At 37.4% G+C, this 144,179-nt stretch overlaps 2 protein-coding genes across 3 annotated transcripts; one reads left to right on the top strand and one right to left on the bottom strand.

Moving 5' to 3' along the window:
- The first annotated feature begins 38,866 nt into the window (after positions 1-38,866).
- Positions 38,867-70,182, top strand: LMAN2L (lectin, mannose binding 2 like). Of its 2 annotated transcripts, XM_031951482.1 has the most exons (9): positions 38,867-39,108; positions 42,395-42,513; positions 48,595-48,712; positions 50,591-50,673; positions 65,937-65,969; positions 67,131-67,292; positions 67,413-67,527; positions 67,993-68,112; positions 68,499-70,182. In XM_031951482.1, exons 1-9 carry the CDS (start codon positions 38,904-38,906, stop codon positions 68,639-68,641), a joined length of 1,098 nt encoding a protein of 365 aa, XP_031807342.1. In that variant the 5' UTR covers positions 38,867-38,903; the 3' UTR covers positions 68,642-70,182. The 2 variants fall into 2 exon arrangements, with proteins under 2 accessions (XP_031807342.1, XP_003757794.1); XM_003757746.4 differs by lacking the exon at positions 65,937-65,969 and having other exon boundaries at positions 38,868-39,108.
- A 622-nt stretch (positions 70,183-70,804) lies between these two features.
- FER1L5 (fer-1 like family member 5) lies at positions 70,805-135,930 on the bottom strand. Its single transcript, XM_031951483.1, has 53 exons — positions 135,785-135,930; positions 126,952-127,004; positions 125,185-125,276; positions 124,747-124,855; positions 123,917-123,971; positions 123,453-123,562; positions 119,775-119,903; positions 118,159-118,224; positions 115,202-115,252; positions 113,496-113,526; positions 112,588-112,703; positions 112,249-112,381; positions 111,800-111,891; positions 109,928-109,996; positions 108,048-108,091; positions 107,458-107,540; positions 107,278-107,375; positions 106,739-106,864; positions 105,688-105,865; positions 99,262-99,386; positions 97,450-97,550; positions 93,705-93,888; positions 92,295-92,450; positions 89,403-89,561; positions 87,821-87,984; positions 87,011-87,125; positions 86,728-86,830; positions 84,786-84,928; positions 84,088-84,282; positions 83,446-83,602; positions 83,203-83,280; positions 82,683-82,864; positions 82,324-82,485; positions 81,838-81,942; positions 80,276-80,422; positions 79,939-80,101; positions 79,344-79,366; positions 78,407-78,454; positions 78,104-78,202; positions 77,018-77,137; positions 76,191-76,352; positions 75,824-75,915; positions 75,042-75,212; positions 74,652-74,797; positions 74,257-74,396; positions 73,865-73,953; positions 73,433-73,528; positions 73,008-73,149; positions 72,597-72,696; positions 72,316-72,509; positions 72,017-72,126; positions 71,564-71,711; positions 70,805-71,401 (listed from the first exon to the last, which is right to left on the bottom strand). The coding sequence occupies exons 1-53, from the start codon at positions 135,867-135,869 to the stop codon at positions 71,252-71,254; spliced, it is 6,189 nt and encodes a 2,062-aa protein (XP_031807343.1). The 5' UTR covers positions 135,870-135,930; the 3' UTR covers positions 70,805-71,251.
- Between the last annotated feature and the right edge of the window lie 8,249 nt (positions 135,931-144,179).

Genomic DNA, 144,179 nt, shown 5'->3' with positions numbered 1-144,179 from the left:
GGAAGCTGGGTCTCCATGTCCATCTCTGCATCTGGTAGGACATTATCGGATGGCCCAGAAAACTGGACTACAGTAGTAGCTTGTTTTTAGTGGGAGGGCCTGACCTGAGCAAATCTGTTTGATCACACTTTCCCCAGTTCTCATTTTGTTGAGCAAGAAGCTGATACCTAACTTGAGGAATGTGCACAGAATAGACCCTGCTTGGGGGGGAGGGGGTGAGAGGAATACAAAGGAAACAGCTGGAGTAGGCAGGTATAACCTCTGACCCTCAAAGAAGCCATTCCCCTCCCCCACTCCAACAGGCTCTAACCCTGGGCCTCACAAGGGCATCTGAAGTACTGTATTCTGAGAGTAAATCCCATTCTAGAGGACCAGGCTCAATTTTAAGAGAAGATTCTCCAAGCCCACTCATTCTGAGCTATTTTGAGCAGATCTTATTTGAATGCTGTTTGCCCTTTTCCTCTTTCACTATGCTTAGAAGTTTTCTAATTCTCATGGTTACTTACAGTTTGGTTAAATATATATTTGTCTTTTTAAAACATGTACTATTCTAAGAGACTCCCAGATATCAGCATTGTTTATAGGAACAAAGAGAGAAGGGAGTTGGAGTTTTGTTTTGTTTTGTTTTGTTTTTTAAGATCCTTAGGTTAAAAAAAAAAAAAAGATGTCATGTACTGGCAGAGGGTAAATTAAATCCTGTTTCCTTATCACGAAAGGGCTGTGTAGGATGGGATAAGGAAAATTCAGTTTTGTTAAAGCTCAGTCTAACAACACCCACAATCAAAGGGAAACAAATAAATAGGTGTGTCTCATCTCACCATTAACAAAACTTCTATTGAATCCATTCTTGAAGAATTTGGAAAAGAGTTTGAAAAATCATAAGTCAGAACCGGTGGGAAACTAATTCAACACCTCATTTTACAAAAATGGAAAGCTGAAATTCAAAGATTAAGTGCCTTGCCTTGATTCACACAGAAAGTAAGTGATGAAGAGAGTGGTGAACCCTCAGTGCTTCTTGGCATAGTCCCAAGGTCAAGAAACTTCAATTTCTAGCACATTAAGTGAACTGCCAGTCCAAGCTGAGGTTAGAGTATAGGGTAAAATATAGACAAAAGTCTCACAAGATCAGACAGTCAATAATTATTTTTTAAGTGCCAATAGGTGCCATATTACTATGTGCCAAAGGCAGTTAGGTGGGACAATGTATAGAACACTGAGCTTAGAATCAGGAACACTGATTTTCCTGAATTAAAATCTGGCCTCAGACAGTAGCTATATGACTTTAGTCAATTCCATTTGCCTACATTCCTCATCTGTCAGCTAGAATTGAAAAGGAAATAGCAAACCACTCCGATATCTTTGCCAAAAAACCTCAAATGGGGTCACAAAGAGTGGCTACCAACTGAAAGAACTAAACAATTATGTGCCAAGTACTATGCTAAGCACTCTTAGGGTAAAGGCTACCATTCCTTCTATGGTTTTATAATACTGTTTGAAGAGAAACTATATATAAATTCAAAAAGATAAATAACAATAGGATAGAATGATTATTAGATAAGTGGCAAAGATATGTGAATCTCAGAGAAGATGATCATAGGGCCTGATATGTTTTTGACACTTTCTATCCGGCTATCAGTGATAAAGAAACAGCTATGGAGCCTCATTTCTATTCAGTTAACAAGTTTATTCAGTATTTACTATGTGCAAGCCACTAGGCTAGACACTAGGAATACAAAAACAAAGACTACAATAGTCCCTGGCCACAAAGAACTTCTATTCTCTTATGGAAATTTTTAAGAATGCAACACACAAGGTCCACAACTTCTTCTTAACTAGATGGTGACCATAGTAGGGACAACAATCCTTTAATGAAAGAAAGGAATCTAGATAAGTGAAGAAGAGGAAATAGACTAAAATGGGAAATGGAAGTGTCAATTTTGGGGAATTAGCAGTTTAATATGGCTAGAACATTTAATTCATAAAGGGACTAGTATGAAATAAGGCTAGAAACACAGATGGATAACACTTTGTGAAGGGCCTCAAATGCCAGACTGAGGATATTTTGATACTTCAATGGTTCCATGATGTAAATATTTCCTCCAACAAAAGAGATTGCAGCCTGATTCAAAATACACTTTTTTATCTCATATGCCTCTTGCTTATATCTCATGATAAATCTTCTACAATGGGTCCATCCAGCAAGCTGGGCCTTCTTCTAGATCTCCTGATTTTTGTTGTTCAGTCATATCCAACTCACCATGACACCATTTAGGATGTTTTGTTTTGTTTTTTTAGCAAAGATACGAGAGGTTTGCTTTTTCCTTCTCCATCTGAATGATATATGATAAGTAAGAGGGAAGAAAAGAGAGCTTTCAATGAATGGCCCAGATTTTTTTTCCTGTAAAATATGAAGCAAGATTTTTAGCTGAGAGATGAAGGAAAGGGGGACACATGGAAGGTTTGAGGTAGAATGAAAAATTTTGGAAGAGACATTGTGGAGAACAGAATGATGAGTTAAGGGAGATATACAATTGCCTAGCAGCAGTGAGGACCCAATTCAAGAGACTTCTATTTTTTAGGGGGTGGTGGGGGTGGTGAGGGGGAGTTTGTATCCTCAGTACTTAACACAATTCTCATCAAATAGTAAGCATTTAATAAATGCTTTTTCATTCATTCATTCCCAGCAACATTGTGTGTGTGTGTGTGTGTGTGTGTGTGTAAAATAAGATCGATAAGCAAAGCAAGCACCCATCAATCATAGAAAAGCTAAAGAAACCAAAATATTTAACGCTGTAAGAAACGATATGCAGAATTTTTAGAAAAACTGGGAAAGATCTATAGGAACTGATGCAGAATAAAGTAAATAGAAAAAAGAATAATTCACACTGTGATCACAACAATGTAAGAAAATAACATTGAAAGACATCAGAACTCTGATCACCGTGACCCATCTTGACTTTAGAGGAATGATGATGAAGCTTCCCTCTTCTTGAAAGAGAGGTGGTGGATTATGGGTATGAGATGAAGTATATATTGTGGAAAGAAGCTAATGCACATATTGGCTAGTTAGACAACAAACATTTATTAAGCTCTTATTATGTACTACTCATTGTACTAAGTGCTGAAGATGCAAAAAAAGAAAAGATAGTCCCTGCCTTCAAGGAGCTCACAGTCTAATGGGGGAATACAACTTGTAAACCACTATGTACAAATATATTATATGAAGATACAGTGGAAATAAGAAGCTGTACCTAATAGTAGAGGAGAATCACTGGGAAATGACAGCATGTAAGAAGGAAAAATGGTTTTGTTTTTTTTAAATGAATTGAATAGGGAAGGCAGTGAGATACAGTGGAAAGACCAACGTCTGACTCCTCATGATCCCATTTGGGTTTTTCTTGGCAAGGACACTGGAGTGGTTTGCCATTTCCTTCTCCAGCTCATTTTTACAGACGAGGAAACCAAGGCAAACAGAGTTCAGTGACTTGCCCAAAGACAGACAACTATTAAGTATCTGAGACTGGATTTGAATTTGGGTCTTCCTGACTCCAGGCCTTGTGCCTTATGCACTGTGACACCTAGCTGCCCCCAGAACCTGTGTAATCTTGGTCAAGTCATTTAATCTTCTTAGCCTTCAGTTTCCCCATCTGTAAATTGACTAAACTGTACCAGATGACATCAGCCATCCTTCCCAGCTCCAGTTCTATGATCCTCTGAAATGAACTGAAGTATGTGCCAACTCAAGCATTATCTTGATTACTCCATCTAAGGTCTTTTCATTCATAAATTCTTTAGCTCTTACTACCACTTACTGGCTGAAGCCTCCCTGGCTTAGTACCCAAACCTCCTTCCTACTTCACCTAATAGTGTCCCTAATTTGGGATTCTTCCCATAGTTAAACTCTGACCATCCTGATTATGAGGAAGGAAAATAGTCTGAAATGTATCTGCCTACTAGATAAATGACCTTTTCTTCCTTCTCCTACCTAATCATGGTGTTCTCTGAAATCCCATTGCACCCTTCAGACTCTCCTGCTTATGTGACCCAGTGACGAAAGGAGGATTCAGAGACTGCTCCGAATTTACTCTCTGTCGATATGTATTGGCCTGCCCAACAGTAAGTAATAGAATAAGATGTACTTCTGGGAAGATGATAAAGAAAAGTACAATAGCATGAGTTGCTGAAAAGAATAGGAATAAACACTGGCTCAGTTTGGGGGCTGCAGACTAAAGAAGCAATGAGACTTAAGGAAAAGTATGTTGTACTTAGATTAAGAACTTTGGTTGGAGTAGGAATAATAACTTACGAATGAAAAGCATTTATAAGTTGCATGACCCTGCGTGTAAAAGTGCTTTGGAAACTTTGAAGTACTCCATAAACTAAATGAAGTACTTCAGTTATTAAATAGGATCCATATTTCTCTTCTCCTGGAGTGGGGGGAAAAAAAGAGCAGAAGAGGAAATCAAGAAGATATTCCTTATAGGATTTATTTCTGAAGTATTCTTCTCACTTAGGTTTGACATGTCCAGAAGAAGTAATTAATCACAGTTTCCAAGATAAAAATAAAAAACAACAACAACAAATTGATGATGATAAAACAGGACCATCTATAGTTTTTGTGATAGAACACAGATCAAGCCAATCAAATATTTTTAAATTTAATTCAATTGTTTAAAGTAGCATTTTATTTTTCCAATTGCATGCAAAGATAGTTTTCAACATTCACCTTTGCAAAACCTTGTTTCAAGTTTTTCTTCCTCTCTCCCTACCTCCCCCTTCCTTCCCTAGATAGCAAGCAATCTAATACAGCTTAAACATGTGCAATTCTTCCAAATATATTTCTAAATTCATCATGCTGCCCAAGAAAAGGATCAAAAGGGGGAAAAAACACAAGAGAAAGAAAAAAAAGCAAATAAATAACAAAAAAGGTGAAAATACTATGCTTTGATCCACATTCAGTCTCCATAGTTCCTTTTCTGGATAGGAATGACACTTTCCATTCTAAGTCTATTGGAATTACATTGAATCACCTCATTGTTGAAAAAAGCCAAGTCCATCACATTTGATCATCACATAATCATCTTGCTGTGTACAATGTTCTCTTGGTTCATTTATCATCAGTTCATGCAAGTCTTTCCAAAGCCAATCAAATATTGCCTGCTCGTCAACTCTAGGAACAGATATCACCCATAGTCCATACAAGCTCTCTGGGTTCATTTGGACCTGGTTTGATCCTCCTATCAACAAATAGTCCATTCTATCTTTAACTCAATGTCCGTATGCACAAATAAAACAGAAATAAAGTTTGAGAAAATAAACTAATAAAAACGTAAAATATAAAAAGAAGTTAGTTGTTGTCCATATACAGCTTTTCCCAAACTTGGGTAGAGGGGTTCCTACTCCTGCATAGGTACTCTATACAATATAGGGATTATATATTGAATAGTCTTTATTTCTTTCACCATAGAAAAAGCTTAAGAGCTAAAGGATTCAACAGAACACACCCAAATAGCATATTAGACTTTCTCCAATGCTGAAAGTAAAGATACTTTGTGTGATTGATGAATACTTATTCCTCATTCATCTTAGACACACACCATTTGAACAATTCATTGCAATGTCATGATGGTTTGGCAAGGTCTATATGTCCCAGCTCCTATTTCATGGCTATAGTATATATATAGGATAATTGCCAAAGAAACACAATTTGGAAGGTCTCCCAAAGGGAGACCTTCCAAACTCAGGATTATCCATGAAGAAATGCCCAAGGTTGGAAATACCTTTCTCAAGATCTCTAATCTTTGACTTGTGCTCAAAAAATTAAAAAAAAAAAAAAAAAAAAAAAAAAAAAAAGCAGAAAACATTTAAGGAACTGGAGGTTCAGGAACTCCCCTTTTAGGCATGCCTAGGCAACCATAGACTCCTGATCCTGTGTTTCTCCTGTAAATTGCCATTTTCTCTTTCTTGGGACTAGAAAGGGACAAATGAACTCTTTCCTTGCCTTGCTTCAATCTGTTCTGTAACTCCAAGAGAAAGAAAACTTTGAATTGAGCTTTATCATATTTTCCTCTTATCAGGGAAAGGATAACTCCTTTGATAGGAGGCTACCACCTCTGATTCTCATTAACCAATTTTTTAAAATTTTAACTTCAATTTTTTTTAACATTCATTAAAAATTTTTGAGTTTCAAATTGTTTCCCTCCTTCCATCCTCTCCCTCTCTTCTATATACTGAGAAGGCAAGTAATATGATACTCATTATACATGATTCACCAATAATCTTGGAGGCAATGGCAATCACAAGAACCAGTGTAGTTCTTTCTATCCTTTCTGCAAGGAACTATGGCACAAATCTCTCTCCAGGGGAAATGCCCTTCTAATTAGGTTTCAGGCCCTGTAATCTTGTCAAGTAAAGCTGGACACTTAATTTCAGCAGGGGGTTCCCTTTTTACTCCAGTCACAGAGATAAAATATCAGTCTATAAACCTGATTAAATTATTCTATTATCAGTTAACTCCTTCAAGTCCAGATTTGGTAATACCTTTGTGGGGGTGAGAATTTCCTATCAACTAACAAGAGATAGTATTCAGAGAGATACTAAATATCCTAGATCATCAAACAAACATGTCAGAAATGGGAATCTCTCTTTTTTTTTTTTTTTTTTATCTGAAATGTGATTATTATTATTTTATTTTATTTTAATAGCCTTTTATTTACAGGATATATACATGGGTAACTTTACAGCATTAACAATTGCCAAACCTCTTGTTCCAATTTTTCACCTCTTACCCCCCCCCACCCCCTCCCCTAAATGGCAGGATGACCAGTAGATGTTAAATATATTAAAATATAACTTAGATACACAATAAGTATACATGACCAAAACATTATTTTGCTGTACAAAAAGAATCAGACTCTGAATTATTGTACAATTAGCTTGTGAAGGAAATCAAAAATGCAGGTGTGCATAAATATAGGGATTGGGAATTCAATGTAATGGTTTTTAGTCATCTCCCAGAGTTCTTTTTCTGGGTATAGCTAGTTCAGTTCATTACTGCTCCATTAGAAATGATTTGGTTGATCTCGTTGCTGAGGATGGCCTGATCCATCAGAACTGGTCATCATCTAGTATTGTTGTTGAAGTATATAATGATCTCCTGGTCCTGCTCATTTCACTCAGCATCAGTTCGTGTAAGTCTCTCCAGGCCTTTCTGAAATCATCCTGTTGGTCAAGAAATGGGAATCTCTTCTTTGATTGTAGAATAAGTTAATCTCCAACAATCTTATTCAATATTCCTGGAATTACTTTGGCACATTTTAAAAATAATTGATCATAAACTGATGGGTAGTGAATATGCATATTATATTGATCTCTCAGACATCATATATCAATTTCAAAGAAAAATGGCGTCTTGGATAGAATGCTGAGCTAGAGATCAGGAAGACACAGGTTATAGGTCATAATATTTATGGCAAGCCACAGATACTTACAGGCTTTGTGATCACAGACAAGTCACTATCTTTTTATCTCAGTTTTCTCACCTAAAAAAGGGGGATAATATTAATGATAGCACTTATTTCATAGAGTTGTTATCAAGAAATAAAACATTTGCACACCTTAATGTGTCATGTAAATGCCAGTTAATTAATAATTATAATAAGAATTCTAGGATATTAGCTCTGGAAGAGATGTTAGAGGTTTTGTGATTACAGATGAATGAGCTGAGAACCCTGAAGAAAAGACAAGGCCCAAACCTACACAGGAAGCTGGTAATGGGCCTGTGAGGAGAACCATGGCACCCATTCTAGCATTCACAGTTTCTATCATGTTGTTTCTCATTTTGTATCTATTATGTAATGATTCCATCCACTATTCCATGGTGGTTTCTCAGTCCCTTTTAAACCTCATGCACTCCAAACTTAAAAAGGATTGTTTGGGTAATATCTCCCCATATATCTGGAACCATCTGGAATCAAGGTCATGGGTTCTATGTCTAGTGAGACACAGTCCCCACAGAAATACCATTAGCCTATTATAGTCCTGAGGGCTGGGTAGAATTCTGGAGGTATATTTGGTGAATAGAAGGATGAGACCATGATCAAGTAAAGTGACCTATTTACTGACTAGGAGGATGTAATCCCCAGCATTTACAGATTTCACCCTTGTTATTAAGTCAGAGGGAAGGGCTGGTTATATACTGTCAGAGGGAGGAAGAACTGATTATGATTTCATGGGTCAGAGGAGGAGAATGACCTGCTTGAGATGATCTAAAAGGGGGGGGGGGGAGGAGGTGTATTTCTCATCATAGGAATGGAGTTAGAGAGATTAGTTCTTTGGCTCATATTCCAACTCTAGTCATTCAATGGACTTTGGGGTCTCTCTTCTAAACCTCTGGGGCAAAATATGACTGATATCATTGTTGCTCTAATTGATCAAGATGGGAAACAACAGCAGTAAGTCTTAGATTGAAGAGAAATCCTGTCCTTATCAGAGATTTCAGCTAAAGAAAATGAAAACTCTAACCTTACTCTAGTGGAAAAGATATATTTTCTCAGGAAATTACATCCTATAGACTAAAATGAAGTTCAGTCCCACTCAATAGACTCCAATTGTCCTCAGAAACAATTTCAATTAAATCATTCCATCAAGATTTACTAAGTGCTTATTAGGGCCAAGTAACTGGAGAGATAAGCACAAAAATTAACATATTTCTTATCCTCAAAGAGCTTACACTTTACTGGGGGGAAACAATATGTGCAGAGATATATAAATGCATATGTTTTATATATACACATACAGACATATACTACATATACATATATACAAATGTATATATGCATACATATGTACAGCTGTGTATACATAGAAATATTCATAAATATATGCACAGATGTATATATGCATGCATATATACATTCATATACATGTACATATGCATGTATATAGTAACAACAGTTATCACTAGCCCAAGAGGGCTGAGAATACTTTATACCAATAAGGGGTCCAAATTCTGGCGTCAGTCAGACATACTCAATATCTTTTTTTCAAGTTTCAATTCTAGGAGAACTTGGCTTCTATATAGATGGGTCAAGCTTTTTCTTGTGCACTCTTTATGTCCTCACTACTATAGAGGACCAAAAAAAATCACTTAAAGTTTAGGTTTAACTCATGTCTAGAGCCTCTTAGGGAAGCAGAAAGTACTCAAACACAAATGACTCAAAAATGTACACTAACAAAGATTTAAACCCTTTTAAGATAAAAGCCTTATAATATCCTATGAGGTTGATATTTATAACATTAAAATGTGAGACATTTAGTAGGACTGTTAAATAAATAGTTTGGCTTGGGATAAATATCTTCAATGTCTGAGCAATCAACTACTTCAAGGTGAACCCATTTTGTCCCCAAGTGATTCCATTTTATCCCATCTTCTTTAGCATATTATTGCCTCAATCACCCCAATCTCTTCCTGGCTATCAATCTCTCCTAGTTTGCTGGCTGCTTCCCTACTTCTTACAAACATGTCCACTTCTTTCTAACCCTCAAAACCCCTTCACTTGATCCATCCATTCCCAACAGCAATAATTCCAAATTTCTGGGGAGGATTCTGGGAAGATAGTGGAATAGGTTGTTAAATTTTGAGCTCTCCCGATTTCCCCCACAAATAGGACAAATTTACACCTCAGGGTGAACATAGATTGGTGAAAAATCAAGAAATTTAAGGCAGAAAAGGTCCTCTTGAAACAACCGGAAAAGATCTGAGGAAAGACCCTAGACTGGAGAATTACCTGTATGAAGTGTAAATACCTCCAGGCTAGCTCTGAAGAGCCAACAAGTGGGGACTCCTTGGGCTAGCTGAGTGTGTCTGGAGCCTCTGCCTGAACCACAGAGACTTTCACCTCCGGACTGTTTGTGAAGTTGGGCTCTGAGTCTGGGAAAACAAAGTGGACCTAGGCTGAGTGGGAAAGCCAGACCCATCTGTGCTGCTGAGACACTGACCTGGGCAAGAAGGAATCAGCATTTAGCTAGTGCAGATGTAGCAGGGCAGGAAAGCTGCTGACTTATGTGTACTTGCAAGCGGGTAGAACTCTTGGTTTGGGGATCCTGGTCAGAGTGGAGAGCTGAAGGGAAGTTTGAGGCATCATTCCCCCCACCCCACGATTAAAGGTACTTCCCACTAATATATTTTTAAAAAATGAACTGGCAAAGAAGAACCCAACCATTGAAACATACAATGGGAATAGGGAAGACCAAAGTTCATCTTCTGAGGAGGACACTTTAGTAAAAAAAAAACGCTTCTACCTCAAAGAGTAATGTGATATGGCTTCCTGCCCAGAGAGAATTTATAGAATTCAAAAAAGAATTTAAAAATCAAAGGAGAGGCATTGAGGGAAAACTAATTAAATAAATATCATCCAAGAAAAAACAAGATTATGAAAAAAAAGTTAACCAACTAAAAAAGGAGGTACAGAGTCTCAAAGATGAAAATAATTCTTTGAAAATTAGAATTGAGCAAGGGGAAGCCAGTGAAGATATGAGAAACCAAGAATTGTACAAGACTTATTAGCAGCTTCATGCAGGTTCTGGAATCATATCTACTGACAATCAAAGAATTAGGCCTGCAGCCAAAAACATCATATCCAGCAAAATTATTTATAATTTTGAATGAGAAAAAAAAAAACAAACCTTCAATGAACTTGTAAATTTTCAGGACTTTCTGTCAACCAAATACAAACTTAACAGAAAACTTAACATATAAAAGTCAATATCAAAGATCAATTTTATGAATTCAACATGGACAAACTGTTTAAACATGGACAAATTTGTAGGTTTTTTTTTAACATGGGAAATGTAACCTATATATTTAAAATTCATATCAACAATAGGGTAGCTCAAAAGAAAGATTGGCAGACTCAAGGTAAACTAGTAATCATGTTATACAGAGGAAGAATAGACACAGAGACATTAGAGGTGGGGATAAAGGCTCACAGTTCTGAAAATCTACTCACATGGGGAATGGATTCAATAGGCAACACTATATAAATATCATGAAGTACTGATATAATACCCTCCAAAATCTATAAAGAAATAAGAAGGGAAGGATGGACAGATGAGGAAGCAAAGGATGAGGGAAGAAGACAAGGGAAGGATCCTTGGGTGGGGGAAGATTAAGTAATAGAAAGGCAAGTTATGGAGCAGAATTTAATTACAGAACCAGCAGGGATAGGAAAGATGTGTATATGTGTGGAGTATGTGTGTATGTGAGTGTATGTGTATATCTACATAAATATATTTTTTTCTTAGCAGTAGCTTGTGTGGGGGTGGTAGGAAATGAAAGGGGGGAAAAGAATAAAGTAAATAAGGTGTGCAACAGAGAACCAAAAACAATTTACAAGAAAGTAAAGAAAAAAATTTGACATTCATGAAAATAATTTCTTCTATTGATATATATACTTTCTTGATATGGTAATTTTTTATTATATATTTTGATGTTCTGCTGGGCACATGACAATGTTCTCTTTCGTTTTGTTTTATTTTGTTTTTTATTCCTTTTCTGATTTTTTTCTTACTCTTTTTTTTTTTTCAAATAAAATAAATTTTTAAAAAATCCCAAATCTCTCCTCTCTTTTGTGGCTAAATTCTTTGAGAAGATCTTCTATAATATGAGCCTTTACTTCATTTTCTCTCCCTCTCTTCTTAATTCTCTGTAGCTTGACTTCATATTTCATAATTGAATTGAATTATATGTTTGATCCTGGAGGTGATAAGGGAGTCACTGGAGTTTTTTGAATGTGTGTATGGGATGACAATGATCTATATGGTTAGATTACTTTGACAACTGAATAGAGGATAGAGTAAGGAGAGACTTGTAACAGGGAAACTGACCTATTGCAATAATCTAGCTGTGAAATGACCATAGCCTGTCTCACAGTTTTCTGGCAAGTCAGCCTAGGGTTTGGGCTCATCCTGCCATTGGAGATCATCTTTGTCCAAAAACATTGTACTAGATGTAGGGAACATCTCTTAATTTTTCCATTTACTCTCTTCTCATCATATACTTCTTTACCTATCTGAGCTACACAGACAGATGACCATACCCTTGTTATTACCCATAAATATGCCATATTTATGTTTATGAAGTCTGAAAGTCCTATATGTCATCACGATCTGTTGTCATTTTACGTCTGTTTTGCAATTCCAAATCTAATCTTTGTTTTCACCATTACCTTCAATGTTTGTATTCCTCAGTTATTTTCCTGGCCATCATTCCTCTATGAGCCACACTCTCCTTCCTTATTGTCTTGACCTCTTGGTAAATCACCTTTACATTGTCATCTCTTGAGTCCCTTGCCCTCTATCTTATCTAAGAGCTTATCCTGATATGCCTTAGTCTTGGATTACTTCTATTCCCTGCTGCTTTTTCTTCTATATACATGCTACTGAGTAAAGCTAGAAGTCAGAGAAAATCACAAAATCATTCTAACTGGGTCCACTGCAAATTTGTTAAACCACCTCAGTTGACCCCTTACTACAAGATTGATGACTTTGCACAACTCTGCCTCACTCAAATCTAATTCACTTGCAAGTTAAGAGATGATGCTCCTAAAGCCATTGGTGCTCTTTGAGAAGTAAGGATCAACAACAACAGTTTATTTTAAGAGAATATTATTTTTCTAATTACATGTAAAGATGTTTTTCAACATTCTTTTTTTAAATAATAACTTTTATTTTCAAAATATATGCAAAGAGTTTTTAACATTCACCTTTTCAAAATCTTGTATTACAAAACATTCTTCCTTTCTCTCTCCCAACCCCTCCTCTATACATCAAGTAATCCAATATATTTTAAATATGTGAAATCTCTCCACACTTATCTTCACAGTTATCATGCTGCACAAGAAAAATCAGATGAAAAAGGAAAAAATGAGAAATGAAAAAAAGAAACAACAAAAAAGGTGAAAATACTATGTTGTGATCCACATTCAGTCCCCACAGTTCTCCTTCTGGATGCAGATGGCTCTCTCCATCACAAATCTATTGGAATTGGCCTAAATCATCTCATTCTTGAAAAGAGCCACATCCATTATAGTTGAATATCATATAATCTTGTTTCAGCATTCATTTTTGTAAGATTTTGAGTTCTAGATTTTTTTTCTCCCCTTTTCTCTTACCTCCCCACTCCCCATGATAGCAAGCAATCTGATATAGGTTATATGTGTACATTCATTTTTAATATATTTCAAAATGAGTCATGTTGGGAAAGAAAAATCAAAACAAAAGTAAAAAATGACAAGAAAACAAAAAAAAGAAAGGTGAAGAGAGTATACTTTGATTCACAGTCTCCATAGTGAATCAATCCATAGATTGATTAGAGAAATGCAAATTAATACAACTCTGAATTCCCCATTCTCCAACTGAAAAATGGTCAAAGGATATGAACAGACAATTCTCAGATGAAGAAATTGAAACTATTTCTAGTCATATGAAAAGATGCTCCAAGTCAACTCTAAGATACCACTACACACCTGTCAGATTGGCTAAGATGACAGGAAAAAATAATGATGATTGTTGGAGGGGATGCGGGAAAACTGGGACATTGATGCATTGTTGGTGGAGTTGTGAATGAATCCAACCATTTTGGAGAGTAGTTTGGAACTATGCTCAAAAAGTTATCAAACTGTGCATACCCTTTGATCCAGCAGTGTTACTACTGGGATTATATCCCAAAGAGATTATAAAGAAGGGAAAGGGACCTGTATGTGCACGAATGTTTGTGGCAGCCCTTTTTGTAGTGGCTAGAAACTGGAAACTGAATGGATGTCCATCAGTTGGAGAATGGCTGAATAAATTGTGGTATATGAATATTATGGAATATTACTGTTCTGTAAGAAATGACCAACAGGATGATTTCAGAAAGGCCTGGAGAGACTTACACGAACTGATGCTGAGTGAAATGAGCAGGACCAGGAGATCATTATATACTTCAACAACAATACTATATGATGACCAGTTCTGATGGACCAGGCCATCCTCAGCAACGAGATCAACCAAATCATTTCTAATGGAGCAGTAATGAACTGAACTAGCTATGCCCAGAAAAAGAACTCTGGGAGATGACTAAAAACCATTACATTGAATTCCCAATCCCTATATTTATGCACACCTGCATTTTTGATTTCCTTCACAAGCTAATTGTACAATATTTCAGAGTCTGATTCTTTTTGTACAGCAAAATAACGTTTTGGTCATGTATACTTATTGTGTATCTAATTTATATTTTAATATATTTAACATCTACTGGTCATCCTGCCATCTAGGGGAGGGGGTGGGGGGGTAAGAGGTGAAAAATTGGAACAAGAGGTTTGGCAATTGTTAATGCTGTAAAGTTACCCATGCAGATATCCTGTAAATAAAAGGCTATTAAAAAAAAAAAAACAAAAAAAAACTCTGAATTCCACTACATACCTCTCAAATTGTCTAAGATAATGATAATGATAAAGGTTGGAGGGGATATGGGAAAACTGGGACACTAATACATTGTTGATGAAGTTGTGAACTAATGTAAACATTCTGGAGAAAAATTTGGAACTATGCCCAAAGGGCTATCAAACTGTCTCATATCCTTTGACCCAGCAGTGTCTCTAGTGGTTCTGTAGAACACAAAGAAATCATAAAAAAGAGAAAAGAGATTTGAAAATTAAGTTGTATTAATATGCATTTCTCTAATCAATGGTGATTTAGATAATTTTTTTATATAACTAGAAATGGCATTAATTTCTTCATCTGAAAATTGTTTGTTCATATTTTTGACCATTTATCAATTGGAGGTTGGCTTTTCTTCTTATACATTTGACTCAGTTCTTCATACATATTTTAGAAATGAGGTCTTTACTAAAAACACTGGCTACAAAAATTGTTTCCCAGTTTTTGGCTTTCCTTTTAATCTCGGTTGCATTCATTTTGTTTGTACAAAGCATTTTTATTTCAATGTAATCAAAATTATCCATTTTGTATTTTATAATATTCTCTAGTTCTTTGGTTATAAATACTTCCTTTCTCCAAAGATTTAACAGTTAAACTATTCCTAGTTCTCCTAATTTGCTTATATTATCATCCTTTATGTCTAAATCATATATCCATTTTGAACTTATCTTGGTATAAAGTTTTTGTTATACTATTTTCCCAGCCAATTTTATCAAGTAGTGAGTTCTTATCCCAGAAGAGTCTTTGGGTTTATTAAAGAATAGATCACTATAGGTTCTCTTCAACAATGAGATGATTCAAACCAGTTCCAGTTGTTTAGTGATGAAGAGAGCCATCTACACCCAGAGAGAGGACTGTGGGAATTGAGTGTGGTGCATAGGATTTTCACTCTTTTTGTTGTTTTTTTGCATTTTATTTTGTTTCTGTTTTTTTTTTTCTAGTTTGATTTAATTTTTCTTGTGCAGCAAAATAATTGTATAAATATGTATGCATATTTTGGCTTTAATATATATTTCTACCATGTTTAACATATATTGGACTGAAAGGCCTGGAGAGACTTACACGAACTGATGCTGAGTGAAATGAGCAGGACCAGGAGATCATTGTATACTTCAACAACAATACTAGATGATGACCAGTTCTGATGGATCAGGCCATCCTCAGCAACGAGATCAACCAAATCATTTCTAATGGAGCAGTAATGAACTGAACTAGCTATACCCAGAAAAAGAACTCTGGGAGATGACTAAAAACCATTACATTGAATTCCCAATCCCTATATTTATGCACACCTGCATTTTTGATTTCCTTCACAGAATTGGAACAAGAGGTTTGGCAGTTGTTAATGCTGTAAAGTTACCCATGTATATATCCTGTAAATAAAAGGCTATTAAATAAAAAAAATAAAAAAAAAAAAAAAAACATATATTGGACTACTTGCCATCTAGGGAAGGGCATGGGAGAAGAAGGAGGGAAATTGGAACACAAGGTTGTATAAGGGTTAATGTTGAAGAATTATCTGTGCATGTGTTTTGAAAAATAAAAAGCTTTAATAAAGGGAAAAAAACCTGAGAATAGATCATAATAGTCATTGACTATTGTGTAACTAACTTATTACACTGATCCACAACTTTGTTTTTTTTCTAGTATCAAATGATTTTGATGACTGCTGCTTTATAATACAGTTTTAGGTCTGGTACCAGTAAAGCCACCATCCTCTGCATTTTTTGTTGTTGTTGTTAATTTGTTTGTTAATTTGTTGTTAATTCCCTTGATATTCGTGACCACGTGATTCGTGGTTTTTCCAGACAAATTATGAAATTATTTTTTCTATCTCTATAAAATAAATTTTTGGTAGTTTGATTGTATGTCACTGAATAAATAGACTAATTTAGGTATAATTGTCATTTTTATTCTATTCACTCAGCCTACTCATAAGCAATTGCTATTTTCCTAATTGTTTAGATCTGACTTTATTTGTGTGAAAAGTGTTTTGTAACTGTGTACCTGCAGTTCCTGTGTTTGCCTTGGCAAGTAGACTCCCAAACAGTTCATGTTTTTCACAGTTATTTTAAATGGAATTTCTTTCTATCTCTTATTGTAAGCTTTGTTGTTAACATAAAAATGACAATGATTTATGTAGGTTTATTTTATATCTTGCAATTTTGCTAAATTTGTTATTATTTCAAGTAATTTTTAAGTTGATTCTCCAGGATTCTCTATCATCTGCAAAGAGATAGTTTTGTTTCCTCATTGCCTACTCTAATTCCTTCCCTTTTTTCTTCTCTTATTACTAAAGCTAACTTTTTTAGTATAGTATTGAATAATAATGATGATAACGGTCATCCTTAATAATAGTTTTAAGGCAATCCTTTTACATCCCATTTAATCAATTCATTATTCCAGTCATCACATAATCTTTCCCAAACTTTTGCATCCCTCCTCAAACCTTATATCTCTTCTTTCTGCCCTCTCAGCTGAGAACCCTACCTTATCTTTCACACAAACACGCGCACACACACACACACACACACACACACACACACACACTTCTATTTTCTGAGTTCCCTCTTGTTTTCTCTTCATCTCACATCACCCATATGCATCCTGAGGCTAATTCCTTTTATCTCACAAGAAGTGGCAGCCCCTCTCCTTCTGAAGATGAATGCATCTAATGAGGTTAGTGGAAGTGCAGAGAGTTGTGGGAATCCTTCTTTGATTGGTGCAAGTCCAATGTGAAATAATTCATGAACCCGAAATATGAGACTGGTAAAAGGAAGTTTATTGGCACTGAGAAGTCAGCTTTTGTCCTGACAAAGAGATAAAGGCCCTAGCAGAGAAATCCTGGCAGACAGAGGTTCCTTGACAAGGCACGGTCCTGCTTTGGGGCCTCTGCAAAGAAATGAGCCCCCAAATTGCCCTTTAAATAGAAAATCTGAGACTGACATTTTAATTGAATGAAATTACTTCAATGTTGTCACTGCTCCCCAGGCCTAGATTTCTAAGTAGAATGAGACCACTTAAGTTTGAGCTAAGTAGGGAGTGGTCTTGTACTAATCTTAATGGAACTACTTAACTGCCCCAAGGGTGGATCCCCATCAGAGGGGAGTTTCAGGGCTCACCCCCAAAATTAAGAAGGACAGTTTCAAGGAGGACAGTTTCAGGGTTCCCCCCTCCACATCCATAGACCAAGTCATCCATTTTCAGCCTGTCTGCTTCAGGAGATTATTGCCTCTATTTCTCCATTCCCTCCCTGATTTTCAATCTCTCCTAGTCTACTAGCTGCTTCCCAATTGCCTGCAAATATTCTCAGGTTTCCCCATTCTCAAAAAAACTCTGACTTCATCCATTCCCAGTAGATATCATTCCATTACTTCCCTTTTGTAGCAAAATTTCTTGAGACCTTTTACAAAAGGCTTTCACTTTTCTTTCGCCTACTTGTTAAATTTTCTTTCTCTATTCCTTCTTTTTCCTTCCTTCTTTCTTTTCTATTCTTTCCTTCCTATTCCTGTTTCTCCCTCTCTCCTTTCCTTTCTTCCCTCCTTCCTCCCTCCCTCCCTCCCTCCCTCCTTACTTTCTTTCCTTCCTTTCTTCCTTCCTTTCACCTTCCTTCCCTCCCTCCTCCCTCTCTCTTCCCTTTGGGACCAAGGGATTGCTGAGTCATTGCCTCAGATTTTTTTCAGCCCTGAGCACATGTATTCCCTAAAGTGTCCAGGGAGTTTAATATTTACTCTATGGAAAGGTTCCTTACAGATCCATCCCACATATACTTCATGGAGTATATTTCAATTCAACCAGTGCTATATTTGCAAAATAAACATTAAGTTTATTGTGTTTATTACACCCCACAAAGGGGTGAGGAAGCAGGAAAGGCTTCCTGGGAGGTGACTGGAGCTGAGTCTTGAAAGGAGCTATGCATTTCATAAGGAGGGAGAGCATTCTTGGAATGGGGAACAACCTATGCGAAAGTATGATGGTTGAAGATGGAATGTTCAGTATGGGGAACTGTAAGTAGGCCAATTTCATCAGAATTTAAAGTACATAAGAGGGAGTAATATGTCATCATTCTGGACAGAGATTAAAGTCTGTTTATAAAAGGCTCTAATGTATCAAAAAAAGAGGAGTATTTATTTTAACCCAGAGGCAGTAGGGAACTATTCAAGTTTCCTAGGAAAAGAAAAGGAACAAACATTTACTAAACACCCCATATGTGCTAGGTACTGAGTTAAACACTTTACAAATATTATCTCATTTGATCCTCATAAGAACCATTATTATTCTTATTTTACAGTTGAGAAAGCTAAGATAGAGTTTAAGTGACTTCCCAGGTTACATAACTAGGAAGTATCTGAGGCTATATTTGAATTCATGTCTTCTTTACTCTAGGCCTAATGTTCTATTCCCTGTGCATGGGTTTAGACCTGCAAGAGATCTTAGGATTAATCTAATTCTACCCGATATACTTATTAATATAGTCAATTGTGCTTATACTTTTCCTAATATTGAACCAGCCCTACATGTCTGGTCTAAACACAGCTTGGTCATAGTGTATAATCTTTGTGATATGTTGCTATAGTTTCCTTGTTAATATTTTATTTAAAATTTTTGCATCAAAATCCACATTTATAATTTTCTGTTTTGATTCTTCCTGGTTTACTTATCATGACCATATGCAATCTTCTTACTTTATAGATGAGGAAACTTAATCTGGTGAAATAAATTGACTTCCCTAATGTCACACATAGGTAGTAAGTGATAGAAGCAGAATCTGCATCCAAGTCCCCTGACTCCAAAGCCAGTCCTATTTCTACTATACCATTTCTCTTGTCAAGCAGGAGAGTTATCTGACCAGAGCTTTACTTGAAAGAGAATCAGTCCATATTTTGGAGAGAAAGGATTGGGAAGGAAGTACAACATAATAGAAATAGTAAGACATGACACTGAGATACAGATACTAGTAGAGTATACTAGCTGCTATGGATTTGTGATTTTGGACTTTAGTGCAACCTCTCTGGGCCTCAGTTGACCCATAAATTTGTTTGTTTGTTTGTTTTGCCAAGTGTATATTTAGCATTAGAACAATGTGACCAGCCCAAAAAAGTTGCACTCTCTGCAGTAGAGTTGGAATGAGTGGCAGTTTAGTTCAAGAATAGACCTCAGTGTCTGGTATCTTGTCCTACCAGGTGATCTTCAGAATCTTCCTAAGGCAATTCAAATGGAAGTGATCCAGTTTCCTGGCATATGCTAGTATATTTTTCAGGTTTCATAGGCATACAACAATGAGGTCTGCACAACAGCTCTGTAGACCTTCAGTCTGGTAGTCAATCTAACACTTGTTCTCCAACACTAGTTTGGAGACTCCCAAACACTGAGATAACTCTGGCAAAGCCTATGTCAATTTAATTATCAATATGGACATCGCAAGAAAGTGTATTGCCAGGGTAAAAGAACTTATCCACAGCATTCAAAACTTCACCATTTAGTGTAACTGATGGTTCCACATATGGATGGCGTGGTGTTGGCTGATGGAGAACTGTTTTCTTGGTGTAAATTCTTAGGCTAAAATTTGCACAAGTAGCAGAGAATTGAGGTATACTTTGTTGCATCTCAGCTTCAGAGGCTGCACTGAGTGCATGATCATTAGCAAACAAAAACATCATGCACAAAAACACTCCCTCCACTTTAGTTGTGGCTGGTAGCCTTTTCAAGTCATTTATCATCAGTGCAGTAGCTGACTTTGATTTCATGTTTGTCCTCATTGAAGGCTTTTGACAATGTAGCTGAAAACAACATGCTAAAAAAGCATGGGAGCAAGCACACAGCTTGTTTCACTCCATTGGTGACAGGAAAAGCTCTAGAGCATCATCTATTATCCAGAACCCAGACAAACATACCATCATGAAATTCACTATACTGATGAACTTCTCTGGGCAACCAAATTTTGACATAATTTTCCATTAGCCTTCACAAACTGACAGTTTCAAAAGTCTTAGTCAGATCTACAAATGTTGTATACAGATCTCTGTTCTGCTCCTGAAATTTTTTCTGGAGTTGCCAAGTAGTAAAAACCATATCAACTGTTCCTTGGCCCCTTCTGAAGCCACACTGACTCTCAGTAGACCCATTAGTAAATGATAGGAATGTTGAAGCAGATAATTTCTAGCTGATGAACAATTAGAGAAGTAAAGAGGAATGACAATCACCTGTAGAGTTGGAAGGGCCCCCTCAGAGGACCATAATGGAATCCTAGACTCAAGAGGAGTGAGAACTACTTAGGAGAAAAGATAAAACCAGCTTGGTATAATCTCTACAGGGCAAGGGACCTCCTAGAGTAAATGAGAAGAGATAAAAGGTTAGTACTGGAAGAGAGTGGGAGAGACTAACCATCTCTTGAACAGGAAGGAAGCCTCCAGCTGGAGTTATAGGAAGTAGAAGTGGGGAAGCAGAATCAAGATGTCAGAGAGCAGCAGGACTTTGCCTGAGCTCTTCCTGGATTCCCTCAAAATCAACACTAGATCAAACCTCTAAACAGATTTTGGAATGACAGAACACACAAATATTTGGAGTGTAACAAATTTCTAGCAGAAGATGTCTTAGAAGAACTTGAGGAAAAGTCTGACTCATTTGGACAAGGTGCAGTGCAGGGAGTCAAGCAGAAAAGTGGGGAATCTAGTGAGAGTTTCTTAATCAAAATACAGCAATATTGGTTACTCTGTCATGGTTCAGAAGGCCAGTGGATCAGCAGGTCAGCAAACTCCAATGCAACTACAGAAGGCAAACAGTGACCTCCTGAACCCCAGCATAACAAATAAACCTTGGACAGGCCCATCCACAGGTGGTGAGGAAGCCTGCAGCACTGAATCCAGCACAGCATGAATCCCATGTCACCCTGTGGAAGTTTGGGACATTCTCCTCTGTACCTTAGAAGCAGATCTCAATCTTTTAAAATGAGCAAAAGCTCTGACCATAGGTAGTTATTATGGACACAGGGAAGAACAGAACTGAAACACTAACTACACTATAGGCAAAATGCCTCCAGATGAAGTTTCAAATGGGGATATAAACTGATCTCCCACTCAAAAGGCTCTCTTGGAAGAATTAAAAAAGGAGCTTAAAAGAGAGAAGAAAATAGGGAAAGGAAATGAAAGCTTTGTAGGAGAGTTTGGAAAAGGAAACAGAAATTAACTGAAAAAAACAACTCCTTTAAAAATATATTTGGTGAAATAGAAATATATATATATATATATACTGAAGAAAATCACTTCTTAAAAAACAGATTTAGCAAAATGAAAAAAGAAAACAACTTCTTGAAAAATAGAAAAAGAGAACAACTCCTTAAAAAATAGAATTGGTGAGATGGAAATAGAAGTGAAAGGAATTTTAAAGATTACAAATGCCTTTTTCTGGCTACCTAACCACTGAATGTAGAAAGAAAATGAGACCCAGAGAACCTGTCAGCCAGTCAGCCAATAAAGATTTTATTAAGTTCATCCTATGTGCCAGACACTGGGCATATGACACTTCTGGGAGGTGGGGTGGGGTGTGGAGAAGAAAGATATGCTCTTGAAGGACCATAAAAACTAAAGGGACAAGCAACATGAGAACTATGTACAGACAAGCTATGTGTAGGATAAACTGGAAATAATCAATAGAAGGAAGCACATTAAGTGATCAGGAAAAACTTCCTATTGAAGGTGAGATTTTAGTTGGGACTTGAAGGAAGCTAGGGAAATTAAAAGGCAGAGGAGGAGAACATTTCAAGTTAGGGGCAACTCCAGGCTGTTGCCTGGAGTTTTTTGTTCAAGGAACAGCAAGGAGACACTGATGTCACTAGATTATAGAGTACATGGTGGAAGAGGGGATAAGATATAAGAAGACTAGAAAAGTAGGGAGGTCATAGGTTAGGAAGGGCTTTGAACACTAAACAGGATTTTATAGTTGACCCAGAAGATGATAGGGAGCCACTGGAGTTTATTAAAGGGAAAGGAGTAACAGGAACACTGTGTTTAATAAAATCACTTTGACAGGTGGGTAAAGAATGGAGAGCAGTGAGACTGGTGGCAGGGAGATCAATCAAAGGTTATTGCAATAGTCAGGTTGTGAGGAGATGAGGTCCTGAATCACAAGAGTTGGTTGGTTGAGACTGACATTCCAGAACTATAGTGATCCTTCTTGGTTCATTTCCCTCTAATATTTTAGGAGTAACCAAAGGATTTCTCCCTCCAATCAATATTTTAATCTTTTCTGAATGCAGAAGAGGGCAAAGGCCCCTGGTAAGAGGAAGCCTAATCTCTTCTGGGGATAAAAAAGGCCAGGATCTTAAAGAGAATAGAGATATTGTTAAAGATGTGGCTTCAGTCAATCAACCAATATTTATTGTTAGGCACTATGGATACTATAAACAAATTAGGAGAGCAAGGGATAGTTTACCTACCAGATCTTTGGAGAAGGGAGAAATTTATTTTTTTATTAAAGCTTTTTATTTTCAAAACATGTACATGGATAATTTTTTCTCTTCCTCCCCTCCATATTCTCTTCATCCTCTCCCCTAAATGGCAAGTAATCCAATATATATTAAACATATGTTAAATCCAATATATGTATACATATTTATACAATTACCTTGCTGCACAAGAAAAATCAGATGAAAAAGAAAACAAATGAGAAAGAAAACAAAATGCAAGCAAACAACAACAAAAAGAGTGAAAATGCTATGTTGTGATCCATACTCAGTTCCCACAGTCCTCTCTCTGGATGTAGATGGCTCTCTTCATCATAAGATCATTGGAATTGGCCTAAATCATCTCATTGTTGAAAAGAGTCACATCCATTAGAATTGATCATTTTATAATCTTCTTGTTGTCATGTACAATGTATTCCTGGTTCTGGTCATTTCACTTAGCATCAGAACTGTAAGTCTCTACAAGCCTCTCCAAAATTGTCCTGCTGATTGTTTCATATAGAACAATATTTCATAACATCCATGTACCATAACTTATTCAGCCATTCTCCAACTGATGGTCATTCATTTAGTTTCCAGTTTCTTTTTTTTTAAGCTTTTTAATTTTCAAAACATATGCATAATTTTCAACATCTCAGTGTTAAAGAGAGCCATGTCCATCAGAATTGATCATTATATAATCTTGTTGTTGCCATGTATAATGATCTACTGTTCTGCTCATTTCACTTAGCATCAGTACATGTAAGTCTCTCCAAGCCTCTTTGAAATCATCCTGCTGGTTGTTTCTTACAGAACAATAATATTCCATAACATTCATATACCATAATTTATTTAGCCATTCTCCAATTGATGGGCATCCATTCAGTTTCCAGTTTCTACACTGGGTTGCCACAAACATCTTTGCATATGTGGGTCCCTTTCCCTCCTTTAAGATCTCTTTGGGCTATAAACCCAGTAGAAACACTGCTGGATCAAGAGTATACACAGTTTTTAAGCATAGTTCCAAATTGCTCTCCAGAATGATTGGATCCATTCATAGTTCCACTAACAATGTATCAGTGTCCAAGTTTTTCTACTTCCCTTTCAACATTCGTCATTATCTTTTCCTGTCATCTTAGCCAATCTGAGAGGGCTGTAAGTAATATCTTAGAGTTGTCTTAATTTGTATTTCTCTGATCAGTAGTGATTTAGAGTACCTTTTCATATAACTAGAGATGATTTTAATTTCTTCATCTAAAAATTGTTCATATCCTTTGATTACTTATCAACTGGTTTTGTTTGTACAAAAACTTTTTAACTTAATATAATCAAAATTATCTATTTTGTGTTCAATAATGAACTCCAGTTCTTCTTTGGCCACAAATTTCTTCCTTCTCCATACATCTGAGAGGTTAACTATCCTTTATTCTTCTAATTTGCTTATAATATCACTCTATATCTAACTCATGAATCTATTTCAACTTTATCTTGGTATCTGGTGTTAGATGTGGGTCAATGCCTAGTTTCTGCCATAATAATTTCCAATTTTCCCAGCAGTTTTTGTCAAAGAGTGAGTTCATATGAAGGGAGGAATTTATGACTAAAGAGCAATTAGAGAACATTATAAAATGCAAAATGGACAGCTTTGATTACCTTAATTTTTTTTTTATTTTTATTTTTTATTTTTTTGGTTTTTATTTAATAGCCTTTTATTTACAGGATATATGCATGGGTAACTTTACAGCATTAACAATTGCCAAACCTCTTGTTCCAATTTTTTACCTCTTACCCCCCCCACCCCCTCCCCTAGATGGCAGGATGACCAATAGATGTTAAATATATTAAAATATAAATTAGATACACAAGTATACATGACCAAAACGTTATTTTGCTGTACAAAAAGAATCAGACTCTGAAATATTGTACAATTAGCTTGTGAAGGAAATAAAAAATGCAGGTGTGCATAAATATAGGGATTGGGAATTCAATGTAATTGATTACCTTAAATTAAAAAGGTTTTGTACAAACACAACTAACAGCCAAGATTAGAAGGAAAGCACAAAGTTGGGGGAAAATTTTTAGTCAGTGTTTCTGATAAAAGCCTCATTTCTAAAACATAAAGAACGGTGTCAAATTTATAAGAATACAACTCATTCCCCAATTAATAAATAGTCTGTTTTCTTTTTTTAAAAAAAATTTTTATTTAATAGCCTTTTATTTACAGGTTATATATATGGGTAACTTTATAGCATTAACAATATCCAAACCTCTTGTTCCAATTTTTCACCTCTTACCCCCCCACCCCCTCCCCCAGATGGCAGGATGACCAGTAGATGTTAAGTACATTAAAATATAAATTAGATATACAATAAGTATACATGACCAAACCGTTATTTTGCTGTACAAAAAGAATCAAGACTCTGAAATATTGTACAATTAGCTTGTGAAGGAAATCAAAAATGCAGGTGGGCATAAATATAGGGATTGGGAATTCAATGTAATGGTTTTTAGTCATCTCCCAGAGTTCTTTCTTTGGGCGTAGCTGGTTCAGTTCATTACTGCTCCATTGGAAATGATTTGGTTGATCTCCTTGCTGAGGATGGCCAGGTCCATCAGAAATGGTCATCATATAGTATTGTTGTTGACGTATATAATGATCTCCTGGTCCTGCTCATTTCACTCAGCATCAGTTCATGTAAGTCTCTCCAGGCCTTTTTGAAATCATCCTGTTGGTCATTTCTTACAGAACAATAATATTCCATAATATTCATATACCACAATTTATTCAGCCATTCTCCAACTGATGGGCATCCACTCAGTTTCCAGTTTCTAGCCATTACAAAAAGGGCTGCCACAAACATTCATGCACATACAGGTCCCTTTCCCTTCTTTATGATCTCTTTGGGAGATAAGCCCAGTAGTAACACTGCTGGATCAAAGGGTATGCACAGTTTGATAACTTTTTGAGCATAGTTCCAAACTACTCTCCAGAATGGTTGGATTCGTTCACAACTCCTCTAACAATGCATCAATGTCCCAGTTTTCCCACATCCCCTTCAACAATCATCATTATTTTTTCCTGTCATCTTAGCTAATCTGACAGGTGTGTAATGGTATCTTAGAGCTGTCTTAATTTCTCTGATTAATAATGACTTGGAGCATCTTTTCATATGACTAGAAATAGTTTCAATTTCTTCATCTGAGAATTGTCTGTTCATATCCTTTGACCATTTTTTTCAACTGGAGAATGGCTTGATTTTTTATAAATTAGAGTTAATTCTCTATATATTTTGGAAATGAGGCCTTTATCAGAACCTTTGACTGTAAAAATATTTTCCCAGTTTATTGTTTCTCTTCTAATCTTGTCTGCATTAGTTTTGTTTGTACAAAACTTTTCAGTTTGGTATAGTTGAAATTTTCTATTTTGTGATCAGTAATGATCTCTAGTTCTTCTTTAGTCATAAAGTCCTTCCCCTTCCACAAGTCTGAGAGGTAAACTATCCTGTGTTCCTCTAATTTATTAATAATTTCATTCTTTATGCCTAGGTCATAAATAGTCTGTTTTCTAAACATCTGTCCCATTTCAGCTGAAATTCTACTTTAGCTCTTTAACAAAGTTTCCTTGTTCTATTCACCCTAATTTCTGGGTTGAGGAGACTTTTCCACTGGAGTCAGGATCAGAGGCTTTTCCACTGAAATCAGGATAATATCTGTCCCATGTTTGGGCACCAAAATGTAGTGTTCTCTTCTCTAAAATATAATCGTTCTTTGGGAGCAGATTTCTTGGGGGGCTTCTGGGAAGCAGCCTTGGTTTCAAGAGCTCCTATTGCTAGTTCTTTTGCCTCTGCCAGCTTCAGCCTCCAGCTCTCTCTGAATCCTGGCTCTGAATCTCCCTGAAATCTCTAGTTATCTTGTGGGAGCTCCTTATATTTGATCTCTTAAAGGTGTGAACTCAAAGGTTGACTCCTCCTCTGAGAGTGGGATTGTGGGAGCTGTGACTTGTGAATCTCCTGGACTTGTGAATCTTGTAGAACTCCAATGAGTAATAAACACATTAGCAAACCAGAGAACTGCTAAGCACAATGCTAAAATTAGACAACCGACTTATTACTTTGTAAGAATCCTAACAATTGTTCTATAAAAAATGATGAACAAACTTAGTTTAGAAAAACCTGGAAAGATTTACATGAATTGATGATGAATGAAGTAAGCAGAAGCAGGAATACATTGTACACAGTAACAGCAAGAATGTCTAACTATCAACTATGAAAGACTTGATTCTTCTCAATATTTCAGTGATCCAAGGCAATCCCAAAAAACTTTGGATGGAAAATGCCATCTGCAAGCAGAGAGAGAACTATGGAAACAATGTAAATCAACATATATCATGCTCACTTTTCCCTTTTTCTTCTGTTTTTTTTTTTTTCTTTTGTGGTTTTCCCTTTTGTTTTAAGTATTCTCTCCCAACACGATTCATAAGGAAACACACACACACACACACACACACACACACACACCCCGACTGTACATGTATAACCAAAAATTAAAATAAATAAATAATTTTTTAAAAGTTAGGTACTATGCTAAAGGCCAGAAATAAAAAAAAAAAAAAAAAAAAAAAAAGGCAAAAGGCAGTTCTTTTCCTCAAGGAATTCACAATTTAATAGGGGAGACAATATATAAACAAAAATAGACAAAGTAAGCTACATACAGGATAATTAGGAAATAATTAAAAGAGGGAAAGCATTGTAAATAAGAGACGTTAGGGATAGCTTATTATAGAAGATGGGATCTTAGTTGGGGCTTAAAGGAAGTCAGAGAGGTCAGTAGTGAGAATGAAGGAGGTAGAAATTTCCAGGCATGAGAGATTATCAGAGAGAATATCTGGGACAGAAAAATGGAATATCTTGGGCAGGGAATTAGTTAAGAGGCCGTATCACTGGATCTAATAGTATATGCTGGTGAGTAAAATGTAAAAAGACAGGATTATGAAGACCCAAATAGCATTTTGTATTTGTTCCTGGAAAGAAAAGGAAAACACTGAAGTTTATTGACCAGGTGTGAGATGGGGTGAGAGGGCAGAGAAGGGTGACATGATTGGACCTACATTTTAGGAAAATCACTTTAGTGACTGAATGAAGAATGAAATGGAGTGGAGAGAGACTTGAGGCAGCAGACCCATTAGTAGGTTACTGCAATAATTAAGACATTAGATGATTAGGGCCTGCCAATTCTAAAGTAGTAGCAGTGTCAGACCAGAAAAAGGGTGGTATAGTCAAGAGATGTTGCAAAGTTTTTATCTTTTTTTTTTTTTTTTTTTGTATTTTTGCTGAGGCGTGACTTGCCTCAGGGTCACATAGCCAGGAAGTATTAAGTGTCTGAGACCAGATTTGAATTAAGGTCCTCCTGACTTTAGGGCTGGTGCTCTATCCACTGCACCACTTAGCTGCTTGGTTTCCATCTTTAATTCTTTTTTGTAAAAAAAAACTTTTCCTTCCCCTTGACCTTTTCAACTTTCAAACAGGGAAAAGTTTGGAAGGAGTTTTTTGACTCCAAATATATGATTAAGTCAGATGAACTTTAAAAAGGTTTTTAGTATTTCTGCAAAGGCAATAATCACATCCTCTAGATCACAGCTACATTGTTGCGCAAGTTAACCCATGTCAATTCTCCTTTTAATAAATTCCAGTCTTCCTAATATTTCTAGGATCAGTCAGTTGGCATTTATTAAGAATCTACTGTATGTATGCTTCAGAGAAAGAACTAAATCTGAATGTGGATCAAACCATGCAATTTTTACTTTCTTTACCATATTCTTATTTTTTTTCTCCTTTTGATCTGTTTCTTCTTTCACAAGAGTACTAACATGAAAATATATTTTACATGATTATACAATATATAACCTATTTTAAATTCTTAACTTTTTAGGGAGGGAGGAAGAAAATTTGGAACTCAAAAAAATTTTCAAATGAATATTTTGAAATTGTCTTTACATGTAATTGGAAAAATAAATAAAATTATAAATAAAAATTGTAACTAAATATATTTAATGTAAATGATAAACAAATATGTTATACTGTAATATATGATATAATATATGTTATATATAACATAAATATAAACTAAATATAAAAATGATAAAATAGAAGTTATTAAAAATGCCCCCCATAATAAACAAAGAATCTACTATATGTAAGGTATTGTATTCAGCACTAGAATACAAAGAAAGGTAAAAATAAATTAAATGAATGAATGAATAAAAAAGTAAATAAAACAAATCCCTCAAATTATGCCTGTTTTCAAGAAGCTCACATTCTAGAGTGTGTGTATATGTGTGTGTGTGTATGTGTGTATGTGTGTAGGGGGCAACCAGCAAACAACTATGTAAAAATAAGATATAAACTGGATAAATTTTATTTAATCAGCATAAGGAAGGCATTATCGAGGGGGACTAGGAAAAACTTGCAGAAGGTGGGACTTGAGCTGAGCTCTAGGAATGACTAGATTGGAAGTGTAAAAAGGGGTAAAGTTATGAAGGACTTTAAGAACCAAATAGACTCTAGAGTCAAGAATATTTGAATTGAAATCTAGCCTGATATCTATTTGACCCTTGGCAAGTTACTTAAACAAAAAACACACAGAAGATTTTATATTTGATCCCGGAGGGTGGGGAGCCATTGATTGAATGGGGGAGGGGCAATAGACAAGGTCAGATCGTTGTCCTAGGAAGATCAGTTAGATAACTCAGTAGGGATAGACTGGAGTCAGGAGAGGCAGGGAAACCAGTGATCTGGCTATATTGCAAGAGGTAAGGACTGAGGTATTAAGAACCTTCTACATGATGGTTGCAGATAGTTGCAGAGAGAGGGAGGTATATAGGAGAGGCTGTATCAAGGCAGAAAGTGCAGGACTTGACAACTGATTATATGGAACTGGGAGGGGTGAAAGAGAATAAAATGTGGAGGATGACACTACTAGATGTAAACCTAGGTAATCAGAAGGATCATAGTACCTGCAATAATAATAGGGAAATTAGAAAGAGAGAAATCTTGGGGATGGGGAAAGAAGATAGGGAGTTCAGATCTGGACATATTGAGTTTAAGATCAATAGAATATTGGTTAACAGAATACTGCACCAGTCAGGAGGACCTGAGTTCAAATCCAGACACTTATTAGTCGTGGGCAAGCCACTTAACTTTGACTGCCTCCAAAAAACAAAGTTGTCCATAGAATAATATCTAGTTTGAGATATATAATAGGCAGCTATGGTAAGATGTTAACAGAGATGTTAGGTTTTGATAAGTATATTTAAGAAGCATCTGAATCAAGATAGTAGTTGAATCTATGGGAGCTGATGAGAACACCAAGTGAAATAATATAGAGGGTGAAGAGAAGAAAGACAGGACAGAATGTTGGGAGATCTACATGGTTAGCTGACATGACCTGGATGAAAATCAGTGTCCTAGAGACCAAGAAAGAAAAAACCTCCAAAGAGGGTGATCAACAATGTCAAAGGTTGCAGAGAGACCAAGAGAATGACTTGGGAAAAGGCTATTCGGCAATTAAGAGGCTAATCTGGTAATTAAGAGATCACAGTCAATTTTGGAGAGAGTGGTTTGGGTTAAATGATGAGGTCAGAAGTCAAATTTCAAAGACCCCCAAAAGAGTAAGAGGTAAGGAAGTAGAAGCATCTATTATAGAAGACCTCGAGGAGTTTAGCCAGAAAAAGAATGAGAAATTTAAGATAATAGTTCAAATATAAAATCATCTGTTTGGTTTTTTAAGGCCTTCATAACTTAGATTCTTCTTATCTTTCTTGTCTTCTTATACTTAATTCCCTTCCAGGCATTTCTTGATGTTCTTGCCATAAGACACTCATCTTCTGACTTTAATCATTTTCATTGATTGTCCCTTATGCTTGGAATTCTCTCTCTCCTCATTTCTACTTCCTAGCTTTCCTGACATCCTTTAAATCTCAACTAAAATCTTAATTTCTACAAGAAATTCTCTGTGATTATTTCCAACCTTCTCATGTATAGCTTGTGTGTATGTTTCTATTTGCATATTGTCTCTCCCGTTAGATTGTTAGTGCCAGTAAAGTCTGTTCGCTGCATTTCTTTCTATTTCTAGTGCTTAACACAAGGCCTGCCATCAGAGAAGATGCTTAATAAATGCTTTTTGAAAAATTGAGACATAATGGAAGGTAAAAACCATCCTAGGAATTCAGGAAAAAGGCAAAAAAGTCCAAGTTGGAGGCAATGGAAACAAAAAAGAAGTGATGAATAAAAGAGACACCATAAACGTCTCTACGGTGTTTCATTTCACTTTATAGGTTTGTGTTACCCAGGGTAGTCCTTGAGAAGCTGTTTATTAACCATTAGTCCCTTGAGCAACAATTAAGGTAAAGGTAAATTGCCACCAGGTGGATGATTGTCCTTTGGTTATTTATGGCTCAATGGCCTAAATAGCTTGGCTTCCCATAGTTGTGGTTACCTCAATTGAATCTCATCTACCATACTTTTCCTTCTAATGTACTTAAAAAAATCCAAACAAACCACTCCTTTATTTATTAAAATAGACAACAATAAATATTTTAAATATTATACTTATAAAACTAATACTATATAATGAAACAAAACAATAAAATACAAGCTCTTGCTGTAGAAGATTTTGTGGATTTGTTTTTCAGGTGCTTCATTCATGTCTGACTTATTGTGACCCCATTTGGAGTTTACTTGCAAAAATACTGGAACAGGTTGCCATTTCCATCTCTAGATAAATTTAAAGATAAGGAAAATGAAGCAGAGTTAAGTTACATGCCCAGGGTCACACAGTTAATAAGTATCTGAGGTCTTCTGAATGAGTCTATTGTTCTATTCACTAAACCATTTAGCTGCCTCTCTACTGATTTGTACTGTTTCTGTTTTCAAGGTGTAAATACTCATGCTGAAAATTTAACCATTATATAGTAAGGATAAACTGACTCTAGCATATTACTGAATCTAATCCTAATTTTTCCTTAGGTTTGAGTAGAATGAACTTTATCTTTTTTTTTATCTTTTTCTTAGATAATTTTTTTTTTTAAAGAAAGACTTTGATGTTTCAAGGCAGACTGGCTTCAAAATATTTATTCAATAAAATATTTACTAAATTCCCATATAATGGCATTTTTATATCATTTTTTCCCCATCTTTTTGGTAGTCAGAAAGATTCCAGAAACTTACTCACAAAGGGAGAACAGAATCTTTTACATTTTATAAGAAATCAAACTGCTCCAATATTCTTTAACAAAATGCAAAGATCAGGAAGTAAAATTGCCTAAAGAATACTCTCGAAATGGAAAAGAAGTCATGTGAGAACAAGGAAAATGACCAGATTTGTATGGAAGCATTCAGGTCTGGGGTCCTCTTCTCCATTTACCCTTGAGTTACAGAATGTTCCAGTCACCAATCAGGATGTGGAAATCAATAGTCATTGCAATCATATTGAGACCCCGGGATTAGGACTGTTAGCTATCATGGTTTTAGATACAATTTATTAATGACCAGAACCAGAAAAGAAAGAGGAGTCAAGACAATAAACAGCATCTCTTAGAATTGGAAGTACCCAAATACTAAGCTAATTATAGATCAATGGGAGGCTAGACTGGTTGGGAGTGGCAGCTATTGAAAATTTTGTTTGCCTGAAGCAGGAGAGAAGGCTCGTCTTTGTGTTTTCTTCCTCCAGTAGAATTTAAAGTCATTGAAGGCAAAGACTATCTTGGCTTGTTTGTTTCTTTAACTGTAAAATCAAGATAATAATAGCATCTCTGTCTTGTAGAGTTGTTGTGAGGATCAAATGAAATAATATTCGTAAAAAGTGCCTGACATATATTAAGTGCTATATTAAGGCTTTCTGCTTGTGTTTATAGTACTTGACCCATTGATAACATTTTCACGATAATCTTTTTTTTTTCCTTTTTTTTTTGGGGGGGGGGGGAAGCAATTGGGGTTAAGCAACTTGCCCAGGGTCACACATCTAGGAAGTGTTAAGTGCCTAAGGGCAAATGTGAACTTGGGTCTTCTTGACTTCAAGGCTGGTGCTCTATCCACTGCACCAATTAACTGCCTCTATGATCTTTCCTCTGTGGAGTATAGGCAATTGTAAATTAGAGCTGGTTTGAATTGCCTCAGAAAAACTAATTGTTAAATTTTTCGTGTAAGCATTTGCAGTTTGGAAATTGGCAAACTACTTGTCAGGATTTGATTTATTGTTTTGTTGACTTAAGAAAATGATAGAAAAAATGAAAATTAAGCTTAAAAGTATATTTTGGGTACATTTCTTCACTCAGTCAATAATTAAACATTTACCAGCACACTTCTGAGTATATAGTTACTGTCCTATTGGCATCTCCAACATTTTGATGGCTAACAAGAGTATTTTCAGGACCTGTTAGGGGGGAGGATTACTCTATGTAGGAGTATATAGACTTTCCCCATTTTTTGGTTTATATGTTAAAAATGAACAAAACAAAACTCTGTGATCGAAAGAGGTTGTGTGAATGAGAAGGCAGATAGGAGCAGTAAAGTAGTAGTACTCAACATTTGGTCCAAGTACTGGGGCCCTGAGACCATTTCAGGGAGATCTGTGAGGTCAAAACTATTTTTATAATAATAATAATATGTTTCAACCTTTAATACAATAAATATTGATAAATATAACTCACATAAGTTCTTTGGGGGACTCTAAGAATATAGAGTTGTTGAGATCAAAAAGTTTAAGAATTGTGGCTCTTAAAGACTACAGTCATATACCTACCACAAATTTCCTTTTAAAAAGATATTTTGAGCATTATTCTCTTCTATTCCTAATAGCATATTATTTTTCCAATTACATGTAAAGATGATTTAAAAAATTTTATTATAGCTTTTTATTTACAAAACATATGCATGGGTAATTTTTCAACACTGACCCATGCATAAAGATCATTTTTAACATTCATTTTTGTAAGATTATGATTTCCAAATTTTTTCTCTCTTCCTTCCTTACTTATTCCCTTCCTATGTTAGCAATCTGATATGATTTATGTACATTCATTTTCAACATATTTCCATATGAGTCATGTTGGAAAAGAGAAATCAGAACAAAAAGCAAAAAAAAAAAAAGCAAAAAAAAAGAAAAAAAGGTAAATATCTATTATTTCTTAATGAAATTCTGGTTAGCCAGAAGCACTCAAGAAAATCAAATAGGTTACTGTAGGCCCTGGGTATGTCTAAGTGTTAGAAAGGAATTGAGATAGCTACTGGCTCAAGGATAGTGTCACCTCAAGAACAATTCAGGTTAAACTCCTTCTCTGGATAATTACTATAGTGACATGCTGCCTTTCTATAGTTTTAAGGAAGGTTTTTGGTTGCCTTTCCTATAAGATGAGAGAGCTGGACTAGATGAACTCAAAGAACCTTGTTAACTTAATATTCTGGGACTCTTTGGGTGCTCTATGGTTCATCCATGTAAAATATTTGGACTTCTAAAAAGGTAAAAGGTAGAAATAAATGTTTGTCAAATTTAAAGGATAAGAAGCTCTCCAAAGCAAAAAAATATTGGCAACTAGGTGGCACAGTGGATAGAATGCCAGGCCTGGAGTGAGGAAGATTCATCTTTGTGAGTTCAAATCTGACCTCAGGCACTTGACATTAGCTGTGTGACCTTGGGTAAGTCATTTAATCCTGTTTACTTCAGTTTCCTCACCCATAAAATGAGCTGGAAAAGGAAATGGCAAACTACTCCAGTATCTTTGCCAAAAAACAAAACAAAACCCAATGGAGTCACAAAGAGTTGGACATGACTGAAATGATTGAATAACAAAATAGTACTTGTGGTGAGAAAGGAGGGAGATAGACAAGTTCACTAATTAAGATCTACTGAGAGAAAATCAAATTCAGAGTTTGTTTCTCAATAATATTTTATTTTTCTAAATATATGTAAAGATAGTTTTTAATATTGATTTTTGTAAGTTTTTTTTGTTCCAAATTTTTCTTCCTTCCTCCTTTACCTTCCTCCTCCCCAAGACAGCAAGCAATCTGATATAGGTTAAACATCTGCAATCCTTTTAAACATATTTTTGTATTTTTCATGTTTTGCAAGAAAAACCAGACCAAAAGGGAAAAATACACAGACACAGATACACACACACACACACACACACACACACACACACCCGAGCAAACAAACCAAAAAAATAAAAATACTGTGATTTGATCCACATCCAGTCTCCATGTTTCTCTTTCTGGATATGGATGACATTTCCCTTCCTTAGACTATTGGAATTGACTTGAATCACTGCATTGCTGAGAAAAGCCAAGTCCATCCATCACAGTTGATCATTACATAATCTTATTACTTTGTATGATGTTCTCCTAGTTCTGCTCATTTCACTAAGAATCAGTTCATGTAAGTCTTTCCAGGCTTTTCTGAAATCATCCTGCTGATCATTTCTTATACAACAATAATATTCCAATATATTCATATACCATAACGTATTCAGCCTTTCCCCAACTGATTGGCATCCACTCAATTTCCAGTTCCTTGCTACTACAAAAAGAGCTGCCACAAACATTTTTGCACATGTAGGTCTTTTTCTCTCTTTTATGATCTCTTTGGGATACAGACTCAGTAGAGACACTGCTGGATCAAAGAATATACACGGTTTGATAGCCCTTTGGGCATATTCTAAATTGTTCTCCAGAAGGATTGGATCATTTCACAACTCTATTAACAATGCATTAGTGTCCCAGTTTTTCCACATCTACTTCAACATTTATCATTATCTTTTCCTGTCATCTTAGCCCACCAGAGAGGTGTAAAGTAGTACCTCAGAGTTTGAATTTGCATTTTTAATTAGGCCATATTGGATGAAAAATACTCCTTACAACATATTTGACAAGTAATCATTTAGCCTTTGCTTGAAAAACCTTCAGTGAGAGAGAACTCACTATTTCCGGAGACAGTAGATTCCATTCCGCTTTGGGATATTTGTTGTTTAATCGTTTTTCAATCACGTCTGACTCTTTATGACCTCATTTGAGGTTTAAGATATTCCAGTGGCTTGCCATTTCCTTCTCTTGCTCATTTTACAGATGAAGAACAGGTTAAGTGATTTCCCCAAGATCACACAGCTAATAAGTATCTGAGGCCAAATTAAATTTAGGAAGAAGAGTCTCTCTGACTTGGGGCCTGACACTTTATCCACAGTGCCATGTAGCCGCCTGCATTTTGGGATAGCCTTAATTAATTCTGGCATTTAGCCTACTTTTTTTTCTCTTTTCAGCTTCTATTCATTATTTTTAGCTCTGTCTTTCTAGGCGAAATAGAACAAATTTGATCTCCTGAGGCCCAAGAGGCAGCTGGTGATTTGAGAGTAGAGCTCTGAAGAGAAATTAGTAGTGGGTATAGAGATTTGGGAATCATCTTCACATGGATGATTTTTGAACCCATAGAAACTGTTGTAATCACCAAGGTCCTGATTGGCCATTTTTGGGTGCTCTCTAGCTTTCTTAACTTGCTAAATTCTAGTGTCCAGAATTGAATATAATGTTTCTGATATAGTCTGATCCAGGCAGAGTCCAGTGGGATTATCATCTCCTTGGTCTTGGGATCCTGTGACTCTCCTACTGTACCCTATGATTGCATTATTATATATTTTTTTTACTTTCCTATTGATGATTGACTCATTGAGCTTGTGGTTTACTAAAACCTTCAGATCTTGTTCAGATACACTGCTGCCTACCTGTAGCCCCCCCTACTCTATCTTGTACTTTGGAAGTCAATTTAAAACTTATAACTCTTAGATTTTTCCCTTATTAATTTTTTTTTTCAATTTGACCTATCATTTGGTAAGATCTTTTTGCACCCTCCTTGATATTCAGTGTATATTTAGTTGTTACCCTAAGCTTTTTACCATCTGCAAATTTGTTAAGTAGGTCATTTTTACCTTTAAGTAATTAACATAGATATTAGACGTAAATGTCCATCACTGATCTTAGGAGCACTCCATGGGAGTTTCCTTCCAAGCTAATATTATACCATTCACTATTTTCTGAATCTAGCCACTCAGTTCTGAATCCATCTAATTGGAGTATTGTCTAATCTATATCATGCCAACTTTCCCCTTGGAATAGCATGAGATTCTTCATCAAACATTTTAATAAAATCTAGGTCAACTACATTTATTGCATTCTCCTGATCTAGTAACTTAATAAAAAAAAAGAATAAAATTAAGCTGGTATGACCTTAGCCAAAATACTGGGATTCAATCATTTTGTAAATTAATAATTATTAATTAAGTGTATACTCAATGATAGGCACTGTGCTAGGTGCTGGAGATACAAAGGTATAATTAAAACAGTCCCCTATCTTGGAGGAATATATAGTCTATTAGGGGATATATATCTATGTATATAAAAAATTCATATACAAAATAAATTCAAGGTAATTTGGAGGAAGAAGTACCAGCATCTGAGGGAGATCAGGAAAGTCTCATGTAGTATGGGGCAGTTAAGAAGAACTTTAAATAAAGAAAGGAAAATTAGGGATTCTAAATAGTGAACATAAAAAAGGAATGCATTCTAGGGATGGGGAATAGCCTATGCAAAGATTGAAGACAAGAAGCTGAATGTCAAATGACAGAAAGTAAGTCAGTTTGACTGGAGCTTAGAGTACATAAACCAGTATTATGTATAGTAAGGTTAGAAAGGTAGGTGGGAGTTGTGCTGTAAAAGGTTTTTAATGCTAAACAAAACAATTTCTATTTTTTCCTAGAGACCTTAGAACTCTGCTGGAGCTTGAACAGAAAAGTGACAGTGACATGGTCAAGTCCTGTACTTTAAGAAACTAGAAGTTGAAAGGGCAACCTGGAGTCTTATTGAGATAGTCCAAACAAGACATAGAAAGGGTCTATAGGATGGAAAAGTAGTCTAACCTCTTCTAAGTGAAATCATGCTGGCTTTCTGTAAACACTGCTTTCTTTTCTAGTTATCTGTGAAACTATTTCTTTAATAATATTGTCTACAATTTTGTCAGGAATTGACATAAAATTCACAGGCTGACAATTTGAAGTGAAGGGAATTTTTTTTAACAGAAGTTCTCTACAAGGATGAAAATCCAGGCCTATATACACACATAGGCATATACTATATATATATATATATATATATATATATATATATATATATGGCAGTAAATGGTATAAAAGTTAAGTTTCAAAAAAACCAAAAACATTGCTCATGATGAACCAATATCTTGGCAGTTAGATGATGAAGTGGGTAGTGTGCCAAACCCTAGAATAAGCAAGATTCATTTTTGTGAGTTCAAATCTGGCTTCAGATAGATACTTATTAGCTGTGTGATCTTGAACGATTCAATTAACCCTATTTGTCTCAATTTTCTCATGTATAAAATGAGCTGAGAAGGAAATGGCGGACCTCTCCAGTATCTTTGCCAAGAAAATCCCACGTGGAGTCACGAAGACACGATCAAAACAACAAAAAGCCAGTCGCTAGTTCTAAATGTCCACTTATAGGCTGGGACAAAGAAAGAGCCTTTTCACTACAGCTCTCTTTCATCCATCCCAAATGAGGCAAAAGCAGTTCTTAAGCATACTTCATATGGCCCTTCACCCGGGCCCTTGAGATTTGATTAAGGAGGGAAGAAGAACAAGAATAAACGGTACTATTTTTTAAAAATTGTAACGAATGAAAAGACTTCATTCCCCAGAAGACTTTGCGGGCCCCAAGAAAATGCAAATTTAGCTCAGTATTTGTACCACCACGCCCCTCCTTTGGGTTGGCAGGGCAACTGATGCCCAAGGTACCCAATCAGCGAGATGCTCACCTGTGCTGGCGGGGACACATTGACAACCAATAGCATGCGGGACGGGTGACCCTTCGGGCCAATGGGCCAGGAGAGAGGGCGGGCGTTGGGCTAAGCGGTGTTAGCGAGGAAGATGGCGGTGCTTCCCGGAGCCTCGGGCTGGCCGTGGTGGCGGCGGTGGCGATGGCAAGGGCAGGGGGCTCCGCCTGTCCGGACAGGCTTCGGCATTTTGCTCCTGTTTCTTTTGCTGGGTTCTGGGCCGGGGCTGGGGCCGGCCAAGGCAGACCAGACGGACGAGTACCTGAAGCGGGAGCACTCGCTGTCAAAGCCGTACCAGGGTGAGGGGGCCGGTGCCGCTCCGGGAGGGTCTGGGACGCGGGGCGGGCGCGGGGCGGGCCCTGAGGGGAGAGGTCATTGAGCGGAGGTCTCTGGTCAGAGGTCGGGGAGCTCAGGACTGGGGACGGGTGGCTCTTCCGCTTTTCTGATCGGCTGTGAGCGCCCCGTGGGCGAGCAGAAGCGTCCGGGTGGGTTCGGACTGACCCCGGGTTTCTCTAGTGCCTCCTCCGGGTCAGGAGCTGTGTGGGGTCTGGAGCCGTAGCTGGCGAGCAGAAACAGCCGCAGAGGCAAATAGTTATTTGTTACATTGCATCCCTGCATGTGGAGTCGGGAGGCTTTGATTCAAATCCCAGTTCTGCCACTTAACTCCCCGGGTGACCTTGGTTGGCCAAGGCGCTGAACCTCTCGGGACGGCATTTTTCCTCTTTGGGAGAAACTGGTGGTTAATTCGTTACCAGATGACCTCTGGGGTCCATTTTAGCCTGGAGTCCAAGGACTTGATTCATTTTTCAAGGTTGGTTAAAAACTTTCCCATTCATAGGTTCTGAGTAGGCAATTCTTTCAAAAACATCCGAGCTGTAAACGACTATAAGGGGAAAAAGCTCCAAATCACTAACAGAGAAATGCTAGCTAAATAACTTGGATTCCACCTCATACCCGTTAGATTGACAAAGATGGTAGAAAAGGGAAAATGACTGCTATCGGAGGTATTGTGGGAAAATGGACACATTATTAGTGAATTGGTCCAGCCATTCTTGGAAAGCAATGTGCAAGTATGAGCAAAATGTCACTAAATTATTCCTAGCCTTTGACTCAGTGATACCTTTATTAGGCATACACTCCAAAGAGATCAAAGGAAGGAAAAAAGGATCCATATGTACCTAAATATTTATAGCAAATCTTTTTGTAAGAGGCAAAGAACTGGAAAGAGGATGCCGATCAACTGGGGAATGGTTGAACCACATGTAGTAGAATACTGTTGTGCTGTAAGGAATTATTAAGATAGAGAAACTTGATAGAGAAACTCGGAAAGACATATATGAAGATATGCAGAGTGAAGTGAAAATAACCAGAACAATTTGTATAATAACAATTTATTGTAAAGTAAAAAAAAAAAAAAGAATTAAGATCTCTGATCAGTATAGTGACCATCCATGTTTCTAAATCCATATTACTTTCTAACAGAGCAATAATGGATTCAAGATTCGAAGTGAGATGTACAATTTGGACATGGAAAATGCTAGAGTTTGTTTTCCTTGACTGCATATTTATTCTTCCATTTAAAGGGTAGGATGGAAAAGAGAAGAAAATAACACCTAGTTGATCAAAAAATGAAGTCAACACTTTTCTCCTTGTCCCTCCCTCCCCTACTTTCCCAGAACATTTTGTCTGCCTCACTTCTTTGCTACCATCTTTGGTCATATTTGAGTGTAGGGAGATAATTTGATTCTAATGCAAAGAATAATCAAGAGTATGGACCTTGGTTCTGCCTAAGTAAGCTTTTAAAATCATATAGTTTTGTAGGCCTTAGTTTTTCTCAGGTTAATTGAGTGATTGAACTAGATAGTCCTAAATGTCCTTGTAACTCAACTATGGTCTTTCCTATTCTTCAGATTATTAAAAAAATGCATCATGGGTAAGAGTTATCTTTTTTTCATCTCTGTAATCTAGTACCTAATAAAATGTTGTGTCTCTAGGAGACACTTAATAAATCTTTGTTGAATTTAACTTCATTATCTTTGTCTTATTCAGTGACTAAAAAGTATTCAGAACTTTAACCATAGGCAGCTAAACAGTGGGAAGAGAATTGTATTTAAAGTAAGACTACTCCTGTTCATAATTTTGACTTTTACTTGCTATCTCTACTACCTTATCACTAATTCACTTTACCTCTTGGATCCAGATCCTTGTGTTTCAAATTTTCCCCTCCTTCCCTCATCCCCTCCCCTAGGTGGCATGTAATTCAATATATGTTAAATATGTTAAAATATATGTTAAATCCAATATATGTATACATATTTATACAGTTATCTTGCTGCACAAGAAAAATCATGTCAAAAAAAAAAGCTGAGAAAGAAAACAAAATGCAAACAAACAACAACAGAAAGAGTGAAAATTCTGTGTTGTGGTCTACCCAGTTCCCACAGTCCTCTTTCTGGGTATAGATGGCTCTCTTAATCACAAGATTATTGGAACTGATCTCAATCATCTCATTATTGGAAAGAGCTAGGCATTTTCTAAACAAAGATAAAAATGAAAAGCATTCCCTCAAAGAGGCTACATTATACCCAGTGGATACAATATTATTAGATATATAAGTAAAGACAAAATAATCTAAAAAACAAGAGAGCATCAATCCCTAGGGAGATTACAAAATCTTTGCTAAAATGTATCGCCTGAGTGGAAACTTGAAGGAAACTAAGGATTCTAAGGGAGCAGTCATTTTCTACACACACACACACACACACACACATGCTAACATCTTTGTGTCCTCCTTGTTGTGCATCTTCTGAGCTTGTATTGGACACACTGTACCATGAGTCAAACATTGTGATGCCATTTTTGATACTCTTTGATAAGGAAGGACAACAACCAACCAAATGTGTATATATAGTGTATGTATGTATGTTGCGTATACAATTGACAATTTGGAAAATATATGATCTGAGGCATGTTATCTGCCTTTACTCATTTTTGCATCTCAATATAATTAATATTTGCTACTATTTAGATAGTGTTTTACTATTAACCAAGTTATTGACATATATTTCTTTTGATTCTCATAATTCTGAGAAGTAGGTGCTATATATTTATCTCCATTTTTCAGATGACCTCGAGAGAGCTTCAGTGAATTGCCCCGGGTCATACAACTGTTGTGTCTGAGGCAGAATTTGAATTATGGTTTCCTGATTCTGAAGTCCAGCATTTCTATCCACTTTTTCACCTAGCTTCTTTAATTGTGGGCACTTTTTTTTTCTCTTATGATGCCCTGGTTTTTTCATGTATAAAATGGGAAGAATGATCCTGACTTCTGATCAGTGTTGGATGGATAGAATGATGAATAAATGAATAAACTAATAACTCTAAAGTTCTTTGGAATCCACGTCTGAAAGGGGCAGCATGGTGTTGCACAGTAAAAAAAAAAAATTTTTTTTAAATGTATCAGTGAGATGCAGAGGTAAGTTAGTAAGAAAGTAATAGCTGCTTAGGGCAATAGGAGGCAAACAATTGATACAGTAGAAAAGAAAGTGTTGATATATGAGAACTCTTTTACTTGTTTCCCTATAGGTGTTGGCACTAGTAGTTCTTCACTGTGGACCTTGATGGGTAATGCTATGGTGATGACACAGTATATCCGCCTTACCCCAGATATGCAGAGCAAACAGGGAGCCCTGTGGAACCGGGTGGTAAGAATCTTTCTCCCTATTCTATTGGTGATCAAGCAGGCTGTCCGAGAAATTTAGAAGGTCATCCTATAGGCCATCCAACCCAATCCTTTATTTCTGACAATGGATCTAGGTGATCCATTTTCTGGGAGAGGATGATAGTTGCTTTGAGTGACACTTGTATGGCTCTTGGAATAATATAATTGTACTTTTATTCTTCCTAAATAGTCCATTATGGATTTATCATTTGTGAAATTTATTTAAATCCTTGTTTGAATTTTGAATTTGTAAAACCTGTCAGGTTCGACATATTTATTACTTATCACTAAAAATAGCCACATACAAAAAAGGACATGACTTCAATTTTGTGTTAAAATTACTGCCTTTAGATTTTTAGAATTCTTTCATTATACTGACCAAAAAGTGTAATCTTATTGTTCTTTGGCATTTTTCTCACTTCATTTTGTCTTTGTTCAGAAGTGCATGCTGTATTCCTAGTGTGGACCTGATTTCATACAAATGTAAGATGAGGCTATTGGTTTTTAATATCCTTTCAAATCCTTTAGGACTGTTTAGCTTAGTATCACTTTAGACTTTCTCTTGAGCTCCTGGAATCTGAGCTTGCTTTTTCATGTCTGTGTTACAAACACTAAAGATGATCCTCTGAGCCTGTTAATGATTTTCGGCAAATAGATCTATTGCAACATCTCCTAGGATTTTTTGGCAGAGAAGCGAGGAAGTTCATTTACTCAAGAATTGTCTCATTAATTTAAATTTTGATAATATTGGATCATATTTTTCCCTCAGTCTCATTTTTAGATATAGCCAGTGATAATGTGATAAGTCTTGGGAGTATAGAGACCTGGCTTCTAGTTCCAGTTTTGACATTGAATCATTGTGTGATCTTAGACAAGTTATTTCTCTGTTCCACAGTTTTCTCTTCTGTCAGGTTGGATTCTAACTTCACGGGGCTTGTTGTTAGGATAAAAACTATAACAGATGTCAAGAACTGTGAAAAAGTTATATTCTATATAGTGATGTTAGGTATTGGTATTCATATGATCATATATGTGATATTAGTTATTGGTATTTGTATGATGATATGTGTGTGATCTACTGAGGTTTTATGAATTGTCAAGTGGCAAAATCTTAGTAGTCCTTTTGATGAGGTTTAGATTTGGGAACCCAAGTGAAATTAGGGTTTCTGGTAGTTAGGGAGTTAAATGAGGTCTAGTGGCAAGTTCGGGGTTCAGGGAGTCAAATTGAGGGGTTTGGTTCCCCTGCAACTCCTCAGAATTTGGCACAAGGGTAGGGAGTTTTGGGGAACTCCCTTCTGGTGGTGCAGAGGCCCCTTGTAAAGAAATTTACAGACCCGAAAACCTAGATTGATAAAAGAAGTTTATTAGGTTTATTATGGGGAATGGAAGTAAGGTTAAAGTCTAGTTAGGAAATAGGTGAGAGTAAAGAGAGGATAGCACTGGAAACAGTATTTCAGTGGGCAGAGGCCCTTGACTTGCCAAGCATAGCATAGCATGACATATTTGGAACCTCTGCAAAGAGAGGATTTTAGTTTGGCTCTTTTATAATAAGGGGCTTTGGCTACAAGCTGAAGGGGGCTTGTGGGTGGAGTCCCAAGTTGACTCCTAACTGGGTTTCAGCTTGGAGCTGGAATTTGAATTGAATTCAATGAGTTTCATTGGGGTCTGATGGGGGGATGGGGACTCAGCTGACCCCATCCAGGTAACAAGGAAACTGTTTGTTCTTGGGGCAGGGTCCTTCACTGAGACAGAGTTGAAGGAGATTTTCTTCTTTAAGGATTTTCAGATTTTCAGGGTCCCATCTTCGCTTTGACATGCTCTTAAAAAATTTGATATGTTTTGGCACAATTCATTCCCAATACATAGCTAAACAACCTCCCAACAAAGTACATTCCCCCAAAATAATTTATTAATTGCTAACAGAAAGAATGTAGGTCATTATCTTTTAAAAATAAGTTTTTAGTTGGAATTTTTGTCACGTCCTTTAACTTTGACTACATGACACTAATATTGTTCATTTGGACAGTTTGCCTGTTCTGTTGATAGAGTACATCAGAAATGAGTTAACAAATGGTAGCTCTCCATGGTTTTTGTTGTTGTTCACTTTGTTTTGGCTATTGTGTATATTCTTTTGACTCTATTTTCATAATTTCTCATACATATTCTCCTATATGTCTCTGAATTCTTCATCTTTAATCCTTAAATTAATTTTAAGAAGGCTGGATGTTAGCCTGGTGAAGTGGAAAAGGCTTTGGATTAGTAATCAGGAGCCCTGCTTTCTAGTTCTGCTTCTACTTCTAGTCAGGTTTGCCTTTGGGCAAGTTATTCTAAATACAAAGACCTTGGCTTCCTTACTAGAAACTGTAAAAATGAAACCAAAGACAAAACTTCAGCTGGAGAAATTAACAACATGATTTGGGATATTCCTGGATAACTGTTTATATGAAAAAGACTTAGGGGTTTTTAGTTGACTGCAAGCTTGATATAATCAATGTTATCAAGTGCTTACCAAAAACCAAAAGCAGTTTTAGATTGCATTAATAAAAACTGCATGCCAGAATACAGGTGATTATAATAGTTTCATTGTATTCTACTCAAAGAATATCAGGCATATTGTAATATTTTATGTTAGGTGCCACATTTTAGAAAGGATATTGACAAATTGTAGTGTGTCAAGAGGAAGGTAAGTAAGGTGATGAGGATACTCAAAACTGTGCTATATAAAGATCAGTTTAAGGTATTTGCAGATATTTTCTGCTTCATGCCTTAGGAGAAAGAGACTTAAGACCAATGGTTAGAAATTGTAAGAAAGTTGATCATAAGTGGGGAAGAGGTCTTTTATAAGAGATGAGATTCTGCAGTTACCAGCCTGGGTTCAGACATCTGTTTTTTCCACTTCAACTCTTGATTGTAGTTATTGCCATTTATTTTCTGTCATAAAATTTAAAATGAAAACTAAAACTGACTTAGTATATTATAAGAGACAAAGGATGACCTGTGTTTTCAAATGTTCTGGGATGAACCTGGTTGGTCTACCTTTGTTTTTTCTCTCTAAAGTAAATTATTTCCATTCAGAACCTGGGTACTCAGGTCATAATTCTCTTTGAATATTTTCTTGGAGCATCAAGACAATATATGAGCCTTTATGGGCTCTGAGAGAAAATAATTTTATCTCTACTTTGTCAACCTTATAATTGAAAGTGTTTTTATTCTGCTGCCTAGAGATACTTTTATGTTATGTTATACTGTTAGGAATCAGAGGTCCCTTATTAAACATTCATTTCCTTAATATCTATAATCATATTTATATGTGATAGCTTCTTCACATCCACATTTTTTTCTTCTAAATTTTTCAACTCCTTATTTCTATCTATTTATGCAGCAGAGGCTTTTCTTATAGTAATTGTTTAGTAGTATTCTTTTATGATACTCCTTGGGTGGGGGAAATGGGGAGGAGATAATGTAAAAGAGACATGACTTGTGATATCTGCATTTAGTTTTTTTTTTCTTTTTTTTTTTTATTATAGTAACTTTTTATTGACAGAATCCATGCCAGGGTAATTTTTTTACAACATTATCCCTTGCACTCACTTCTGTTCCGATTTTTCCCTCCCACCCTCCACCCTCTCCCCTAGATGGCAAACAGTCCTATATATGTTGAATATGTCCTAGTATATCCTAGATACAATGTATGTGTGCAGATCCAAACAGTTTTCTTGTTGCACAGGGAGAATTGGATTCAGAAGGTAGAAATAACCCGGGAAGAAAAACAAAAATGCAAACAGTTTACATTCATTTCCCAGTGTTTTTCCTTTGGGTGTAGCTGCTTCTGTCCATCATTGATCAATTGAAACTGAATTAGGTCTCTTTGTCAAAGAAATCCACTTCCATCAGATTACATCTTCATACAGTATCGTTGTTGACATATATAATGATCTCTTGGTTCTGCTCATTTCACTTAGCATCAGTTCATGTAATTCTCTCCAAGCTTCTCTGTATTCATCTTGCTGGTCATTTCTTACAGAACAATAATATTCCATAACATTGATATACCACAGTTTACCCAACCATTCTCCATTTGATGGGCATCCACTCAGTTTCCAGCTTCTAACCACTACAAACAGGGCTGCCACAAACATTTTGGCACATACTGGTCCCTTTCCCTTCTTTAGTATCTCCTTGGGGTATAAGCCCAGTAGAAACACTGCTGGATCAAAGGGTATGCACAGTTTGATAACTTTTTGGGCATAATTCCAGATTGCTCTCCAGAATGGTTGGATTTGTTCACAGCTCCACCAACAATGTATCAGTGTCCCAGTTTTCCCGCATCCCCTCCAACATTCATCATTATTTTTTCCTGTCATCTTAGCCAATCTGACAGGTGTGTAGTGGTATCTCAGAGTTGTCTTAATTTGCATTTCTCTGATTAATAATGATTTGGAACACTCTTTCATATGAGTGGTAATGATTTCAATTTCATCATCTGAAAATTGTCTGTTCATATCCTTTGACCATTTATCACTTGGAGAATGGCTTGGTTTCTTATAAATTAGAGTCAGTTCTCTATATATTTTGGAAATGAGGCCTTTATCAGAACCTTTAACTGTGAAGATGTTTTCCCAGTTTGTTCTGCATTTAGTTTTAGGAACTTTTATTTACTCCTTAGTTAACAAGGGACTAAGAGCTGGTTGGAGTTATTTATGTCATTTGGTAATTATTCCCCAAACCATTTCAGGAGACAAGGTGTTCCCTAACTTGACTTTTTCTGTTCTTTTATGATAAGTGAAAACTTTAGCTTTCCCACTCAAAGGTTGACAGAGGAAGATGTCGGTTCTATAGAGTATTTCAATTGAGAGAAACTGATGGAGTCACTTTGGGCTGAAAATTGAATATTTGAAAAATCCTAGGTATAGAGCTGGAATAGATCTAAGAAGCTATCTGGTCCAACCCTTCTTTTTATAGATGAGGATACGGGGTGAAACATATTTAGTGACTTGACCCATAGTCGCACAAACTTTGGGTTTGAACCTAGACTCTCTGACTCCAAATCTAACTTCTTTCTTCTTTGCCACTCTACTTACTCATCCATAGTACTAGCCTTATCTTTTCTTGATGATTGAGGGTGAAGGTGGTGAAGGCTAAATTTCCTTTTGACAGATGAGGAAGTTAAGACCCCACAAGACTGGATGACCTGTGGAAATCACATGGTATGGAACAGAGGAAAGCATACTAAGAGCCAAGAGACTTAGGTTTGAGTTCTACCTTTGGCTCTTATTCCTTAGGTGACTATGAGTAAATTTGGGTTGCATTTATAGGACACGTCTAAGCGAACAGGACCAATAATTTATGATAGTCTTGATTCACCCTGTTGATTCTGCCTTGTTCCAGCAGGAAAACCAAAAAACAAAAAGAAAAAACTAGCAGGTTTTACCTGTAAGAAATGAATGTGATTAGGCAATATAGCCAGAAATGCTTTCCTCAGTCATAGGTTTATAGGATCGTAAGTTTAGAAGTCGAAGGGACCATAGAGATTATTTATTTCAACTCTCATTTGAGAGATGAGGAAACTGAAGGTCAGTGGAGTTAAGTGGCTTGTCCAAGGTTCCATAGATAATAAATTGGCAGTTTCTACACCATATTGTAGTCAAGTCAATTCAGCACCTCATGGCTTTTCTGGCTTCCAACTCCAACTTACTTGCTGCTTTTATTTGGGAAACAGTCAAGTGGGAGACACTTGAGATAGAGATAGTGGATGACAGATATTGTACCTTTTCTTGGATTACTTTGGTACTTAAGTGAAGGGAACACGCCATTTCTGTTATATAAAGAACCTGAAAGAATTTGCCTTCTCTTTTAACTTGTTTTTTTTTTTTTTTTTAATATAATAGAGAATAGGCTTTTACATAAATTTAGTAAGTCTTAGATCTCAAGTTCTAGTTTTTCTATAGTGTAGTTGTTATTGTGTTAACTACATGTTAATTTTCCCTTTGTATAGCTTGCTGTTGGGGAACTGAGAGCCTGAAAGTTCATCCTTCTCTTGACTCTTATTCTTTTTCTTTTGCAGCCTTGCTATTTGAGAGACTGGGAATTGCAAGTGCATTTCAAAATCCATGGACAAGGAAAGAAAAATCTGAATGGGGATGGCTTTGCAATCTGGTATACAAAGGATCGGATGCAGCCAGGTATCAATATGTTTGGTTAGAGTCTCTGTGGGATGTGGAAAGATTTGCACCTTTTCAGAAGACATAGAAGGCAGCTCTCTTTATAGGATGTGAATTACTTTGCCATCTGTATTTGTAGCCAACAAGTCTCAGTTTTAGAATGGGTCTAAAATCCTGGCTAAACAAATGGGTTTGGCCTCATCTCTAAATGGCTTGTTCTTCTTTAATAGCCTCTAGGTTTTATATTTTCTACCTTTTGGAATGTTGGCTATTGAAAGCACAGAGAAGAGCCCAACCCAATAGTCACATACCTTGAAGAATCTTAACAGAACTAAGTCATAGGGGAGAATTAGAGATTTCTGCTTATGGAACCAGAGTTACTATTGCTACTTCTTTTTTTCCAATAATATTTTATTTTTCTAAATAAATATAAAGATAGTTTTCAATATTCTTTTTTTCCCCCTGAGGCAATTGGGGTTAAGTGACTTGCCCCCAGGGTCACAAACCTACTAAGAGTTAAGTGTCTGAGACCAGATTTGAACTCGGATCCTCCTGACTTCAGGACTGATGCTCTATCCACTGTACAACCTAGCTGACCCTCAGCATTCATTTTTGTAAAACTTTTGTGTTCTAAATTTTTCTCCTCTCCCCAAGTCTGCAGTCAATCTAATATTGGTTAAATATATGCAATCCTTTTAAACATATTTCCACATTTGTCAAATCATGCAAGAAAAATGAGTAGAAAAAAAGAAAAAACCCATGAGAAAGAAAAAGCAAGAAAACAAAAAAAGATGAAAATACTGTGCTTTGATCCACATTCAGTCTCCATCATTTTCTCTCTGGTTATGGATGGCATTTTCTATCCCAAATCTATTGAATTGTCTTGAATTATTGGAATTGTCTTTTTTGCTGAGAAGAGCTAAGTCCACCATAGTTGATCATCACATAATCTTCTTATTTTGTACAAAGTTCTCTTGGTTCTGCTCACTCTACTCTGAATGTGTTCATGTAAGTCTTTCCAAGCTTTTCTGAAATCATCCTGTTGATCATTTCTTATAGAATAATAATATTCCATTACTTTCATATACCATAACTTATTCAGCCATTCCCCAACTGATGGGCATCTATTCAGTTTCTAGTTCTTTGCCACTCTAAAAACCAAAGATAACAGAAACCTGGAGCTAATGTCTTTATGGTACTAGAAAAAAGAAAGAAGGGGATATAGGATGCAAGGGTATGTTTTGATGTAAACCTTTGTCATTTCCTTTGATCTGCTAATAAGGCCTCACTACTACTAGAATGGGAAGCAGTGACAGAATATTCAGCTTAGGATCAGTAGCATCAGTTCTTGAGTTTTCAGGAATGTTTTTTGCCTCCTTTTGGATTCTGGATGTCCTACACCATGAAAACAGCTGAAGTTGCTTTATCTTTGGTGCATAATGTCCATTTTGGAGAGTTTTAAGAAGTTGTGAAGATCAGAGAAGATGTCTGATCTGAACTCTTATTGCTTATTGGGATCCTTCTTTAAAGAGAGAGAAGGCTTAACTTGATCTAACTTCTTAAGAATTAAAATGCTTTGTCCCACAATTTGGAACTTTTGAATTCACCTCCATTTTTGGGGGGTGTGATCTTCACTGAGTGTTTCTGAAGCAGAAATTGGTGAAATTGGGGGTCTCTTGGCAGCCAGGGTTTTATCTCAGGAAGCTTTTGTATGGTTAATGAAGTTTGGGATAATATTGTCTCTTTTTGCCTGGCTTTCCCCTCCATGTAAAGCATGAGACTCATTTGAAATCTTCCTACTCCAGAGAGAGGAGAGAGGAGAAAAAGAGAGAAAGAGAGAGATTCTTTGGAATGTTCAAAACCTTGTTTTGATTCATCTTTGTCTTTTCATTCTTGTAGGACCTGTCTTTGGGAGTAAGGACAACTTTGTAGGATTGGGAGTATTTGTAGACACCTATCCCAATGAGGAAAAACAGCAAGAGGTAAGGACAAGTGGCAAAACATATATCAACAATACTGATTTCACAATTCCTATTTCTTAAGAAAGTTGATTTGACAAAGGTTTGGCAAAGTTATTGGATAGATTAGTTTGCCTCATTTGCCTACTCTTTTAGACTTTAGATATTTTCTTTTTTTTTTTGTAAAGGGAAAAGAAGAGTTAAAGATTGGGGACTTTTCTCTGGTATTAACAATTGTCTACATTTCATACGTGAACTAGTTTTCATAGTTCTCATTAACTATTATTCATATATTTTTCACTAATTATGGTGCTTCATACTTTTCTGTATTCATTTGTGTGTGCATGTACACATATATAAACTAATGTGAATGATCTTTTCTTTTCTACCGCTATCCTTATCTTCATACCCTCAAAGTTGAGGGGCAGCTACTGTCTTCCATATGAAAGGTTAAATAGGAAACTGGTCTCAAAATCCCAGAATTCTTTGCCTTAGAGGTCATGTGAGCAAACTGTTGTTCTTCAGTGTTTTTCAGATCTCTTTAAATAGGCAGCAGGAGGTTGGTTGATTGTCCATTTTTGCTCTTTGGAGACTGACATTAGGAGCAAGAAACATTATAGTGTACCTGGATTTCTTTCACTGATTAAATAAATAAAAGGGTTGTATGAAAAGGCAAACAGAGATGGTAGTAAACTAAAAGTTCATTGTAGAAGCTGGAAAGGGAAACCTGAGTGGGAATGTTCATTTTGCTACATAGCAATAGGATGATTTGATGTTTTTTGAGTTTTAGTTTCTTTGTGCTTCATTTCTGGGATCCATGTGTCAAAGTCATTTTATATGCCAAGAAGAGGGATTATTAGCCTTTAAAAAGGATTCTAAGATTTAGAGGTTAATTGAATTCAATAAGCATTCTGTTATTGTGATTTACTGATTATGTCCTGAGTTTGGGAGATACAAAGGCAAAATGAAATAAAACTCTGCCTATAAGAAGCTTACATTCTACTTGGAGGATATAACATTTTACAAATGTGTGTGTGTATGTGAAATACACAATAATTTGAGAAGGGGAAAAAACAGGAACAATTTGAGGAAGTTGAATCTTGAGGAGGAGAAAGATTCTACCAAGTCAAGATGGGAAGGATGCATATTAGAGATATGTGGAATAGCCTGTACTAAGATGCAAAATGGGGAGGTATAATTTGTTGCTCAAGTAGTAGCAAGAAGTGGGTCATTTTCATTAGAATGTGATGTCCAGGGAGCAAGATAGACCTAAGAAAATTTGCAAACTGTCATTTCTTTTCTTTCTTTTTTTTTTTTTTACTGACCAATTTTCCATTTATTCTTTAAAAAAAAATGGCTTTTTATTTTTAAAATATATGCAAAGATAGTTTTCAGCATTCACCCTTGCAAAACCCGGTGTTCTAAATTTTTTCTCCCTCCCTTCCCTCACCCTCTACCCTAGACAGAGAGTAATCTAATATAGAGTTAAATATGTGCCATTCTTCTATATATATTTTCACAATTATCATGCTGCATAAGAAAAATCAGACCAAAAAGGGAAAAAATGGGAAAGAAAACAAAAAGCAAACAAACAACAACAATAAAAGGTGAAAATATTATGCTGTGATCCATAGTCAGTCCCCACAGTTGTGGAGAAGTGCACTCCTCTGGGTGCATATGGCTGATCCATCACAAATCTGTTGGGATTGCCCTGAATCACTTCTCTGTTGAAGAGAACCAAGCCCATCACAGTTGATTATCACATAATCTTCTTGTTGCCCTGTACAATAATCTCCTGATTCTGCTCATTTCACTCAGCATCAGTTCCTGTAAGTCTCTCCAGGTCTCTCTGAAATCATCCTGCTGATCATTTCTTATTGAAAATAGCATTTCATAACATTCATATCCCATAACTTATTGAGCCATTCTCCAGCTGAGGGGCATCTATTCACAAACTGCCATTTCTTTAAAGACCATGCTGAGTGAATGTTGTTATCTCTCACTGGACTTCTCATTCTTTTAATGGTTCATTATCAGGATTCCCTTTCTCATTAGTTGGCATTTCTGTAATTTTTTCAAGATCATCCTCAATATTTTCAATAGCCAGGTGGCACAGTTGCCTTTTCTTTTTTGGTCTGGTATTGCTTTCTAACTCCTCAGGTTGTTTTTCTCCATTTGCTTTTGACCTCTAGGATTAGGGTGGGGGGTGGGGAGGAGAGCAGGGAGGGGAGAAGCTTCCTCTTTGAGATTTTGAGGCTGCTTTTTTTAGACATACTGATGATTTGGTGAAAGGTTCATAGGACTAGAGTCAGAAAGGATTTCACACATTTTCTAGTCTAGCTTCCATAACTATTAAGGCCCAGGAAATTTATGTGACTTGCCCAAGATCACCCAAGTAATAAGTCACCAGAGAAGGGATTTGAAGGCTTGCCATTTGACTATAGGCCCTGTGTTTTTTCCACTACATGATAATTCCCTATGTTGATAGATAATTGTCATCCAAAGTTATATTTTATATCTATGTCTTAGAATATTGTTTATCAAGCTAATAAGATGACTTGAATTGGTAGGCTAACAACTACCCCCCCCCAAAAAAAAAAAACACAACCAAACAAACAAACCCCAAACCCAACCAAAACGAAAAGCAAAAACCCAGCAACCAAAAATACCCTTAGGTATTTTGTTTATGGCATGATGTACTTTCCTATACTCCACTGACAGAAGCAGAGATGGATGAGCATGCATCAAACTTTTGGGCTCTTGTGACCTTGGCTTTGCTGTACAGTAAAATGAGGCTCAGAAAAATGGTGGTGGGTGGGAAGAAGCCCTTCACTGCCATAGCACAGCACTGACTGAGGCTCCTCTGTGAGAACAAAGGACTTCCCCTCTTCTCTTTCCAGGTCATGTGGTATAGTGCACATTGCAATTAACATCTCAGTTGTTCTTCACAATCCATTTTACAAATGAGGACATTGAGGCAGATAGATGTTAAGTGACTTGCCCAGGCTCACAGAGCTAGGAAATGTCTGAATCTCCATTTGAATTCAGGTCTTATTCTTATTTGATTTGGATTTGAACACCATATAAAATAGATATTTCCATACATACATTAGAACAGAATAAGAGGATTTTAGTACAAAAACTGTAGATATTTTATGTATAGTTTTTTTAAAAGTATATAGTAAGTTCAACCTGAAACTTTCAGAAGTGTCTTGTCTGTACTTCTTTCTGGTCTTCCTTCTATTCTTTTCTCTGCATTTCAGTGTGTGTGTATATATATATATATACACCTTTTAAAAAAGGTACCTTAAAAATATACCTTTCCTTCTTAGTTTCAAATATAACCCCTTCCTTGGAGGAAGAAAAAGAAAAAGAAAGCCTGCATAATCAAGCAAAACAAACTCCCATATTGTTTATTTTTGAAAATATGTTTTATTGCTGGCATCCTGGCAAGAAAAAAGTATCATGCTTCACCATTAGTCCTCTGGAATCAGTCATTTTAGTGATCAGTTTTCAAGTCTTTTAAAGTTATTTTTCTTTATAATGTCAATGTATAAATTATTCTCCTTATTCTGCTCATTACTTATTACTGCTTTGTACCAGTTTATAATATCTTCCTAATTTTCTCTGAAACTATCCATTTAATCATTTTTTAGAAAATATTATTTTATTTTACACTGTAGTTTGTTTAGCCTTCTCTCAATAGATGGAGATCCCTTGCTTTAGATTCCAGAGCTGCTATTACAAATCTTGTACATATTTGTCTTTTTTTTCTTTAAATTTCTGACACTGTAGGCTTCATAATGGTATTGTAAGGGTCAAAAGGTATGCACAAATTCTAGTGATTTTTGTGTGTGTGCATATTTCTGAAGTTGCTGAATTCCAGATTAACTGGATTGATTCACAGCTCATTTAACAGAATCTCTTTTAACATTGCCTCTGAATTTTTCTATTTTCTTTAAAAAAATTTTTTAAAAATTTTTTGGTGACGCAATGGGTATAGTGTTGGGCCTGCTGTTATTAGGAAGACCTGAATTCAAATCTAGTCTCAGTCATGTACAGGCTGTGTAACTTCAAGCAAGTCACTTAGTTATTGTCTTCCTCATTGTCCTTATCTGTAAAATGGGGACAGTATTGGGATCCAGTTCCTAGATTATTCTAAGGATAAAATGAAATAATATTTGTAAGACATGTTACAAGCTTTAAAGCACTATATAAAGGTTAGCTTTTGTGTATTTATTTTAACCTATATGATGGTTATTGTGTGGAACTTCAGAGTTGCCTAAATACCAACTTACTTGTTACTTATTAGTTACTTGGAGCATTTTTTCTTTCTTTTTTTAAAAAAAAAATTTTAAAAATTATATCTTTTTATTTACAAGATATATGCATGGGTAATTTTTCAGCATTGACCCTTGCAAATCTTCTGTTCCAACTTTTTCCCTCCTTCCCTCCACCCCCTTCCCTAGATGCAAGTAGTCCCATACATGTTAAATATGTTAAAGTATATGTTAAATACAATATATATATATATATATATATATAAATAGCCGTAGTTATGTTGTGCAGCATTTTTTCACATGGCTATTAATAGCTTAGTTGTTTTCCTTTTAAGAAACACTTTTTCCTTTGAATAAAACTGCCTGTTCGTATTTGATATCTTACCTCTTAAAGAATGATTATTTTTAACATTTTAATTGGTTATTAAGATTGAGATTTCCCCCCATTACCTGTTTCCCCTTTAATTTTAGTTGCTTTTGCCTTGTTTGTGCAAAACCTTTTACTACGTTCAAAATTACTCATTTTGTCTTCTATGATTCTCTATTATTTCTTGTATGGTCCATTTGCCCAGTTCTAGTTCTTAATGCATTATTTTCTTTAGTTCATTTTTGTATATCTTTTTCCATTTGATTAATTCTACTTTTCAAGGTGTTGTTTTCTTCAGTGGGTTATTTTTACATTTGACCAATTGTGCTTTTTAAGGAATTGCTTTCTTCAGTCAATTTTTGTCCAACCATGTTTCAAGCTGCTGACTCTCTCTTGCATACCTCTTGTTTCTTTTCCCAGTTTTTCTTCTATCTCTTATTTGACTTTTAAAATCCTTTACGAGCACCTCCAAAAAGCCTTTTTGGGCTTGAGACCAATTCATGTCACAATTCATGTCCTCTTCTGAGTTGGTGTTTTGGTCTTCCCTGTCACCATAGTAGCTTTCTGTGGTTAAGGTTCTTTTCTGCTTCTTATTCATTTCTTTCTTTCCTTCCTTCCTTCCTTCCTTCCCTCCCTCTTTCCTTCCCTCCCTCCAACCCTTTCTCATTCCCTCCCTCCCTCTCTTCCTCCATCCCTCCCTCGTTCCCTCCTTCTTTCCCTCCCTCCTTCCATCCCTCCCTCTCTTTTTCCTTCCTTCCCTCTCTCCCTCCCGCTTTCCTTCCTTCCTTCCCTTTCTTCCTTCCTTCCTTCCTTCCTTCCTTCCTTCCTTCCTTCCTTCCTTCCTTCCTTCCTTTCTTCCCTTTTCTTTCTCTTTCTTTTTCTCCTTTCTTCCTTTTTTCTTTCCTTCCTTTCTTTTTCTTTTTCTTTCTCTTTCCTTTTCTTTTTCTCCCTTCTTTCCTTCCTTCCTTCCTTCTTTCCTTCCTTTCTTCCCCCTCACCCCCCTGCTCTCTTTAAAAAATTTTTTTTCTCTTTTGTGACTTTTTCTGTTTGCTAGGGTACGGGGGGCACTGTCCCAAGCTTCTTGTGCAGCTCTGAGCCTTGGCTTTAAACATAGGGGTCCCTTGTGTTTGATGTCTTGCTCACAGCAAGTATATCTGCTTTCCCCAAGCAACAGCCTGTTTTCCCAGACTGGCAGTTTGCCTTCTGCACTGGAACTGGAGGCTTCCCCACTGGTCTGCTCTGCTACTGAGCCAGGATCTAGGCTCTCAGTTGCTGATCTGCTGTGATAAGATCCTCTCACTGGTTTTCTGGGACACAGTCTTAGCTAGACTGAACATCTCTTTCACCCCATTGATTCTGACTTTTCTTTCAATCTATCTTGAGCTAAAGAGTGATTTCATTCCATCAGACTCTGTTCAGAGGCTTGGTTTCATGTATTTTTTGAAGGAAACTGGGAAAGCTCAAGTATCTTCCTGGCTTCATTCTGCCATCTTGTCTCTGCCCCCAGAACATTTTGTCTATTGATGAGTGGATGATGGTTTTCAGTAGTATAAGGAACTAACATCTGCAGTCTTTCTTTTTTTTCTGCCCCCACCCAACCTTGGTAGGTGTCAGGCTTAATAGATTGTACTGTAAGATGGCTGTAGATTTGGAACCTCTAAAATGTTGGTTTTTCAAAGCCATGTGATGAGATTTTCTTACCTATCACACAACTATTTACTTACTTCTGCCTACTCTGCTTTTGATCACCACATTTAAAATTGATTCTGTTGAGATAACGTCCATCCATTCCCCCCCATATATGTCCCTCATTCAGAACTACTGTTGTAGCCTCCTAATTGATCTCCTTGCCTTCAGTTTCTTCCCTTTCTAATCTATCCTACATACAACTTCCAAACTGACATTTAAAAAAAAATATATATATATATATATATATTAATAGCTTTTTATTTACAAGATATATGCATGGGTAATTTTACAGCATTGATAATTGCCAAACTTTTTGTTCCATTTTTTCCCCTCCTTCTCCCCACCCCCTCCCTTAGATGGCAGGATGACCAATACATGTTAAATATTTAAAGTATAAATTAAATACAAAATAAGTATACATGTCCAAACAGTTATTTTGCTGTACAAAAAGAATTGGACTCTGAAATAGTGTACTATTAGCCTGTGAAGGAAATCAAAAATGCAGGTGGACAAAAATATAGGGATTGGGAATTCTATGTAATGGTTCTTAATCATCTCCCAGAGCTCTTTCACTGGATGTAGCTGGTTCAGTTCATTACTGCTCCATTGGAACTGACTTGGCTCATCTCATTGCTGAATATGGCCAGATCCATCAGAATTGATCATCATATGGTATTGGGTTTTTTTTTTTTAATTTTAATAGCTTTTTATTTACAAGTTATATGCATAGGTAATTTTACAGCATTGACAATTGCCAAACCTTTTGTTCCAATTTTTCCCCTCCTTCCCCCCACCCTCTCCCCTAGATGGCAGGATGACCAATACATGTTAAATATATTAGAGTATAAATTAAATACAAAATAGGTATACATGTCCAAACCATTATTTTGCTGTACAAAAAGAATTGGACTCCAAAATATTGTACAGTTAGCCTGTGAAGGAAATCAGAAATGCAGGCGGGCAAAAATATAGGGATTGGGAATTCGATGTAATGGTTCTTAGTCATCTCCCAGAGTTCTTTCACTGGGTGTTGCTGGTTCAGTTCATTACTGCTCCATTAGAACTGATTTGGTTCATCTCATTGCTGAAGATGGCCAGGTCCATCAGAATTGATTATTATATAGTATCGTTGTTGAAGTATATAATGATCTCCTGGTCCTGCTTATTTCACTTAGCATCAGTTTATATAAGTCGCTCCAGGCCTTTCTGAAATCATCCTGTTGGTCGTTTCTTACCGTAGAATAATATTTCATATTATTCATATACCACAATTTATTCAGCCATTCTCCAATTGATGGGCATCTACTCAATTTCCAGTTTCTGGCCACTACAAAGAGACCTGCCACAAACATTCTTGCATCTACAGGTCCCTTTCCCTTATTTAAATCTCTTTGGGATATAAGCCCAGTAGTAACATTGCTGGGTCAGAGGGTATGCACAGTTTGATAACTTTTTGAGCATACTTTCAAATTGCTCTCCAGAATGGCTGGATGTATTCACAGTTCCACTGGCAATGTATTAGTGTCCCTGTTTTCCCACATCCCCTCCAACATTCCACATTATTTTTCCTTGTCATTCTAGCCAATCTGACAGGTGTGTAGTGGTATCTTAGAGTTGTCTTAATTTGCATTTCTTTGATTAATAATGACTTGGAGCACCATTTCATATGGCTAGAAATAGTTTCAATTTCTTCGTCTGAGAATTGTCTGTTCATATCCTTTAACCATTTATCAATTGGAGAATGGCTTGATTTCTTACAAATTAAGAGTCAATTCTCTATATATTTTGGAAATGAGGCCTTTATCAGAACCCTTGACTGTAAAAATGTTTTCCCAGTTTATTGCTTCCCTTCTAATCTTGTCTGCATTAGTTTTGTTTGTACAAAAACTTTTCAATTTGATGTCAAATTGACATTTTTAAAACATACATGACTATGTTATGAAAAAAATACTTTATTAGCTTCCAATTCTAAAGTAAAATATAAAATCTTTAGCCTGTCATTTAAAGGTCTCTACAATATGGCTTCTACTGTCTTTTGGTTATTATTTTATATTATTCTCCTTCAAGTATTTTCTTTTCTAAGCTTACAAATTTGCCTGTAAGTGGTTTTATTAAATTAGTCTCCCTGTAGATAACATTTCACTTCCTGCCTTTGAATTTGCACAAGTGGTCCCACCCATGTTAAAATTCCCACCCCATATAGTCACATCTAAATTGTAGAAACCTCTGTTTCCTTACAAGCTATAGCTCAAGTACTACCTTCTTCTACATTAAGCCTTTTTTTTTCTTTTTAGTAATATTTTATTTTTTCCCAAATTCAAGACAATTTTTAACATGAATTTTTTCATTATTAATAGATTAACTTATTTGGAATTGTTTTCCCTTTACATTAGGTGACACATAACTTACAACAGCAATATCTTATTAAAGGAAACATTGCAAAATGGTTTGCTGGTGGTACACTCTTAGCAAAATTTAACATGTTTACAAATTCATATTTAAAAAAAATAAACCTCAAGGTTAAATCTGAAATCTGAAGACAGAATAAGGGAAATGAGAAAGCCTTTTTGCTAGTAACTGGTGTGTGTGTGTGTGTGTGTGTGTGTGTATGTAAGTACATGCACACATCTTCAGAGCATGCTAAAAGTATCTAGTCCTATACACCTTAGAATTTAATACGTTTTAGAGATCCCAAAAGTCAAAAGGAACTCAGCAAAAAGCTATAACTAACTTAAATGGGTTTTTGGTACAAAATGTGTAAAAAACTCTTTATATCCATTCCACTTACACCCTTGTCATCCTACTTCCCTCCTCCATGTCTATTCAGTCTAAAAGAATATCTAGAAGTGTGTGTGTTAGTGGCCAGCATGCCATAATTTAGATCAGGGCCTGCCCAGCAAGGGCAACAGATTGAAAAAAAAATTTTTTTACTTTCCAAAAGAAAAAAAGATGTAGCTCTTTAGATACTATTAGTCCTAAATTAATTTTCTTGAAATTGCATGGCTTCTAAAAATGATGAACACGCACAATCAAAATGACAGCTACCAACAATTCTTTTTCACCATAAATAACTATAAAATATCATGGAAAAATTCATATCACAACAAACAATCTTTTTTCCATAGAGTAAATATACTTTTAATTCTATTAGCCAGGTTTTTTGTTTTTGTTTTTTTGCTGACTTGCCCAGGGTCACAGATCTAGGAAATGTTAAGTGTCTGAGGCCAGATTTGAACTCGGATCCTTTTGACATCAGGACTGGTGCTCTGTTCACTGCACCTCCTAGCTGCCCCTTGTTAGTCAGGTTTTTCAATAGTTGAGTGTTATTAATATTTTCTCTCTTTCCCTTTCAATAAATGTATATAATCCCAAAATGATTTTCTTACCTATCAACATTTTAACATTAACTTTTCAAAATTTTGAGTTCTTAAGTCGTGAAAAAGATATTATATTCTTTGATCTGCATTCAGAATCCAACAGATTTTTTAGCTGCATATAAAAAGCATTTTCCTTTATAGTTGTCTTAGGTCATGGTCTTGCTGAGAAGAGCTAAGTCGTTCATAGTTGACCATCATACAGTGTTGCTAATATTGTATTCAATATTTTCATGATTCTGATCATTTCTGTTATCAATTCATACAAGTTTTTCCAGGTTTTTCTGAAATCTTCTAGTTCATTATTCTTATTGCACAATAACATTCCATTACATTCATATACTACAGCTGGTTCAACAATTCCCCAATTGATGATTAATTTAAAAAATTGATGTCGAGCCACTCAATCTGGTATAAACCATCCCATATAAAAATAGCATATTTTTTTTAAAAAGGGGAAAAAACAACTCAATCGATTGATACATTGAGAAAGTCTGAAGATACAGGCACTGTATAATGCCTACTGACCTCCTACCTTCATGAAGGGATAGGTTTGGAGGTATTCTCTCAATTTTCTCTTTGAATCCTGCTTCAACTTTATAGTTTTATTATATTTATTTTTGATTTTTTAAGACTATGTATATTATTTTCTTTGCTTGCTTCACTCTGTCAGTTCATATAGATTTTTCTATGCTTCTCATTACACGTCATGTATTATGGATGGGAGATGTAATAATCCAGTTCATCTATTCATCTATTACAATTTGTTAGTCATACTTTCCCCAGTTGATGGATATTTATTTTGTTTCTAATTTTTGGCTATCACAAAAGGTGCTTCTATAAATATTTTGGAATATATGGAGACTTTTTTTCTTATTTATGGCTTTCTTAGCTTAGTAATGGACTTTATTGTTCAGAGGGTATAGACTTATAGTTACTTTATTTGCATAATTCCAAATTGTTTGGAACAAGAGGTTTGGCAATTGTTAATGCTGTAAAGTTACCCATGCATGTATCCTGTAAATAAAAGGCTATTAAATAAAAAAAAAAAAAATTCCAAATTGTTTTCTAAAATAGTTGTACTATTCCAACAATCAACAATATATTATTCTACCTGTCTTTCCACAACCTCTCTAGCATTGACTATTGCCATTTTGGGGGAAAGTTATTTTTTTGCCAATTTGGAATATGTGAGGTGAAACTTCAGGATTGTGTTGATGTGCATTTCTCTTATTAATGATCTGGAGCATTCTTTCCTGTGGCTTTGAATACTTTACAATTCTTTTGAGGAACTGTTTCTTCATATCCTTTGAGTACTTATTTATTGAGGAATGGTTGTTAGTTTTGTATGTATTTCCTAAGTGTTGTTATAAATTGGATACCAAACTCTTATCAGAGAAACTTGATACAAAATCTTTTCCACATTAAATTATTTTCTCATCCTAAGTGAATTTACTTTGTCTGTATAGAAGCTTTTCTATTCACGTAATCCAAGTTAACTATTTTATCTTTTGTAATTGCCTCTATCTCTTGTTTGGTTAAAAATACATCTCCCATCCATAAGCCTGAGAGGTATATAGTCTGGTTTTCTTCTAATTTTTTTATTGTATGTCTTTAATATTAAGATCATGTTTCTACTTATAATGTATTATGGTATGTGGTATGCTGATCAATTTCTACTAGTCTGCCTTCCTTTTTTTCCCTCACAATTTTTAATTAAATAAGGAGTTTTTTCCTTAGTAATTTATATTTTCCACATGATTGAACTTTGGGTTATTGAGTTCTTATTTCCCCTTCTCTAGGTTGTTCCATTGTTTCAATCTCTCTGTTTTCCATCAATACTAGATGGTTTTAATAACTATAGCTTTATTTTTGAAGTTTGAAATTTGAAGTCTGGAAGTGCTATTCCTTTTTCATCCCTACTTCATTAAGCATTTCCCTTGATATTCTAGATCTTTTGTTTTTCTAAATGAATTTTGTTATTTATCAAGTTTTACAAGATAGTAATTTGATAAAACATTAAAAGTGTAAATTAATTTTGGTAATAATGACATTTTTATGATATTGGCAAAGCCTGGTCATGAGTACTGAATATTCTTTCAACTGTTTAATTCTGTTTCTTTAAAGTGCACTTTGTAATTGAGTCTGTACAAATCTTTTAAGTTGCCGAATTGGTGTTAAGGAGATGTATTCCCAAGTACTGGCAGTTTAAAGGTTTGCAGTGCTGGTTCTGTGTGCCCTGGACAAACTGCTGCAGCTTGGAGCTGGATTTTTTTTTACAACTCTGAAAGAGGGGAGGAGGTGGACAGGAGAGAAAGAGGAGGGTATAGATTTTATTGTAAACTTGTGTCAGGTCCTTGGTAGAACAGCTTCATTGTAAGTAGCATGGGAGGTGAAGGAGGGGTACTGAGTATTTTTTTTAACCTTTTTAATTGAAGTTTGCTTTTTCTTGGGGACATAATTTTTGTTTTAGAGAGATTTGTGAGGTCATGGGAATCAGTGAAAATGTCTAATCCTCCTCTTGTTACTCAGGGATCCATCTGGTTCTTTCTTAATGTTTGCTAGAGTATTTGGTGAAAGGCCCGAGTTATATTGCTTCTCACTATACCATCTTTCTATTCCTGTGTTCTTATATATTTGAATCCGTTTCCTACATATGTGAAAATGGCAAAGAAATATCACAGATATATTTGTGGCAAAGATTGTTCCCTCTGCTTAATTGTTTCTCCTGTTTTACCTGCATTGACTTTATTCCCACAAAGGCTTTTTAATTTAGGTAATCAGAATTTCCTATTTTATTTTTTATGATTACCTTTATCCTTTGATTAGTTAAGAATTTCTCTCTTTTTCATTCTTTTCTGCTCATTTCTTAAAATGATATGACCTTTTATATTTAGGTATATCTGTTTTGAGCTTATTGGGTTTGGCAAAAATTGTTCAGTGTGAACTTAATTTTTGCCAAATTGCTTTCCAGTGTGTTGAATATGGAGTACTTGCCCTAGTTATATCACTGTCCCTTGAGTTTATTGCTTTTGTCTTTGTTTTTGGTGTCTTAATTTTTTTAAAATTAAAAACTTATCTAAATTACTGTAGTTTGAAATTTTAAAAAAAGTTGTGTTTGTTAGATTTCAAGCCTGAATGCCTTTGTTAGCACCTTACAATCTCTCTGAGACATACCTATGAAAAAATTACTTTATCAATTTTTCCTTCTCGGGCATCCATCACATATCCCATTCCATAAGAATTCAGAGTCAAGGATTCCTTAATAATTTTTTTTTAAGCAAATCTAATGCTTAATTTTTTTGAGTTTATGGTCAAATGTAAATCATTCATTTCCTGTATTTGCACCAATAAAACTAAGAATGCTTCTCATTTTCATGTTATTAGCAATGTCATATATTCCTTACTCGCTATTACCTAGGCCTGATAGACTATGGAATTCTTCTCTAAAAGATTCTTATTATGTGTTATGAATAACCCACTTAGTACCTATGGATTATAGATTATTCATATTATACCTATAAAAATGGACTGCTGATTTCAAGAAATGATCTCTGCTTCTTCAGCATGTATGGGGTCTTATGGGGAAGGGTGATAGAAACTATCTAAAACAAAAAGTCATTTTTAAAGCCTCCTAATATATAAATCAAGCTTACTTTTTCAAGGAAACGTTAGAACTATCATAGTATCCTGAGTTAGGAATGAACTCTGGATTCATATAAATTAAGAAATTAATAATTATTTGTTAGTACATACTCTTTGTCAGTATGTACTTAAACTAATTTGTTCCTTTGACTTTTCTAATGACTAATAATTTCTTTGTAGAAAAAGAAAAGAAAAACTATGATCATGAGTGCCTATATAGAGGCATATATTATGTTCATATTATTTCTACATATTTATATATTTAGATACTTACACACATACATGCATCCCTTATTCTCTATCATGTACACAGATGTGAATGTCTATACATTTATTCATTCATATGCACTCATATATGCTTATAAACAAACATAGTACTATTAAATTTCAATTACATGATTCTTTTCGTCTTTTGATTCTTTATCATCAATATTTCCTTTCAGACTTTTATTCTTTTTAATCAGTATCTCTGTTTAAAAGGACCATGTCCCTAAAGAAATGTATTCTTGCTTCCATTGGTATGATCTTATTTTTATACCTCTTCATATGGATCAGTTGCTGTATCTCACTCTAGACTTTTTTTGAATGCCAGTGTAGTGTACAGAGATCCTTAAAGTTTGATTTAAGGAGTTTTTGGAGTGACAATCTCAGCAGAAAAGTCAGGTCTGTAGATATGTATGTTTAAATGACCTGAGAAGATCTCCATTTATAGGCTTTAAATACTTTACCATCCTTCACTGAGTTTCTGAGCTCCTTAGGTCTGATATCTCTGCCCCTCAGCTAGTCTTTTCAGGGCAAATTGTCTGTCTGCACAGATTAATTTACATGTGTGGACCCTTACATTCAGCTTGACCCTGTATCCTATTAACAGAGTTAAGATCAGACTAGTTGGAACAACAGATCCAAATTGTATCATGTAGAAAATCATTGGAATATGTTTTCTGTCGGACCTCCCAGGTGCTTTCAGTGAATTAAATACTATTTGACATCTTAATACTAACTCCATGATTACAAGATTAAGATAATGTAATGAGAGTGCTAGAGTAGACTAAACCCAACCATGTAATCACAGAATCCACTTTCTAGAATTAGAGATCTGCTTTGCCAGCAGCAAAGGTTAGTGTGATCTTTCAAATCTTATTGTCCCTGGATGTGATAAATGTGTGACTTTGGGTCAATGGAAACTCCCAACTGGTTTTGTTGTACATAAAGAGGGATAAGATGGTGATAAAATGTTCTAACTTTAAGTGATCCAGTTCTACACTTGTCCAGATACTTCCAGTTTTACTTCTAGTCCCATTGTTCCCACTGGAATATTCCTGTATTCATTATCTTCTGTATGCATAGTTACAAAATTGTGACCGTCTTTCTAAATTCTAACTGTAACTAAGTTTTTCTAAGTTTGCTGTGCTGCCTTTCTCAATTTGAACTTCATCCTTGTGCAAGTGATATGGGACAGAAAATCACAGGTGTGTGCCCATAATGGTTCAGTTGGATAAAGAGCTGTCTCTTTGGGCTTAATTTGTTGATACCAGTTTTTTTTTTTTTTTTAAACTCTTACGAAATTCTTGTGTTCTAGACAAAAGTTGGAATCCTAAATTTGAAACAGTAGGGCAAAGAAAGGAATAAAGTTTTCAAGGTCAGAAGAATTCAGCCTAACTTTAGTCTCTTCCTTTAATGTGGAAGTACTCCAAGTCTTGGTAAAGGTTTCAGACTTTCTGATCCTCTAAGATAGGAAAGGAGACTAGATTCTCTTATACTCTCTGCATGTGTTGGTGAGTCCTTTAGTCCTGTAGGGAAGGGAGGGAGGAGGTCTAAGATTAGGGTTCTCATCCTCCAAAACTTGGCCATGCTCTTTTTGTGGCCAGTTCTTTCTTACTCTGTCTCCTGTTCTGTGCCCTTTCTTTTGTAATAACTGCTGGACCCCTCCAGGCCCAGAAGAGGAGATATTCTCCAGGACTTCAGGTACTCAGTTCTTCACACATCATTCCCATCCCTCATCCCCATTTATTTGGTCTTGTATAGAATTTGTATTAGTGTCCTAGGTGCCACTAATCCTTGGTTTTACAAGATTAAGATAAAATAATGGCACAAACCTGCATGTTGACTTTTGACATCAAGCTTTAGCTGGGATGCTTACCAGACAAAATATAGCATGTTTTATGTTTCCGTAACCATCTCATCATCCCTGCCTCTCTCCATCTCCAGAATTGTCTTGTTCTGGAACAGGTATTCAGGTATCTCTATTCAAAGAATTGCTAATAGAAATCTTTGTCGAATTACTTTGGTGTTAATAAGATCTGTTTTTTTTTTTTTTTTTTTTTTTTGAGGTCAGAAGCTGTGGAATAGATGAAAACACATTATTTGTTAGGAATCTGGAACTGTTTAACATTTTGTGAAGGGATCTGTTGAGTACAATTATTTTCTAATAAAATTTAAAAGGGATTTAGAAAACAGAGTTTCTGTTAAGATTGTCAAAGTGGGATGTAGCTCAACAATAGTAGTACTAGCAGGACTATCTCTAAATTGGAATCTTTTTAATATTCTCTAGTATTGAAGTTGGAAGGAATCATCTTAAATTAAAAGTTTTCATGAATAACTAATCAATCATATTTCAGAGGCTTTTGACTATCTACCACTCTAGTTAGACATGATTTGAGATGTCAAGAGACCATAAAGTACAAGCCTTGCTCTTGAGGAGCTTAAAGTCAAATTATAAAGACAACCATACAAATAAAAAAGACAAAGCACACCAGGGCAGCATAAAAAGTACTCAAAGTAATGTTGGTTAAAGTGTTTTTTTCCAGTGGGAGACCCTAGTAGGATTGAGGATTTTGAGCCTCTACTGGTTCAAATCATTCCCATTTGGTGACAAGTTGAAGTTAGTGTCATGAAGTGGGGTGACCTTTCCCTCTCAGAGCAGGAGTCTGTACTTCAGTTGGTTGCCTAAGCATGGGAATGAGGGAATTGATTATGATGATGCCCTCTCTTGTTTGCTGCAAGGTTGTATGGCTCCTGCTTCTTCTTTCTGCATTTCCTATTGCTCTGAGTGTTTATGTGCACATGTGCCTCCTTAAAGAGCTTTGCCAATGTGGTCTTTTACTCTTTTCCCCATTATTTCTCCAGCGGGTGTTCCCTTATGTCTCAGCCATGGTGAGCAATGGTTCCCTCAGCTATGACCATGAGCGGGATGGGAGGCCCACGGAACTGGGTGGCTGCACAGCCATGGTTCGAAATCTCAACCATGACACTTTCCTGGTGATTCGCTATGTCAAGAGGCGTCTGACGGTGAGTACCTGCTCCAGACAGGTTGGCTTTGGAGAAAGTGTGGACTGTAGTTCTCCCTTTTCTGCATTTTTCCCACCCATGGGAGAGGGCACTCAATTCATCCCTTTGTCGTTTTTCTAGATTATGTTGGACATTGATGGCAAACATGAGTGGAAGGACTGCATTGATGTACCTGGTGTCCGCCTACCTCGGGGCTACTTCTTTGGCACCTCTTCTGTCACTGGGGATCTCTCAGGTACATCACAAGCATTCTTTTCTCCCTAAATTTGAGTCATATTTCCATATCCAGACCTTGAATATACATTTTTTAATTTAACATTTCCCCCCATTACATGTAAAAACAGTTTTAACATTCTTTATTCAAATTTTCCAGCCATAGTAACATTGGGCATTGTCTCAGTTATTGATATGTCAGAAATTCTAGTCTCTGGTTTAAGTATATTCCCTGTTTGGTAGATTTTGATGGAATCCCTTCTATCATTATGGGACCACACAAAAATCTGTTGTTTCTTTAAGGATTGTATCTCCAAAGGCAATATTACTTTTTAACTGTCCCATTTAACTGTTTCAATTTTAACTATCCTAAGACTTAGCATCAGGCTTCTTAAAAGCATTCTTTGTTTTGGAAGATATTTTTTGGTGTGCTGCTTCTTTTATCTTCCTTGAAGTGGTCTCCATCCTTTTATTTTCCCTTCACTAGATAACCATGATATCATCTCCCTGAAACTTTTTGAGCTGACTGTAGAGCGAACTCCAGAAGAGGAAAAGCTACATCGAGATGTGTTTCTGCCCTCAGTGGACAATATGAAGCTGCCTGAGGGTAAGGAAATGAGGGAAATTATATTGCGGGAGAAATGGGATTAAAATACATGGGAATCTGGAGATGGGAGGGCTCAGGTTCCTTCCCAACTCAGTAGCACCTGCAGAGAAGCCTTTCAGCTTTTCTCCTTTCTGCAATTATTCCAATGCTGATTTCCTTCTAAGGAAACTGAAATACTTCATAAATATTATCCAGTTCATCTTTACGGAGCCACTCTAGGTAGCAGAGAGGGCTAGAGTGGTTATCTTTGGAGGTACCTAGAAGAGGAGAACCTGCCCCTGGATTCCTAGGACAAATTCAGGAATGAGAGTAATAGTTTTAAGTGCCTTTACTGCTACTTGGCCGAGTTGTACTGTTCCTGACTGAGCTCTCTTGTGATTCCTCAGTGACACTTCCAATGGAGCCCTTAAGTGGACTAGCCCTCTTTCTCATCGTCTTCTTCTCTCTCGTGGCTGCTGTGTTTGCTCTTGTCATCGGCATCATTGTCTACAACAAATGGCAGGACCAGAGTCGAAAGCGTTTCTACTGAGCTCTCGTGGCTGCCACCACTGTGGTTATAACCCTTATGCACTGGATGAGAAGCATTGGCCTCAACGTGCAGCCCAAAAGGAGGACTTCTCCCATCTTGGATATCAGAGCCCTTGACTTTGTTTTGTAATTGGAGCTTCAAACCCAGGGACACTGCCACTCATTCCCAGAGGAATCTGTGGGGACATCTAACTCTGGGACAGGAACCCCATTCACAATGGGAACTGTGCTGCTGTGATGTGCCTTTCCCTGAGGTCCTACTGGCTGGGAGCCAAGAAGGGTGGGGAGAATGTACTCTTTGGGGTTTTTGTGAAATTATAATCACAGGCCAAAATTTTATAGTGCAGGATATCTTGAAGGCCAAAGCAAAAGGGAAATTGTACTTAAGTTTCTAAATCCCTAAAGCACTGAGAAATCAATAACTCCTGGATACTTCCAGCCATCCATTCACTGATTTTCGTTGTGTCTTAGAATTTTTTGTGGTGAGATTTTTCTATAAATAAATGACTCTTGCCCTGCCCCTCCCCACTTCCCTGCCATGTTCCCTCTCTCCTTTTTCCAAAGTTCTCTTCCAGCTAGAAGCAGACTGAATTGCTTCCCCCTTATGGATGGCTGAAAGTCTGGAGCTGCAAGAAAGCACGGCGTTTCCTTAACATTTCCCTAAGAATCAGGAGATTGAGCATATTCTCTCCCTTTGTTTCAGTGAAGGCTTACCTCAAACTTCTATCCCCTGTTCTGTGATTATGGGTCTTTGTTGAGTTTACCTGATCGTCTGGCAGTGAGCCTCCCAACCATCTACCTGTTAAAATACCTTGAACATTTTTGCTGGGGAATGGTCACTATGAAAATAAGCTGGCTGGAATTTAGGATACTTTTTACTTAAGTGTGTAAAAGGACCCAGTTGCTCCAGGTTTTTATATACAACAGCTCCTTTAGTCTGTCCTGATGCATGTTTTAGGTTTGGTTTTTGCCATAAATGTTCAAAAAGTATGAAGGCTTCCTCCCATATCCCAGGCTGGGTCTCTATGGAGGATTATTTGGCCTTATTATTGGGAGAAACAAAAGCTTCTCCAAGGAATATTGATCAACTTAATCTCTCCTTAGAGGAGGTTTAACTATATTATAAGGAGAAATGTTCTCTGTAAACCTCCTGTTGTCTTGCCTGCTAGGGAGTCATTTGCCTCCTTGTCATTGATATGACTAATTTGATTAATAGTCCAAAGTCCCATCTAAAGAAGGAAGCCTTCATCCTATTCTATGTATATCACAAAGGAAATTCTTAAAGTGACTAACGGGTAAAAAATGAGATGGTGCCTCAGTGCCTTTCCACTTGGGGGTGAGTCTTGGGAGATATTTAAGCCTAAGACTCTGAATGTGTCCCATATAGAAGTAATCTCAGGATAGGAAAGGGCCTGTGATTCATCTGTAAATCCTGGCCCTTTTTGGCTTGGAGCCGTTTTCTAGTAGTCCTGGTGGTAAATGAAACCACCATTCTACAGCAGAGGTCTATTAATAAAATCTCAGGTGGGACTGAATCTGAAATTTGGCTATATGTACTGACTGATACTCTTCCTTCCTATGGGTGGGTAGTTTATGCAGCTTTTAAAGCATCTTTGGTTTCATCTCCCTTTTGCCTTGCTTTCTTTCACTTTGGGCAGGCTTTCTATGAAGGGTTAGGCTTAAATGGTTTGGAGGTTTTGTCAATACCCCATAGCAACGTATATACTTGAACTGTCATCCTATTGGGTATGGTGAATACTAATTGCTCAAAGGTATCGGTGCTCTTCTGTGGGAGAAATCTTACCTTGCTCAAAAAAATTCCTACCACATGGGAGCTTAGAATCTAAATTGTAATCCAAAGTTTTAATTACACATAGCATTTAAGAAGGTAGAATTTAACTGGATAAAATTGTGTCCAGTTTATAATTTTTTGGTTACTTTTTAGTTTGCTGGCAAAACATATAGGTAGATTATTCTAAATTGGAACACTAAGGCAGAGATATATTTGATAGAGGCCTTTGCATGTATGTGTACCAGGAGTAGGCTTTTTGTAGGCTCACTTCTTCTGTCTGGGGAATTAAGAAAGCAAAGTTCTTTGGGGAGATAGTTTAATGGGCTAGCAATAATAGCTCTGTTGTACCTATTCTTTTACCTTTTTCCTCCCCATAACTAAACTTAAACCCTTCAGATTCTACCAGAGTAAGAATTACAGGCACATAGAATAGCATTTTATCACTCATCATCATTGAACAACTTAAATTTGTAACAAAATCCTCTGGCACCAGACATTTTTATTTGGGTGGGAATTTCCTGTTCAGTCTTCTCATTAAATGGGAATTTATTCCTTAGCCAAAGTGGCCAATTATGGACCACTTGAGCTATTTGCCTTTCATTTTTGAGATTTTTCCCTAAAGATGATGATATGAGGAAATATCTGAATTTGATTTTTCTTAATAACTCTAGGAATCTCAGGACTTCAAAACAATGAGAGAAAGAAAGATTTAATGTTAGGAGGGATGTGGACAGGAAAGTCCCCTAGGCGAGTAGATTGCCCTCATGGGCCTAAGAGATCAGAAAAAAATATTCAAGTAGTTGTTGGATTTTTTGATGGTCAGTTTGTGTTTGTATTAGTCTCTGAGACTGACTGGAAGAGGCCTTCCAGGGTGGTTGTTGATGTCTCTCTCAGACTTTCTTCAGACAATGCAGGTAGTGGTCTAGTTAACTGAAACTCAGGTTTGATCAATTTCATAGCTAAATAGTTCTGGAAAGAATGGGGACAGGGTCAGATTAAGGTACCTTGTAAGCTCTCTCCCTTTGGGAGGCAGTCACTAAGGAATTATTCCTGTAGAATCATTATAGATGGAAGATAAAAGACTTTACAATTTTGATTTTCCCTCCCTGCCCTCCACTTCCCATCACTTACAGGAGTAGAATAGATAAATACTAGCACCAAGAGCAATACGCTCATTATTAAAATAGAGAGTGTAAATTTCCAGCGGTAGCGATTCCAACAGATGTGTTGGAAACTGAGCCACGGTGATAGGAACCATAGGAATGAGGTTTCTGGTCGTCTGTCTCCCCATTCAGGAAATACGTAAGAAGCCAGGGGTGGGAGCATAAGTGAAAAAAAGAGAAAAAAAAAATTTCAGGTAGAAGAAACCTAGAGTAAAGACGGGTTTTTTAAGCATAAAATAATTGTCTCTAATCTTAGTGTTAACTGGCCAGGCTGTTTTGGGGAATGAAAAAAAGCTCTTTTTCCCTCCGTAGGCTTTCCAGTACTCCCTATGATATTAGTTTTTTAGGTCATTAGTTAAGGATAAAGAGGAGAGGAAAGTTATTTGGGAGCTTTTGTGCCTTTTCTTTGTGTGACCCTTACATTGGTGTATGAAGCGTAGGGTATTGATTGGGGTCAGATCGGCCTCTCCCAGCTGGTCTTTCATCAGCCTCCTTTTTTGTCAGCACTTCCAGGGTCATCTTCACTTTGCCCTGGAAACACCATAGGTAGTGATAGGGACTTAATGAGAGCAGTCACCAGGAACCTCAGATTTCCCAGGACCCAGAGAAGGGAAGGGAAAAAAGTGTCTCTAGTTGCTTGCTAACAAGGTGCTGAAAGTGTAGCCCAACAGTCCCAATATCCCATCCAGTGCACCGAACAGGAAATCTCTGGGCTCGTACCGACAAACGCCATTTGTTGTTATCCAGAACCTGACAAGGCCACCAGCCAGTGAGAGTTTTCTGCCTGAAGAGGGAGACATGCTTGTGGAGGAACTTAAATGGCCACTTAGGTTTGTTTTCTATCATGTTGAGGGTGCACTCATGGGAACTCCGGGCAGGGGTTGGCATTTCACACAGGTCTAGCTCTAGAATTCCTGAGATCAGGGAGAAAGGCCATCAGAGGAAAAAAAGAATCTTTGCCATTAGGGTCCCAAGGCCCTCACCTAAATTCAGGTCCTTACCTAAAAAGTCATCAGGAAGGAACTTATCATTGTCCCAAACCTGGATTAGAAGTCGGGGTGGGATCTTCTCCACTGTGGGGTCCAGGCTCCAGATGAATTCCTAGGTTGAGTGGGAAATGGGTCACTCAATCAGCAAGTATTTATTAAGCATTTACTATGTGCTAAGTACTAGAAATGCAAAAATGAAACAGTACTTAAGGAGCTTACATTTTTTTGGGGGAAGACAAGGAGAGTGATTTTTCAGTTGCTGAGAGATCAAGAATAAATAAGAGCTGAGAAAAAGCCATTGGAATGGGCAATTTAGAGATCTTAGGTAACTGCAGACCTGTGACAGGGGTTTGGGTAATGGAGTTGTCCTGCCTGTCTACATTGTCAGAATCCAAAAAGAGTTTCTACAACTTTATTCCTTACCTTCTTGCTCAGAACGCAGACCTGTTCTGTGGGCAGGTAGTTAAAAGTGAAGATGAACCTCCAGTTGAAACTCGCAGACCCAGTAAGTGATCGATAGTGAATATCTGTCTTTTGCATGTCTTCCTCCATATCATGCATCCATCTATATCCAAAATGCACCATCCTAAGTCCATATATACTCAATCTTTCCTCCTTTATGTACCCATTGGCCCCCTAAATTGTTCCAGTTTAAAAAAGGGTACCACTTAATACTGGGTAGGAATAAAAGGGCCAAGGTGCCATCTCCAGGACTGGGGAAACTTAAATAGCATGAGACAACCAGAGAATTTAAGGAGAGTGGGGTCCTGCTTGTAGGATCTAGGACATGTTGGGCATTTTAATTCTTAGTCTTCTTCCCATCTCCTCTCCACTCCCCGTGCTCTCACCCTTTGATGTAGATATCACTCATCCTCTCTCCAGTTATATTGACGTCCTGCAGGTCCACATTTCTTGTTTCCCAGATGATGCAGCGTAGTTCGTACCTATGGTCACTGTATTCTGAGGCCCGGCTACTGAGCCGTGACCTTGGGGAGGGACTGGCTGTTTCTCTACATGGCTCAAGATTTAGAGCATGCAGAGACCAGGATGGCCTGGATTCAAGGTGAAACACTACCTTCTGAGTCTGGTGGTGGGATCTAGGGAGGATATCTCCACACATCACCAAGAGTAGAGAGAAATTTGGGGGATGAAAGGGTGATATTCAAATCCCGTGTCCAAAAGTGAGATCGGGGGCAGGGAAAATATCCCCCAAATTGCTTGTGAAATAGTATGTAGTTGTGTATTCTGGCCAGATGTGTATAGAGGGAAACATAACTCACCTTTTGGCCTTTCGAAGACTGATGTTTACTGCAGGCCCTGGAGGCCCAAGATGCAGGGGGAAGATGTCTACCCACAACTGCAGCTTTCCCTAGAACCAAAGATAGGATTGCTAGTGGTATTTGCTATCCCTATTCATAAGAGCCTTGTTTGTAAAGCCTGATTGTGCCTTTTTAGAAGTCTTAGAGCCCTTGAAATTGAGTTCCTAAAATGGTAGTCAAATGTCATCTCTGAATGTTTGCTCATGTGTGTGTATACAAGAATCTAGAATTCTTCCCATACATTTACTAAATAGAAGTGTCCCCCGTCCTTCTCTGCCTGGTGCCTATATTTAATCCTTTTCTCTTCCATAAAATAAGAGTGTGTTCATTCACACTTTACCTACAACACATACCTGGTCAATACCTGGTTGGGTGTTTGAGTATAGAGTTCGAGTCTCCACGTGCTCGGGCACCTGTCCCTGAGCTTGCAAGAGATACAGGGCCAGACGCTCTTTTGGAGAACCTAAGTGCTTAATGGGAGGGGTCTGTTGTTCTGAGAAGGGTGGAACAGAGAGATTACAATGGTTAGACTTAACACAGCCAGCCCTGACTTGTTATTCCTCCTAGGGGAGATGACTTTCAGAGCCAAAATAAAGGGCCCCGGGAGCATTTCTTTGCCCTGGCAACCTCAAGTTTCATGAGTGCACCATTTTTCCAGGTTGTTGTCATCTTGGCCATTTATGCCCATTTTGTGTACTGGTGGTTTTAGGGGCTAGACAGGGTTGGGGATGAAAGCAGTACTTCTTACCAAAGTTTTGCAGCCTGAAGAGTCTCCCACTGAATATGATACAATCCTCATCACTGAAATCAGGTGGTGGCAGCCCCTTCCTGTGGGCATACTGCTCCAGGAGGTGACTTGGGGTTAGCTGGTCCCTCCACTGAAAGGGCCCTGACCTGGGAAGATGAATGTGGAAATTAGGCTGTTAGGATGTTTTAGGGCTCAGAAGTTAAGAGCAGTGTTAGAATCCTCCCCCCTCCCCCCCCCCCGGGGCTCTGGGGCCACAGTGATCCAGCGAATGGGACCCAGTAGAAATTGTGCCATGAATTAACAGGAGAATCACTCCCCAACATCTCTGTTGTCTGAACTTGTCACTCCTCCCTTCACCTTCCCAGAATGATAGATTCAGGGTCCTCTCACAGGCAGTAGGATTTGGGAAGCCCACAACGAGCGCCAAAGGTGGACAGGAGCCGATCCTCCAGGTCGATGAATGTGGACCCAATTTTGTCATCAGGTGAAATTAAGTCAAAGTCAAAAAGAGTGATTTCCAGATCTTTCTCCAGGGGAATGGTACAATTCATTTCAAACATCCTGGGGTAAAAGGAGGGAGTGGAGAAGACTCAAGATTATAGAAATCTAAGTCCCAGAATAGGAATATATCTTTACAAGTTATCAAGTATGTATCCCCTACTTCCAGGGAGGGCTATTATCTTTACTTTGTAGCTAAACATTTGCCTGAGTTTTCCTAGTAATCCTTGCCAGTGTCTTTGCCACTTACTGAATAATCATCTGCACATCAGTACTAAATCCCCTTCATCTTGCTCTCATTAGAGATGGAGAACATCCTTGATACGTGGGACATGACATCACCTTGTTTTCCCCTTTATCAGTGGCCTTTCCACCTGTAGCCTCGAAGGGCCCAAGTATTTCAGACTGAATTAAAGCGGCAGATGGTAAGCCCTGAATCCAGGGAAAGGCTAGTTTTGGCAACAGGGAAGAGCAGAACTTGATTAGCCAATTCAGGATTAGGGTCAGTAACAAACACTAAGTTACTGCTTCTGTGCAAGGCATTGTAAGAAAAATAGACCAGTCTGGGGTGGCTTTTGGTTGAAGATTCCAGCCCCCAAAGAACTTAAAGGTGTCTTAAAACTGTCAGTATTGTCAGAGAATCGGGCCAGTTGGAGGAGGAGAGGGAAGCTTACATGCCGAAGACAGGATCCACAGTGTTGGGTTTGTAATGGTGCCGGCTGCCCAGCACCGTCTTGCCCAATTTCAGGATCACGTAAGGGTCGCACTGGTGGGGCAGAGACATGGGCACAAAAATAGAATTGAGCTGGTCAGCACCGCTTAGGGGACATTGAAGGAGAGGAGCTTGTTATAGCCAGAAACAGCCAGGGGTAGAGGGGAGAAGGCTCTCATTTGTTTTTCCCAAGAGTGGAGAGTAAAGGACTTTAGGGTGACTCGCAATTGTGGGCTCCCTACAGGAAGGTGGAGTGCAATCTACAAGAGGAGGACTCCCATGCCCCAGTGGGGATGAGGGCAGAACCCCCGGGAAGGGCGAGTGATTACCAAACCATTGTTGTCCTTTGGCTGCAGCCCAAGGGCCCGGATTATATACACCCGCACGAGGCACTGCTGCGGGCAGCTCTCTTTCTCAGGTAGATTCTGGAACTGGCGTGGGGGGTTGGCTTGTTTGGGATTCTCAGGAAGTGGATAGACCCGGAAAAGGCCCTGCTAGGGGTAGGGGGGGAATGGTGTCACAGCCCAGCAGCTCCCTCGCAGGGCAGTGTCCGCAAGGAACAGTTTGGGGAATGGTGGGAGGTTGAGCCGCGGTCATGAGCAAAGACCGACCAGTGGTGAGAAAGAATGGTGTAAGGGAAGCTCTTGGTCACTAGTCTCACTCCAACCCTTACAACCTTTTATTTTCTCCAAATACTTGAATTTAGCTTTGTATGAAAGTGTGCCGAACTGAAGTCAAGGGATGGAGCTGAGAATATAAGCATCCTCGTCGTAGGGTTATACGGAGCTGGAAGGGACTTGGGGGACATCTAGTCCAATTATCATCTCACCTTATAGAGAAGAAATCCCAACCCAGAGAGGTCACGGTTAAGTGGCAAAGTTGGGATTTGACCCTAGGCCCTCTAACTCCATATCCAATATTCTTTCCATAGTACCAACACTACATGTCTGGTTAGGTTAGCCCGAATATCTGTATGACCCTATTCTTATTGGCCACTCATCTATTTTCAGCTTGAGGTTTTCTTCAGAAAGCTTATGCTGTCATCTTTGTGGAGAAAGAAATAACTCTCTGGTGTCAGAGAAATCATAAAATGGAGAAATAAAAGAATGGGGAAGGTTAAATGGGAGTAGACACAAAATTGATTGTTCAACTTCACCTTGAATTCACCAACAATAGGGCTGTCTTTAGTCTTCTGCCCACTGTAGAGGTTGAAAGTCTGGCAGAAATCCTGCAGGCCTTGGAAGTCTGATACAGCTTCCAGCTCACAGTCATATATCTGGTGCAATATGTAAGTATATGTGTGTGAAGGAGATTAAAGATTGGAATAATATGTAGAAGAGAGGCGAGATATTCCTCCTAGGCAGGGGCCTAAATTCTATTCCTTCTCTCATTTCACAAGGACAATGTGGCTGCAAGTTCTCTGTGTTTTCCTAGCTTGTTTTTAGCTACCACCTTTCAGGGCCTCTCTAGGAGGCTCACATAGGCCTAGGGTAAATCTTCTCACATAGGGTCCCCCCTCTGAAGACTGAAGAATTCTCTTGTACAGTGCACACAGAAGACTTGGACGGAGGCATGGGGAGACTGATCACTTAATTTTAAAGCTTAGAGTCTTTTTATATTTTATGTGCCTGCTACAAAGGGCAGAGAGGAGTCCATTAACCCCTTGTCCTCTTTTCCAGTGGGATGCCCTGGAGAAAGGAACAAAGGGAACTTGAGGGAAACCTCACTCTCTTGATGATCCTTTTAGAGAAATTACTAGGACCTCTAAGATCCCTCACAAATCTGAATCTCCTTTGTGAAAGGAGCCAAAATGCATTGAGTGAGTATTGCTAAAACTGATTAACAAAGGGGAAGGGAGCCATTTATAAGAAGATAGAGATGAGCTGTCAGAACTGGATGTGAGAGCTAATCCTAATCTTGCACCATTATGTTTTATGTTTTTGATTCATTTGGATCTCTTTCTCTCTCTCTCTCCCATTCATTCTCCCTCCCTCTCTCCCTTTCCTCCACACATTTTGGAAAGCAAAAAAATGTGGCGTTGGAAAGTGTGATGGATTTTGGAGGCCCTGAATTTGCACTTAAGACTTCTCCCCAGCCCATCCTTAGTTTCTCCATCTGTAAAATGAGGGACTTGCACTCAGTGACCTCTAAGGCTCCTTCCAGCTTTCAATCTTTGATCCTATGACCCATAATCATATAAAATAATGCTGGGACAAGACTTTCCCTGGATTGAACTGATCACCTTCAGAGCATAGTAGTCCTTGTAGTCCCACATCTTAGAGTTCTCTCCTGTTGCCCAGAACATCTTGCTCCACCAATCCACTTCATGCATGTGTTCTTCCTACCAGGACAAGGGGATCTAAAGCTGGCTTTGTTATCAGGGACATCCAAAATATCAACCCATGCTAAGGACAGTCCTAGAGCTTTCCTTTTTAGAACCAATCTAACAGTTTCTTGAGATCATCCTGTTTCTCTCTTCCCCCCCCCCCCCAATAAGGTGGGTTCCCTGGTTAATTGGCATTCCTAAAGGGTCGATTCAGGTCACCTCAGTATGGATAGACTTGAAGTGCTTTCTGTTCTTGTGATCAAAAAACTGGAGAGAAGAGGAGAAAAGGAGAGAGATGAGATAAAACATCATCCCGCACCCTTAACTTGAAATAATAATTTGCATTTATTTAGCATTTTAAGGTTTGCAAACCACTTTACATTCATTATCTCAGTTTCTCAATTATGAGATGCTATTATCCCCATTTTATAGGTAAGGAAACTGAGGCCTGATCACCGAGGTTAAATGACTTTCCCAGAGCTGGCCATGTATTAGTTATCAGAGGCAGAATTTGAACAAGTCTTTCTGACTCCCAACTCCAGTCCCCTGGTTACCATATCATGCTATCTTCTTTTTTTTTTTTTTTTTTTTTTTAATAGTATTTTTCCAAATACATGCAAAGAAAGTTTTCAACATTCACCTTTGCAAAGCCTTGTGTTCCAAATTATTCTCCTTCTGTCCCCCCCCCCCCTCCAGATAGTAAGCAATCCTATATAAGTTCTACATGTTATGCTGTTTTCTAAATAAGGAAGAGATCAGTGGGGCCAGGACTTTCCTCTCTTTTCCTCTGTCTAAGATTTTCCTCTCCTTCCTGCCTGAAGAGGCTTTTTGCCTTTTTAGCCATGAAGACCCTATGGGAATTGGGAGGTTCTAGTGATGGTGAAAGCACAATTTTCAATACTCATGAGGGAAGTGAAGCCTTGAAGTAGAATGGACTTGCCTCCACTCCTCTAAAGGGTTGTCTGGGATTGGAACCCAAGAGCTCCGATCTGTTTCCTAGATCATATCCCCTTGTATGAAAGTGGTTAAACTCTGTTGAATACCACTTTTGGGCAGGGGTTCTAGGTCCTGGGAAAATGGGAGCAAAGAACACTCCCCGGATGGTTCAGGGAAAAGATGAAGTATGTAAGGATCGGGTAACACGGCCTTCACTCACATTTCTTTTCTTCTTGAGTATAACTGTGGGACAGAAGTAGAATTGAGAATATTTAGCTTGGAAAAGAGAAGACTAATGAGGTGGGGCCACCAAGATTGCTATATCTAAGTATTTAAAGGGCTGTCACATGGAAAAAAGGATTGGGCTTGGTCTCCTTGACCCCAGAAGGCAGATATAGAGCAGTAAAGCGGCAAATGTAGGCTTGATGCCAAAACAAAAAATTCCTAACAATTAGAACTGGCCAAAAATGAATTAGGCTGCTTAGGGAAATAGTGGGTTTCAATAATATGGTTCTCTAAGTAAAGCTTGGGGGCTAGTCATCAGTTATATTGTAGAGAGAATTCTTCTCACACATGGTAAGATCTTTCAGCTCTGACATTCTTTGATTCTGGAGTAGGGATGACTTTATATTCCTAAGGATCCATTTTGGAATGGGAAGGACAGGGATTGCAGAGAAAAGGGTAGCTGGGAAGAATTAAGAGGGCCATAGATCCCAAAATGAAGCCAATTTCTTTCAGAGGGAAGATTGAGAATAGGGCAAAAGGTGAGGGGAGAGGAGGGAAAGGAGAGCAGTGAAAAAAAGAAAATTTCATACCCGGAAGGCGTGGAGGTACATAGTCTTCAGCCCAGGGGTCACAGAAATATGGGCGCAAGCAGTAGACAATGGCCTGGCCAATCACCATCTGGATGCCAAAGTTTTGTTGGTCTACCACTTTCAGCACCAGGGGTGGGGTATATGCTTCCTCCTGAGGCAGGAACTATGGACACAGACAGGAGATAGATTGGTGCCCATTCCCAAGACTCATTATTCCGATTCATTTTCCTTCATGCCTTTGTCCTCAGTTCTTCTAGAATCAAAGTCCTCTCCCATTTCAGGACACCTCTTCCTCTCTTTTCCTGCCTTCCTCCCTCCCCATCCCTTCTTTCCTTACCACAGTTAATAGGAGGGCAGCCTGGGGAAAGTTGGGGTTGGAGTGGTAATCTTTGATCTGAGCTGTATTCAGAGTTTCCTCACCACATTCCACCACTAACCAGGGAGAGTATGCCTTGTGTATATTTCGTAGCCCCCAAGCCAGGATCTGCCAGAGGAAGAAGAATTAAGACAGAACTAGGAAAGGGGGTGGTACTAGGAGACTGGAGTACGGAAACAAAGATCCATGTTTTTATTGGAAGATTATTATGCTTTGGCAACTTTATATATACCAGAAGTCAGATAGCATAAAGTGAGCTGGGGAAAAGTAGACATTAGAACTTTAGTTGGGTGATTTATTCATATGTGTGAGAAAAGGGGAAAGGACACATATCAAGTCCTGAAACAGCTTTAACACCCCCATATCTCAGCCTTCACAGCCTAGCTCAATCCCTGCTACTTTCCTGAAGCCTTCTGGGATGTCTCTCCCTGCTCTGACCTAAGCCCCCTAGTGTTTCTCTTATACATCTTCAGACCTGATGTCTCCATTATTGTATTACCATCTAACCATTTCATGTGCCTAAGTAAAAACTATTGCATGTGTTTAAATTTGGACTCTGCTTCTGGGTTGCAAGCTCCTCGAGGCAGGTAGTATGTCTTCACTTCACTTAAACATCCACTGTACCGAGAACAATGCTCAATAAATACTATACAATATAATAAGTGATTAATTCATGATTAATAATAAATTAATTATCTTCTACCTTCCTCCTCTTCAACCAGTAAGTACTATTGTTATAAAATTCAGGTGTAATACCAAAGTAACAATACAAAAGACTCTGGATTAGAAATAGTTCCTGCCTGAGGAGGTTCCAATTTATCAACAAACATTAAGTGCCCATTGATGACACAAAGAACACCTTCTGCCTCCTCAAATAAATCAGTCCCTGATTTACATTCAAGAGGAGGAGACATTTATATCCGGAAGTATATTCAAAATAAATCTATATTTTAAAAAATGGGTGGTTGGGGAAATTAGGAAAGGCCATGTGTAGAAGTGGTACTTGAGCTGAATCTTGAAGTAAGGGGTTTATTGAATGGTGGCGAGGGAGTACATTCTAGGCATAGGGAGTATCCAGTGCAGAAATAGGAACAGAGAGAAGCTGGTTTGGCATGTTCATAGGGTGCAGGAAAGTCAGTAATAAGTAGTGATCCCATTGAGGACATTACTCTTTCCACTCTTGTCATGTATGTAGGCACATAGACTAGTGGGTTCTGGAAGAGTGGACCTTGTTGAATTCCTGACCCTAAATGGAATCAAGAGCCACTATATCCTAGAAGAAAGCAAGAGAATCTCCAACCCTGTTCCCTCCTTTCCCAATTCAGCTTTTATACTTCCTTTCAGACAGAAGGGCTCCAAGAAATGTGGAGATAGGGAATAAGAGGCCAAAAGTATTGTTTGAAGAGAAGGAAGATTCATCCTTTCTGCGTGGAGTGTATCATGAGCCTTTTTTCTGGACACCTATACAAATTCCTGTTAGCATCTTTCAGGACAACCATTCCCTATTCCCCCAGCTCTTTCACCTCAATGGCAGTTTTCTTCAAGGAAGGCTGGATGTTTTGGGGGAGGGTAAAGTAGCCGTTCTTCCAGGGAATACTCATGAGTGGAGATTTCTGATTATCAGGGATCTGAAGAGTGAAGGAGAGTAACCTGTAAGGTCTCTTTTCATTTCTCTAGTTATAATTCTAGGCTCCTGAGTGTAGGACAGACATTAAGGACTTACTGGAATTGAAACCAGTTCTCCCTCTACCTAAAGAAGGCTGTTTGGGTCCCTGGAAACTCCTTTGAGAAGACCTTAGAATCTCCAAGCTTGAGAGCTTCACATGTGATTCTTTTCCAAACATGGGGTCAAGGAGACAACCAGTGTTCTAACACCAATTCTCACTTCTTACCCTCAGTCTCCTCAACACCCACCCTAATAGTAGACTTGCTCTTTGTTCCCCCTATGGAAAAGATTGGGAGGTTGGAAAACATGAGGCCCTTCACAGCTGATTAGACACTCTCAGTACCTCAGTCTCCAGGATAAGCTCAAAAGAGGCCAGAATCTCTCCCTCTTCTTCCCCTGTTTCTTTGCTGATGGAATGCCAGTTTAGCGGAGGTAGGACTCGTTTTTGAAGATCTAGATAGACAACTGGTGAACAAATGCTCCTTCCCCATAAGCTCTTCTTGCCCTAGAATATAGAAGGATTGAAACCCTAAAAAGTTGACTAAAAAGTGGACAGGGATGACTCTTGGGGTTCTATGAGTTGAGATATGTAACAAAGCAAGGGGGAAGTCACAAATCAACACTGGTTCTTTAGGATGGCCAAGGCAGGATTTGCAGGAAGAGCAATGGAGACTCCCACTTAATTCATGGCTGTCCACTTACCTGGGAATTTAGTTGCCAAAGTTCTAGGCACATCGGGGGAGGATTTTCTTCTATATCTTGGGGTTTCTCGTCAAGTAGAATATGGTCAAAGATCAATGTCTCGCTCCATGTTGGGACCAGGGAAGTCTCTAGTGTCCGGGTGCGTTGACCATAGTGCAGGAAGATCACCTGAATGAAAGAGTCTAAGCAGGGGAAAGTGAGGCATGAGGGGAAAAATAGAAAGCAAGGTGAGGGATTCTTTTAGCTCAGAGTACACATGGTCATTTATCTATTGGTTTGCCCTTTTGTCCATTTTTAAAGTAGCACTGGGGAGTTAGGAAACATCTAGGACTTCTCTCTGTATCTCAGAAAACTCTACTTGATGGCTTTGACATCATAGAAAATTGCCCTAACTCATTTGTGGAAGTGGTGGCTATTTCTTGGGCAAAGCCCATAGTCAGGTCTCCAGAGAACTCCACTGTCATTAAAGCTCTGGGTTCCTTAGAAAAATGAGAGATTAGTGGGCGAGGAGGGGGCTTACCTGAGAAGGTCTGAATGTGATTAGATATCAGGTTTCTGACTTGGTAGATATAGCAGAAAAGCTGGTAGTACTGTGGTTCTGGAAGGTACACAGAAGAGCCCACAAATCTGTCCTCCTTTCCTACGTCCCCTCAACCCTCAACCCTCAACCACATTTCTTATGCTGTTTCAGAGCTAGACCTCTGGTGCCCATGGGAATTTTTCCCCTTACTCCCACTCTCAGCCCCAGGTCTCAGATGCTCACTGTAGATGATGCAGGAGATGAAGGGAGTACTGAGATTTAGGGGTGCCTCCATTAAAGATTTTTTTGAAGCCATGAGATTCTTCTCTTCCTTTTTAACCTCTCCCTGTTCTTCCTCCTTTATTTTCTTCTTTTTTTTCTCCTCCTTTTCCTCTATTTCCTGTTATCCAGGATAGATTCTTACCAAAGTGTCTCAGGCTCTCCTTGGATTCCCTACTTGCCTAGAATCAGGTTCAAAACTAAGGCCCACTGTAGGAATCATAAAACTGTGTTACAGGGAGAAAGGCAGAGGAGGTTTTGGTGGTAGATCCATGAAGACTCTCTTTTTTTATTACTATAGCTTTTTATTTACAAGATATATGCATGGGTAATTTTTCAGCATTGACCTTTGCAAAACCTTTTGTTCCAAGTTTTCCCTTCCTTCCCTCTACCCCTGCCCCAGATGGCAGGTAATCCCATACATGTTAAATATGTTAAAGTATATGTTAAATACAACATATGTATATATGTCCTCCATGGACTCTTAGGAGCTAGGATTGGCATTGGGTATTCTGAGTCTTTTTGTGGCCTGTTTCCCACCCTGTGATTTGTGCTCTGTTTTGAGCTAGAACTATAGCAGAGAAAAGGAATGGAGCAAGAAGGAACCTGGTATCTGCTATCTTTTGCCAAGGATTCCTCCAGGAAGAAGATGGGAGACATACTGACATCCTCAGTGGGTACCATCCTACGATGCCAGCAGCGGCGGCGGAGTACGCTGTCTGGATTTGGATTTGGGTCAAATTTGAAGCCAAAGGAATCATATTCCCAGCCTGCATCTTCCCCATGTAGGTCCGGTGACTCCTGTGAGTAGGCAGAGAGATTCAGTCCAAGACTTGGTGGGGCTTAACACAGTAGTTCAGCCTCTTTTGTTATGACCCCTGATGATGTCTCTTCTAGGAGACACGACCCAAAGTACAGAAGAGCAGTGGGCTTGTGGGACTGTGATCTGGGACAATGAAAAGATATGAAGACAGAAAAGGAGAGAGGATACTAATACAGTGAACAGAAGAGGAGGGTAAAATGTCTTATACAAAGTACTTTATGGTTTGCAAGGCACCTTACATACATTATTTCAGTTGATCTTTACAACAGTCCTATGAAGGTGGTTATTTTACAGATGAAGAAACAGGTTCAGAGAGATTAAGGGACTTCACCCAGAACCAGATAGGAGCTGAAGCAACATTTGGATCCAGACCATCGGTGAAACAGAACAGAGTTTTTTAGGGGGGATTGTGAGATGAAGGCCCTCTTGGCTCAAGCTTTTTCCTGTTTACCCCCTTCCTTGCCCATCAGGAGGCAGATACCTTCTGTTCATCTTTGTGGACTCCAGGGTGTTGGAATCTCTGTCTCACCCAGCGGCGGCGGCGCCAGGAATGATAGGTCTTTTCCACAGCAGTCCAAGCTTTGGGGATATCTGAGGGAGGATTTCCCACACCGTACTCCCAGCCTGTAGGAAGCAGGACCTATAAGCCTTTTAGCTGTCCAATGCTAGTGAAGCATAGAAAACATAAAGAAGGTTTAGGAGAGGACAAGCAGGTTGATTTGAATACCAAGAAATAGACCCTGGGAGGTACAACTGGACAGAACTCAGTATTAGAAGTGAGGAAGCTTGGGTTAAAGCTCCAGGTTTGTGACTTCACAACCTATGTGATCTTAGAAAAATCATTCCCTCCCCCCCCCACTCCCGGTTTACAAACCAAACAAATGCAAACCTATAAGCATGTGTTAAGCACCCACAGTATGCAAAGCAAGAGGCATCATGGAATGATGGATAGATAGATGGCTGGTATCAGAGTTAGCAAGATCTTGGCTCCTGCCTGTGATATACATATATTAGCTGTTTGGTTACTTAAACTATTCGTATTTCTGGCAACTTTCCAACACCATATGTAGACTATCTAATTGTATTTATGGAAGGAATTTCTAAACCAGATGTTCCCTATACTGATATAATCAAAGATTTGGGGTGTGTGTATGTGTATGTATATATCATATGTGTACATGTGGAAGGGCATAAAGGCATTTAGGTTCTGGGTATGCAAAAGCAAGATGAACATCTGAAAATCAATCCTTGCCCTCAGGGAGCTTACATTCTACTATGGATGTGAGTTTTTGTACCTGAAAAACGAGAGAGTTGCCATAGATGAGCTCTAAATGTTCCTCTAATGCTAACAATATTTAGAATCTATGAAAGGCTAATGCCCTGGAAGAAAGGAGAAATGACTTAATTGTGAAGTATTTGGAGGTATAGGCAGGAGAAGACAAATAACTTTCCCTCATTCTCTTCTCATTTCTGTTTCCTGGAACCCCCAGGTCCCTTAAAAGCTTAGGTCATATATCACCCCCTATAGGAAACTTTTTTGATCTTCTCAGTCTTTGGAACTTCCCCTGAAATTTCTTTGCATTTACTTATTTGTGTATTCATTCTTTTCTCCTCTTCCTACACACACACACACACACACACACATGAGAGAGAGAGAGACAGACACAGAGACAGAGACAGAGACAGACACACAGAGAATATAAGCTTCCTGAGTGCAGGGATGCTTTAATTTTGTTTTGTTTTGTTTTGTGTATGTGTTCCTAGTGCCTAACATAGAACTTGGCTTGTGGGAAGCCTCTAATATTTATTGAAAGAAAATGAATGAAACAAAGGAAATGAATTTGAATTACAGTAGAGGAGTCTTATTTTAAAACGTGTCAGAAAGAAACAAAAAGGAACAGGACAGAATGGAATAGAACAATACAAAACAGGTTAAGAGATAATAAAATACAAAATAAGAGACTAGACTGGAATAGTACTGTAGAATAGAGTGTAGAATTTTATCTCTAGGACTCTCATCCCTCCAGGCCATTTAGTTTATATCCTCAGTCCCACAAGTAATTACGGGCAAAGTCAGGATTTTAAATCAGGTTTCCTAACTCTTAACTAAATTCGGAGACTTTCTAGAAATATTTAAGAAAAATTCCAAACCCATTGCTCTTTCTATTGTACCACACTTTCTCCTAGACTTAGTATCCCACTGTCTAAATCTTATTAGGATGGGATAGTGGGATTGTGGGATTGTGAAATGGCTCATACTTCCCTCCTGGTCCTGACACCATCCTTCACTTGTTGCTCTGGTTTACATGCTCATAGAGTTAGAGCTACAAGAGACCTTAGGGACCATTTAAGTTTTAATAAAAATAGCTTGGGAGCTGAGGCTCTTCCAGAAGACAAATATTCCCAAAGATAACAGGACCTGCCTTCATTATCTACTGCATCGTTTAACTCCACATTCCAGTTTTTCTTGATGGACCAGCCTTCTGGGCACTCCATGTCTTCCCTAGCCTGCACAGGCTGTCCAATCTATAGATGGGATCAATGGGAAGAAAGTGAATTGAGAAATTTAGAGGAAGGGCAATTCAGGATTCTACCCATCTTGTAGCTACCTTCCTCTATTCCATCTACACCATGGTAACCCTGATTTGTATCTTCTGCCTAGATTTGATTATCCTATCTCTGTTAAAGGATACTACTCTTACTCACCATATCTGTATTTGGGATAGCAGCTGGAGCCCAACTTCCCCAAATGTCCCGTGTCTGGTTTTCGTATACTTCCTCCAGAATTTGGTTTTGGTTAATGTCTGTGTCTACAAAGAATCTGGAGGAGAGAGGTTGACAGGAGAGAGCCCCTGTACTCATACTTCTTGTGTGAGCCTGTGGGTCAGGTCTCTCCCCCACCCTTGGGCCCATATAATGTTCTTTTTGGATTTCCTTAGACATAACTAAGGTGGAGGTATCCACAGTGCCTTTTTCCCAAAGCGTCATAGTACTTCACAGCTTATGCTGTGCTATATGACCCTTGTCCAACCCAGGACTGCCACTTGGGGACTACTATCACTGGATACTTTTCTTTGGGAACTGGGCTGGGAGATGAATCTCCCTCTTCTGATTAGATTATATTGTCCACAGTCACAATTTCTGTGCTCCCTCTCCCCCCATTGGAGTTCCCATTGGATTATACTCTTTCTTCCTCCACCAAAAAAATTTCCAAGTATAGCTTTGTGTCCTGATTAGACAAGGTTAGGTCTACCCCTAGCTTCAGAGGCAAGGTAGCCATCCCATGGCCATACTTTCCACCAAATTGTTAATTACATACTGTATTTCTCATAATTTTTCACTAGAGCACAGTATAGACCGATTCCATAGTGGGTCATAGAAAGGTCTGAATAAGAAGCTGGGCAGGATTAGGGGCTAAGATAGGATAAGATCAGTGGTATATACCTATGGACATTGATTCAGCCTCTTTCCCCTTATTTCCACTGTTCTCTCTGCCCCATCCTCTGTCAGACTCACGTTGTCTGGGGTTCCACAAACCAACTCCCCTGCCACTCCCATCCTGGAGGCACTTGGAAGTTCTCCTTGGGAAGAATGTAGTTTCCACTGGCATCAGAGAAATTGGGATAGTTTTTCAGCCCCTCTGGTCCCCACTTGCCCTGGAACATAGCTTGGTTCTCATACTGATAAAGGTAATAAGGTACATATACAAAGAAATATTAGATGAGGTTATAAGATGATATCCTTAGAACTGGAATGGATGGACCATAGAGGCCATCTAATATAACACCCCTCTCTTTCCCCCACAATGCATCAATTTTACAGATGAGGTCAGGCTCCAGAAAGATTCAATAACTTGCTCAAAAGTAAACAGTTAACAATAACAGAGTTATAGCATTCAAATCTAGATATTCTGTTTTAAAATACAATATTGTTACAATTATACTCCACTTCTCTCATTGTCCTATGCTTAACAACAATGATAATTGACATTGTCAGAACACTTTAAGATTTATAAAGAACTTTATATATATTTGGGGATTTTGCCCATCCAATTTCCTTCTTGATTGCAGAATAAAAGAAGGCAGATAACAGAGTCTAGGTGAGGAGAGGCCCTAGATGAACAGAATTTGAAATAGAAGACATGTGCCAGAGGGCAAAGTGACCGGGGTGAGTAGGTAGTGAAGCAGGAAAGGCAAGGATGTAAAGATCTTTTTCTGGAAGTTTAAGAGGAGGAGATAGGTAAACTCAGGTTTAAGGGAAGGATTCCTCGTTAGAGAAGAGTTGTGAATATCATGGGAGATGACTCTATAAACGATATAATTTGAATCAAAAGGCAGGCAAGATTTCATGAAAAGGAGGAATACTTTGTAGGGATGACATGGGCAGGAGACAAATGCACAGGTTAGACTGGTGAGGAGAGCCAATGCTGGGAATGGTGGGGCTCAGAGATAGTGGGGATCTAAGGCAGTGAGGTAAGAGCAGGGAGCAGTTAGAATACACACAGGCCTTGAAGTATACCAACAGAAGTCACCTGGAGTGAGTGACAGCGGTGTAGTAGATAAGGAGCCTGCCTCAGAGTCAGGACTGGCTTCAAGTCTTGTGTCTGATACTCTGTCCAAGTTACCTAGTCTTTTGGTGCCCCAGGCATCTCTAAGATTCTAAATTATAGAGCATTTCTGGAGAGTTCCCTATACAGATTAATTCACAGGTCAGATTTTTACTCCCTCCCCCCCCCAAAAAAAATCCAAGAGATAATTAATTAGGATAGGAAATGCAGAAGAGAGGAAATGGTTTTGCACTGTACCTCTTCCATGTTTTACTCTATTGTCTAAGGGACTGAGTTTCCTTCCCTTGGCCTTCTGCCTCATCTTATTCATGATTCCTCATTCCCTAAGAAAGATGTTTCTTTCTAGGCCTTAGTTTGCTCATCTGTAAAATGATTTCTATATTCCCCTCCAAAGTAAAAATTCTGTGGCTAAAAACAAGTCCTTTCTTGGGCACCTCATCCTCCCAGATTTCTTTCACATTCTTTTTCCTCCTTCTTCCCCCTTCCCATTCCCATCACCCAGTGGCTACAATTCCCAGACACGCTTCTTACTGTCTTTGAATAGAAGATGAAGTCATTATAGCCGATCTTCGCCAGGTCACTGCTGTTCAAGACACTGCCTAGCCACATGCATACCCGGAGCTGAGCAGCCATTATTCCCTTCTGCTCTTGAGCCTCTAGTAAGTTCTTTGGTTCTCGTTCTTTGGAGTACTGAGCCAGAGATAAGATCCTTCTTAGAGGAGGCAATGAAATGAGGGTCTAACACCTGGAATGAGTCTAGTTTTCTCCTCTTTTAATGGCTTTTAAGTCTGGTCCACCCTTATCCGAAGCTACTAAGCCTTAGTTAACTTAAAATGTTAACTTGAAGGCAGTTGAATCCAAGAAAGCCTGAAGGGCTCTCTCTGGAGTATGGTCACTTTGCACATGGTAAGGAACCAAGAGGCAGCTGGTGAGGGAGAAGCAGGTGATGAATCTACTGCTTGTGTTTGAAAAAACTCCAAATGAATCATCCTTCAGCCACCATTTCCCTTTACAATGAGGCTCATTACCTATGAACATCCTTCTCTACAGGTGCTATTATCTTTTTGTGACTTCTTTCCATTTTAAGAAGTGCACCCCCTCCCCATCTTAAAATTCATTTTTTTAAAATAAATTTTTATTGACATCTTTTGTTTTCTTCCCATATCCCTTTTCTTTATCCTTCCCAGAGAGTGATCCTTTTTTAAAGAAAAAGAGATAACCTTCCCCAAAAAACCCCCATCAATACATAATAGCTAGCATTTATATAGCACTTTAAGTTTTATAAAGCATTTTGTAAATATCATCTTATTTTATCCTTACAACATCCCTGGGAGACAGGTGCTATTATTATTTCTGTTTGTATAGATGGGGGAACTAAAAAAGATGGTTTAAGAGACTGACAAAGATTACAGAGCTGATAAAACACCTGAGATTGGATTTGAATTCAGATTTTCCTGACTTCAGGTCCAGGGCTCTATCCACTCTGCCAACTAGCTGTGTCCTCCAAAAAAATACCTCTATAAACATAGGGATGAGAATTGATGAAATCTGATTGAAACATATTTTTTTCACTTTATTTATCTTTCTTCCCCCTTCCCCAACATCACTAAGGTAAATATATTGACTTCATATACATAGTGAATATTTCCTGCCTTCTTCATGGTTTGATGAGGAAGAGAAAGAAAATTAAATTAAAATTTTAAAAATGCATTATGGTATATTAGATATTCTAATTAAATAAAAATATAGTGCTATATTTATAGTATATAAATAACTATATATATACATCCATATGTACATATATAGAGTGTGTTTCAAACCTCACATTAAGTTTTATAAAAAGTTTGTGTGTATATATGCATACTGTATATATACCACATGTAGTGATATATACATATACACAGTGTGTATACACAGAGTGATATATACATGTATGTATATATGTACATATTTAGTGATATATAGAGTGTTCCACACCCCACACCTTCACTTCCACAAAAGGAGAAGGGAAATGTCTTCTGTCTCCTCTTTGGGCCCAAGTTTTTTGTATCATTTTTCAACATTATTAATATTTTAATCTGCTTTTGATTGTGTATGTAGAATGCAGGGGATAGAGTACTGTTGGACTTAGGAGTCAGTAAGATGTAAATTCAAATTCTCCTTTCTTGTATTACCTCTCGCAGGATTGTTGTGAGCATTTATCTGCATGAGATCAGAAGACTAATATTGACCTAGAGCTGGAAGAGACCTCAAAGGCCATGTGGTCCATTTATAGATGAGGAAACTGCAATCCATTGAGATTACAGAATATAGGAGGTCACTCAGATAGCAGGCATTGAGGCTTCATGTGAAACAAAGGTCCTCTGATTTCAGGGCTGTTTACTCTGCCCATCAGAGCATACTGCTTCCTCAAAGATAATGCCTATAAAGTGCTTTATAAACTTTGAAGCCATAAATACCAGTGCTTATTAAAGTATGGATCACTTGATATAGTCCTAATTTTGGAGTCAAAGGACCTGTGTTCAAAGTCTACCTTTCCTACTTATACCTGTGCAACCTTAGGTAAGTCGTTTGCCCTTTCCGAGCCTTAGTTTCCTGAGATGAGATGAGTTGAATTGAACTTGATGACTTCCAAGGTCCTTTCCAGTTTGAAATCTATAATCCTCTAATCTTCTGACATCTATTAGCTGTATGACTCTGGACAACGTACTTCCCTTTTTTAAGGCCTCAGTTTCCTTAACTGTTAAATGAGGGAGAGCAGGGCTTGATGACTAAGGTCCTTTCCATCTCTAAATATTTAATCTTCAAATCCCTTGGACAAATCATTTAAACTACACATCTCAAGCGTCTCTAGGATTTATCTTTAATAGAGTGACTTTAATAGTTGACTTGTCTAATCTGTTGAAGAGAATTCCTATATGGAGGAAATGATAGATCTTTTGGATGAAATCACCTACCTACCATTAATAATCATAGGGAGAGGGGCTCACACAATGAGATTTGCTCTCAACCCAACTCTAATACCCATATAGGAGCTTGCTGGGCAGAGAACATTCAGGGATGCTGTGAATCATCATAATGAACAGAAGCAGTGAATTGAGTGCTAGATCTGGAATCAGGAAGAAGTTCAGATCTAACCTCATATACTTTGCAGCTTTGTGATCCCTGGCAAGTCACTTTGCTTTAACTTCCTCACCTATAAAATAGGGATGACAATAGCATCTACTTTCCCAGACTGTTAGGATAAAATGAGATAATATTTGTAATATTTATAAAGTACTTTGTAAAACTTAAGGCATTATATAAATACTAAATCATTTATTAATAATTAGTATTATTATCCCATAGGTTATATTCTATATTCCATTCTCTAAATTTCTTTACCCCTCAGTCCCTGGAGGAAGAGGCCAAAGTCCTTCTCACCTTCATGAAGAGGGTCTGAGCCTTGCCACAGAATTTGCCACCATAGAAGGGCCCAGCCTGGGAGAACAGGATGGTATGGATGGGCACCCGGGTGTAGGCAACACGATGTTCTTTGCACAGGAGCCAGATCACAATGTCAGGGATGCCAGACTGAGGCTGATGTGGGAAGATGATAAGGGGTGGAAGGATTGAAATGGAGAGAGAAGGGTTTGGGAAACCGTGTAAGACACTCACAAGAGATTAGGCCTCTTAATCCTCAAGATTTTTACTTAGGGCCTTTATACCTCCATCACCTAGCATAGTACCTGACATATAATAAGTACTAATGAAGAATATTATACCTCCACTAGGCCTTTACCCCCAAAGAAATCAAAGAAAGAAGAAAGGAATCTAAAGTATACAAAAAATATTCATAACAATTTTTTTAAGGTACCAAATATTGGAAAGCAAAGGAATATCCTACTGGACAATGGCTAAATAAATTGAGATACATGAATGTAGTGGAATATTATTGTGCCATAAAAATAATAAAATGGATAATTTGAGAGGAAACTGGGAAGGAGCTTTATGAACTGATTTAGAGGACAGTGAGAACTAAGAGAATAATTCAATACGATGACACCGCCACCAAAGAGAAAAATAACTTTGAAAGACTTTTTAGAACTCTGTTACAATGCAGTGACAAACTACAAGTCCACAAGAAGATGAAACATGTCACTCCCCTCCTAGGAGTGATAAACATGAAATGTATATTTCTGGACACAACTAATATAGGAATTTGTTTTGCTACACTGTGTATTGAAGGGTTTTTCTTTTTTAAATGTGGTCAATGAAGGAAGGAATAAAGGGAATAGCAGGTTAATAAAATTTTACAATGCTTTTTTAATTGAAAAACAAAAACCAGGGGCAGCTAAGTGGCACAGTGGATAGAGCACCAGCCCTGAAGTCAGAAGAACCTGAGTTCAAATTTGACTCAGACACTTAACACTTCCTTAGCTGTATGACCTTGGGCAAGCCACTTAACCCCAATTGCCTTGGTGGGGGGAGAGGGGAAACCCAATCAGTGGAAAGAATCTTAGTTCTGGTGACAGACGATCTGGGTTCAAATTCCAGGCCATCTCCTTCCTCTCTGTAAGAGAGACAAGTAATTTTCCTTCCCTGGACCTCATTTTCCTCATGTAAAATGAAGGGGTTGGATTAGATATCCTCAAAAGTCCCTTTAGCTCCATCTTTGATCCCTGATCCTATGAAATGGTTTGTTGATTGAATAAATGAATGTACCTCTTTTTAAGGACTTTTATATGAGATCCCCTGAGAAGAGAAAAGGACCCGCAGTATTGAGGGGTCTAACAAGTCACCCCTCTATCACCCTCCAAGGAATATGAGAGGATGACACAGCAGATGCCCCACCTCTAGAATCACAGAGTTGAGCCGATATAACCAATTCTCAGCTGCAGGCAGCATTTCCGTGTCTTTATGCTTGCTGTTCATGGCTTCATCTGCCAATTCCTGAAGGACCAGTTTTCGAAGTTTCCATAAATTCTGGTCCAAGATTGTGGAATAGGGTTGGTCTGAAATTTGGGGCAAAGGCCTCCTGGGGTAGGGACAAGAATAGGGAGAAGCTAGCATAACTGTTGACATCCACACCTATCTATTCTTTCCCTCTCCTTGCCTGCAACATACTACTTCCATAAAAGTTGGAAGTTTTTCTAAAAGTTTATTTCTGGATCATACAATTTGACTTTCAAAACACTCTGAATGCATAGCTGGAAGGAACTTGAAAAATGGTTTTTGAACCTAGGATTTTAAAAAAAAATTTTCTCTCTCTAATAAATTTATTAAAAGTTTTTTTTTTATTTTGAGTTCCAAATTCACTTTCTCCCCAGCCCATTGAGAAAGCAAACAATATGATATCAATTATATATGCAAAATATATTTTGGGAGGGACTTTAGAAGCCATTCAATTCAATCCATTCATTTAACAAGGAAAATGAGACAAAGGTAACATAGGCAAAAAATGATAGGGCCAAGATTTAAATCTAGGCTCTTTGAAGTCACCTCTATCATAGGGACTCCTACCTGTCTTATGTCATATTGAAAGCTTCATTCTTCTGCAGAAGAGCTGGTCCTTCTTAACAAAGCCAGCCCTTCTTCCCCTGTTGTATCCTCCTGCCTTCCCTAGCAGACTGATCCTTGTTACCATCCCTATTCTCTAGATATCTCTTATTATTATTGTTTTTTATTTACAAGATATATGCATAGGTAATTTTTCAGCATTGACAACTGCAAAACCTTTTGTTCCAATTTTTCTCCTCCTTCCCCCTACTCCCTCCCCCAGATGGCAGGTTGATTAATACATGTTAAATATGTTAAAGTATGTGTTAAATATAATATATATCATCCCTATTCTCAACCTAACCTTCAATCTCCCTCTAAATTTACTGGTTCCTTTTTGCCATGGTTTATAAATGTGCTTTTTCTCCCAATCAATTTTTAAAGAATTCCAATAGATCCTGCTATCTCTTTTAGCTGTCATTCTATTTCTCTCTTCCCCTTCCTGACCCAAGTTTTTTAAAAAGGTGTCAGCACTGGGTGCCTCCCTCCACTTTCTCTTCTCTTATTCTCCTCTACAACGTAGGTCTCATTATTCAAGTAAAAAATTCTCTGCCCAGAGTTGACCAATTATCTCTTGTCACATCTGATGGCAGTTTTTTTGCAGTTCTTTTGCAGTTCTCATCTCTGTTACTATTTCTGTAACCCTGAACACTGTTGACCACTTCCTCCTGGGAGCTCTCTCCTCTCTGGGTTTTTGTGACATTTCTCTCTCTTGGTTCTCCTACCTGACTGACTGTTCTTTCTTAGTTTTCTTTATTGAATTCATCTCTCTCTCTCTCTCTCTCTCTCCTCTCTCTCTCTCTCTCTCTCTCTCTCTTACACACACACACACACACACACACACACACAAACACCCCTTCATTTATATCACACTGTGTACATTCACCAAGATTATTTTGAGTCCTCTTATATCTCTATATTCTCTCACTTGTCAATCTCATCAGTCAATCAGTAAACATTTATTAAATATCAGGTACTGTGCTAAATTCTGGGATTATAAAAAGAGGCAAAAGTCTCTGACTTTCAAGGAGCTTACAATCTAATGAGGGAGATAACATGCAAATAAACTATACAAAGCAAGTTTTATACAGGATAAATAAATAATTTAGTAAAAAAAAAAAAAAGGCACTAGAAGTAAAGGGGTTGGGAAAGGCTTCTTGAGATGAGATTTTAGTTGGGGCTACAGGAAATCAGGGAGTTCAATAAGTGGAGTTGAGGGAGAACATTCCAAACATAAGGCCTCAGAGAAAATGCCCAGAATTGAGAGATGGAGTGTCTTGTTCATGAAATCAGTCAGATGGCCACATTGAAGTATATGTGTTGGAAAGTAAGATATACAATAGGAGGGGATAGGTTCAAAAGGCTTTGAATGACAAAATATTTTGTATTTGCTCCTGGAGGCAAGCTTCCAAGGCTCAATTATCCTAATTATCATTTCTACATATCTATCCCTAGTCTCTCTCCAGAGCTCTAGTCTCAAATCATCAACTGCCTACTGGACATTTCGAACTGGATAATCCATAGGCATCCGAAACTCAGCGTTTTCAAAACAGAACTCATGATCTATTTCCTAAAACCTACCCCAATTCTGAACTTCCCTAAAAAGGACACTATCATTCTTAGTAACCCAAGACTGCAGTCTTGGTATCATGGTTAATTCCTCACTCATATTGATCTCATATAAACCAAGCAGTTGCCAAATGTTCCTCAGCAAGGCTTCTTGGTTAAATCTCTATTCCACATAGTCACCACCTTTATTACCTCTTGCTTAGACTACTGTAATCAGCTCCTATCTGTATTCTGTACCCCAAATATCTTCCCCCTCCCATCCATATTCCACACAGCTGCCAAAAGAGTCAGACTTGAGGACTAATCTGATTGTGCCATTCCCCCTCTTAATAAATTTCAGTGGCCAGTTACTTGTGCCCTCTAGGGTAAAATATGAAATCCTCTGGTTTGGCATTTAAAAGTTCTCACAATATTACTGTTCTGTAAGAAATGACCAACAGGATGATTTCAGAAAGGCCTGGAGAGACTTACACGAACTGATGCTGAGTGAAATGAGCAGGACCAGGAGATCATTATATACTTCAACAACAATACTAGATGATGACCAGTTCTGATGGATCAGGCCATCCTCAGCAACAAGATCAACCAAATCATTTCTAATGGAGCAGTAATGAACTGAACCAGCTATACCCAGAAAAAGAACTCTGGGGGATGACTAAAAACCATTACATTGAATTCCCAATCCCTATATTTATGCACACCTGCATTTTTGATTTCCTTCACAAGCTAATTGTACAATATTTCAGAGTCTGATTCTTTTTGTACAGCAAAATAATGTTTTGGTCATGTATACTTAGTATGTATCTAAGTTATATTTTAATATATTTAACATCTACTGGTCATCCTGCCATTTAGGGGAGGGGGTGGGGGGGTAAGAGGTGAAAAATTGGAACAAGAGGTTTGGCAATTGTTAATGCTGTAAAGTTACCCATGTATATATCCTGTAAATAAAAGGCTATTAAATTAAAAAAAAAAAAAAAAAGTTCTCACAATCTGCCCTATTATTATCTTTCCAGTCTTTTTTCATATCACCCTTTTCCATACACCCCAGTACATACTGGACATTTCGTTCTTCAGATACATCAGATACTATCTCCATGTTTTTGGACTGTCTATATCTCATTTGCTTTAAGGTTATCCACTCTGTATGTATCTTATTCATGTTGATGTAGTCTCTCCCATTAGAAAGAAAGCTTCATGAGAGCAGTCACTGTTTGTATCCCCAGTACTTAGCCTAGGGCCTAAACATATAATACAAGTTTAATAAATACTTATTGATTGATTGATTGACTTTGAGTCTGACTTCCTGATTAACTTCAGCTCAAAATGGCATGTTCCTCTTGTCCCCAAATACACTACTACATTAAGTGCTTGGCTTCATCCATAGCCCAATACAACTCAACCTTCTAGATGTTTCACCAAAGCCCCACACCTTCAGCTCATTTCATCTCCCCTCCCCAACACTGCCTACTTGCAATCTTCCATTAATTCCTCCAGCAGTTTCTTCCATACTCTAGATAAAGCTGGGTTCTTAGGATTCTGGAATGACTTCAGGGCCTCCAGGTTTGATTTCTGCTCCAGAGAGAGAGAAATAGAATCAAGTTGGTACTAAGCCATTGCAAAGCTATAGAGGTAGCTTGTCCAAAACATTATCAGCTAGTGTCTGGAAATCCTCAGATTTCCAGGAATCCTAGTGGGGACTTCAAGACTCCATGGTAGGGTTCCCTTAGACCATATATTCCAAATCTTGCATGAATAGTACTTTTTCCCTATTCTGTCCTCTTAGCATAGGTGGTAGAAAAATGTAGAACATAAATTCTTTGAGGTCAGAAACTCTTCATTTTATCTGTGTATTCAGGGCCCCTGACACAGTAGTGTAGCAACTAGGTGATGCAATGGATAACAGCATCAGGTCTGGAATCAGGAAGATCTGAGTTCAAATCCAGCCTCAGACATTTACTAGTTGAGTAACCCTGGGCAAGTCACTTAATCTTGTTTGCCTCAGTTCCTCATCTGTAAAATGGAGACAACTGGAGAAGGAACTTACAAATCACTCTAGTTATCTTTGCCAAGAAAACCTATGAACAAAGTCCATGGGGTCATGTAGAGTTGGACATGACTGAACAGCAACAAGGAGTTTGATAGATGCTTATTGAATTGAATTGGGCAGCAGGAATTACAGCTAGGAATAATAATCTAGTATATAACTACTTATATAGTGCTTTAAAGTTTACAAAACACTTTGCATACATCATCACATTTGATCCTCACATCAACCTATGAGGTAAGTACTAGAGAGAGACATTTTTATTCCCATTTTATAGGTGGAAAAAAATTAAGGCTCGCTGTGATTAAGCAACTTCTTGCCCAGGTAGCTAATAAATGCCAAAGGCAGGATTTTGAACGCAAGATTCTCTCCAATCCAAGTCTATTCCTTTCCCCAAGTATTCTACAGCCCTTGCTCATTTATAAGTTTCATGTTTTGCCCTGACTGTTCGCCATGGCTGGAACGCTCATCTCTATACCTCCAATTCTCAGAATAATTTCCCTCAAAATAAACAAGCATCCATGTCTGTGGGGTGACTTACCTGGTCTCTCCAGCTATTGTTACCACCTTCTCTTTTTAAGATTTTTCTAGTTTTAGCTTTGTAAATATACTGCATATACCTCTATGTAAAGTTATTCTCGCCCCCATAAAATGTAAACTTCTCTAGGACCTACATGGTTTTAATTTTGTCTTTATATACCCACTGCTTACTTAGCATGATGTCTGGCCTGGCCTACTGGAAGGATTTAATAAATACTTTTTGACTGACAAATTTAATCCAATTCGCTCAGATGGGACATAGTGTGGTATAATGGATAGGGGACTAGATGGTTTAAGGGTGACTTGCCCTTAAATACTATCTCTGACACACATTAGCTGTGTGATTATGTGCAAGTCCCTTGACCTTTCTGAGATTCAGTTTCCTCATTTGTAAAACAAGGATCATCATCACCCCTATTTTGTTGGGTTGCTGTGAAAATCAAATGAGGCAATGAACATAAAAAATTTTTCAGCCCTTAAAATGTCACATAAAAATTGTCATTATTATTTTATTCTTCAGTGAGGCATCTAACAAACTGAGCTCAGAAGCTTTTTGCCAGAACATTTAATCACAAAAGGAAGTTTGTTTTTTCTGCAGGGGAGAGGTCACTGATTTCTTCTGGTTATGCTCCCTTATCATGTGTCTCATAGATTCCCTGCCTCCATCCTACACCTATTCTCAGCCAAGGCACTTACCAGTCGGTCCCGGGCCATATGTAGGACATTGAGGGAATCCATCCGGTAGCTGACATCCTCCCAGGTGGAGGTCAGAGTCACTACTGGCTTGGAATTATGCCAAGGGAGGTGGTGGTATGAAGTATCTGGGGCACACACAAAAGAAATGGAGGAAATTCAGCATTGGTATCCCTTCACTGATCCATCACAGAACGTGTGGACTATTTCATATTTGCTAATTAAAGCAGCTCAAATAGAACAATATATGTGCTTATATATAAAGCATTTTGCAAGCCTTAAAATGTTACATAGATGTTACTAATAGTAACTATAATGTTCTGGTTGGTTTTCTGGAGGTCTTGGACCAGCTTTCATTTCAGCTGAGTAATCGCCCCGAGAATAGCCAGGTGATAAAGCCTTTATTGTCTCCTTCACAGTCTATCTCCTTGCCTGGGGCTGGACTAGCTTTCTGGAGGTCTTTCTGATGGGACTTGGTTTCAGTGGAGAAATGGAGGACAGGCCAGCCACCATGGTGGTGGGAGATGGAGTGAATGTCTCTCCTCCAGTCCATGTTGACTCTTATATACTCTATTATAATTACATCATCATAGATGTGAATCTTGTAGAATAGGTGTGAATCTTGTAGAACTATATTAAGTACTAAGTACTAAGTACATATACTGAACTAGAGAATTATTAAGCACTATGCTAAACTAGATAACCATTGTATTATCAATTCCACTGAGTTAACACCTTGTTGTAAGAATTTTTCCAGAATTCTGGCCCATTACATCTCCCTCTTTTTTGTTTTAGAACATAGGTGGTCATACCCTCCCTGACTTCTCAGGAAGGGGGGTGAAAACACCAAAGGGAAATGGGGATTCAAGCCAGATTAGTGGGTTTCTGAAGGGTCTCACTTGAAACAGGTATACATAAATCCATCAACATGGGAGGTATTACACAAGCACATAGCAATATATAATGATAGCAACATAAATATAATTATATTTAATAATAATGATAAACAAGAGACAACTTGGCATAGTAGCTTTGACATCAGACCTAAGTCTTGCCTCTGACATATACCAACCAATGACCACAGAGCAAGTCAGTTAAACTGAGCTTCAGGAAACTCTCCAAGACTTACCTAATTCAACAAATTTAAATCAAGGATTATTCATTTAAATTGAAGACAGGCTGAGCTCTATAGAGGAAAGGGGAGTTCCCTAACCAAAGGGATTATTGATCTTTGTTATTGTTATGATTGCCTATTTCAATACATGTTAAGTATTAATAATAATTGCTAACAGTTATATAGTACTTATTATGTGCCAGGGACTATTCTAAGTGTTTTACACTTATCTCATTTGAGATTCACAGCAACTCTGTAAGATAAGTAGTATAATTATTCCCATTTTACAGATGAGGAAACTGAGGCAAATAATAATTAAGTGACTTGCCCCGGGGTCATAGCTAATGTCTGGGGCTGGATTTGAACACAAGCCTTTCTGACTCCAAGCTCAGTGGTCCATTTTCTGAACCACTTAGTTCTGAGGTGTGCTAGGCTTTAATACTGGTATGCTAGCATCTGTATAGGATGATACATATCTTGGCAGAAATCTCAAGCTCATGTGAAGAACAAGAGAGAGAGTAATGGAAGACAAGGATGTAAAACATTGTAAAAGTTTGGAGAGAGAATGAGGCTAGTGCTTTTTGACCTTTCTAATCATTTTGATTTTTCTAGGTCTGAAGGTTCAGGCCATTTCCGTGCCTTCAATTATAACCTCTACATAAATATATCTACATAAATGTATACATAACAATTATGATGATATAACAGATATATCTATATAACATATAACTATATAACAATATAACTGTAACCACAGAACAAATATAACTACCTAACAATTTGTAATTATATAACATAGAATTATATAACCATGTAACAAGTAGAACTTTATAAATAATATAACTATAACAATATAACTACAAATATATAACTAAATAACAAATATATCTATATAACAATTACAACTATATGGAACTATATAACTATATAACAGATAACTATATAGCAACAACAACAAAGGTGAAAATTCTATGCTTTGATCAATATAACTATATATAACCATATAACAAATATAACTTTATATAATTACATATAACTACAGACAAATAAAATTATATAATCACATAACAAATCTATATAACTGCATATATAACTATACCTATATAACTATACAAATACTACTACAACTATATAATGGAACTATTTTTTTGTCCTCTCTCTCTCTATATATATATATGTATATACACACACACATGTATTTTTATACACACATACATATAAAACTCCTTACTCTATTATTTTCAGTCTAGAACTCTCTCTTGCTCTTCAGAATGTAGTAGCCTAGAAAGCAGTCCCAAATTGGAGTCAGAAGGATTGAGTTTGAATGTTAGACCTGTTATTTGCAGCTAGGTAGTTCAGTAGATAAATGCATGGCCTGGAGTCAGGAAAACCCGAGTTTAAATATTGCTCAGACACATAATAGTTTGTGTGATCTCATATAAGTCACCTAACCTGTTTACCTTAATGTCCTCAATTGTAAAAAGTGGATATTAATAGCACCTCCCTCCAAGGGCTATTGTGAGAATCAAATGAGATAATATTTATAGAGTACCTAACATATAATAAGCACTATATAAATGCTATCATCATCATCATCATCATTTGTGTGCTTAAACAAATTACTTAATCTCCCTGGGTCTCAGTTCTATGATTTATAACATGAGACAGTTGGAGTAGAGACCTTTAAGGTTCAGTAGTTCACTGGAAAGAACACTGTCTCTGGAACCTAAGAATGGGAGTGTTAAATTCTGCTTTTATTATTTTGTATGAGTTTAGGCAAGTCAATAAATCTTTTTGGGCCTCAGCTTTGTCATATGTAAAATGAGGTGATTGGGCTGGATAACCACGAATGTTCATTAGAAATATAAATCTGTAATTCTAAGAACCTCTTCTTATCCCTGCTCTTACGACAGTCTCAAGACCTCCTTAAGCTCAGCACATCGAAAACAAGTTATCTTTTCCTCCAAACCTATGCCTCCTTATGAATTCCCTATTCCCATTAAAGGTATTACTACCCACTCATCCATTTTCAATTTCTTCTCATTCTCCTTTGCTGGTTAATCATCCACATATTATTCCCTAACTATGGGTATAACCCAAGGCTCTGTCCTGGATCTTCTTTCCTTAGTACTCTTTTCATCTGATAACCTCAGTAATTTCCCAGGGTTTAATTAGTGTTGGTGTGCAGATTATTCCCAGACCTAAATGTTCAGGCTCTAATTTCTCCTGAGTTCTAGTTCTGTGTTACCAATAGTCTACTGAATGTTTCAAACTGAGTATCTCACAGATTTCAAACAACACACACAACTTAATACTTTCTCTCCAAGAAATCCACCCATTTCCCAAGCTTCCATAGGCTTTACTGAGGACATGTCCATCCCTCTGATCTCTCAGGTTTGCACCTTTGGCATTATTTTTTTTTAAATAGTATTTTATTTTTCTAAATACATGCAAAGACAATTTTCGATATTCACCTTTGCAACCTTGTGTTCCAATTTTTTCTCCCCGCCCTTCCAAGATAGTAAACAATCTGATATAAGTTAAATATTTGCAATTCTTCTAAACATATTTCCATATTCATCATGTTGCACAAGAAAATCAGATCAGAAAGGAAAAAAAAAAAAAAACAAGAAAAAAAGCAAACAACAAAAAAAGGTGAAAATACTATGCTTCGCTCCACATTCAGCCTCCATAGTCCCCTCTCTCTTGATGCAGATGGCTCTTTCCATCCTAAGTGTATTGGAATTTCTTTGGCATTTTTCTTGACTCCTCAGTTCCCCTCATTGTACATATCTTGCACAGTTGCCAAATCTTACCATTTATACCTTCACTATCTCTCAGGTTCAACCCTCTTTATGTACATGGCATCCCCAGTCCTAACCTCCCCAAGCTTTTATCACCCTATCACCCTTAGACTATTTCAATAACCTCAGATTTGGTCTTTTTGTCTCCAATCTTTCCTCAGGCAATTAGGTGGTTAGAGTATCAGGGCCCAGCTGGAGTTAAGAAGACCTTTTCAAACCTAGCTTCAGTCATTTATGGCTGTATGATCCCCTGCAAGTCACTTGATTTCTCTTTGTCTCAGCTTCCTCAACGCTAAAATTGGGATAATAATAGTACTTACCTTCCAGGGTTGTGAGGATCAAATGAGATAATATTTATAAAGTGCTCAGCATGGTGCCTATCACATAGTAGGCACTATAGAGTATTCTTTCCCCTCTCCTCCTAATAGAGTTTCCACAAAGCCATCAAAGTAATTTTCCTAAGGCACAATGACCATGTCATTTTTCTATTCATATAGTGATTTTCTCATTGCTTTAAAGTATAATTCTTCTATTTTAGTAGTTAAAGACCTATCTTTGCAAGCTTTATAACACTCCCTTTCCTACTTTCCAAAAGTTCCCCATACATAACACTTATCTCCTGCCTCTGTGCATTTGCATTAGTGGTTCCACATTCCTGGAATGCCTTTCCTCACATTTCTGAATCTTAGAATCCTTTGTTTGCTTCAAGATCAAGCTGAAACACAACTTCATGATCCCCTCCTCTCCCTTCCTACTTGTCCCTTTAAAATTTGCCTTTTCTTTTTTTTTTCCTTCTATTTTATATATATCCTATATATGCTTAAGTATATATTGTTCCTGTCATACACATACCTCTCCTACCCATAAATTTGAGTTCCTCAAGGGCAGAGATTTTTTTTGGTATTCTCAGAGCCTGACACCTTGAGGAACTTGTTGAGTTGTTTCAGTCATTTACAACTCTTCATGAACCCATTTGGAATTTCTTTGGCAAAAATAGTGGAGTGGTGTGTCATTTCATCTGCTTATTTTACAGATGAGGAAACTTGAGTTAAACAGGGTTAAGTGACTTGCCCACAGTCACTTAGCTAGTAAATTTGAACTCAGAAAGCTGAATCTTCCTGACTCCATTTCTGGTGCTCTATCCTCTGTGCCACCTGCCTGGCACCTAGCAGATATTTAATAAGTTCTTATTATTGATTTTTTTATCTTTGGCTCTTCCCTCTCCTTTATTTCTCATATCCGATGGAACATGTCCTGTCAATTCTACCACCAAAATGTCTTTCACAACTCTTATCTTTCTCATCATTGTCATTATTAAGCAATCCCTTTTCTTGTTTTCACAAGTCCAAAAGTGAAGAGAGGCTGGTTCATGAATCACATTTAGTCTCCTCCAACAGTCTAGATGTTAGGACAAAATCCCTGGGGAAAGTAGTTTTAAAAGGATGTTAGGAGACATCTGTCCAAAGACCAGAAAGCATCCATCTCCAGTATTCCAGTTTCCTTGATAATGTCTGAAGAAGGCATGACCATGATAGCACTGCATTTATTTTAAAAAGCTAACAATAAATATTCGAGAATTCATGAGTCAAAAAAAAATTGAAATGCTTGGTGTTTTTAGCTCCAGATTTGGGGGAGAAGGATGGAGACAGATTTAGAACTTAGAGTAGAACTTAGAGTAATTACTTAGAGTAATTGATGGGGTTCTAGTGACAGAGAGTTGTGGAAATCCCCTTTTGGTTGGAGGTGCAGGTTCATGAACCCAAAGAGTTTTAGGTAGCAAAAATAGAAGTTTATTGTTGGATGAGAAGTCAGCTTTGCTACGAGACTGACTTCACAGTGGCAAAGTCGTATTAGGGAAATGGAAGCTGGCATTGAGAAGAGAATGTCTTCTCAGTGGGCAGGGTCCTGACAGGCAGCTATACCAAGGAACAAGGGATAATCCTGCTTTGGACATTCTGCAAAGAAATGAGTAAACAGAAACCTATTATATGAACAGATCTTGGGGGGGGGAGTTGGCCGGGGGTGGGGGGGGGGGTAAGAGAAGGGTAGGGCAGCTTGAGGTGATCAGACCAGGATCTCCCAAATGAAAATGCTTTAAAGGCTTTTTCAGCCTGAATTTGAATGGAGATCCAGTTATCAATGGAGATAATTTGCCTTAGAAATGGCCCAGTTGGATGACACCCCTTAACTTGTCTGGGGATATGCTTCCCAGGAGGGCCTGAGACTCTAATTTCCTTTCTTTACACAATTTTAGAGTGTTAATTTTACAGATTAAACACACAATTTCACACACACCCCTCAGAATGAATGGGGCAGGGGTACATAGGAAATAGGGAGAAACAAATGGGAATGAAAAGAGATAGAGTAGTGAGGAGGAGCTAGGGAAGAGTTTGGGAAACATATGCAAGATGCCAAATGGAGAATCAGTTAGTTAGACCAGCAAAGATGGAAGAGTGGAACATTTAGGGCATGGATCAAAGGAACAGGAGAGAATGGAACTGGGCTATTTACCATCAATCACGGCTTGGCTGTACTGGGTGGTAGAGGCCAGCGGCTTGTAATTCTGGTCCATTTTGCTACCATAGTGGCCAAGGGTGACCTCGAAGTGAATCTGGCTCTTAAAGGCCGGCATCATGGTAGAGGAGAGGAAGATGATACACAGTCCATAGTTTTGTTGGTTCAGTTCATTCTGTTTAATGAAACACACATCACTCCCACACCCCAAATCAGGTAAGCAAGGGAATGGAAAAGACTAAGGGGAAGGGAAGCAGAGAGACAAGGATGAGATGCCCATGGAGAGTTACTGGAACATAGTTTGTCTCCCACAGGAGACATCCTGAACTCTCTTTAGATAGACTAAAACATTATTTTCATCATGTATTACCTTCCTCAAAAGCCTGCAATGGATCCTTATTGACAAATGGATTAAACACACATTCTTTTGTCTTTTGTTTAATTTCATATTCACCTCTTACCTAAATGATCAAAATAATATCTTAATTGGTCTTTTTGTCTCCAGTGTCTCCCTTCTCTAATCCATATTCCTCTACACAGCTGTCACTCCCTGCTCAAAAAGTTCTGATTCATTCAACTATTGATTCAGGATCAAATAAAAATTCATCAACTGGGCATTTAAAGTGCTTTACCTAGACTCAAATTCACCTTTACAAATTGTATGTAGATCATTCCTCTTCATACACTCTATGATCTTAACTAAATTAAGTCTATTTGTTATGCTGTGAAATAACTGTCAGAACTCTCAATTTGCACATCTGTTCCCAGAATAGAAATGTACTCACTCCCTTTTATCTTTGGCTCTTAGAATACCTAGTATCAAAAGGGATCCATTCAAAGCTCACTTTAAGGGCTAGCTTCTACTTGAGGCTGTTCCTAGAAGTGGGAGGGAAGGAACTAACAATTGGGGAGAGCTGGAAATTTCTACTATAGAATATGGTGCTTTACCTGAGTTTTAAAGGACCTAGAAATTCTAAGAGATAAAGGTCTGAAGAAGAGCATTCTTGGTATAGAGAATAGCCAGTAAAAAGCAGGAGACAAGTGTTACCTCTATGAAGCCCGCCAAAGTCCTAGGGGGAAGTGCTTTTGTTTTCTTATCTTGTATTCCACAGACTAGTTCCATTAAGACTCTACCTTGATAAATTAAGCCTTCCTCAGTTGAGTCAAGAGGGAACTAGGACAGAAAGGGATTAAGATGAGAGAGGTGAAGAATGAAGAAAATGTGGAAGGCTATTTAAAAAAAAAAAAAAACCAACCAAATAATTAAAAACTCCCTTAGTGCAGACTCAGTATCCCAGTTATTTCTTACCCAGAGCTGATCTAAGAAAGCACAGTGTAATTGATTCCCCATCCTCAGAAGGTAATTCTGGCTGCTAGTAGACACAGGACAAAACCTTCATTTGTCCCTCCATCTGCTGCTCCAGGAAGGGCCTAGGGCTTCAGCAGATAAAGTGCTTCTAATGCCAGGATGGTGGTAAAGAAGATGCAGTAGCATGTTTCTGCATCTCTCAGTATTTCTTACTAATGGTCTATGGGTTGATGGTTATTCCCTACCATAGTTCTCTGAAATTGAAATGAAGGACTCACGGGTTCTTCATCAGGGAAGTTCCAGGATAATGCCTTCTCTCCCCCATGAAGAATTAGATAGCTAGGGCCAAAACAGGGCAAGAAACCTGAGAATTCTCCTGAGAACAAAGGGAGAGGAAGTGTCATTGAATTGAGTGGAGGGTAGGGAGTTAGGAAAGTAGAGGGCTCTACTAGGATTACCTTTAGTGAGAGCTCCAGTAGAACAGAGATGTGTGATATTCAAACTGGCTGTCCCAATCACTTCATTGTGTTTTTTTTTGTCCCTGAGAATGAACATAATTCCAGCTGAGCTCTGACAGACCCTACTCTTTTCACCTCTCACTTCATCCTGGATGAACTTCAGTTTCAAATTCATTCATTCATTTAACAAGCAACTACTATGTACCAGACTTTGTGTTAGATGTTGGGGATAAAAAGACAAAAATCTGCCCTCAAGGAGCTTTCATTCTACCAGGGACTGGGGTGAGAAACAACATATATAGGGATGAATAAATTTCAAAAATACACAAAATAAATCCAAGACCGCTTTTTTTTTTTTTTTTTTTTTTTTTTTTTTGTTGGGGAGCATTACCAGCTGAAAAAAATATCAAGATTATTTTCATATGGGAGGTACCCATGTAGACTGAGATCTGAAGGAAACTAGAGATTCTAAGAGGCAAAGATGGCAATGTAAAGTATTTCAAACATGGGCAGAAGCACCGAGTTGAGAGATGAAATGTTGTGTACTGGGAATTACAAATAGATATTTTGGTTATATTACAGATACTTACCAGTCAAGAACCCTCAGCTTGATGTGGTTAGTCATGCAGGGCAACTGCAATGGAAGTTTGGAATAGTAATGGGTAAGGTGCTCAAATTTTCAGGATTTCCAATCCCCTGTGGTGCCTTAGTGAATTAATCAATACTAAGGACAATACATTAGTTCAAATGAATTGGATTCCAACATTAAACACCTACTGTGTGCAGAGTACTGTCATAGGCACTGAGGGAGATACATTTTAGATATAATGTAGTCCTTACCCTCATGAAGTTTTGTGCCATGGACTGCCTTGGGAGGCAAGTAGTTGCTCTTCTTTTTGAAGTATTCAAAAGTTGGATGACTACTTGGTTATGTTAGAGAGAGAATTCTTTCTCAGATAAATATTCAACTAAATGGCTGCTGAGCATCCTTCCAATCCTGTAATTCTCTCATCTTGGGATAGAGACTAAGCTTTACAAAAGCCTAATGGTTCAACTCCTGATGTTGCTTATGGTATACAAAGCATCAGCATTAATTAATTAATCAGTAATTTGGATGCCTTCCTATTCCTTGTACTCTTGGTTTCATTTCCTTCTGCTTACATTTTACCCTTGACTTCTTCCTTTTTGCCTGCATACATTCAGATATCTTCCCATTCTCAAAATAATTTCCTCCAATCCTGCTAGCTTCTAAGTTATAGTTCTTCCTCTGGAAGGGATGATCTAATTATTAATCTTCATTTTTTTCACCAAGTACTTGTTCTTCATGTCCATGTAGTCTGGCTTCCATCCTCACCCCAACCTTGAAATGCCCTTTGCTAAGATCTCCTATAACTTTATAATCAAACTCAATGGGCTCTACTGAAATTTCATGGCTCTCTGTTATCTAAGAATTCCTTCTCTATTCCAGTCATTGACTTGCTTTATCTTCCCCATCTCTTTAATGATCTTAAATTGAAGGAAGCCAAGGGGTTCTGACTTAGCTAACTTTGTTGTTAGTACAGTAGTTTGTGTGTAATAGAGGCTTAATAAATATTTGCTAAATTTCAACTGAAGTAAGCAAATGAGAACTCTGAGCTTTCATTGTTATAAAGCTCAAACAAGAGCTTTTTTTTTTCTTTCTTTTTTTTTTTTTTTTTTTTTTTAGGACTGGTTATTCTTATTCCAGGGACATTCCAACAAATTTGATTTTTCTGGTTTTCCAATTTCAGATGGGAAGCAACAAATTAATAGAGGGGCTGGTGAAATGTAAAATTAGAAACATTCACAAAAGCAAGAAGTGATAGCTGACAGGGAACACAGAAATTTTAAAGAACAGACTCAAGCACTTACAAATTTCAGTATCATGGAGTCAATTGAGCTATAGGGCTACAAACTTTCTACTTGGAGCATTATTCTCACTGTATGACCATGACTACTAACATTAGGTTGACCTTGAGCAAAAGGCAAGCTTGAGGGAGGGAGAAAAAAATTTGGAATTCAAAATCTTCTAAAAGTGAATTTGAAAACTATCTTTACATATAACCGGAAAGACTAAAATACTATTAAGTATTTGGGGGAGAAGGCAAACTTATATTGAGATCATTTTGTTTAAGAAATCAGAGAATATTTAAATTATCTTAAAGACTTTCAACAAAATGGATTTAAGAAGAGAAAGTTGTAAAGGATAAGTTTTGGTTATTTGCCAAAAGACCGGAATAATTCCTTCTTGACAGTGAGATCTTACTCTTGCATTCTTTTATTAAGAACCCCTAATCTCTACCTTTATTTCCATTTCTACCCCTTTCACTCTTGAGGCCCATGTGAAGGAAAAGCAAACTGCTACATCTCTCTTCTGGTTCTATTTCCAGGGTAGCATGTATGGATGGGGAAGAGGAGGGTATGTAAGTAGGGAAAGAATCAGATACTTTACCTGAACAGAGAAGGTCAGAGTTTCGTCCCACCTGGGCCTCTCTGTTTGGAGCTTCGGGTTAGTTTTGAGCTGGGAGATATTCAATGGTAGAATTAGTTATTGTAACATTTCATCCTCCTGTTGTGGGTTACTCCCTTTCCTCACTTCCCCTTCCAATCTGTCCCTTTCCCCCTTCCCCTTCCAATCTGTCACTGACTACTTTAAGGAACCTTTTCTTTCTTTTTTTGGCAAGGCAATCCAGATTAAAAAACTTGCTCAAGCATCAAGGGTCTACTTTGAACTCAGGTCCTCCCAACTCCAGGGAGTTGTAGCCACTGTATCCTGAATCTTCCTTTTCTAGGCTTCTTGATGTTTTTGTCTCAATGTCAAGCTAGGTTCAAGTATCATTATTAGGACCCTCTATTATCCTTAGTGGGCAGCTAGATGGCAAAGTGGATAAAGTGTTGAGCCCGGAGTCAGGAAAATTTTGAGTCAAATCTGGCCTCACACATGCATTATCTATGTGACCCTTACATAAGTCACTTAATCCTGTTTGCCTCAGTTTCTTCATCTGTTAAATGAGTTGGAGAAAGAAATGGCAAACCATTCCACTATATTTCCCAAGAATACCTCAAGGGGATCACAAAGAATCTAAAACGATTGAACAATAATCCAATTCAGAGAGGTTGGGTAACTTGTTTGAGGCTGCACAGGACAGGAGTCTCATGACTCCAAATCCAATGCCCTGTTTACTGTATCATACCACTTCTTAATAGATGGGGAAAGTAGTCCTAACTATTCTAACAGTGATCTTCACTATTACTAACAAGACTGAGGGAAAGCCAGTGTGATGAAGTCCTATGAGGTGAAGATGGTGATGATTGGGTAGGGATAGTTTATGTGACGATAATGAGCCTTGGGAGTTTAAATATAATCTAGGGTTCTCAGTTCCACACCTGGAGTATATAGTTGATAAGATCCAGAACCTAAATAGAGGTTTAGAAGTTTAAATTCTAGGTCACTAGGTCAAGTAGAACCTCTGCCCTTTGCTAATTATTAATTTCACTTAATTAATATTAAAATTAGTAAATGGTAAATTTAAACCTTGGGCTAGGTGCTTGGGAGAAAAAAACAAAATGAAAAACAGTCTTCGGATCACAAATTTAGACTCCAGAGTCTCTTCCCATCTAGATCAACCTCCTTATTTTATAATCAAGAAAACTGAAGCACAGGGAGGTTAATATGCTCAAAATCATATAAGTAGGGAGAGGGATATAATCATAAATCAAACATCTCTAAACACAATGGTTTCAATCTTTCCTTGAGGAGGAGTCCCCCTCCCCCCTCTTCTCCTGCTAATAAATGTTTAACAACTGGCTTTGGAGAGAAAAAAAGTACCAGAACATATTTAAATTTCATCAGAATTATTTTGTTGTTGTTGTTGAGGCAATTGGGATTAAGTGACTTGCCCAGCATCACATGGCCAAGAAGTGTTAAGTGTCTGGGATCAGATTAGGTCCTCCTGACTTCAGGGCTGGTGCTCTATCTACTGTGCCATTTAGCTGGAGCCTGAACTCATAGTTTCAAAAAGCAAATAACTAAAGTGAGGAAAACTGAGGGGGTGAGAACTTATTTTAAAAAATAATCATAATATTCAAAGGCTCCTTAGATACTGTCTAGTCTAATGCCTACATTTTATAGATGAAGAAACTGAGCTCCAAAGAGTTTAAGTGATTTTCTGAAGGTTACAAAGCTGTTAAGGAGAAAATATAGGAAAAATCTGGATCTCCTGTTGCCTTGTCTACATCTTTTTCTGCTATACTATGCTATTCCTCACCATCTAAAGTGAGAATATAGATGTCACCTCCACTTCAGAACCTATTCTTCACTTACTATTTTCCCTGCTATTTCCACCTCCAGTAGAGGATTCATTGAGCTCTTTTTCTCCTTGACCACACGGGAAAAGATCCTAGAAGTCATAGTTTCTGAGGAACAAGAAATGGGGTTGTAAGAGAACTTTTACATTCTTCAATGTGATACATTAGGATTTTCCAAGCAGGCACTATCTTCCCTGGGGATAATTCTTCCCCCCAAATGGGATAAACAGGAAAAACAACAGGGAAGAGAAAATAGGATATTCCCTGAACTAGAAAGCCCAGGGCATGCCTAGGAAGGGGGAGCCCTCTAAGAAAGTCACATAAAAATCTAAACAAAGATTTATGGAAAGTTCTCCCTTGACAACTTTCTTATTCTAAGGTTCAATGACAAAGTCATAGTTGGGATGTAGAACTATGGTAATAAGATGAAGTATTGGGAATCAAGCAGATAATGAGGAACTTTACTGGCTTTACTGAAGTGCAGGTCTTCAGCAGAATAGATATAGAAACAAAAAGTAGCTAATTGGATAGGGACTATGGCTGACATAAAGAGATTCTTCTCCATTTCACCAGTCTCATGCAGATGTCCATGATCCACCTGGAAAGATCATTGAATTGATGGAGACAGGGTCTCCTCAAAAGCCTGGGTTGAAGCCAGGAGACACTGACTTCTACCCTCCCACTCATGGACCTCCAATCCCCTAATGCCATCTCCTGTATGGCAGAGGACTGAATGATTCAGACCAAGGCCCCACAGGTGTAGTGTAGAAAGTAGCCTTGGCCAATTTGCATGCATAGTCTCACCGGAGCTTCATCTCCAGCACCGAGGACAGAAACGGTGACCTTCAGGTAGCCTCTGATCCCCAAGTAGGGTTTATTAGAATGACAGAGGCCTAGCCATTTCCTCATGAGTGTGTGTCCTGTGTGGAGAAAGAGGAATATGCTTCTATTGACAAGTTTCAGGGCTCTCCCATTTCTCCCTTGGAAGCCAGTCTGGGTATATTGGTGTAGGTCTAATTTCTTTCTGGTTCTAATTGAGTTACATATTAGCTTCTTCCTAAAACTTGGAAGAAAAGAGAAACCATTAATGGTGGTCCCCTCAGGCAAGATACTCTACTAAGATGGCCCCTCCACGGAAAGCCTGTAGGAAATAGAACATAAGTTTCTAGGATTGAAGGTTATTTATGTTGATTACTGACACAGGCTGAATTCAAAAATTTAAGATGAAATGACAAAAATAATTACTTAATCCTTAAATACCATCCAATCTTTAGCTGCAAAGTTACAATGCTAGTAGAACTCAATTCTCATCATCTAATTCCAATTGAACTTTGTCCCTCCTCATCCCTCCACCCCCAATCTCAGCCTAAACTTGACATATAACAGAGAAATTTGGACAGTTTATGATTTTTGTCTAAGGTGGAAACCCTATTTGGAGAAAAGGTACTGGAAATGTTATGCAGAATCTTCTACATTATTCCTAGTCTAAGGGATTAAACTAAATATGTGTGAATTATGTCTTCTCCATTGGAATCTAAGCTCCTTAAAGACATGGGATATTTCTCCTAAGCTTCTGTGTTCCCAACTCTTATCACAATGTCTGACATATAAGAGATGCTTAATAAATGCTTGTTGATTAACTAATTGATTTCTAGGTATTTTGACTCATAGATTCACTTTTTTTCATAACAACCGTAGTAGTCATCACCTACCTGGAGATTGGTAGATGATCCAAATATCTATCTAAAGAAACAAAAGAGACAAATTAGAGACTCCACTCTCTAGCTATTTTAATTGTGTTCATATAGCTCATGGGTTTGTCTTGGCAGGTAGATACCTAAATATTTTGTCTACAATTATTTTAAATGGAATTTCTCTCTCTTTTGCTGCTGGACTTTGTCAGTTATATATAGAAAAGTTCATGATTTGTGTGGGTTTCTTTTATATTCTGCAACTTTTCTAAAGCAATTGTTTCAAATAGGTTTTTAGATGAATCTCTAATTATATCTTCATATCATTTGCAAAGAATCCAATCTCTAGGTAGAGCCCTAACTAGATAAGAAGGGGTTTTCCCCACTATCACCACAGAGAGAACCTATTCATCACTGAAGGCTCATATGTATAAGGATGAGAATGGTGGAAGTTGATTGTCAAGGTAGACTTTGTGAAGGAATTTTGGATTTGAGTTTACTTCCTTCTAAGATAAAAGACTATTAGGACACAATAACTTCATGAGAGGGGCCAGAGCCATTTTCTTTCTGGTTTCTTTCTGTTTCTGCTCGAGACACAGAGGGGCATATATTAGATAGCCAGTATCTGTCCACCTTTACATGGACCTCAAAGGTTAAGAAAGGCATCCCCAAACATCTTAAATTTCCCTTAGATACTCTGGTTTGATAATTCCATTGCTCATATCAACTCCAGAATATTCTATATTTGGGTACTTGGGATTTTGGTTTAACTTTCTCCTGCTTAAATCATAAATATGGCTTTTCATGGGATGTTATTCCAAAATTTTTTGAGGAGTCTGTGGATACCTGTTGAGGATACCTTTTGTGATTAATGGATTCTCTAAGCTTACTATGTGGCGGAAAACTGTCCCTTTCCTTGAAGTAAGTTTTCTTTTCCTGATTTTCAATGACCATTCTGATTTTGTTAGTCTTAAATTTGAAATCCATAGTAAACACTTCATCACTGTATGGATTTTCATCCCATCTCACCTTAAGCCTTCTTCTTTCTTGATTGAAGATTCCTAATCTCTTTAGTGTGTTCTATTGCAGCAAAATATCCTCTTTTCATTTGTTCACCCTTTTATTTGCTTTAATGGGCACTTTCTCTAAGTATCTTTTTTTTTTTTTAAAGTACAACCATAAAAGAACTGGATATCTCCTTCTAGGCTTGGAGGGATTCTTATGTTAGTTAGTTAGGGATGATAAGCAGGGTCAGGTAGATTGCTTGAAATCAATGTAATTGATGATTCCTGAGTTGGGTTTACCAGGAAAAGTTCAGCTGTTTAAGGGCAGGAGTAGTTTTATTTTTGTCTTTGTATTCCCATTACCTAAAAGTGACTAACATTGTGATTAATAAATGTCAAATGAACAAATTTGACAAGGGAATTATAGGGCAGGTAGAGTGTTAAGCTACCAGAGCCTTGATCCAGATCATTATAGTTTTCTGCAATTTCTCCTTTATCCCTTACAGAAAAGATTCTAAATCTGGAAGAGGGTTGGAATCTATGAACTTAAAACATATCTTACCAATTACATTTCCATAAAATTGGTTTCTTTTATTATCTTTTAAGATTTTATGTATTTAAAAAACATTCTCAGGAGTCCACAGGCTTTACCAGACTGCCACAGGGATACATCATACAAAAAAGCTTAAGAATCTGTGATCTAGGAACTCAGTAGCTACTCACCTTGCACTCCCCAATCTCTGATTTGGCTCTCCTTGCTTTGGAGTCTACCACCTGTGGAAGAAGTTTCCAGAAAGATTCAAATTCTTTGTAAATTTTCTAGTCTTCAAGAAGGGCATGGGATGTGGGAGAGGTGGATAGCACAGGAACTCCTCAATTCTTTAATTCTAGCCTTAGGTCTCTGGAGGATTGGGGTTGAGTTCCTTTCCTTTTTGGTCAGAGGAGAAGACATAAGAAATAGCTATGGGGTATAAGAATATAGGAATTTTGGAAGAGAAGAGGTAGGGGAAAGTCAGAGAAAAGACTAAGCATTCAGAGAAGCTGTATTCTAAACATCATACCTAAGCAGTTTAGAACACAGGAAACTCATGGTCTTATTTTTATACTAGTCTTAGCAAGAGAGCTGAGGCAAAGATTGTCCTTTTTATAAAAGGGGATGAAATCCAAGAGACCTCAGGCAAAGAGCTTACTGGTTCAGGTCATATACCTAGTGCATGACCATCAGAAATTAATTTCTATAATGTCTTTTCTTCTAGTCCATGTCTCTTCCCAGTAAATCTCTGTTGCAAAGATTCTTAAACTGTGAGTCAGGACACCATGGGGCTGCATAATTGAATGGAGGAGATTGTAGAATTATGATTTATTATCAGTAAATGTTTGATTTATATAACTATCTTATATACCTATATACCTGGGGTCATGTAAAAAATTCTCAGGTGAAAAGAGGCCAAGAGTAGGAAAAAATTTAAGAATCCTTGCTCTTTTTTATATGGAGGAAAGAAGGGGTTGGGGGTGGGGATAGTGATCACTTTTCATAGACAGGAAAACATCCTTCCTCTTTCTCTGCAGTGCCAACTTCAAGACTGTATGGAGCACTCTCCAACATGTCTCTTAAAAGGAAATCTTTCCTAACTACTCACTTCTCATGCCCTTCTTTGATGATTTTTTTCTTTGAATTCTTTTGATATTTGGAATTTGTATCCCAAATCTAACACTTCATTATATTGTCCTATATTAGTACCTAAGGAGGCATAGAATTTAGTATATAGAGAGCTGGTCCCAAAATTCAGGAATCAATTGATCAATGAATAGAACAATAAGCATTTATTAAATATCTATTCCGTGCCAGGCACCAGGCCTTGAAAGACTGGGCTCAAGTCCTGACTCTGATACACATGGCCCAGATGACCCTGAGCAGGTCATGTAACCACCTATAATCTTAGGTAGCTCTGAAAGACTCCAAGTTCTGGAGACTGAATATGGATTGAAGCATGCTATTTTCACTTTTTTTTTTTTTTTTTTTTTTGCTTTTTTTCTTTTGTTCTGATTTTTTTTCTACAACATGGCAAATATGGAAATATGTTTTAAATGATTATACATATATAACCTGTCTCAGATGGTTTGCTGTCTTGGGAAGGAGTAAGGTAAATTAGGACCCAAGAAAAAATTTGGCACCCAAAATCTTACAAAAATGAGTGTTAAGAGACAGTTAGGTGGTGCGGTGGATAGAACACCAGCTCAAATCAAGCCTCAGACACAACACTTCCTGTGTGACCCTGGGCAAGTCCTGACTCCAATTGCCTCAGCAAAAAACAGAGATAAAAGAAAAGACTCTCAAGTTGCAGAAGAATTTTTTGCTGGTGTGCTTTGGTAGAGAGACTTTTGTCACTGGAAGTTGACTTATTCTTAAAAGAATAAGGTCTGTGTCTTTTATTTAGCATAGGTAGACCTACCTATATCTATCTATCTAGATATATAGGAGATGTTCAATCAATACTTGTCATTTCTTTTGGGATCCTCTAATACTTAACATAGACCTGGGTATTTAATATAATTGGGAAAAGAGTGCCCAAACCATTAGGGTTCATAAGGAATTCTTTCCTCCAAGGCAAATAAGTATCTACTCTGCAACTTATAGAAAGTTGCCTATGCTAGTAAGAAGTCAACTGATTTCCCCAGGGTCACCCAGACAGTATTTGCCAGAGGTAATACTTGAATCTAAACCAGCTCCTCATCTGTTATACCAAGATGCATCTCATTTGACAAATGCATTCATGAGATATAAACAAGAAAGCTATTTAAATAGTGGCTAACCTCAGACAACAGACATATTGAGCTAATTATTGGAGTCACAATTTTCCAGCTTGACTTGTGCCTTGGGAAAATCCAAGCATTGATGACTTCTTTGCCTTAATGAGGCAGTAGAATTTTTGTTGACTAAAATGAGATATTTATAAAGCACTTGGCACAATGCCTAGCACGTTTAATAATTTATTTTATAATTAATTCATATAATTTATATATATTAAAATTTATATAATTTAATTAACTTAATAATTAATAGTTTAATAAATGCTTTCTCTCTTCTTCTCTTCTCTCTTCTTTTTCTCCAGTATTACTCGATCCTCTTTGGCCAGGGAACATGGATCTGTGTCAAGATCCCAGAACATGGGATTGAGTTCATGGTAAATGAGTCTAGACTATCAGGTTAATGAAGGAGAAAGGACAAACTTTTACTAAACACCTACTATTTGCCAATCACTGTGCTAAGCATTTTATATATATATATATTATCTCATTTGATCTTCCCAACAACTCTAGAAGTTAGATACTATTATTATCATTCCTCATTTGATCCTCCCAACAACTCTGGAAGGTAGGTACTATTATTATTATGCAGGAAATTGAGGCAAATGGATGTTAAGTTAGAGTTTACAGAGTTAGTTACAGAGTTAGTAAATGTGTGAGATTGAATATGAACTCTATCCATTGTATAACTTAGTTATTTGATGAAATCACAGGCAACCTTGGATAAGTTAATTTCTGAGAGTGACTCACCGAAAAGTAAAAAGAGAGGATGACAGTTTGTTCAGGAATGAGGTATGATGGGAAATAATTCCCCACACTATCAAAGAGGGTTATAGTGCTGGAGGTTAAGGGAAACTAGTTGACTTCCTCACCCGGATTGAGAGGATTTCTTCAAAAAAGTCTGTGGGATACCGATGATGGAAATTATGGAAGAATTTCTGGAACATAAAAGAGGTAGTATTACGTGTTGGGGGAGGGAGGAAATGAGGAGGTGGAAAGTAGGCAGTTGAGAGAGGATGGTTCATTCTAAAATTCATAGAATCATGAATCATAATATTATCACAGATATAGAACCAAAAGGGGCCTCTAAGGCCCTCTGATCCAAATCCTTCATTTTAAAGTTGAGAAAACTGAGACACAGGGAGTTTAAGTTACTTGTTCAAGGTCATGTAAGTAGTGTCAGAAGTAGGATTTGAAGTTCTCATTTTCTTAAAAAAAAAAGTTTCCTTGAGTTTTCAACTTGTATTGATATACATGGCTGTTCATCTACACCCGAAGAGAGAGGACTGTAGGAACTGAATGTAGATCACAACATAGCATTCTCACTCTTTTTGTTGTTTGTTCACTAGCATTTTGTTTTCTTATTCATTTACTTTCTTTTTTTGATCTGATTTCTCTTGTGCACCAAGAGAATTGTATAAATGTTTATTCATATTGGATTTAACATATATTTTAATATGTTTAACATATATTGAACTGCTTGCCATCTAGGGGAAGAGATGGGAGAAAGGAAGGGAAAATCTGAAACACAAGGTTATGCAAGGGTCAATGTTGTCAAAAATGCATATGTTTTGAAAATAAAAAGCTTTATATAAATAAGTTTTTATAAGCTTTTATAAATAAAGCTTATAAAAAAGCTTTTATAAAAATAAAAGTACAAAAAACCCAAAAATTTTAAAAAGATATATGTGGCTGTTCAAATATATGAAGAAATAATGTTGTCACTTTCAAAAAATGTGGTGACATCATTTTACTTTCTCTAAGGGGGCAAAGATCAGCATTAGAAACCCAAAATTCAGAAAAATGTGACTACCTTCCCTACCTATTTAGGAGCCTCAAGTGACAGCAGCATTTACTTTGGCCAAAAACCCTGTCTCATGATCCATTACTTTATGCTAAAAGCTTTGACTTCCTTTTCGGTCATATCTGATCCTTTGAGACTCCATTTGGGGTTTTCTTGGAAAAACTATTGAAGATTTGCCATTTCCTTCTCTAGCTCAGTTTACAGATGAGGAAACTGAGGCAAGCAGGGTTAAATGGCTTGCCTAGGGTCACCTGGACAGTTAAGGGTCTGCAGTTGGATTTGAACTCAGGTCTTCCTGATTTCAGGCCTGGCATTGTATCCACTGCACCACCTAGCTATCCAACAATAAAAATGATGATGATGACATAGAAAGGAATAGAATGGAAGGCACCTGAGGGACCATCTAGTTGAATCCCTTTACTTTACAGATAAAGAAAGTGAGTTCTTTAGAAACTTCTCAAGACCAGACCTGGAAGAAATAGTAAGCCAGTGGCCCTTACTTCCCTGAGAAATACATAGCTGATTCTCATGGTCCTTCTGGGCTAGAGCTTTTATGCATTGCTGGCTATAATTACTTCCAGGAAAAAAAGAAAAAAGAAAAAAAAAAAAAGCCTGGTATCCAAAGCTGATTATTCCCCATCTTCCCTGTCTTTCCTTCCCCTCTCCCCACGCTTCAAAGCCAACCTCATTGAAAAAGGGATTATTTCCCTTCTTGATCCGAGTCCGATGCTCATGTTTTCCAATTAATATCTTCACCACTGGCTCAATATTGTTTCCATGGAGCTGGCGGGCTTCAAATATTCTCACTTGGACCTGGGGGAAACAAGAACAGTTGTTAACAGGCTGGGCCAGATCCTAGCACCCTTGTCAGGCAGAACCCTGGGAACCAGCCCTTAGCCGGTCCACTGGGTGGACATTAAGCTGTACCTTATTTTATAAAGCAAAACAAAACAAAAGAGAAGCCTCTGAGAACACAAAACACACTTAAGATGATGGATCAGGTAGGGCCTGGAAACTACAACATCTTGGGTTCTTGTTCCTGGGGATTTCTTAGTCTCCACCCTTGTTTAGGTCCTGGTCATAGGATCACAGACTTTGGGCAGGAAAGGGACATTGGTGGTGATTGAGTCCCAGACTGACTTACTCCTTTACTTGACCTCAGACTTATTTTATATACTTATATATCTGGGGTCATGTAAAAATTTCTCAAGTGAAAAGGGATTGTGAGTAGAAAAAGCCCTAGTCTAAAGTCTAAGTGGTCTCCTGATATTGTTTGTCCCCTAATCTTCCTATCTGGCCTTATTTCCTATTATTTCTCTTTATGAACCCCTCTATAAAATCTCTTTTATTGTTATTGAACTCTTGGTAAGTGAAAGGATGTGTATTGTTTCCTCCATTACATTACTAAATCCCAAAGAATAGTGGAAATCTGGTTTGTTTGGGATTTTTTGGAGGCAACTGAGATTAAATGACTTGGTCACAGTCACATACAGCTAATAAGTTTTAAGTGTCTGAGGTCACATTTGAACTCAAGCCCTCCTGTACTATCTAGCTGCCCATGGACTCTAGAGTATAAGGATCTTTACCTCTGGGCCACAGGGTTTATTTGCAAAATGAGCCTAGATAATCCTAAAATCAGTCAATCAGCAAGCCTTTATGTGCCATGTATTTTGCTAAATCGTAGTGACATAAAGAATTCTAAACCCATGATATTAATAATTTGCTTCTTTTTCTTTGGGAAATGATAAGCAGGATGCTCTCAGAAAAAAAAATAAATAAATAAAAAGAAAAGACCAACAGATAGGAATAATTTACTTCTTGGTATTCCCAACAGTGCCCAGCACTCTGCTGAGTACTCTTATTTCCTATCTTTTTTTTTTTAATTCAATGCTTTCCCTATTTCTGGAATGCCTTCTTTCTTCTTCTAAACTATAGCTAATTGTTGTTATTCAGTCAGTTTTTCAATCTTCAATTCTTTGTGACTCCAATTAGGATTTTCTTGGCAAAGATACTGGAGTGGTTTGCCATTTGCTACTCCTGCTCATTTTACAGATGAGGAAACTAAGGCACACAGGGTTAAGTGACTTGCTCAAGATCTCACAGCAGTAAATGTCTGAGGCTAGATTTTTATTCAGGAAACTCATTCTTCCTGATTTTGGCCCAACATTCTATCCACTTTACCACTGACCTGACCATATGTTTAGGGTATGTATATTTGTTTCCCTTGTAGGCAGGAATTCCTTGAAGGCAGGAATTATTTAATATAGGGTTTTGTGATTTTAGAGCCTAGCTTGAAATTAGGAGGACCTTAGCTGAAATTAATCCTTTGGCATTTACTAGCTGTGTCACCTTGGACAAGTTAATTAATCTTGTTTGCCTCCATAAAAACAAACAACAACAACAACAAAAACAAAGGCAGGAGTTTAGAACTTAAGGAGTTCGCAATCTAATGTAGGAGACAATATACGAACAATTTTGTACAAATAAACTACATACAGGATAAATTGAGGATAATCAATAAGGGGTGGTACTAATATTAAGGGAGATCAGGAAAGGTTTCTTATGGAAGGTGAGACTTTAGCACAAACTTGAAGGAAATCAGGAGCTGGAGGTGAGGAGACTGAGCATTCCAGGCCTGGGGAATAGCCAATGAAAATGCCCAACCAGAATTAGAAGACAGAGTATCTAATGCTAGGAAGAGGAAGGACAACATTGTCATTGGATTGTATAGCAGTGGGGAGAAAGTCTGGTGTAGCAAGACTGGTAAAATAGGAAAAACTCCAGTTATGAAGACTTTTTTTCAACATACTCCTTTGGGCTTCATTTTTATACAAATAGTTTTTTTTTCCTTCAAAATATGTGCAAAGCTGTTTTCAACATTCACCCTTGCAAAACCTTGTGTTCCATATTTTTCTCCATCCCCCCGCATCTCCCGCCTCCCCTAGACAACAGGCAATCCAATGTAAGTTAAACATATGCAATTCTTTTAAATATATTTCCATAATCATGCTGCTCCCCAAAAAATCAGATCAAAAAGGAAAAAAATGAGAAAGAAAAAAACAAGCAAATAACAAAAAATTAAAATATTATGTTGGGATAATTATCCCATAATTATCCCATAATATCCCATATAATTCTCCCATAATAATAATTCATTCCCATTAATATGAAGAGTTTTAAAGATCAAATAAAATATATTTGTTCCTAGAGGTAAGTGGGAGCCACTGGAATTAATTGCAAAAGAGATGGCTAAGAGGTCCTAACATGGTCAGATTGTGCTTTAGGAAGATCACTTGAGAGTTGAGTGGAAGATAGAATAGGGAGGTACTTGAAGCAGGAAGACCTATCAGCAGGCAATTGCAATGTTCTAGGAATGAAGAGATGAGGGCCTGCACCAGGGTAGTGGTAATGTCAGAAAAAAGGAAATACATCAAAAATGTTGTGAAGGTAGAACCAGCAAATCTCAGTAATTGATTGGATATGGGGGTGTGTGGGTGTTTGGCAGTGATTTCCATTTTCTTGAGTATTCAAGCAGAGACTCTATGATCAATTGCAGTTCTTGTTTGAACTTTGGTTCTTCAAGTGGACCATGACATCAAGGAGATGACATGCAAATGAATTGGATTTAAATGAGATGGGGCTGGGCAAGGTCACCTGCCTCACTTTTCCTTCCAGAGTCATCTGGGTCCAATGGCAAGATATAGATCAAGACAGACAGAGATGGTCCTGGATGCAATGGGAGATCCTGGCATTTGTAAGGCTAAGGTCTTCAACAGGTCTCAGTTTGACTGAGGCTGCCCCCATTCAGGGATTAATGCTACTTAGCGACTGAAGCCAAGAATCTCCTGTTTCATTGAATCAAAAAAAAAAAAAAAAAAATCTAAATAAACAAATTTGAGAGCAGAAGACTCTCAAGGTTTCGGACTGAAGCAGAAATGATTTTATTTACATTCAATCAGAGTCAATCAGGACCCAAACAATGACCAAAAGGGGCCCTTAATGTTTTTTGATTGACTGTCAATAAATATTTGAATGGTTAGTTTTCTCCCAAAGCGATAATTGCCCAGCTTGAGTTGCAGCCACCTGCAGGACAAAATTTCTTGGCCATATTTCTGGCTGTAAACACAGAGTAATTTTCACTGGGATTCCATAGCAAGGGATCTGGGAAGATACTCGGAATAGAGCCTGGGAGCTCCCTCTGCATGTTCTCACAAGGCAACTTTTACAGAGGCAGCCTCCTGTAAGTAAGTGTAGGCTTGGAATCTCTCCATCATCTCCCAAGGAGTGCCAGCAGAGGCTCATTAGGGAAAGCTGGGACTGCTTCAACCTGACCCTTGGGACAAACAGCTGGGGCCTCCTTACCTGGAAATCCTGTGGCTTGAAGGTCAGAGGCATTCTCACATTGTGGCCGGTCACCATGATTTCCTGCCCTTCAGCCTCCTTACAGCCGATGCCAAGGCTTTGCCAAGTTTCTGAGGAAACACAGACATCTGTAGATGGGTTGGGGCAGGGAGAAGGAGTTGTTCTCTAGAAAGCATCAACCACTAAAGGGAAGGGGGAGAGATGACCATATCCTATTCTCTACATCTCTCTGATTTCCTTCTCCCTTGAGCATCTCTGCACAATCTTTTCATCCAACTGTCTGAATTCTACCATCTTCCTCTTGTGACCACTTTCTGGGCTCTAGAATTGTGGTAAAGGTGAACCTCATAAGGGTTGGCAGTTGAAAGCTTATGAGGCTTTTTTCTCTCCTTTCTTGTTCTATCTCCACTAGGATTTGGAATCAGAGACTCGGGGGATGATCATGGGCCAGTGTGATGGCTCACCTGACTTAGGTTGGGCCATCTGAGGCAAGTATGTTATTTGTAAGGTGATGGTACTCTGCAAAAGAAAAGAAAGCAGAACTGTGGACAAAATGTAAAACTTCTGATACTAATTCTAAACTTAACATCATCCCAGTAAGTTTATCTCTGATCTCTCCTGAATGGAACTGGTAGTGATCTAGGTATGGGATATGATATTAGGGGTGCATTTGTGAGATGTGATGGAGAAATTTGGGGATAAGGTGAGGGATATAAATAATAGTAGTGGTAGGAATGATTATAGGAGGAAAAGGACGATATCTGGAGCAGAGTCCCAATGACTATTTTTAATGTCTGAGGCCAGAGGCATGGAAGGTGCCCTTAAGAAACTTTATAATTTGTGTTGTTAAAAGTTTATGTGAAAATCAGGACTATGCAGTGATTTGTATAACAATACAATAGTTTGTACAATATAGTCTAGATGTTATGCTCAGTTGTTTCTATAACTGCGGAACGTGTTAAATTTCCAAGGTCCACATCACCTTACCCTAATCATAGCATTGATCTTAGATATAGAATCTGAGTACCAGTTGATGTTCATGGTTATGACAGTGTGCCAATATTCTGCCTTAAAAAGAATGAGTTTAATTCTCCACCAGTGAGGAGAGTAATACATAAATATCTAGGCTTGAGATCTGAGTTACACTTTCATTTCTCAAAAACTCTTGAGACAGGACAAGAACCTTTCATTCTGGAGGCATTGAATCCTATTTTATTCCCTGAAACAGGCAACCCTCTACTTTGTCTTCCTTTCTTCCTTGCACATAGTACATTCAATTCCTTCCCTTACTTACTTTTGTGGGATATGTAGTATGGCTAACTAGGGGCAGCTCAGTTAGATCCAGAGGCTCATGTGGATTTTCTGCCAGTGGCCTAAGGAATACAGTGCTTACACCAAAAGTCCTGGGGATGAAAAGAAACAGATCTAGTTAGTAAATGCCTACTTTTCACTAGAAAGAGATAAAGGAAAAGAGTTGCAGAGATCAAATCACCATTAAGGCTGAACAATAATCTATAATCTAGAATTTAGGTAGGGGATATACAGCTGACAGAAATTCCAGGAAATTCACCAGAATGTGCAAGATTTACCCACTACCCCACCCCTGGAATTCTGGGATTCCTTAAGGCTCTTATTTTAGTGACATTTATAGATGCAAATCTTGCATTAGGGTAGGGTAGGGATGTCCCATCTGCTGTTGCCAATTAAGACCTATCATGATTGATTTTCCCACCTTTCACTTTTTTTTTGGCTTATGTCTCGAAGGATGACTTGCAAGTAGGAGTCAATTTCCAAGAGCTGTGGGCCTAGATGCCAGACGAGGGTCTATGGAGGAACAAGAGGAAGGTTAATCCTTTACAGACATGCTTTGCATGCTACTCAGTTGTTCACTCTTGATATATTGCCATCTTCCCTGATGCTGAAACTTCCCGGTCACCACACCTACAAGGACAGTGGCCTGAGTGGTACAATCCACCCAATTTATCCCTCACTCCTGGCCCATGCCAACTCATCCCTAGCTAAAGTCCCATCTTTTGCATGAAGCTTTTCCCAGCCCTTCTTGATCATAGCCCCCTGAAATTGTTTTCATTGGTCCATAGATCTTGTTTATTCATAGCTTATATCTTTTCTCCCACATTAGGTGATACCTCCTTAAGAGAAAGGATCCTCTTTTGCCTTTCTTTGTATTACCAGTTCTTAGCAAAGTGCCTGGCACATAGTAGGCACTTAATAAATGCTTATAGACTCAGCAGAATAACTTAATCCAAACTTGGAACTTGGGTGAGTGGATACACCTCAAGCTATTAGTGAGCATATACTCAGAAAGCACACTGTATATCTAGCCCCTAGCCAATGCTTCACATCCCTTACAACTATCCAGTCCAATTCTCTTTTTGCCATCTGCCCTTCTTTCCTTCCCTCATTTAACTGTTTAGCTCTTTCTTTGGAAATTGTAACTAAATCGGTACCATCATTGATTTTTAAGGAGCATGTCAGTCACCTCCCTTAGGGCTCTGATTGTCATCCTTGTAATTTTCTACATCAGAACACCCACTTCTAATTCCTTCTCCCCTATTGGTATTATCTTTGATAGGATAAGATATGACTCCCTTTTGTATCTATCACCCGCACTCTCAGCACCCGTACTTGGTACTGAATAAGTGCTTAATAAATGCTATTTATTCATTCAGCCTCATCCCAAACCTCCAAGGAACTTGAAAAATGAGGAGTCTGGCCAATCTTTATGACCACCAAGATTTTTCTTTTTCTGAGATGGATGGGAGGTAGGTGGTAAGTCGAGACAAACTTATCATCTTTCCAAATTGGGATGGTATTCATTTGCTGTACCAAAAGTAGTAAGGTGATTCTTGCACTTTTTTTTCCATTTTCTTTGTGCCCATAGATTTGGAGGATCTTTCATGGGCAACTCATGTGGATAGTCCAAAGTGGGCCAAGGAGGGGCAAAAACAGAAATGAGAGAAAAAGAGTCTTCTGAAGGTAGCCTTGCCCTTGCTTTAAGTTTCTAAGCAACATCTGAGCCACACACTGGACATATTCTAAGATCAGAGACAGATTCCAAGTGGAAGGTTTATGGGGATGTGGACTCTGTATATAGCAAACATGGTTGTTGCAGGTCTTTAGGGCATTGCAGATTCTGCTGTATCAATTGTGAAGACCAATGGGCAAATGCTTGGACCCATGATTTTCCTACCAGAATCGGTTCTCAAATTGGGATAGCTTGAGGGGATTATGAAACAATGCTTAGTAGCCTGCTCCTAAAGATGACACAAATATGATAACATCTGTACCTGTTGAATGGCTAAGTAGAACTCTATTATTAGGCTAAAATCTACTAGTCTTTGGGCAAAGGGAACTGAATTTCCCCTTTCTCACAAACACACTTTGCCCAGGATCTCCAGGAACATCCACCCTTCCCCAGCTCTTGGCTCTCCAGGCCCTTGGAATAGGGAGTCTTTTCTGCCCTTTGATGATTAAGCACCTCATTCCATATGGGATTATTGTCTTCTATGACTCGAGTTTTCTTCTTGACATCTAGAGGGAGAAACCAAATAAGGAAAAATTAGTAATTGATTCATCTGTGCTTCAAGTTTATTCTGGCAGGTATAGCCATATATATATTTCAATCTTAGCTTTTCCTATTTGTTCTTCCTCTTCTCCCTATCACTGCTTCACAGATTAATCTATAAATGGGAAATGGTATTAAAGATTTCCTAGCATTGATGTGATTATAGATAAAGTATCCTGGTTGTTTGTGAAACGATTAGTCAATTAACAAACATTTGCCACTACTGTAGGGACAGGTATTGAAGCACTGAACAAAATATATATAAAGAATTCAGAAAAACATGGAAAGAATTGTATTAACTGGTACAGAACAAAGTAGGCTGAACTAGGAGAACAATATATGCAATGAAGAGAATAATGTTAATGGGGGAAAAAAGGGCAACTGAATTCTGGTAAATTAAAAGAATCAATCTTAGTCCCAGAGAACAAATGATGAAATATTGCAGTGGTGGACTAAGAGTGTGGAATACCATGCATGTGGTCAGATACAGGCCATGTTCATTAGTTATGGTTAGCTGTTCTTTGTTATGAGGAGGAGGGTTGAAAAAGGCAGCATAGTTCAGTGGCCAGAATGCAAAACTGAAAGACCTAGAGTTCAAATGCTGCCTCTGATAGTTCCAGCTTGTGTAACCTTAAGCAAGTCACACCCTGTGCCTCAGTGTCTTCATCTGTAAAATGTGAATACTAATATCTGGAGTACCTTCATCTCAGGATTCCTGTGAGACTGAAAAGAAACAGATGTACAAAAAGGAAAAAAGGTAAGAATAAATAAATATTTTTTAAAAACCCAACAACAAAGGAGGGTTCAGTGATCATGGGGATATATAAAGAAATGATTTTTGTATACAAATGAAAGGCACCAATAAAATTAAAACAAACTAGCAAATAATGAAGTATACAACAGTCCATGATCTCAAGGAACTTAGATTTAGTAAGGAAATAAAGCACAGAAGAAACATAAATTTGTCACTCTTTCTACTAGGTTGTATATCAGTGTCCATCAACCTTTTCCAAAGATGTTGAAGTGTTTTAGGTTTTTTTTTTTTGTTTTTGATTTTTTTTTGGTATGTATGTGTATGCATGTATATGCATTGTGTAGAATGGTGGTTTCCAAACTTCTTTCATCATATACTCCTATCAGTAAAAATGTGAGCAGAACTTATATGTATATTTTCTTTTAAATTATATATATGTATTACTGTACTATTATGTTACTAAACATTCACAAAAAAAAAATCAACAAGGATGAAATAAAGATAAAATAGTTTATTTTAAAATAGGTGTTTTTAAATTTTTTTTAATTAAAGCTTTTTATTCACAAAGTATAGGCATGGGTAATTTTACCAACATTGACCCCTGTATAACTTCCTGCTGCAAATTTTCCTCTTCTTCCCCCCATTCCCTACCCCACCCAGCAGACAGTCCAATGTATGCCAAATATGCCAAAATACATATTTCATTTTATTTATGAATGGGACAAAAACCTTTTTTCTCTCATCAAAATTATTAATAAAAATATTAGTGTTATTGAAACCCCACATGTTATAGAACTCAATCTATGCTGACAAGCTTGAAATGAGGTATTTGTAAAGCACTTAGCACAGAACCTGGCAGATAACAGGCACTATGCTATTTAAATGCTTATGTATATTATTATATACTTATATATTATATATCACACATATGCTTCCCCCCCCTTCCTTTCTTCTTCCTTGAAGATATTTTGTCTCTGTGAATGCAGGACCATATGACATTCATCCTGAGATTCCCTATGTCAAATTTATGTTAAACATTAGTGAGATTTACTTTCTATTTTTCTTCCAGAAATTTTAACATTTTCTTTTTGTACCCTGCAGTTATCTTACTATGCCCTTCTGGTATAGAGGAATATTGGGAGATGCTTAGAAAAAGAGGTTTTAAAAAAAAAGTTTAAAAAAAAAGATGTGTGTATTGAATAGCAGAGGAGAGACTTCAGTCCCCAAAGTTCTTCATGTACCTGTTTTTACAGAATTGAAGTGGTTTAGGAAGATAGGAGGCTCTTCTACTAATTTCTTCATTTTCCTTTTCTTTAATCCCAAATAGCTCCATAAAGAGGATTTCACTAGGGTTCTATTACATAGCACATATCCCAAAGGTCATAAGATTTGGAAAGGGAAGAGTTGATATGACTAACTATTGTACGTGTGTGTACATTATATATGTGTATATATTTTCATATATGAGACAGAGACAAAGAGAAAAGAGAGAAGAGAGGGAGCTTTAAAGTTTTCAAGGCACTTTACATACATTATCTGATTTGATTCTTATTTTATAGACAAAAAAACTGAAGCTGAGATTTAAGTGTTTTACACAACTAGTAAATATATGAGGCAGGATTTTAATGTAGCTTTTCTTGACTCCAAGTACACAGCTCTTCCCACTATATTGTGCTATCTGGAGCTAAAAAGATCCTAAGAAAATGAAAGGTACTTTTAAGGGCAAGCACTAAGGGGAGAGCTGAAGCAATCAGTAAAAGTAGGAGATAATGCCTGAGTCAAATCTTGAAGTAATCTGCAGATTATTAGAAATGGACATGAGAAAAGAATTACTTCTACAAATGGAGAACAGACTTAGCAAAGAAGGCACATAGGTGGGAGATGAAATGCTGAATTAAATAAATAGCAAGTAAACCAATTTGACTGGAACACAAGAGTGCATGAGGAAAAGAAATATGAAATCTGGAAATATTAATGGAAGTCAGATTATGGAAAATCTTAAAGATAAGATGGGGAAGTTATTTTTTATCCTAGAAATAATGGGGAGTCCCGAAGCTTTGATCAGAGAAGTGATTTAGGGATACTTGTTAAAGAGTCAGTATGACAGATGAATTGAAAAGAGGAGAGATTAGAAGCAAGGAAACTATTACATGTCCAGGCAGATTATAGTATCTAAATATAGTGAAACATTGTTATAAGAAACAACTAATGGATGAATACAGAGAGCTATGGAAAGACATATAAACTGGTGCAAAGAAAAACAATTAGAGCTAGGGAAAAAATATATACACAGTGCCTACAACAACATATATAAGCAGCAGCATCAAAAACTTGAAACAAAATGTTATTAATGTTACCCACCTCTTCTTTTTCCAAACCTCTTTTCCATATCACTGCCAAAAAACAAACAAGTATATTACTATCCTAACCAAAGCTTCAGTGCTTCCACATTGTCTCCAGAATAAAATACAAACTGCTCAGCTTGGCATTTAAAACTTTCCAAAATCTTTCTTCCATTAACTTTTCTGTGCTTGGCCCCAAAGAAGCAAAATAAGAAATTGCCTGCTTCTCCAACTCCTTGGCAGAGGTGAGGGTCAATATATGTAGAGTATTGGCTATAATATCAGACTTTTTCAATGTGTTAATTGGTTTTTCTGATTTTTTTTCCGTTCTTTATTCTTTGTTCTTAGGATGACTCTCTGGGAAGACTAAGGGAGTGATCCCGGGGTAAGTATAAATGATACAAATACAAACGATATAAATACATTTTTTTAAAAACAACATTTACCATAGGTAACATCCTAACAAAGGTGTTGAGGACTTACCTCAGGATAATTATTGTGTGAGTAGACCAAAGGGGATGGATACAATAAGTTTTAGAGAAAGAATTGGTAAAACTTGGGCACTGATCAGCTATAAAGAATGAGGACAACAGAAAAGCCCAGGATAATTATAGAATCTAGAACTTGGATAATAGTGGGTGGAAGGATAGTGGTTACTCTTTAAAAAAGTGGGAAATTTGAAAGTCACTGGATTTAGGAGGAAATGATAAATCCTTGGAACACAAATGCAAAAGCAAGATAGTTTCTGCCTTCCAGGAGCTTACATTCTAAGAGGAACCAAACAAATAAAGGGGAGTGAAGACCATGGAGGGACACTGTGATCCAGAAAGTTAAAGTTATGATGAATGGTCGGCATGGAGGATTATTATCTACACACAACTGAGAAATAACAGCAGAAGAGACATGATTAAGGTTTATGATATGCAAATTGGAAAGCTGAGGTGGGGAAAGGGATAAGGAATGAGCTAGGAAGCAGTCCAGTTAGTAGGGCTGTTGATGAGGAGGTCGTGGAGAAGTGAAGTGAAACATGACTGGCAATTTCCTGAAATCGTATTGTGGGAGAGGCAGAATTTCCTCCAGGAAATGGTCTTCTGTGAGGCATTTGATGAAAAGATTGTAGGGAACATGTCTGCAAAGGAGATTAATAGTCCATTTTCAAGAGGCAAGGATAGTTTTGATTTTATTATAGTTCTTGTACAAAGGAGATGGAGAGGACAGCTAGTCATGGGGGATTCTGATTTGTGAGTCTTAACTCCCCTCTAAGCATAGGCTGGAAATCCATTTTAAGAGAAATGAGAAAATAGGTATTTGGAGATGCAGGCCCAGAGTTTAGAAAAAAAGTGAAAGGTGAATATATACACACAAAGATATAATTTATATTATAAATATAAAATGACAGGAGATAGAGTGATCGCTATTGGTGTAGGACCCAAATCTATCAGTTATTGCCTTCTGTCAAACATGGGTTAAGCTAGTTTTTTCCTAAAAGTTGATGTATCAGAATGAAGAAAGTAGTGGGTCCTACATGTGTAGTAAGGTATCATGTGTGGCAGCATCTATCATTGTGTGGCTTAAAGGGGATTTTTAGCATCTTCTTCCCCCATGACTTTCATTCAGAGCAGAGATTGAGACCAGAGGTCTACATTCTGCTCTCCTCAAAGAGAGGGGGGTCCCAGGCTAGAAGTATATTGATCTGTTCCCTCAAATATATTTCATCTAAGGAATATGACTGGGTTTGAGCTAACTTTTGGTCACTTTGTCATTTTGTGGAAAGAACCCTAAGTTCTATATACATAGCTTGACCCTCTTTCCCCACCTGATAATAATTCCATAATGAATATACATTGCGAGTAACAAAGAATTATTTGTCCAAATTATAGCAAAACAGACATCAAGAAGGTATCCCAGACAATTAAGAGTGAGGGAGTTCTCCCATTAGAAATGAGGTAACAACTCAAGCAAGAGAGTCTCAGATCTCATCTAAGGGGAATTTTATCTAAATCTCTTAGAGTAGCAAGCTGTAAATAGGGATATATGATGACTTTCCTCTCCTCTGATGTCTTCCCATAGTCTTTTCCTTTAGCAACCTGGAGTTGGCTCCATGCATCTTCTCTTTCAAAGTTGGAAGTCATAGGAACTTGAAGCTGGAAGAAGACTTGAAGTTTGATCAGTCCTAGGATCTGACTGAAGAATCTCAGAGTGATTCCCACTTGAAGAGTGGACAATATCAACCATACTTCAGGTTGCTGAAGAGAAATAAGACTCTGCAAAGAAACTGACATGAGAGGAGTGGACAGTCTTTATCATGTCCCTAAATCCAATGTGCCAAACCCAATTTCATCCTTGGATGTGATTGGGGACTCTCATGGTTGATCTGAATTAAGCTTCCAATAGAGAAAGCTCCTTCACTCTACATTGTCTGGTATATATTTTCTTATATATACATTCTTTAATTTCTCCTTTGCTATTGGCTTGGATAAATGGGTTTCTTTGCTACTTGCTATGTTCATTCATTATAAAATTGGAATTCAGAGAAAGAAGTCAAGCCTGGGTTCTCCTTTCCCCATTAACAGATAGCAATCAGAAATTTAGCTTGAACCTGAAAACTACATCTCTTAGACTAGCAATATTTAAGGAAACAGATAGATATAATTCTACCCCACTACCTCCTCTCTCTGAGGCAAGCAGAGTCCTCAAATCATCTTCCCTGACCCCCCGTTTCTCTTCCTGGCAGGAATTAAAGGAGCTCTTAGGGAAGGGTTGAGAGAGAAGAGGCTAGAAATGTCTGTTTTGCCTCACTTTGAGTCACACAATAACATCCCTCATGCTACCTCTTAGGAACACCTTAGCTATGTGTACTTTTTCATCAAAAGACATTCTACCACTTCCTATCCCTTCTAACAATGAAAAATGACATTAAAAAGAAGAGGAGGAAAAACAAAACAGTTCACATGTCAATCAAGCCTGATATATGATATATCTAAATCACTTGTGTCAGACTCAAATAGAAATGGATTCCTGTGAGTCTGACATCTTTGCTGTAGACTCAGTCTGTTCCCTCTGAAAAGAATGGGGTGGAGATGCCTTTTCTCTCTTTTTCTACCAGTTCAATTCTGATCAGGATTCAATTTTATTTTTGTTGTAAGAAAACCCCAAATGGTGTCATGAAGAATCAGATACAATTGAAAAATGACTGGAAAACAACAAAAAATTCATTGTATATATTATTTTCTGGTTCTGTTTACTTCACTCTGTATCATTCATATAAGTATATTCATATAAGTTTTCCTATTCTTCTTTGAATTCTTCATATTTTTTCTTATGGTATAGCAATATTCCATTATATTCAGTTATCACAACCTGTTTAGCCTTTCTCAATTGATGAACATTTGTGTTGTTTCCAATTTTTTTGGTCTCTTAACGGTATTTTATTTTTCCAAATACATGCAAAGATAATTTTCAACATTCACCTTTGCAAAATCTTGTGTTCCAATTTTTTCTCCCTCTCTTTTTCTCCCTTCTTCCTCAAAACAGCGAGCATTATATTTATTATAGGTTAAATGGGTATAATTCTTCTAAACATATTTCCATATTCATCATGCTGAGCAAAAAAAAATCAAAAGGGAAAAAACATGAAAAAGGAAAAAAATCAAACAAACAACAAGAGTAGAAGGTGAAAATACTATGCTTTGATCCGTATTTAGTCTTCATAGTTCTCTCTCTGGATGTAGATGACACTTTCCATTATAAGTCTATTGGAATTGCCTTGAATTATCTCATTGTTGAAAAGAGCCAAATCCATCATAGTTGATCATCACCTAATCTTGTTGTTACTGTACACAGTGTCCTTTTGGTTTGGCTCACTTCACTTAGTATCAGTTGATATAAGTCTTTTCAGGCTTTTCTGAAATCAGCCTGTTAATCATTTCTTATAGAATAATATTCCTTGTTTCCAATTCTTTGACATACAAGTGCTACTCTAAATAGTTTAGTGTATATAAGATTTGCTTTCTATTTTTGACCTTATAGGAATATATACTTTATAATGGGATCTCTGAGCCAAAGGGGTATGGATGGACATTTTAATCATTTTCTTAGTGTAATCCTAAATGATTTTCAGAATGGTTGGACCAATTCACAGTTCTGCCAACAGATATAAAGTGTGATGTCTTTTCATTGCTCTTCCAACACTAGTTATTCCTATCTTTTGTCCTATTTAGGAAGCAATAGAGTTTTGAAATCAGAAGGATTATTTTTTAAGATATATCAAAGAGGGGGGAAGTATCAGTTGGAATAAATCATAGGAGGTATTATGCCCTCCCAATATTGTCCAAAAGAACATCAGGAATATTTAAATGCTGTGCCTACTCTCTAAAAAGAATCTTAATGAGAATGATAGATGTACGTACTGAGGGTTGCTTAATACAAACATGGAAAAAAACCTAAAGACTTTCACAGACACTTTTCTACAGCAGACCACATCTCTATAATCCTATAGGGAGTAAAGTATTGAGGATATAAAATGTCACTGTATTTAGCATTTGTTGAAAGACAGTGTACATGTGCATATAGCCGGTGACCTGGAATTAGGGAACCTGGATTCCCTCCTATGTATAAGACCCAAGGTCAATTATTCAATTGCTTGGAGTCTTCAGTTCTCTCTTTTATAAAAGAGGGATGGTAATATTTGCTCTACTTATCTCAAAGGGATGGTTGTATAGAAATTACTTTGCAAACTTTGAGGTGTGTATAAATGTTAATCATTTCTTGATTTTAGGTGTTGGCATGTTTGACTCTTTGTGACTTCATCTGGGGTTTTCTTGGCTAAGATACTTGGAGTAGTTTGCTTTTTTCTTCTATGGGTCTTTTAACAGTTGAGGAAATTTAGGCAGAGTTAAGTGATTTGCCCAAAGTCACACAGCTAGCTAATAAGAGTCTAAAGGCTGGATTTAAAGGCATGAAGATGAATCCTGGGTAGCTAGGGGCCACAATGAATATAGTACTGGGCTTGGAATCAAAAATCATAACTTCAAATACTCAGACGCTTACTAGCTGTGTGAACCTAAAAAACTTTCCCTAAAAAAATCCCAAATGAGGTCACAAAGAGGTGAACTTAGAATCAACAACAAGGAGTCTTTCCTGACTTGTTTAGGTACTCTTTTAAATGCCCTATTATTGATTATAAAAATATTTCACTCAGTGAGTAGAATATAGATTTAAAGAGATTTTTTTTAAACAAGGTATCTATTATGTATCAATTAAGATAGTAGAATATTCTTTGATAGATAAAATTCCAGAGAGAACAGTGTTTAATGAAGCTCTATCAATATTAAGGGAAACATTAAAAAAAAAAAAATATATATATATATATATATATGTATGTATGTATGTATTCTGAGAAGGGATCCAGAGAATTAACCACATGTTAAATACTCCAAGATACAGAAAAGTTTAAGAACACCAAGTTTTCATGCTGTTATCTCCTCCATCCTTCCCCTTTTCTTCCCACAATAATAAACTCTGAGAAATGGAACTGTTTGCTGTCTGGTCTTTATATTTAAAGGCTAGGCACTTAAATGTTTGTTGGATTGTACTGGACTGTAGAAAATCAATAAGTGTATGTTGAATGAATGAGGATTCTGGCTCTTACCTCTGAAGTATACTGTCACACAAAAGCTTGGTGGGGGAGTTTGAGGGGGCTGGACTTTGGCCGACTCTACAATGAGCTGCAACATTTTTCTCTGACTTCTATGGAACCACAGCTCACTTGTTTGCTCTCTTCTGATCCCAAGTCTTAAATAGAACTAGGATGTGCTCTTGCTAGGCAACAGAGTGATGTCATAAAAATTACAGTCTTAGTTCTGCAGGATCCTTTAGGAAACAGTTCTGATGCATGGAGGAAGGAGGTAACTGAGGCAGGATGATGGAAAATCCTTTTAAAATTAATGGTAGTCTTCCTATAGAAATAATGTAGTGAGGATGCTCTCAGAGCCAGGCTGGTTGCCTCTGCTCCTTTGAGTTCTAGGACATTCTGAGAGCTTTGGGGCTGTCTCTCTTGTCTGTCATAATCTTAAAATCCCTATTGGTTGTGTTCCTTTCACTGTTAGGTGCCAGTTAGCACTCTATTTCTATTTAACTGCTTAATCTCAATTAACTTTTACAAAAGGGTATTTATTTGAAAGTTATAACAAGAATAAAAGTACAAACATTGTCCCTTAACACAAATGGAATGCATTCTTTTTTTTTTTTTTTTTTTTTTTTTTGTTAAGACAATTGGGGTTAAGTGACTTGACCAGGGTCAAAAGCTAGGTAATGTTAAGTGTCTGAGGTCAAATTTGAACTCAGGTCCTCCTGACTCCAGGGCTAGTCCTCTATCCACCTAGCTGCCCCTTGGAATATATTCTTTTTTTTTCCTGAGGCAATTGGGGTTAAGTGACTTCCCCAGGGTCACACAGCTAGGAAGTATTAAGTGTCTGAGGCCAGAGTTGAACTCAGGTGCTTGGAGTACATTCTTTTTTATTTTTTTATTTATTTTCATTTTTTATTATAATTTTTTATTTACAAGATATATACATGGGTAAATTTTCAGCATTGACAATTGCAAAACCTTTTGTTCCAACTTTTCCCCTCCTTCCCCCCACCCCTTCCCCCAGATGGTTGACCAATACATGTTAAATATGTTAAAGTATAAGTTAAATACTATATATATATATATATATATATATATATATATACATACATGTCCATACAGTTATTTTGCTGTACAAAAAGAATCGGACTTTGAAATATTGTACAATTAACCTGTGAAGGAAATAAAAAATGCAGGCGTACAAAAATATAAGGATTGGGAATTCTATGTAGTGGTTCATAGTCATCTCCCAGAGTTCTTTCACTGAGTGTAGCTGGTTCAGTTCATTACTGCTCTATTGGAACTGATTTGGTTCATCTCATTGTTGAAGATGGCCATGTCCATCAGAATTGATCATCATATAGTATTATTGTTGAAGTATATAATGATCTCCTGGTCCTGCTCATTTCACTCAGCATCAGTTCATGTAAGTCACTCCTGCTTTCTGAAATCATCCTGTTGGTCATTTCTTACAGAACAATAATATTCCATAGCATTCATATACCACAATTTATTCAGCCATTCTCCAATTGATGGGCATCCACTCAGTTTCCAGTTTCTGGCCACTGCAAAGAGACCTGCCACAAACATTTTTGCACATATAGGTCCCTTTTCCTTCTTTAAAATCTCTTTGGGATATAAGCCCAGTAGAAACATTGCTGGATCAAAGGATATGTACAGTTTGATAACTTTTTGAGCATAGTTCCACATTGCTCTTCAGAATGGTTGGATGTATTCACAATTCCACTGGCAATGTATTAGTGTCCCAGTGTTCCCACATCCCCTCCAACATTTTGCATTATCTTTCCCTGACATTCTAGCTTGTCTTAATTTGCATTTCTCTGATTAATAATGACTTGGAGCATTGGAATACATTCTTAAAGCTGCCTGTACATGGGTTCTCCCAAACCCATGTTCAAATTTAGTATAAATGCCAGATGAGTCGTTTCAACTACCTCTGAACCAGATCCCAAAAGTTGCTCCTTATTCCTTTGGGCATTAATTCTGAACTTGTTATAAACCAGGTACTCTTGATATATTGAAACACATCAGAGGATATAGTCCTTGATCTAGAATGAAAAAAATAAACAAACTGCAAGGCAGTCAAGAGACAAAGGCCTATATTCACAAGGTCACATGGATGCTTTAATGGGGAGAGCCCAAGTCCCCTCCCCTTATAGCATTGTCTCTCTAGAAGCTACCAGTGGAACCCAAAAGATGCACCAAGTACACAGTTAAAGACAAGATGGCCACAAAGAAGAACGGAAGAACAGTATGAAATGCAAAATGGATAATTTTGATTATATTAAATTAAAAAAAGTTTTGTACAAACAAAACCAATGCAGCCAAGATTAGAAGGGAAATGGAAAATTGGAAAAAAATTTTAAATCTAGTATTTCTGGATAAAGGCATCATTTCTAAAATATATAGAGAATTGACTCAAATTTATAATGCAAGCCATTCCCCAATTGATGAGGAAACTAAGACAAACAGTGACTTGCCCAGGGTCACATAGATAGATGGTAAATGTCTGGATTAGATTTGAACTAAGGAAGAAAAATCTCCCTAAATTTAAGGTCCAGCACTCTATTTACTCTATTACTTAGCTGCCCTTGGGTAAACCTGTACAGCTAGAGAAAGCATTCCCCTTTTCCATTAAAATCACATTGTATATATGTAGTTCTGAAAATGTTATATCTTCCCAATCAAAAGTAGACTCCTTGAAATCAGGAATTGTCTTTGCATCCTTAGAATCCAGTACCACTCTTGCTCAGCCCCCTTTGCTGTTAATTATGCATCAGTATCCAGCAAGCCCCTTAACTATTGTGGGTGTACCCACAATATTCTATCCTCAAAAACTCAACAAGATGTCTGAAGACATTCCTTCTTTCTCTAGAATGAGAATATGAACATCCCTTTTTCCGTAAATTCATATTCTCATTCTAGACATGTCCCAAACAAAAGTCATTTTGATTTTTTCTCCCCAAAGCTGTCTTTTGAAGTTCCCTATCACTACTGAAGGATGTTAACTATATTTCTAGTCAACTCAGGTTCAGAATCTTGGTGTTACCAGATTGAGTTCACAATCCCTCATATCCAATTTAAAATTATGTCAATGCTATATTTAAATATCTCTCCTACTATGGGGACTGAATGTGGACCACAACATAGTATTTTCACCTTTTTTGTTATTGTTGTTTGCTTGCTTGTTTTTTTTTTTCTTTTTCATTTTCTCCTCTTTTTGATCTGATTTTTCTTGTGTGCCATGATAAATGTGGAAATATGTTTAGAAGAATTGAATGTGTTTAATCTATATTGGATCATTTGCTGTTTAGGAGAGGGAGAAAGAAGGAAGGGAGGGAGAAAAATATAGAACATAAGATTTTGCAAGGTGAATGTTGAAAACTATCTTTTCATGTATTTTGAAAAATAAAAAGCTATTATTATTTAAAAAACTAAATAAAAATGCAGGCCTAAAAAAACAATCTCTCTCCTATTTATTCCATTTCCCTTACTCATAAGATCATCACACTACTTCAGGCTCTTATAATCTCACATTTATACTATTTCAGTAGTCCCCTAATTAATCTTTTAGCTCTCAGTGTCTTCTCATTCATCTTTCACTTAGTTGCCAAAGAGAGATCCTTTGTTTATTCCATTTTCCCACTTAAAAAGTTTCAGTGGCTTCCTATTTTGTTTATAATAACATTAGGATACTGCTCTGATTTAAAGGGCATCTTGGTGGTGAAGTGAATAGAGTACTAGGCCTAGAATCAGGAAAACTTTTCTTCAAATTTGGCTTCTGTGTCACCTTGGGCAACTCACTTAACTCTCTGTTTCCTCATCTATAAAATGAACTAAAGAAAAAAAATGGGAGGCCATTCTAATATCTTTGCCAAGAAAACCCCAAATAGGTTACAAAGAACTTGGCAGGACTTAAAAATAAATGATTTTTAAAGTACTTATTCTCACCTGAATAGAAAACTTCTTTTGTACTTAATCAGATTCCAAGGAAACAAAACACTGCATTGAAATTTTTCCAAATTGATGACTTTCCTTGATTAAACCAATTAACAACAGTTAATCTTTTCTTGATTATTGACCAGATTAAAAAGTTTTAGGAAGATTCTATCAGATATGTTAATGATGAAGTCAGAATAACAATTCCTAGTTGGAAATATACATGTAACAAATTCACAAGGGTTTTCTGTTAGCTAAAGGACATTTATTTAGAAGAGATTACAGACTAAATGAAGAGGTAAAATAAACACTAGCATGGTAAATATGAAATAGATTTGAAAGAGCAATTGGGTTATCAAGGAAAGGAGTTTGAAAGAAACAATTAGAGAAATATGTCCTGAGTTGACGCAGATTATATCCATTGGGAGTTTAGTAGATTAACCAGAGTTAGCGATAGTAAGGAGAAATATACCATTAATGAGAAGATGCTATATAGAGGGAGAAAGTATCTCATAGTGGGTTTAGTCCTGAAAAAAAATTTAGTAAAGATCCTTATAACAATGATAATTTTATAGGGGAAATATAACCTTGGGGGTTTCTTAAGGGAGGAGGAGAAATAAAGGCCAGGATGAGAATACATATTGAGATGTTGAAATTGCCTTGAAGATACTAATAAAGAAAGTCTGGGGAAAACCTGGATTCTCATCATAGGTATCTTAAAGATCCTAACCAAGGCAGCCTGGATATATCATGGTTACCTTAACTATGGTAATAAGACAGTCTGGGAAACCCAGTTCCCAGGATGAGTGTTTTAATATTTTATGAAAAAGGGAGAGATTTTAGGATTCACATCATTAATATTTGAAATTGTTTTGTTAAATACATAAAAAATTTTTTTAAAAGTTTTTAAAACTTTTTTAAAAAATTAAACATTAAGAACTCAATATGAGCCAGACACTGAGTTCAGTGCTAGGAGTACAAATTCAATTAAAAAGAAAGCAGAAAAGCAAAATCAAACACTGTACTCTTTCAAAAAATTTTCTGTAGAATTTTTTCTTTCTTAACACTAGAAATTATACATGAAAATAATTCTTGTAGAGAAAATTTCAGAAAATAAGGATGAAAGTCTGTCCTTTGTTTTCCTTTGAACAACAACAAAAAAAAAAGGTTAAGCAATTAATAAACTGGTCTCTGAGAAACTGTATAATTGAGTATTGTTTTTCTTCCAACTTATTATCTATCTCTGGGATCAACTATAAATTCCTTTATTCTTTAAAGTGCTGGACAATCTGGTTCTAACCTACTTTTGCAATCTTGTGTGAGAAATAATTCAATTGACTTTGGGAGGGGTGAAGTTAAAAGTCTTTAATTTAATAACTACAGATGTGGGTGTTCTGCCCAGAATTAATTCGTGTTCCTTTTTTAAAACCTGAAAAGCAAACTCTCTTTTGATGCTCTATTGGCTGAGTACCAGAGATCAAAATCTATCAGCAATATAATCCCCCCACATGAATATGAATCTCCATCCTCCATTACATCCTCCCATGGTGATTACTTTATTTGGAAGTAGTTCAGTCTTTTCCCTGATTCCCTATTGGTTGAGTGCTATCCTATCTAAACAGTCTAATTCCCGGATTTGAGTCTAAGTCTCCTTCTCTGAACACATTGTTATATCTGACCTCCCTTTTTACTCTCCTCTCCACTGCATATAAGTGATTCTCCACTTCTAATTCTTATCTTAATTTCTAATTACATTATCCTTTTCTTTTTAAAAATTTCCTTTCTTTTATTTTTATTTCCTTTCCCCCTGTCCTAGCTTCCCATTTCTTAGGTTTCAGTTTTTTAATTTATTTCATTTCTCTGTATTTCTCTAATTCAATTTTCTTAATTCTGTGGAAACTAACACCCCCCCTCCCTCCAATTCTCACACCTTGTTATACATCTCATTCTATTGTGTAAATAAATAGGCTTTCCTACTTTTTTTTCCTCATGTATCTGAGATTCTAATCCATAGCCTCTCTGATGTTTATGGCAAAGGCATGTCCATGCTTGGAATGCACTTTATCTTTGTTTTTGCCTCTTAGAATCCCTAGCTTCCTTCAAAATTTAGCTCAAATATTATCTTGCATGTGAAGCCTTTCCTGATTTCCCTAGCTGCTAGTGTCCTTCCCAACAAATTACTTCTACTTATTCTATATCAATTATAATCAGTAAGTAGATTAACCATATATATGCTATATACTGTGCTAAGTACTAAGGACAGTTCCTAATTTAATTATAATCTAGTAGAGCAAGATAAAGGAAGCTGAAAGGATTCATGATGGTGGGAACAAGATATGGTGGAGAAATCAGAGACATTCCAAAGTAATGCAGCCAAGCATCAATCAACAAACTTTGAAATATTTATTAAGCCCTTCTTAAGTGCCAGCCTTTAACTAAGTATTGGGGTTTGTAAAAGTGAACACTTTTTTAAATTCTAATTTTAAGATTTAGTCATGATGGCACAGATTTTGATACTCTCTAAAATTTGATACTCTTCTAAATCCAAACTCCCTATTTTGTAACTTCACCCTTCACCTACATCCCAGAGAAATTCAAGCTTTTTTTTTTTTTGCAATTTTTTTTGCAATTACCTCATACTTCATAAAATTTTTCTTTGACGTTATTAAGGTTCTTCATGATGGAAGCATAGGCACCGATGATGGTGATATAGCATTTTCATGCAAGTGGCAATTGCATTGTCATGAGCCTGTCCACTTTTTTTGGTAGGCATATAAGCTTGTTGACTAAATTAGTTTTGATTGCAAAACCAATACCAGCTTCCACGCCAGAATCACCACACTCCAGAAAAACATATAAATACAGCTTCAACTTCACGAAATTGGCTTCCATTTTCCAGCCTTGTTTCACTCAATGATGCAATTTGGATGTGATGCCCCTCTGAGTGCTCTCACAAAAAGAGGTATTAATAAGTGTGCATACCACACCATCCATTTGTAGAACCATTGGCTACAGCAAATGGAGAAGTTTTGAATACCGTGGATAGGTTCACTTATCTTAGCAGATACTTTCCAAGGATGTACATGTTGATGATGCATTTGACTCATGCATTGCCAGAGCTAACTCAGTATTTAGGAGTTCTGAAGGAAAGTGTGGGAGAGAAGAGGTATTAGTCTGACTACCTAGCTAAAGGTGCTGATCTCATTGTATGCCTATGAAACCTGGACAGTATACCAATGCTATGCCAGAAAATTGAATGTTTTCCATTTGAATTATTTGAAGATCACCTTGCTGGGTAAGATACCAGCCACTGAAGTCCTTTCTCAACTAAGTTGTCAAGCATTTAAACTCTCCTGTCGAGAGTGGAACTCCAGTGGGCTGGGCACATTGTTTGACAAATGTATCCTTGCTAAAAAGATTATTTTATGGAGAACTCACACGGGGCAAGCGCTCACAAGGTGGTCAGAAAAAATGATACAAGGACACTCTCAAGGTCTCTCTTTAGAGTTTTAGAATTGATTGTGACATGGGAAACACTCACTGGCACAGGACCACCCAGCATACTGTGCCCTCATCAGAGAAAGTGCTGTGCTCTATAACCAGAGCAGAATTGAAGTAGCTCAAAAGAAACCCTAGGATTGTTTATAGGGATTATTTGTGTCTGAGCTGTGGTAGAACATTCCGAGCTCCCGTTGGTCTGATCAGCCACAGTGAGATATACTGTACCTTGATTCTAACATAATGATGTCACTTTCAGAAGGAAGGCCAGCAACCAACCTACCTCCATTAAGAACTTAATTTTATTGTGAAATGAATCTCTATATCTGTCTTGTTTCTCTTTGTAACCTCATCCACTGTGAGAAAAAACTCCATTGAACTTGAAAGGGGTGAAATTAAAAGTCTTTAATTACACAACTGCAGAAGTGGATATCCTACAGACAGGAACATTTGGAATCAATAGACTTGTCTTTTTTTACACCCAAAATGCAAGTCCTTCTCCTGATGCCTCATTGACTGACTATCACAGAGGTCACCACTGAGTGGTAATCCCCTCACGTGAGTGTGAATCTCCACCCTTGATTACATCATTACTTCTTCCTTGGTGGTCACCTTATTTGTATGTAGTCCAGTCCTTCTGATTCCCTATTGGCTGAGTATTATAAAGGGTATGATCTATTTGGAGAGTCTAATTCCCCCACAAAAGTCTAAGTCTCTTCCTCAGATTACATCACCACATCTTTCTTCCAAATCCTCACCTCTAATTATATTTTACAAGATGTTTCTTATTCTAATTGCCCACCTCTGGGGGACCTTCTTCCTCCTTTTTCGAATCTGAATTCCCTACCCCCGATTACATTTTCCTTTTATTAGTTTTGTTTCCTTGTCACAGCTTCCATTTTCCAGGCTTCAACCTCCCCTTTCTAATTTTAAGTTTCATAACTCTCCACCTCTCCAA

This window comes from Sarcophilus harrisii, chromosome 2, assembly GCF_902635505.1.
Source record: "Sarcophilus harrisii chromosome 2, mSarHar1.11, whole genome shotgun sequence".
NCBI classification, from domain to species: Eukaryota; Metazoa; Chordata; class Mammalia; order Dasyuromorphia; family Dasyuridae; genus Sarcophilus; species Sarcophilus harrisii.
The sequence above is the reverse complement of the archived record's forward strand: the minus strand, read 5'-3'. Positions and strand labels throughout refer to the sequence as shown.

What these genes read in the sequence shown, in the direction of transcription:
- FER1L5 (XM_031951483.1), bottom strand. Translation starts at nt 135,869, where the DNA reads ATGTTGCAGCTCATTGTAGAGTCGGCCAAAGTCCAGCCCCCTCAAACT. An exon ending in ATACTACATATCCCACAAAA is followed by an intron (nt 123,972 to 124,746) that starts GTAAGTAAGGGA and finishes TTTCTTTTGCAG; the next exon opens with AGTACCATCACCTTACAAAT. An exon ending in GATCATCTACCAATCTCCAG is followed by an intron (nt 112,704 to 113,495) that starts GTAGGTGATGAC and finishes TTCTCCACACAG; the next exon opens with GACACACACTCATGAGGAAA.
- LMAN2L (XM_031951482.1), top strand. Translation starts at nt 38,904, where the DNA reads ATGGCGGTGCTTCCCGGAGCCTCGGGCTGGCCGTGGTGGCGGCGGTGG. An exon ending in ATGAGGAAAAACAGCAAGAG is followed by an intron (nt 50,674 to 65,936) that starts GTAAGGACAAGT and finishes GGACCCCTCCAG; the next exon opens with GCCCAGAAGAGGAGATATTC. An exon ending in GATATTCTCCAGGACTTCAG is followed by an intron (nt 65,970 to 67,130) that starts GTACTCAGTTCT and finishes TTATTTCTCCAG; the next exon opens with CGGGTGTTCCCTTATGTCTC.